This window comes from Rhinoderma darwinii, chromosome 2 (assembly GCF_050947455.1).
Source record: "Rhinoderma darwinii isolate aRhiDar2 chromosome 2, aRhiDar2.hap1, whole genome shotgun sequence".
Lineage (NCBI taxonomy): Eukaryota > Metazoa > Chordata > Amphibia > Anura > Rhinodermatidae > Rhinoderma > Rhinoderma darwinii.
The window spans coordinates 402,272,895-402,384,014 of NC_134688.1; the positions used below are offsets into that span (position 1 = coordinate 402,272,895).

The 111,120-nt window shown below is 43.9% G+C and overlaps 2 protein-coding genes across 3 annotated transcripts; both read left to right on the top strand.

The window, feature by feature from the left end:
- Nucleotides 1-4,477: 4,477 nt before the first annotated feature.
- On the top strand, nt 4,478-32,200 carry ACOT9 (acyl-CoA thioesterase 9). 2 transcript variants are annotated; one of them, XM_075850791.1, is made up of 16 exons: nt 4,478-4,665; nt 6,507-6,601; nt 9,124-9,150; nt 13,190-13,235; nt 14,812-14,982; nt 15,183-15,220; nt 15,811-15,894; nt 17,635-17,738; nt 21,086-21,159; nt 21,812-21,879; nt 21,985-22,096; nt 22,322-22,412; nt 22,763-22,848; nt 23,152-23,239; nt 30,879-31,029; nt 31,855-32,200. In XM_075850791.1, the coding sequence occupies exons 1-16, from the start codon at nt 4,649-4,651 to the stop codon at nt 31,959-31,961; spliced, it is 1,359 nt and encodes a 452-aa protein (XP_075706906.1). In that variant the 5' UTR covers nt 4,478-4,648; the 3' UTR covers nt 31,962-32,200. The 2 variants fall into 2 exon arrangements, with proteins under 2 accessions (XP_075706906.1, XP_075706907.1); XM_075850792.1 differs by lacking the exon at nt 9,124-9,150.
- Nucleotides 32,201-40,355: 8,155 nt separating this feature from the next.
- On the top strand, nt 40,356-74,740 carry EIF2S3 (eukaryotic translation initiation factor 2 subunit gamma). The gene is made up of 12 exons (XM_075854064.1): nt 40,356-40,462; nt 55,323-55,386; nt 55,991-56,118; nt 56,519-56,640; nt 57,127-57,221; nt 63,147-63,305; nt 65,178-65,312; nt 66,862-66,956; nt 71,391-71,535; nt 71,888-72,057; nt 72,785-72,957; nt 74,326-74,740. Exons 1-12 carry the CDS (start codon nt 40,394-40,396, stop codon nt 74,387-74,389), a joined length of 1,419 nt encoding a protein of 472 aa, XP_075710179.1. The 5' UTR covers nt 40,356-40,393; the 3' UTR covers nt 74,390-74,740.
- The last annotated feature ends 36,380 nt before the right edge of the window (nt 74,741-111,120 follow it).

Below are 111,120 nucleotides of genomic sequence, written 5' to 3' on the forward strand. Positions count from 1 at the left end.
ATGAATGAAAACAGAAAAGCACCACGTGCTACAAACATACAAACAGAGTGTCATAATGATGGCGGCTGCGCGAAAATCACGCAGCCGCGCATCATACGCTGCTGACACACGGAGCTGTTATGGACCTTTTGCATGCGCAAAACGCCACGTTTTTGCGCACGCAAAAAGCACACGCTCATGTAAATCCGGCCTTAGGGTAGGAACACACTAGGCATGAACACTGCGGATTTTATGCAACACATTTTATTGTGGAAAATCCGCAGCGTATTACAGTCGCAGCAGAGTGAAAATCACTGACAGTCTGCACGGCCCCATAGAGTAACATAGGTCCGTGCGAGGCGCGTGAAAATCACGCGCGTTGCACGGATGTATTACACGTTCGTCTGAATAAGCCCTAACAATAAGGCCCAGTTCACAGAGTTTTTGGGCCTTGATATTGACTCGGACACTGCGTCAGAATCAGCACCAAACAACTTCCAAAACCGCCTCCCATTGATTTAATCTGAAATCAATGGGAGCCAGTCGCGGAAAAAAGGAAAAGCAGCACGTCCTTTCTTGCCGCGGTTCCGCCTCTGACCTCCCATCGAAATCAATGGGAGGCAGAAAATGCATTTTTCGCTGCGTTTTTTGTCTGCTGTCCTCAATCGCAGCGGGCAAAAAACGCAGCAAAAAACGCGGCAAGATAGTGTGGGCAGGTCAAAATCTGACTCAAAATTCTTTAAGGAATTTTGAGGCAGATTTTTTCGGCCTGCAAAATACTCTGTGTGAACAGGGCCATACATAAACAGCACTTTGAGACACTTTACTCACCGTGTCAGAAGAGCTGCTCCCACTCCAGTCCTCTTCAGGCGATGTCTTCGGTCCAGATGTCGTCCTTGACCTCCAGGCTCCAGAAAATGGCGGGGATCGTAGAACTCCTGCCGCCGCGCAACAACTAGACTCCTCCCCCTCTCCTTACGCAGCTACGCTCTGGAGAAGGAGGACGAGGCGGAGTCGGACGAGGACGACGACGAGGAGGTGGAGTCGGACGAGGAGGCGGAGTTGGAGGCGGGCCAGCAGGTAAGTAAACTGTGCGCTGCTGTCCCTGTGTGGCTGTCCTTCCCCGTAGATCGGACTTGTGTTGCGGGCGCACCGCCTCCCTCTCGGCGGCGCGCCTGGTCGTTCGCGCGTGGGCGCGCGCTTGCGGTCATGCGCACGCGGGTGCGAGCTTGCGGTCGTTCGCGCGCGCAAGCGGTGTTTCACGGCGGTGATGAGAGGGGGGCCCGCAGCTCACGGCGGTGTTTGACGAGAGGGGGGCCCGCAGCTCACGACATTGTTTTGGTGAAAAGAACAGGCCCCATTGCAGGGGCCTGTTTTTTTCTACCAAAGGCAAGTCGCGGCAGTTGCCGGACCCCCCTTTCAATTAAGTTTGGCCGTGCCCCCTACACTAGTACCCCTAATACCCCCCTGATGGCGGCCCTGTGTAGCGCGAATCACGCGCGTCACCCGGAAGTGCTTCCGTGTGCCGTGCACGATTTGCACGCACCCAATGACTTCAATGGGTGTGTGCTGCGTGAAACACGGGCAAGTATAGGACATGTCGTGAGTTTTACACAGCGCACACACGCTGCGTGAAATTCACTGACAGTCTGAACGGCCCCATTCACTAACATAAGTCCGTGCGACGTAATAAGTATCACGGACTTATAACACGTTCGTGTGAATAAGGCCTTATATTGTCATTTGTAGTGAATTTTCAGTGCACAATCCGCACCAAAAATAGGAGGCAAGTAAGTGGCTTATTCAGATGTCCATGTTCGGTCTGTGATATACGGAGCGTGTATGGGCCATATTTCCCGGACCGACCACAGTTCAGGGAGCCGGGTTTCTAGCATCACAGTTATCTATGATCATAGTCCCTCCCTTCCCGTGGGAATACTGTCCCCGGTCCCGTACTGAAAGCATCATTACAGTATGGGACAGTATTCCCGCAGAGAGGCAGGGACTCCCAGCAACACTGATAACTATGATGCTAGGAGTCCGGCTCCATCACGCTCCGTATGTCACGGACCGAATGCGGCCGTCTGAATAAGGCCTTAGTCTAGTTACACAGTGCGGTGAAATCCTATTTTTTGCCACAATTTTTGCAAAAAAACGTGACTTGACCGCACTGTGAGAATATAGCCTAACAGCACTTTTCATGTTTTGTATCTTTTTTTTATGCAATTTTCGTAATTGCGGCACAAATCACGCGGTTTTGCCGCGATTTTTATATAATCGCGGCGAAACTGCGCCATTTTTGCCGCGATTACGAAAATCGCGGCAAAAAAGCGCTAGGAAAACGAAAAAATACCCAAAAACTTTTTAACCAACTTTATACAATCTACAAATGGGGTCAGGGGGATGGGAATCAGAATGGATAGGGGAACATACTCACCAGCCTGCAGGTCCGGTCGGCAGTGTAGAGGAGCTGGGGGGCGGGATCTCCACACGCAGCTTCAGCACATGCTGCATCTTCCTCTCCAGTGAAGCTACAACAGGTATGCAGGGGCTGCCGCGAGTGTTGCTAGGGGAGTGTCGCTAGGGGGGTGACGCTAGGGGGGTGCCGCGGGCGTTGCGAGGGGGGCCCGTGAGCGTTGCGAGGGGGGGGCCCGTGAGCGTTGCGAGGGGGGGGGGGGGCAACAGTCCGAGGGGGGGGGGTGCGACGGCAGCCCGGCGGGCCCCTTTTACTTCATTCATGTGGCCGGGCCCCTGACGGGAGTACCAGTAATACCCCCCTGATGGCGGCCCTGTATGTGGAAGGAAACTGTTGTTTGGGCACACTGTAGGGCTCAGATCGGAGGGAGCGCCATTTGGCTTTTGGAGAGCGGATTTTGCTTGGTAGTAGATTTGTTTTCGTATTGCTGGTGTTTCCATTTAAAATGTGGGGGTACATGTAAGCTGGGCAGAGTACATCAGGGGCATAGTCAAGTGGTATAATAATAGGGTAAAAAACAATAAAATAATCCATAGATGTGTGTTACGCTGTGAAGCAATCCTTTCTGCACAGGCTGGTGTTGCACTGATATATGGCGTCCTTTCTTATGGCACTTTTGGCCCACACTCCTCACCTTTGCAGTTTGTGGAATTTTGCTGGGAAAGTGTTGTCCTGGTATAATACGGGCACCGTCGCTTCCAGCGGATATGTTTGGGCCCTCCCCTTCCTGGTTCCCTAATTTTAGGTCCTTGATAAATCGCCTCTTGAAACAGAAGAAATGTTCCCCTCGGGCACAACTGCATATTTTTTATTTCCTGACTTCTTATTGGAGCCTTAAAGAGGCTCTGTCACCACATTATAAGTGCCCTATCTTCTACATAAGGAGATCGGTAATATAATGTAGGTGACAGTAATGCTTTTTATTTAGAAAAACGATCTATTTTTACCGCTTTATTAGCGATTTTAGATTTATGCGAATGAGTTTCTTAATGCCCAAGTGGGCGTATTTTTACTTTAGACCAAGTGGGCGTTGTACAGAGGAGTGCATGACACTGACCAATCAGCATCATGCACTCCTCTCCATTCATTTACTCAGCGCATAGGGATCCTGTTAGACCCTTATGTGCTGTCTTATACTTACACATTAACAATACTGAAGTGTTTAGACCGTGAATAGACATTCCACAGGATGTCTATTCGCAATCTCTGCACTTCGTTACTCTGTCTGTGGTAGTTACAGCAGAGGAAGCGTAATCTCGCGAGATTACGCTGTAGATGACAGGTTACAACAAGATTACGCTTCCTCTGATGTAACTACCACAGAAACAGTAACGAAGTGCAGAGATTTGTTTGGCCATTATACTGCATGGAGGCATCTGTATGGGCATTATACTCCATGGGAGAATCTGTTTGGGCATCATACTGTATGAGGGCATCTGTGGGACAGTATACTGTGTGATGGCAGATATGGGGGCATTATACTGTATGGTGGCAGCTAGAGGGCATTATACTGTATCGGGCAGCTATTTGGTATTATACTGTGTGGGAGGCACTATGGGGGCACGATAGTGTATGGACTTAATCGAGTATCAGTGGGATTAGAGGCGTGGCTTAGAAGAAAAAAGATTTGCCGCAAATCGCTGCGCGCGCCATATCGGTTGCCCCTCTTTGTGATACTTGAAAGTTGGGAGGTCGGTGCACTGTCTGTTTCACGCACCAGTTGCTAAAGAAATGTGATGAGAAAACTAAAACTAGGAACACTGATGCCACGCAGAACTGAAATACAAGCGCGTAATGGACACGCTCGTCTGAAAAAGGCCTAAAAGAGTAATACACTGAAAAACAAAAGAGAATCCTAGTACAGTCGTAGCCTTCACCCCAAGCTACTCGGTCCGTGTATTACTAGCGTTTAATAGGCCACCATTTATTGTCCTGTGGTAACATATAATAACAGAGCGTCTTTATTCTACAAATTACTGTAACCCCACACCAATAAAACATGGTAACGCCCTATTCTCTATGGTAGCCGGACGATCTGCACCGCGCTATCTATGGTGCGGGAGGACCAGTGCCGTGTAGATTGACAGGTGGGCGTGTCGCCGGCAGTGGGCAGCAGAGAAGTACGGGGTAGCGCATCGTGGAGGAGATTGGTAGTCGTCACCTGTCAGTGGAGTGTCATTGATACAGAGAAACATGCTGCTCGGATTCAGGTAGAAACTTCCTTCTCTGTCATGTAGCCTGCAGTAGGTGACAACGCCCAGACTAGTGTCCTAACATGACCTCTCCGATCAGCGCTGTACTACTCAGGCTTTCCATTAGTGGGTCAGGGTGTTTATAGTTGTGGGTGGCACAGAAACGGGAGGTGTAGAAGCAGCAAAGACCCGTAACTGAAAGGGGACAAGAAGTCTGCACAAGACAGGGTGTGGGCGCTACAGGAATGTGGCATTACACGTCAACGTGTATTATGCCAGTGTGCAAGTGCCATAATGTAAGATGCCAGTGTGAGAATTTTTTTCAGCCAAACACAAGAATGGACACAGAAAAAAGGAGAAGCATCAGTCTTTTCCCATTACCACTTCTGGTTGTGCCTAAAAAAACGGCATCAAAACTACAAGTGTGATCCTGCTCTTACTGTATTTTTGGTTCAGCTCATTATCATGGATTCCACACCTTTTAGACTGTCCACACGGGCCGGATACGCTGCGTAATAGCACGCAGTGTATCCGCCGATGTGCGCCGCGGGGAATTCCGAGCAAAAAAGTGCACCAATCACAGGCTGCAGCCGTCACATGGGATGCCACGTCATCCCAGGAGGCCGGACTGCAGGAAGGAGGAGGGCGTTCTGAGTAAGTTTTTTATTTTTATTTTTTCTGTAGTTGGGATTTTTGCGGCATAAACGCTGCGAATACACCGCAAAAGTCGCAACACTGGGTTTTCTGTTTCAGGTTTTGCATTCCCATTGAATTCAATGGGGAAAACCTGCCACGGAAAATCAACAAAAACACAGTATAAATTGACATGCTGCAATACCGCACAGCAGGTAATTTTATTAACGTTTCCGCTGTAGGTTTTTTTCGCAGCGTGGGTATGAGATTTTCAGAATGCTACTGCAAATGCTTCAGAATTTCCGTACAGAATTCCGTTGCGGAAATTCCGCAGCATTTATGCTACGTGGGAACCCGGCCTAAAGGTCCTATTAGACATCCTACTATGGGCCGTGTAAACGAGCACCGTTCAATTATACAGCTCGTTGACCAGCGCTTGTTTGCTCCTGTCACAAGGAGTAATGATTGGTTATGTATGGGGACGAGCGGTCGTTACTCCGATCGCTTGTCCCCCATACATTTCCATCATGTCGGCAGCGCGTCTCCCTGATTACACAGATGTGCTGACGACAACGATAATATTTTCTGCTGTATAAACTATTCAATCAGCCGATGAACGCTCGTTTGCCCGATCATTGGCCTGTGTAATAGGGCCGTTGGGGTCAGTCCACACAGATTTTCTTGGCGCTGATTTTGACACAGAAACTGTGTCGGAATCGGCGCCAAAAAAAGGCCCAAATCGGCCTCCATTGATTTCAATGGGAGGCACAGGCATTTTTTTTTCTCCGTGATTTCCACCTCTGACCTCCCATTGAAATCAACAGGAGGCAGAAATAACCTGCGGCGCTCGTTTCTGAGCATTTTTTTAAAATGTTTTTGCCCACGCAGAAAAAAAAGTGTTAAAACAATGCTGGCAGTTCAAAATCTGCCTCAAAATTCCTGAAGGAAGTTTGAGACAGATTTTTTGTGTCTGGCCTTAGGCCACCTTTAGACGGCTGTGACCGGTGCATTTTAGTATCTGTATTACGTCCATACAACTGGACCTCCAGCTATTCAATGGAATATCCGCATAGGGTACTATGGCGACCTAAGTTTGGTTCAGTGGAACTGCAGAAGGTCCAGGTTTTGCGGCTGTAATATCGATGTTAAAATTCTCCCGTATTATGGCCACCTGAAAGTGGCTTTATGTTTTACACTTTCTTATTGGTCTTTTCTCTTGCTTCCAGATTTGGTGTGACCTGTCAAAGGTCTGGGGTTCTCAGATCTCTGATGACAGCAAGCACCGTGCACTCGAAAGGACCGCTACCCGATATGAACGAAGGTAACGACTGAGACGTGTAGAAAATGTTTTTTTTGTTTTTTTTTAAGGAAAACACAGCATTATTTCAGGAGTCGAATTTTAGGACCGTCATGATTTCAGATGTGATGGCTAAATCTGATTCCTGTTAGGATGAGCCTATAATTCCAGTCTCCCTCATCTCCATGTTGGAGGTGGGGGGGTCATAAAAAAAAAAAAAAAAGCCCTGAGCACAATTGTGGGTTATGTCACTTACCGTCACCTTTATATGACCTGGAGGAGATCTGGGCTGTAGTTAAAAAGTTTCAGAATGGACGTCATCATTACTATCCCAAAAATCTGATCAACACTCAGTGACTCCAGTTTTCTAACATAATTGCATTGAAAAGAATGGTTCTCGGGCTCAGTGCCGTATTTCTCAATCCTCATGCACCGTGTTGATGAATACGGCATGTGCTACACCGAAATGACATACTGGTGTACTGTATAGTTAGCATCAGTATTTGTTAAACTAAAAAAATAATGACCAATATATTCAAGTGTGAATGAGGCCTTAGGTGGATTGCTCATATTCATAATGGAACTCTTCAGATGATTGCATTATATATAGAAATGACTGGCTGTGCAGTCTCCTAATATAACCGTTAAGGCTTCATGCGCACACTGCGGTAATGATGTAGCTGAAATCTGCACCATTCGGGTACTCGGGTCAATATTGCTGGGAAAAACTCTGCAGCAAATCTGATCCATGGAATTCCAGACGAAAGTTCGCACCAAATAGTGTTACATTTGGTGCTCACTTTTATCTGGATTAGCTGCTACAAACACCAGATGAGGGTATAAAAAAAAGTCCATAGTCTCCTCCCCCTGGTCTCCCATAGCGACGCGGCACTCCTCCCGGGGCTGGTGTCTGTGCTCCCGGCCTCCATGTGACCATTGCAGCCTGTGATCACATTGGATGACACTTCATACCAGGAGGGCAGCGGCACTGGGACCAGGTGGGGAGGATAGACACGTTGCTATGGGAATGCCAGGGAAGGGGAGTATGGATTTTACCTGCTTAATGGCTGCTGTGATTGACAGCCCAACAGTGTCCTGCACATGCTCAGTGGTCAGATGAAGCTGAGGCCGGTACACCTGGACTCTTCTCTGGACACTTATATGCAGCTCACGCTGTATTCTAACTTTTTTTTAGACAAAATGCTAAAGCCGACAGTTTTGAGAGGGGCATGTTTAGGATGCTAAACTCCATCAGTATAACAATGCGCTGGTGTACTCCCCTAAAATCTAGTGAGGGGTTCCCTTCAAGGGGATAAATGCCTCTGTACACATATAGCCAGTATTTTCTAATATGGTGTGTTCGAGTACCCCCTATTAAGAAAAAAAATATAACAAAGCACCCCCAAACTCTGATCATCCACTGTGCTGCTTAGTAAATGCCCCGTGTGAGTACCGCCTAGAGACATGGCATGTACCCCTGCACTACACGTACCACAGGTTGAGAACCTAAGGTGTAGTCTGTAGCAGATGCCAGTGGTTTTCCATAAGTTAGATGAACATATCAAGTGACATCATTATCACATTAACATTGTAACATTTAATGACGTGTTGCCATGTAATGTTCAGGTTGGCATGTGAGTACATTCCATTATAGCTGGCGCTAGTTGTAACATAATGTACCTAGTGTGGTAATCGTGCGAGTGCTGTATCTTGATGAGGTTGCATGTGTACTAAATCATAAGTACATATATTCATCATTTCCAAACATGATTGCATCACAAAATGCTGGCATCTGGACTGGCACACTGGCATCCTCCTTTTTTTAATTCGTTAGCTTGAATAGCATATTGTTCTATGGGAAAGGAGGTCGTACTACAGTAGATAGAATCCACAACAAAGTACACTGCGCTGCATGTAAAAGGGGCATGTTACGTTTTCTAAAATTTTTAGTTCGAGTATTTTTATTTTTTTTAATGGCAGACATCGTCCTTGAATTGTTCTTCTCTTTTACGTTGTTTCAAAAAAAAACGTCTGTTTCTCCGTTATAGCTGCGTAAACTATATATCCACCCAAGACATAAAATGAGCCATAACTTATTAAATCAGAATTTGAGCTGCAATTATGGTAATTACGGTAATTATGTTATATTTACTTCTAAAGATATTTGACTTATTTTTTTTTATTTTTTTTTAAGCAAATTCAAAAGTGACAACAAATATGGCTACACTTCCCGTTATGATGGTTATTGCAAAAATAAAAAATAAAATAGGGAAAATGCTACCATCTCTGTAAGTAAATAAAATATAATTACAAACTATACTTTTTCAAACACGAATATTCTGGCCAATTTTATGTTTTGGGTGGAAATTAACTGGACAGAGAACAATTCAGGGACGTCTATTTCATGTCATTTATTTTATAGTAAGCTAATAAATCCCATGATAGAAGGCATGGCACACTGGGCAGAGCCTGGCATGACCTTTAATTGATATCATTTGTGTTGCTTTCCTTGTACATTGTTTGTATAAACTTGTCTTCCATTGCAGGACGTAAACCAGTCCATGTGAATAATGGTTTGTGGTCATTCTTGCACGCTCTTAGCGCCTCACCTTGCTTTAAGCCTGTCTTGTGTATTTTGTTCTGGACTGCAAAGACACTTGAGGTTATTTGATAAACTAGGATAATGTGAAAAAAAAAAAAATTGTATCCTTCCGTCTATACACGGATCATAAAACATGGTATCCTTCCGTCTATACACGGATCATAAAACATGGTATCCTTCCGTCTATACACGGATCATAAAACATGGTATCCTTCCGTCTATACACGGATCATAAAACATGGTATCCTTCCGTCTATACATGGATCATAAAACATGGTATCCTTCCGTCTATACACGGATCATAAAACATGGTATCCTTCCGTCTATACACGGATCATAAAACATGGTATCCTTCCGTCTATACACGGATCATAAAACATGGTATCCTTCCGTCTATACACGGATCATAAAACATGGTATCCTTCCGTCTATACACGGATCATAAAACATGGTATCCTTCCGTCTATACACGGATCATAAAACATGGTATCCTTCCGTCTATACATGGATCATAAAACATGGTATCCTTCCGTCTATACACGGATCATAAAACATGGTATCCTTCCGTCTATACACGGATCATAAAACATGGTATCCTTCCGTCTATACACGGATCATAAAACATGGTATCCTTCCGTCTATACACGGATCATAAAACATGGTATCCTTCCGTCTATACACGGATCATAAAACATGGTATCCTTCCGTCTATACACGGATCATAAAACATGGTATCCTTCCGTCTATACACGGATCATAAAACATGGTATCCTTCCATCTATACACGGATCATAAAACATGGTATCCTTCCGTCTATACACAGATCATAAAACATGGTATCCTTCCGTCTATACTCGGATCCCCTTGTTACGTGGCCCTTCTATTCTGATATTTCTAAGGTTGGACTGGAGCTTTTGCACAATGCACTTTATAAGGGAGGCCAAACCGACCTCCGTTCCCCATACAAATAGCTTTATTATTATTATTATTATTATTACATTTTCTTCTACATTAACCTGAAGTTGCCATAGGTCATAACAATGTCGGCACTTGGGGATCGTATTTGTCCATTTCACTTTTTGATCAATAGAAACACGTTATTGATTTGTCAAAATAAAAAAATAAAAACTATTTACCTCAATTACTTATTAATCAAGGATGAAACAAAAAGATATTCAAATACATAAGAAAAATGACTAAATTAGAAGGGCAGATACATTGACTCATCAAAATGGGCCATTCAGAGTTCTTTCTGAATAAACATTTTTTATTTTTTTTTAATGAATGGGAAATTTTGTTTTTGTTTTTTAGATGTACTGGTAATTTAGTTTTGATTCTGTCGTATCGAAGCAGTTAAAAAAACAAAACAAAAAAAACAACCTACTGTAGTATTTTGTATAGAGGTACAGTAGGAGTATAGTAAAGGGCAAGCCCTTTCATGTTACGGCATATTATTTTTGAAAGCTGAGACCCAAGTGCCAGAAAAAAGTGCAGCGTGCGACACCAAAAAAGTGCTCACAAGCATTTTGCCTTCTCCAAAAGGCCTACTCCCTAATCCACTGAACCAGAAGGCCCTTCAAGAGTCAGGGACCATGTAAAGACTATGTAAACCTTTGACTGACACTTTTTTTTTTTTTTTTTAATAAAAAGGTAAGTGTGATTGATGCAATTTGAATAAATTATTTTTACGTTTTGAGATACAGCTGCTCTGTATTCTCTATGCAGAGCAGCTGTATCATTCGCTAAATCATGCAGGACTGACTGGTTCAGTGAAAGCGGGTCCTGCATGTCTCTGGCACACATGATCGATCTGTAATCTATCACGTCTAAGTTCATAGGCATGCAGGACTCGCTGACACTGACGGATTTAGTTAATAGCGAAAGATACAGCTGCTCTGTATAGAGAATACAGAGCAGCTGTATCTCAAAAAGTAAACATTTTTTTAAATAAAAACTATTATTAAGTTGCACCAATCACACTCACTGACCTTTTTTATAAAAAAAAATATGCCATTCAAAGGTTTACATGGCCATTAAATCTTATAAATAACCTAAAAACACAGTTGTGCTTACTAAAGAAGTAAAATAGCTTGCCACGTATATTTATGTGAGGTCACCTCTCAGAATTGAAGTGAAAAAAAAATATTACCACTAATAAACACCAGGTGAAGCTGCATTGATCTATATTTTAAAGAAGAACTCCGACACAGAGACACGAAAACTAAAACCCTAATGCCTCCTGCACATGTTGGGCTTCGTTCACATCTGCTTTGGGGTCCCATTCCGACGTTCCGCTATTGCTTCCGGCAAAACGATGGGTCCGGTGCACAACAGACATAAACGGAAACCACGGGCACCGGATCCGTCACCATTGAAATCAATGGTGATGGAAATGGAAACCACGGGCACCGGATCCGTCACCATTGAAATCAATGGTGATGGAAACGGAAACCAGGGGCACCGGATCCGTCGCCATTGAAATCAATGGTGATGGAAACGGAAACCAGGGGCACCGGATCCGTCGCCATTGAAATCAATGGTGATGGAAACGGAAACCAGGGGCACCGGATCCGTCACCATTGAAATCAATGGTGATGGAAACGGAAACCAGGGGCACCGGATCCGTCACCATTGAAATCAATGGTGATGGATACGGAAACCTCAGATGCAATGTCGGAACGGGACCCCAACGCAGATGTGCACAGAGCCTTATGTAAGTGCTGCAGAATTTCCGTCCAGAAATTCGACAGCGTATTACAGTGGCAGCAAAGTGGATGAGATTTCAGCAAACTTCATCCACACGCTGCAGAAAAGATCAGTGCGGGCATTGACATGCGGTGCGGATTCTCATACTGCAGCAGGTCAATTTATGTGTAAACCCTGCAAACTTTCTGTGTGGAAATTCCAAACAGCATTAACGCAACGTGTGCGGGGGGCTTAATACACCCCTCCCCTAATTAGGCTAAAGCTACACCTAGAATTTTTATTGTACGACTTAATGAGCGATTTTTAAGAGATTTCCAAGCGACTTTAATATTACTCTATGGAGGAAAAATTCAGCTACTACTTTTTAAAATCACTTGGAAATCTAGATTTGTCACTCACTAGCCACAGCCTTTGTTGCTAAGCAACAGCCCAAACCTATTACTGCCTAGCAAACAGTTACATTTCTTAAAGTCCTGAAGGATTCCCTTATAAAAAATTACAATGGGAGACGTCATTTTTTCCCTTTTAATATGGATGTAAACCGAATAAGAGTGACCTGACCGGTGTCTGCAATGCGGGATCCAGTCAGCAAAATGCATTGCACGTATTCTGCGCCCATGCCGAGCCTCAGCGAAGGTTTTGCATTGTATATTTTCATCTTCATTTCACTTCATTAAATTTGCTTCTTTGTTGGTCTCCACTGCTGTGGTTTTTATCTGCTCGTGTGTAAGATTGTAAGGTTATGCACAGATCCTTATTATTTTGGGAGTTTCTAGTCACCTGAGAGTCCTTAGTGTTGTTAATGTAGGATAATATCCTATTATTTGTCATTCAGCCGCCTTCATCCGGCAAGATTGATCCATATGACAGGCGCTCCTGACTGTCCCATAACTGTGACAACAAAATCCATCATGGGAGAAATAGTACATGCATTACTTAGAATATGCCAGATCTATATCTTCTGCGTCCCACATTTTTAGTTATTTGGTTCCATTTACCTGCAGGAATTATTTAGCATAAATTAGAAGAAAAAACATCAAACAAGGGATCGGCATAACCTAAAAAATGAATTCCCATTAACACACATGGAACATCTAGTAAATTGTATCCTGTCCTTTCATACTCCGGCCTACGATTGTTTCCTATCATCGGCCCGACAGGTTAGGAGTTGTGAGTGGTTGCATGGTGGGACTGATAAGCTAGCCGTTTTTCTGTCCTGACTTTCATTTCCGTTGGCCTTGTTTGTCGCTGCGCGCTAGTATGTTGCCCTCTCCAGTAACCATATCCATCTCAATCTTTTTCAGTGCGTGATAAACTGAGGGAAATAGTTGGAGCCTCTACAAACTGGAGGTATTAAATCACCATATTATGAGTCTTGTCCACATCTCTAGATTTCTCACCATATTTTTGATGGTTTTATGAAAAGTACGCTGAATTATAATTACAAAGATGCTGAAAATAGACTTGGTCTTTCTCTCCCTTTCCCAATTTTCTCGTTTTTCTATGTATTGAGCTTCTTCCTACTAACATTGGTCAACTGTTATTCATACAGTTGCCTAATCTGCTCATCTTATCAGAATTGGTTTCTTAAAGGAGTATTCCCATCTTCTAATGTGATGGCATAAGGCTAGGATATGCTATTACTTTATGACCGGCGATGGTGCGATCTTAGGGACCCCCAGCTATCCTGAGAACGAATGAGTCCTCCCAGCCCCTTGGCTGTGCAGGAAAGGAACTGCAGCCAGCCCCATTCACTTTAATGGCGTCATGCTACATTTCCCTGCACAGCGGGTGACCAGGGCACCACTGTGCAGGGAAAAACAGCGAAAGGGCCGCAGCGCTTAATCAGCACTGCTGTCCCTTAATTTTCAGCATCCGTGGCGGTTCAAGAGGTCGGACCCCCACCGATCATAAAGTGATGGCATATCCTAGCAATATGCCAGCATTTTATAAGATGGGGATACCATTTTAAGTTTCCTATAATGGAGAAAGGAAGCACCAAGGATTTCTCATGCCGTTTCTCTGTTGGCCTGTCATTAGCGGTAGGCTGTTTAATGACAGGCTGTGTCTGCTACCCTCCGTTCTTGATACAGCCTGTCATGAATAATAGACTGCATTTTAATGATGGACTCACAGACCAATAGTAAGACATTTTAATTCCTGCACTTTAGTTGTGCACTCTTTTTTTTAATTAAAATTCTCCTTATTGTTGAAGTTTTTGTTTTTATACTATTTATATACAAAACTGGGAGCAGAAATAGACAGGGCTCCCAAATACAAATCTAGTGCCCCATATAATAGATATGCAATTACTGCAATTAAAGGTTCTACACAATAAAGAAAATGTTTTGGGGTGTAGTTGGATAAGAGAAAATGTTACTCACTTTCTTTACCCGGATCCTCTTTGCCATTGGATTTCATTGTAAGGAAACTTGAAGCCAAGCTTCTGGTAGAGAAATTATTTGGGTGGAGTTATCCTTTAATTATACCTATGTTGTTGCAATATCTATTTTAATTAAAATAATATCCCAGAGATTGTGTGTTTTAAACTGGAGTATAATATATTTAAAGGGGTATTACCATCTTATCCTATGGCATAAATGTCTAATAGATGTGGGCACTGGCACCAATACTTCTGGCACCAGTACTTAGCTGCTGGTGAGGCGGCTGTCACGTCCAGTGGGAGAATGAATGGAGATGTGTCCGCGGCTCATATGTGCGGCTCACTCCATTTTGTTCTATGGGAGTTAAATAAACAGCTAAGCGGCCACCTCACCAGGTGGGACGGGGGCGGATGATCAGACATTTATGGCATATCCCATGGATATGCCATAAATATCTATGTTTTATGAGGTTACTAGGTTATTTTAATTGAAATGTTATGGCCACGGGTATTTTATGTTTGGCTATTTTTCAATTTGGTTAGAGATCATGTACAAGCCATGGAGGAAAGGAAGGCTCTGCAGTCTCTTCTGGCCAAGAAACAAGAAGATCTCCCCGCTCGCAGGATGAAGGACAGTTACATTGAAGTTATGTTACCGCTTGGCAGTGAACCACAGCTGAGGGAAAAGTACCTGAATGTATACAACAGCGTCCGGTGAGAATGTCTTGGCTGAAACAACATTAACATTCAATGTTCTTCAATTTCCAGACAGTCCATTGGAGTTTTGTATCTATTTGTAGTGAACAAAAATCAAGACATTTACATCTTATAGTTGAAAAAAAGACATCTGTCAAGTTCAACCATTTAAAACCACCGTTTTTAGTTTGACCTCTGAAATTGTATTTCTATTTTAGGTTCGGCAGAATCCTTGAAGACCTGGACAGCCTCGGAGGTATGAGATCAATTTACCTCAACAAATGGGGAGAGTTATCAAAACGAGTGCCACGGAAAACGGAAGCGGTTACCAATATCCAGTGAATTTCTTTTAAAGTTTACTGTTCTTCTTTAGATTTAAGACCCAGGCCAGTAATTCGGCCGTATAGGCGAGAACATCAGGCACTTCACAGGCACAATTTTTCTAACGGACTATGTAGAGGTTGAAGACGAGAATATTTTACTGACCATCGATGTCACTGTTCTCTATTACCGCCCCTGTGCTGTGTTCTCTAAGCCAATCAGAAGACTCCCCCCTGCTGCTTCCCCTCCCCATTTACTGCATGTGGCTTCACAGGCACAAAGAAGGAGAGAAACTGCAGCTGCATCCCCCCCCCCCTCGTCTTCTGTGGTGACTGAGAACGTTTTTGGGCATTTAAAAAGAGCTGGCAGGCAGGGAAATGGGAACCACAAGTTGCTGGAAGATGCGACTTTTACCTAATAAGATATAATAATAATAACGGTTCTACAGTTCCTGGAACTTTTAACACATGTTAATTGTTTATATTGAAAAGCATATATTGTTTTCCTCTTTGTTTTTTGTTCTAGTTCTCATCTGCTATACTCACACAAAGTCTGAGTCACGTCACATGTCACCTCTGTCAATAGTTACTGCCCTGGTTGACAAGATAGGTAAGCAATATGAGAATGATTGCAATCGCTGTTGGTGTTGCTCCCCTTTATGAGTAATGTCCTGCGTTTGAGCCCTAAGGACAGATTAAGAGGAAAGCCAGAGAAATATTGAGTATCCCCCGCCACTACTGTTTCAGATCAAATTTGCCACGTGCTTAAAGGGGTGTTCAGGGGTAGGGTATGGGGTAACTTGCTGATCGGTGGGTGTCCGACAGCTCGGACCCCACCGTTTATGAGAATGGGGGTTCCGAACCCCTCATTTGAACAGAGTGGCAGGTTGCTCATGCGCACTGCATTCATTCTCTATGGCAGCGCCGGAAAAAGCCAAACACTGCACTCGGCTATCTCCGGCGCTCCCATAGAGAATGAATGTAGCGGCAGTGCGTAAGAGCGACCTGCCGCTCAGTTCAAAAGAGGGGTTCAGGGTTCTCGTAAACTGTGGGGGTCTGAGCTGTCGGACACCCACCGATCAGCAAATTACCCCTTACCCTATGGATAAAGGGTAACTTTTTGTAACCGGAATACCATTTAAGCACGTGGCACATTTTATCTGAAATGGTAGTGGTGGAGGATACAGTTTGCATGGCCTACCGCTTCGGGGCTGAGCTGTTGTTACTCCTAGATGCTCCCACTTCATAAAATAATAGCACTTACTGTTGACCGGGGCCAATCTAGCAGGTCAGAAATTTCACTGACTTGTGGCCAAGGTTGCATCCTATGACACTGCCATGTTTAAAGTCACTGAGCTGTTCAATACGACTCATACTGCTACCAATGTTTGTCTATGGAGATTGCATGGCTGTGTGCTTTATTTCATGCACCTGTTTGCAATAGGTGTGGTTTAAATACCTGAACTCAATAATTAAGAGGGGTGTCCACATGTAAAATGGTGTTTAAAGGTGGACTTTCTCTTTCACTGCCAGGGACATAGGTAACAGCTTAGCTTTTGGTATCATATTAAGAATCTTAGATTTCGAACGATACCAGGTGTTTGATATGATATTAAAGTTCTAGAGGCAATATTCTGGGCGCAGCGTACGTTTGAAGTAGGGGAGCAAGACGAAAAGTTATACTTCCTGGTTTTATGTCTCTGTAAGGAAGTGGTGGGCGGAAGCTGTTAGAGACACAAGGAAGAAGAATCACAGCCTGTTACCGTCATATCTCCCCCTGTACAGACTGCATGCAGACATAGGCATAGGGAATGTATGAAATCTGCACATCTTGAACTTTCCTTTATTTTTAGAAAGTATTGCGGGGCTCTGCCTGTGTCACACTTTTAGCTAGATACATGCATTTGTATACACTATTACAAAACAATTACGCTTTGATGCAAAATTGCATGAAGGTACTCATGAGTGTTAAGTGGCGGTTGGCATTTTTACAATGTATAAGGTGTTTACTTTCATAAAATATAGCGGTATGGGGGTATAATATGTTTTTTTTAATTTTACAATTCAGATTTTATTTGTGTATGTCAAAAATGTGAAAATTGGCACATCTGCTAAAGAGTTAAAGCACCACTGCTTAATTATAGGCACTTGATAGGGATATATTATTTAGAATGTGAATGCCTGACTATCATACCCTATATTGTTGGTTGTTCAGAGGTGGATGGATTACTGCATAAAAATAAAGTACCGGCAGGTGGAATTATTCTGTCCCCTCAACCCTATACAGAAACAAAAGCGCAGAAGTGATCTAGTTTGTATATTTTCTACAGTTCTTGGTGATGTATTTCAGATCTTCGGAAACAGATTATTTCTCCTGATTGTGATATCAAGTTTACAGGCCACGTGTCTTGGGTTGGGAAGACCTCGATGGAAGTTAAAATGCACATGTTACAGGTATGTGAAGTCTTGGCTCATGTACTTTTAATGCAGGAACAGATCGTAGAGGTGAAATGTTGTCCCATTTATTTATTAATAATGGCGTATTTTGCACCAGTCTGATCCATTTGTAATTGTCAGACATTTGCCATACATTTGCGTCACTAGGTGTTGCCTTTTTTAACTAGTTCAGGTCTGGGATATTTTGGGTTTTCAGGACCAGACTCAGTTTAGCTGTTTTTAGAACGTGTTAGATTGGCAGCTATAACTCTTTTATTTGTTGGGCGATCCATGCCTTTTTTCGGGCCCAATGCAGGTGTTTTTGTTTTTTTAGCATTTTCATACACAGCAAATTTTATTTTTAGAATTTTTAAGCTTATATAAAAAAAAAAGTTTTGTTAATTTCTCTGATAATCGTATTGTGTTAACCTAAAATACACTTTTTTTTCATATTCATCATTCTCTCCTGTTAATTCTGCTATATTACATGTCCAGTTTAGGGTACCTGGGTTGGGGCTAACCGTGCAACATAGTTACATAGTTAGTACGGTTGAAAAAAGACACATGTCCATCAAGTTCAACCAAGGGATGGGAAAAGGGAAGAGAAATATTTCTATACATAGGAGCTAATATTTTTTTGTTCTAGGAAATAATCTAACCCTTTATTAAAGCCATCTACTGTCCCTGCTGTGACCGGCTCCTGCGGTGACTATTCCATAGCTTCACAGTTCTCACAGTAAAGAAGGCTTGTCGCCTCTGCAGATTGAACCTTTTTTTCTCGAGACGGAGGGAGTGCCCCCTTGTTTTTTGAGGGGGTTTTATATGGAACAGGATTTCACCATATTTTTTGTATGTGCCATTCATATATTTATATAAGTTAATCATGTCCCCCCGTTAGTCGTCTTTTTTCAAGGCTAAATAGGTTTAGTTCTTTTAACCTTTCCTCATAACTTAGATTCTCCATGCCCCTAATTAGCTTCGTTGCTCATCTTTGTATTTTTTCCAACTCCAGGGCATCCTTTCTATGAACTGGAGCCCAGAACTGAACTGCATATTCTAGATGAGGCCTCACTAATGCTTTGTAAAGTGGTAATATTACATCCCTGTCCCGCGAGTCCATACCTCTTTTAATACATGACAATATCTTGCTGGCCTTTGAAGCAGCTGCTTGACATTGCATGCGGTTATTTAGTTTATGATTTACAAGTACACCCAGATCCTTCTCAACAAGTGAATCCCACAGTGTAGCTCCCCCTAGGACATATGATGCATGCAGGTTGTTGGTACCCAGATGCATAACTTTACATTTATCTACATTAAACTTCATCTGCCAAGTGGACACCCAAACACTCAGTTTGTTTAAATCCACTTGCAATTCACGAACATCTTCCAAAGACTGAACTATATTACATAGCTTGGTGTCATCTGCAAAAATAGAAATAGTGCTATTAATCCCATCCTCTATATCATTAATAAATAAGTTGAATAATAGTGGTCCCAGCACGGAACCCTGGGGTACACCACTTATAACCAGGGACCATTCAGAGTAGGAATCATTGACCACAACTCTCTGGATACGGTCCTTGAGCCAATTCTCAATCCAATTACAAACTATACTTTCTAAACCTATAGTCCTTAATTTACCCATTAGACGTCTATGAGGGACAGCGTCAAATGCCTTTGCAAAGTCCAAAAACACTATATCCACAGCGGCCCCTCTGTCTAGGCTTCTGCTCACCTCTTCATAAAAAAAAATCAGGTTGGTTTGACAACTTCTGTCCTTAGTAAAACCGTGCTGGCTGTCACTTGCAATACTATTTTTTTGTCACATAATCCTGTATATATTCCCTCAACAGCCCCTCAAACATTTTCCCCACAATGGATGTTAAGCTTACTGGTCTATAATTACCCGGGGAAGACCTAGAGCCCTTTTTGAAAATAGGCACCACATTTGCCCTGCGCCAGTCCCTTGGCACTATACCAGTCACTAGAGAATCTCTGAATATTATGAAGAGGGGGACAGAAATAACTGAACTAAGCTCTTTAAGAACTCTAGGGTGTAACCCACCTTGTGTACATTTGTTTAATTTCATTTCGCTTGGACCATATCTACATTCATCCATTTCAGTATATCAATTGATATATTAACAGCACTGGCAGCGGCTACATCAGCTGCTCTTTCTTCTGTTGTATATACAGAGCTGAAGAACCCATTTAGTAACTCTGCCTTTTCTTGATCCCCTGTGACCAACTCCCCATTACCACTATTTAGGGGTCCTACATGTTCAGATCTTGGCTATTTTGCATTTACATACTTAAAGACATTTTTGGTATTTGTTTTACTATCCTTGGCCATCTGCCTTTCATTTAGTATTTTTGCTGATTTTATTACCTTTTTACAGATTTTATTAAGCTCTTTATAATTTACAAAGGCTAAAGCTGTACCCTCAGATTTGTATTTTTCAAATGCACTTTTTTTTTGCCATATATTGCCATTTTTACAGACGGTGTAAGCCATGTGGGGTTTAATTGTTTTTTCTGGGGAGGTGGTTATTTTATGTGTATTTTTTATTTATTTTTTAAACAGGGGAAATCTGGCCTGTTTCAGTGGCAATTGTCACTGCTAGGGCAGTGTAGGGTCTAGTTAGAACAAGCAACAGCCTCCTGCTACCAACATCCCAGTGATCACACGGTCAGTCATGTGATTGCCGGGATGAATAAAGGCAGTGGCAGTCATTGAGCGATGTGTATGTGAGAACAGAGGAGACTGAAGCAGAGAAAACCGCTTGTGTCCTCTGTCCAGGGTCCCCAGCAATTTTTGACTGCCATTCACCTGATATTCGATTGCCTGATCGCTCGGATAGCCATCTTAAACCTGCACCGTAAATGTACTCAGGCACAGGTTTAAACCCCTTCCGTCCCATGATGCCATAGTGGAAGGGTATGAAGCGTGCTCAGGGCTGAGCCCGCTCCATAAGCTGCGGGTGTCAGCCGTATCCGATTTCGGCCATTTAACTGCTTAGATGTCATTGTCGAAATAGTTTAATGTGGGAAATCAGACCACAGATTGCTTGCCTGCTCAGAAGCCAATAACCTGCATACTAAATGTCATAACATATGTCTTCGTTACAATGAATACTTTGATTAGTCAGGCCCAAAACTGCAGAAACCAATTTTAAAAAACTACTACAACGTACATTGTATAACCACATCTGTTACTTGTTTTTTCCCACACATTATTGCCTTGTTGGTGGACAATATAGACCATTTATTTCCAACATATTATGGGTTATATTATATATTATGGGTATGTGATGTCTGTCTGTACACATAACTAAAGCAGCCATATCTATTCCCCTCTAAAGCTCCATGATGGTGTTTACAGTCCAGTTTTGGATGCAACATTTGTTATGGTGGCCAGAGACCCAGAGAACAAGAGGTATGTACATAAGTCATATGTTTTCAGAATTCTATTCTTACATTGGAAATACATTGAGGGAGTTCCTATTTTTATTGTAATTCTTGAAGTACTACTATATAAAAGGCCCATTAGTATACCTCCCCACAGTCCCATTTTTCCACGGGACTGTTCCTTGAAGAGGACCACAAAGGAGTGGGGCTTATGAATATTTACTTGAAAATGGTTGTTTACTGGCACTTTTGGGGGTTGTCCCCGGGAAGATCTGGAGTGGGGCTCGCTTATTTGCCATTTTATTAGTATTTTATATTACAAGCCCAGTGACGGTAGCTTCTTTGCTCCTGTGTCCCTATGACAACACTTTCTGTTCTGGCAGTCCTCTGTTATCATAGGGACACTCTTTGGCTCCAGATCTCCTTCCACATCTGTTTCCACTTTCTAACTGGCTTGTTATGTGTACATATGTGGATTAGTTTCCTTTAATTACAGTAAAATGTAAAGCTCCTCTATGTAATTGCAGCAATATTACTACATGGGGAAACTAATCCATAAATAAATCTGTAAATAAAACGACATGATGTGAACAGTTTAGGACCCTCTAATTTTGTTGTAGCTTGTGATGTATCATAAAATGATATCACAATGTATAATCTGGTTATCTTCCCACCTGTAGGCCAGCATTTGTCAATCCATTAGTTCCTGATGGGCCCGAAGAAGAAAGTCTATTAAAGCAAGGAGAATGTATGTAGTTGCCCCGTCCAGGTTCATATTTTACATCGACTATCTTGTACTTTGGTCACCTCCAATATTTAATCCGATCTGTTTTGTCAATTACGTTACCTCTAGTGAACAAGTTGAGAAGAGTTGAATTCAGCACAGCATCTTTACTAAAAATGGCTCCAACCGCAGAAGAAAGGAAGATTGTACATGACATGTTTTTAAACACACTAGATACAAAGTAAGGGCCTTGTCCTAAAATATAGAAAATAATGAATATGAGGTGGTGGTGTCTTATTAATTAATGTGCCTTAGTATTTAGTAGTTATACTTAAGGTGCGCGGACACCACTGTAAACTTGAGTTCAAGTATATTCATATATTTACCCTCCCCCCTGCCCTCCAGCCGCTGATTTCAGCATTACTATTTTTTAAAATAATAATTTTCTGTATTGCTTGTCTTACAGAACCGTGAGCTTCAGGAGCCGTGTCTTGCCACCTAATTCAGTTTGGATGGAAGATGCCAAACTTAAGGGCTTGGAGATTTGCCACCCACAGGTATTGTTGTTATGAAAGCCAAATATGAAAATCAAAGCACATGACCTATTATAATTACATGGTCATTTCTCCTCTATTTTAACCCACAATTCATAAAAGCAGAATATTTGGGCCATTCTTCTTTTTAAAAAGAGGATCTGCAGTCAGGCGTTGTCTAGGACTCTGCAGGAGCTTCATAAATAACAACCTCTATATACGATCCTGGCATATACAGTGCCCTGTGCTGGAAACCTTGTTCTGTCTTGCCCCAAGACTAGCAAGAGAATATTTTCAAGCTGTATGTAAAGATTATTTTTATCAAAAATTTTTGTCAAATATGTTTTTTTCAATTTCTCTTTTTTGTCTTCCAGCAAAGGAACATCTTCAACAGGATATTTGGTGGATTTCTAATGAGGAAAGCGCATGAATTGGGATGGGCCATTGCATGTTCATATGGGTAAGACCTGTTTGCATATGACTACATTGCAATATTTCTATATGTATATGACACTATATTACAAATAAGGCTTTCACAAAGACATCTTAAAGAAATCTAATGCTGAAAGCCCTGTATAAGCTAGATTATACACCCGCAATATGTTGTACAGCAACGTTATTTATTTCCTATACAGACAAAGTAATCGTGGTCTCATTGTGCCTAGAGGTGCCAACATGTCCTCTCATAGTTTATTACATATTTGAATACAATTCTAGGTTTAATGTGATATTTGGTTTTAAGCAGACCCATTTTTTTTTCCAGTGGTTCTAGGCCATATCTTGTAGCTGTTGATGACATCATGTTCCAGAGACCAGTGGAGATTGGGTCATTACTATTCCTGTCCTCTCAGGTAGGACCTATCTTTGTTGATAGGATATATTGTAAAATTAATATTTTGGCCAGCGGAGGGCGGAATTAGTTTAAAGAGGCTCTGTCACCACATTATAAGTGGCCTATCTTGTACATGATGTGATCGGCGCTGTCATGTAGATGACAGCAGTGGTTTTTATTTAGAAAAACGATCAATTTTGACGGAGACTTTTTAACCCCTTCCCGCAATTTCACGTACAGTTACGTCATGGGAGATGGCCCTTTCCCGCATCTCCACGTAACTGTATGTGATGGAGATGAAGCTGGCTCAGGAGCTGAGCCAGCGACATCACCGCCGGGTGACAGCTGTATGTTACAGCTGGCACCCTGAGGTATCGCTCAGGACCGGAGCTAGCCTCCGATCCGACCAATTAACCCCTCACATGCTGCGTTCAATAGAGATCGCAGCATGTGAGGAGTTTATAGCCACCGGCGCCCCAGCAACGTGATCGCTGGGTTGCCGGTGGCTGCAAAGGCGATCGGAGGGCTAATACTTACCTCCCGGTCCGCCAGTAACGGAATCCTCCTATGCCCCGTCGTCGGCGGGGCCCAGGAGGCTTCCGGTACCATCGGCAAGATGGCGCCGGCTCAGCTTCCGGCTCAGAAGCTGAGCCGGCGTCATCAGCAGTGGGTGTCCGCTGTATGTTACAGCGGACACCCCGATCTATCGGCAGGAACCGGAGCTAGCTCCGATTCCTGCCATTAACCCCTTCAATGCAGCGATTCAATGCAATCGCTGCATCAAAGTGGTTTGTATGCAATCGGCAGCCTTGCCAATGCCATGCGATGGCAAGGCTGGCGACTGCTACTATGGCAACAGGATGCCTAACAACGGCTTCCTATCTGCCATTACGTTAGCCGATTAGGCCCCGCCCGGAGGCGGAGCCTGATCGGCTTGCTGTCAGTGAACAACTGACAGTTCTAATACATTGCACTACATAGGTAGTGCAATGTATTAGAACATCAAAAAAACAGTTGGACCTTCAAGTCCCCTAGTGGGACTAAAGAAAAGTGTAAAAAAAGTAAAAATAAAAGTAGTCAAAAATACAATAAAAGTTTCAAATAACACAAAACACAATCGCCCTTTTTCCCTTATCAAGTCATTTATTATTGAAAAAAATAATAAAGCCATACATATTTGGTATCACTGCGACCGTAACGACCTGAACTATAAAAATATTATGTTGTTTGTTCCGCACAGTGAACGCCGTAAAAAAAATAACTAAAAAATACTGACATAATTGCAATTTTTTTGGTCACTTTGTCTTCCAAAAATTGAAATAAAAAGTGATCAAAAAGTCGCATGTACCTAAAAATGGTACCTATAAAAACTATAACTCGTCTCGCTAAAAACAAGCCCTCATACAGCTCCGTCGACGAAAAATTTAAAACCGTTATGGCTCTCACAACTTGGCGACAGAAAAAATCCATTCTCTTTACAAAAGTTATTTTATTGTGCAAAAAGTTGTAAAACATAAAAAGTGCTATAAATTAGGTATCACCGGAATCGGACTGACCCGCAGAATAAAGATAACATGTAATTTATAACGCATGGTGAACGCTGTATAAAAATAACTAAAAAAATATGCCAGAATTGCTGTTTTTTGGTCACCTTGCCTCCCAAAAAAAAAGGATAACAAGTGATCAAAAAGTCGCATGTACCCCAAAATGGTACCAATAAAAACTACAGCTCGTCCCACAACAAACCAGCCCTCATACCGCTACGTCTATGAAAAAATAAAATTAGTCAAGGCACCAAAAAGCCAGGAAATAAAAATATGCAGTTGTGCCGGCCCGAGGGGAACGTTTCTTCTGTTTCAAGTGGCGAATTATCAAGGCCCCTAAAATTAGGGAACCAGGAAGGGTTTCACTGCCCAATTCTAATAAAATCTATGAAACACCTGTGGGGTCAAAATGCTCACTACACCCCTAGATGAATTCCTCAAGGGGTGTAGTTTCGTGAATCGAGTCACTTTTGGGGAGTTTCCACTGTACTGGTATCTTAGGAGCTTTGCAAAAGTGACATGGTTTCAAGAAAAGAATCCAGCAAAATCTGTGCTCCAAAAGCCAAACGGCACTCCTTCTCTTCTGATCCTTGCCGTATGCCCAAACAGCAGTTTATGACCACAAATGGGGTATTGCCGTACTCCAGAGAAGTTGCTTTACAAATGTTGGGGTTCTTTTATTCCTTTATTTGTTGAGAAAATGAAAAATGTTGAGCTAAAGCTACGTCTTATTGGAAAAAAAGGATTTTTTTTATCTTCACTGCCCAATTCTAATAAAATCTATGAAACCCCTGTGGGTTTAAAATGCTCACTACACCCCTAGATGGATTCTTCAAGGGGTGTAGTTTCCTAAATGGAGTCACTTTTTTGGTGTTTTCACTGTTTTGTCCCCTCAGGGGCTTTGCAAATGCGACGTGGTCTCCGCAAACCATTCCTGCTAAATTTGAGCTCCAAAAGCCAAGTGGCGCTCTTTCCCTTCTAAGCTCCGCCGTGTGTCCAAACAGCCGTTTATGACCACATGCGGGGTATTGTTTTACTCGGGAGAAATTGCTTTACAAAAGTAGTGGTGCATTTTCTCCTTTTAGTCCTTGTGGAAATTTGAAAAAATTAGCTAAACCTACATTTTCTTTGAAAGAATGTAGATTTTAATTTTCACAGCCTACTTCCAATAATTTCTGCAAAAAACCTGCGGGGTCAAAATGCTCACTATACCCCTAGATAATTTCCTCAAGGGGTATAGTTTCCAAAATGGGGTCACTTTTGGGGGATTTCCACTGTTTTGGTGCCGCAAGAGCCTTTCAAACCCGACATGGAGCCTAAAATATTTTCTAATATAAAGGAGGCCCCAAAATCCTATAGGTGTTCCTTTGTTTCTGAGGCCGGTGCTTCAGTCAATAAGTGCACTAGGGCCACATGTGGGGTATTTCTAAAAACTGCAGAATCTGGGCAATAGATATTGAGTTGCGTTTCTCTGGTAAAACTTTCTGTGTTACAAAAAAAATAGATGAAAAATGAATTTCTGCAAAAAAAAAAGAAATTTGAACATTTCACATCTATTTTGCCTTAATTCCTGTGAAACGTCTAAAGGGTTAAGAAACTTTCTAAATGCTGTTTTGAATACTTTGAGGGGTGAAGTTTTTAAAATGGGGTGACTTTTTGGGGGTTTCTAACATATAAGGCCCTAAAATCCACTTCACAACTGAACTGGCCACTGTAAAAATAGCCTTTTGAAATTTTCTTGAAAATGTGAGAAAATGCTGCTAAAGTTCTAAGCCTTGTGATGTCATAGAAAAATAAAAGGATGTTCAAAAAATGATGCCAATCTAAAGTAGACATATGGGGGATGTTAATTAGCAACAATTTTGTGTGGTATTACCATCTGTCTTACAAGCAGATACATTTAAATTGAGAAAAATGCTAATTTTTGCAATTTTTCGCTAAATTTTGGTGTTTTTCACAATTAAATACTTAATGTATCGAGCAAATTTTGCCAGTAACATAAAGTCCAATGTGTCACGAGAAAACAATCTCAGAATCGCTTGGATAGGTAAAAGCATTCCGACGTTATTACCACATAAAGTGAAACATGTCAGATTTGAAAAAATTAGCTGTGTCCTGAAGGCCAAAACAGGCTGTGTCTTGAAGGGGTTAAGCAATATTACCTCTCAAATGTAAATGTATAGTAAGGACCCTTCTCTGCAAGGAGTAAGAAAGGGTCTGGAATGTTCTACAGAGTTAGTGGTCAATGTTATAGAGAATTCATGTGTGGTCTGAGGGCCTCCCATGTCCAAAACACTATGAACCATTGGACGCAGCGACTTGCTATAATACAGTCCCTTTTATACTGAATTCACATGCACGGACTGGTTCCTGGATGTAGCAGACCTGCTGACCAAGTGTCAAGTGAAACGTGTTCAACATTAAAATATCATTTAGTGTTGGCGCCCACTGCTTTTCTTGATTTTTCTCATCTTGTTCTTATTAAAAAAAAAAAAAACTGTTGGCTGGGCCCATTCATTAAAATCCTTTGGCAAGGCATCCATGTTTTTGGTCTGTCATCTATGTCATACTAAGTGATGGCATATTACTGGGACATGCTATCTAGTTGGTGTGTGGTTCTGAATGCTGGGAGCCTCACTGCACTCTGAGAGTTCTAATGGGACAGCTGGGACACTGGATTTCAACTGACACCCCCTCCCCCCTATGTTTTGCATCCATCTTTTTTTTTTTTCTTCCTGCTAAAACAGAATGTCTGTCTGTAGTATGGGAAGTGGAATTATAGGACAAAAAAAAGTTGCTATAAAATGGATTGCATAATAAAATGAAAATTGATTGTTATTATGTTCCCGTTATACTAAAGTTTTTGAAGAATTTTTTATTTTTTTTCAAAGTTCACAAAACATTTTCCTTGTTCATAAACTGTAATGAATGTTACACAGTGAGTCATGCGGGAACCATTAAATGAATGCAAGTAAATCTAGCTGCGTTTGTGGGGTCAGGAACAAATTTTTTTTTTTCCCATGAGGCAAAATCGTCTACAATCGCCCAGGGGTTTTGGATTTGCTTTCCTCTGGATCAAACAGACCAGATCTTTAGGCATCATGCGCACTGCATAGAAATGTATAGATCCATACTGTACCTCAATGTACCATTCATTGAGGTTTCTTCTCACAGATTCTGTTAGAACTCCAACCCAAGCCATATTATAGAGATTCTCCCCTAGAAGCATTGCTCCTATGTGCACCACATCAGAGTGCCTACAGGTCCAGATTACACACCCATAGTGCGGTCTGTACACTGCTTTACAGGGTCCATGCACAAGGAATAGCTGTGTGCATGAGGCCAGTGGCGTAACTACCGCGGTAGCAGCAGTAGCGGCTGCTACGGGGCCCGGGGCTTGAGGGGGCCCGGTGGCGCCGCTAGCAGCCGTTATGGCTACTACAGCGGTAGCGTCGCTACTGTGGGGCCCGCGACGCCGAGCCTTACACAGGCCCTCTCATGCCTGTAGGTGTCGCTAGCATCGGAGGAGGCCCCAGTGCTAGCGGCAGCCAAATACATGTATTAGCACTGAATGGCCGGGCATGTTCCGTGCCTGACCATCCAGTGCCTTACAATGACACTGATTGGCTAGCGGCGCGATGACATCATCGCGCCGCTTCCATGCTTAGAAGGTGCTGATTGGCGGGGCAAGTCATTCTGCCCCGCCAATCAGCGTCATTGGAGGACGCTCGTTCAGCTCCTGCAGACATGCTCAGAAGAGAGCATGTCTGCATCGCCAGTGAACAGCGTGGGAACCGGAGAATGTGAGTATGTCAAGTTTTTGTTTTTTTTCCCTCATAAAAATGCGAATGGCATTATCTATAGTGGGGGGGTCATCTTTATGTGGGCTATTATATATAGGGTTCTATATGTGGGGCAGTAGCTACAGGGGGGTCTATATGTGGGGCAGTAGCTACAGGGGGGGTCTATATGTGGGGGTGTGGGCCACTATATACAGGGGGCTCTATATGTGGGCCATTATATACAGGGGGCTCTATATGTGGGCCACTATATACAGGGGGGGGGTCTATATGTGGGCCACTATATACAGGGGGCTCTATATGTGAGCCATTATATACAGGGGGCTCTATATGTGAGCCATTATATACAGGGGGCTCTATATGTGGGCCACTATATACAGGGGGGGTCTATATGTGGGCCACTATATACAGGGGGGTCTATATGTGGGCCACTATATACAGGGGTGGGTTACCTGTGGGGCACTAGCAACAGGGTGGCTATATGTAGTGCACAGTCTACAGGGGTGGGCTATATGTGGGACACTATATACAGGGGGAGCTATATGTGAGACACTATGTACAGAGGTGGGCTATACGTGGAGCAATAACTATAGGGGAAGCTATATGTAGGGCAGCACGGTGGCTCAGTGGTTAGCACTATTGCCTTGCAGCTCTGGAGTCCATATGTGGGCACTATTTATAGGGGCTTCTATGTAGGTCACTATCTACAGGGGGCATGTTGTGTGTTTGTGACAGTTATATTTAGATGTGTTGAGAATTTTAACTTTGTTTATAGGTGCAGAAATGTTTTAAAAGTGAGAAGCTGAAGACATCTGAACGGAAAACTGCAGAAATGGGTCATGGCCGGTAGAAATCCATCATAGATGTCTGAGCCGGAGGGAGAAGAAAAGAACTAGAATCTGAGACGTCACCGGTGAGTCACTTAATGTAAATGTTTATTCTGCCTCTAATCAGTAATGTAGTCACTGTATGATCTGCAGCGAGATGATGGTGATAGGATTTTTTTTGTGAAACCGCATCTCCCAGCATATCCTTATCATTGTTCAGGCCATGCTGGGAGCTGTAGTTATACGCCGTACAAACCTATACGCAGTGGCGTAACTACCGCTATAGCAGCCGTAGCGACTTCTACAGGGCCTGCAGCATGAGGGGGCCCGTGCCACCCGCCGGCACGGCCCCCTCCCATGGCCGCAGGCTCCGCTAGCAGCCGCTATGGCTGCTACAGCGCGACGCCACTGAAGGGGTTGTTCCTACATAAGACATGTATCCCCTAATCACAGGATAGGGGATACATGTGTGATCGCTGGCAGCGATGAGGAGAACGGGGGACCGAAAGTCCCCCCTAAGTTCTCCATGACAAACCTCGGACTTCCGGGGTCTGTGTCGGCAGCTCCGTAGAAATGAATGGAGCGCCGGTCGCGCTTGTGCGCATGCGTGACTAGCGCTCCTTTCATTTTTATTGAACTGCGCAGACGCCGGAAGTCCGAGGTTAGTCATGGAGAACTTCGGGGGACTTTCGGTCCCCCATTCTCCTTATCGCTGCCAGCGATCACACATGTATCCCCTATCCTGTGGATAGGGGATACATGTCTTTTGTAGGACAAACTATAGGCCGTTTTTTTTTGGGGGGGGGGCTATATGGCGTTATCTACAGAGGGGTTCTGTATGGCATTATCTACAGGGGGGGCTGTATGGCATTCTCTACAGGGGGGACTGTATGGCATTCTCTACAGGGGGGCTGTATGGCGTTATCTGCAGGGGGCTGTGTATGGTGCTATCTATAGGGGGGCGCTGTGTGGTGGAATCTATAGGGAGGCACTATCTATAAAGGGGGGGGGGTTGCGTGATACCCAGCAGAGGGGGGGCCCTAGTCAAAAGTTTGCTATGGGGCCCAGTCTTTCCTAGTTACGCCCCTGCATGAGGCCCTAGGCTGGCTTCAGGTTTATCATGCAGTTTTCAGACAAATACAGGAGTGGATACAAAAAAAAGAGAAGATGCATCTTCATTTTGGATCTGCTCCTGGATTTGCCTAAAAAAACAAACACAAAAAAAAATAAAAAATAAATCCCTGAAAACTGCATGTGTAATCCCCCCCCCCCCCCCCTTAGAAAAATTTAGCTTGGTGGACATTTGTGTTTTTTCAATATGCTACATGGACATATAGGATAAATATATCAGATGTAGTTCCCTTCTCTGAAATGCACTGAAAACTGCATTTACCTGACGGTGATTTGGTTAAACCCTTTTTAATATGTGTATGTTTAATTGTAAACTTTTTCACTCCATCCATCCTGAGATGTATTTTTTTTTACAGGTGTGTTACACAGAGAATAACTACATCCAGATCAGGGTGCACAGTGAGGTTTCAGATCCCATCACCCGAGAACATCATACAACCAACATCTTCCACTTTACATACATGTCAGATAAAGAAGTGCCACAAATTGTGCCGCAGTCATACGGAGGTGCGTATGAGACGCTAACTTGAAACTTTCCTCAGGCCCCATGCACACGATCGTATTTTTCATCTGTAATTACGGACCCTTTCATTTCTATTGGCCACGGACACCTTTCCGTATTTTAAAATGATAGAACCTGTCCTATTCTTGTCCGTATATACGACACGGACTCTCCCATAGAAGCCTATTGGCAATACGGACTGGTACGGATGTGCATTCGTAAACCGTCCGTATTTACGAAAGTGTTGCTATGGACCATGAAGGTAACGTCATTTGCAGTCTTCCTCTTGTTTTTACGGATCCGTGTATACGGATGACTACAAATCCGTATTTGCGGAAAGATGAAAATACGGTCGTGTGCATGGGGCTTAATGGGTTGATTCACAAATAAATAACCTATTAATATGTCCTGTGAATGTAATGATAGAGGGATTCATTTCTTCTGGTGGACCCAAGGAATTCAAGACGCTGTTGATACCAAAAAAAAAATGTAACCTCTCACAATACCAGAGAGGTTCAACTTGTAGTAAAACCCCTCCCGTACAATGTACAGCAGGTCTGACCTGACGATAGCTGGCCGACCGCTTTTTGGAGTAGAATATGTTGCACATCAGACAGAAATCGGCCAACTGCAGAAAAAATGTTCTCCCAGTGTTTTAGAAATATGACCCTATTCGAATGCATTAAATTTTCAGTATAACACACTTGAATGCACCCACTCCTTCAAAATGAAGCTCTATCCTACCTTGTTTTGGCATCTGTATCCACTAAATAGATCATTTGCATTTTGTACTGGGGTACTGTGTATACATGAATATATTTGTTTTCTAGAATCAATGCTCTATTTGGATGGAAAACGCCATTTTGATGCAGTGGTGCGCAACCGAAATGGTCAAGGACCGTATACTACAGACATTACCAGTATGGAAAAATCATGAAACTCCTTACCAAAGAGAGAAGGGTGCGGAATATTGAGGAACTATGGAATCCAGGCTCCTACAATGCCTGCCAATAAGTTTAGTGCAATTCTGTATATTCATTTTGCTGCTCTAGGAACATTTTAAGATCCAATACTTATAAGTAATTGTTTGTAAACAAAACATTTTCTACATCTGAATGCTTCCTTATTAGAGGTTATGTTACATTAATGTATGTTTTTACTTCATCTGCCTTGGTTCATACAATAAAATAAAATAAAAATATATATATATATTAATAGTTATTCATTTATTTGTCTAATTCACTGCGTTTGACCAGACAAAACATTGCACTAGCTGGCTTTTAGCTTTTCTGGCTCTTTTCTGTTCATATCCATGAATAGTCTTATTCCTTGGCAACGAAAAATGTCCTGGGGTGGTCTAACTGGCTACCAAATTCTACACTATTTTATCCATCCGTAGTATATAATTTTGAAAAAAATGTAGAACAAAAAATGTATACTCTAGAACAATAGTAAGTATCTTATTGGCAGTTTTGTAAGATTTTGTTAAAACTCTTCAAATTTCTGAAAAATAGTATTAAGTTTGTCATCAGAAAATTACCTATTGTTTAAAGAAATTTTCCATTTTGTCCTCCATGACGGCACACTAGGAGGATGAACCCTTGCCCTCTGTAGGGACAGGAACTGAGAGAGGTTAAAAGGGCCCCACCCTCAGCCTCCCACCAGTGTATTTCATGTCCCTACAGGGATCAGGTTGGAGAGAGGATCCTCTTCCCCTGAAAGGGGGGGGGGGGGAATTGAAGAGAAAACTATATTTCTTACTTAATGGAGGTCAGGATCGGGAGTTTCCTCCTTCCGACCGGTGATCCATCGAGGGGGAGCATACCCGGCGGTTTCCCTTCCCTTCTCGGAGAAACCACTTGTCCGCCTGCCGGACAGAGTAAAGCACTTTTGCCGGCATCACGACCCACGTGGGACTCCTCCAGACGTCTGATGCGGCCAGAAGGGCGTACGTTCCGGCAGAAGTGGCGTCAGGTGACCGGGCGGACAGAATTGATGTCACAAGCGGGGACTGGATCAGGAATGGGAAACGGGTAAACAGACCGACGTGTTCAGCATACTTGCCACATGCATTCTGCTCTGAGATCTGTGTTCCCAAGCATGTCCTTTCCCGGCGCCGATCTGGTGAGGTCCCAGTTTGAAGAATCTGAGGTCTCCTGCCCATCCACTCCAGTGAGTTTTCCCCAGAAGGATAATTTGTTGATGTATCACTATAGAGCTGTACTAGCTGGGTCTCCCACTCACTCTTGTTTTATCAGGTTGAGAAAGAGGGATCCCAGAAATCTAAGCATGGGGAGCTTAAAAGACCCAAGAAATGTGCTACATGTTCCAAAAAACTGTCAGACACATACAAGAAGCAACTATGTTCATCCTGTATTAATAAATTAATCAACGCTGAACAACCTTCCTTCATGGAAGACCTACGTTCTATGATCAGAGAGTAAGTTCAATCTTCCTAATCATCATACAGCCTCAGTACACGACTATTCCTCCCCCGTGTAAAAAGGCGAAGCTAGTAAATGAGCCTCTATCTGATTCAGACAATGAAGGGACCTCGAGTTTTTTTTAAAGATTCAGAGGAGATGGATGAATTAGGTCCTTAAATCCCGAGGGAGAACAGGAAGATGAGAGGACATGGATGATTTATTAAAAGCAATCAGGGGACTTGGCCACCTTTCATAGGTGCTTGATACTCCAATTACCGAGATCTCAGAGGGGTCTGGGAGACACGGAAATCAGCTTCCTCCGCCCCCTTCAAAACAAGCATGTCAAATTACTGTCAGACAACATGACTACAATGGCCTTTCTATGACATCAGGGGGGTACCAAGTCTCCCACCCTGCTCTCACTATCTCAGGAAATATTCTGTTGGGCAGAAAAGAATCTACTTTCTCTATCAGCCATTCACCTGAAGGGTTCAGAGAATATGGAAGAAGATTTTCTCAGCAGGAAAAAATTAGATCCGAATGGTCTCTAAGTCAAGAGGTTTTCCTCCAGATCACACGCCAATGGGGGTTTCCTCAAGTGGACATGTTTGCAAGCAGACAAAATTCCAAAACAGAGCTTTTCTTTTCCCTAAACCTCATGATGGTCCCCTGCGCATAGATGCAATATCCCAACCATGGGACATGGATCTAGCATGTGCCTTTCCACCATTCCCGTTAATATCGAGTCCTTCAAAAAATTACTGGAAAGATCTGAAACTCAATCTGATTGTCCCGTTCTGGACAAAAAAGGCCTGGTTCCCAATTCTAAAAGAATTCGCACTGGAAGATCCCATAAAATTTCCTTTAAAAGAGGATCTGCTGTTACAGGGACCGTTCAGACACCAGAACCTCCAGTTAGCATGGATCCTGAAGGCTCGCTACTCAGAGCAGAGGGTTTATCGCAGAAAGTAATCACAACCCTAAAAGCTAGTCGTAAACCAGTTACTTTAGCAATTTACCTAAAGATTTGGAAGAAATTTTCCTCCTGGTGCGGAGACCAACCCCCAGACCAGAATCATCCAACAAATTCTGGACTTTTTACAGCAGGGACTGGATCTAGGCCTTAGACCTAGCACCCTCAAAGTACAGGTCTCCGCCCTGAGTAAATTTTTTGACATCCAGCTAGCAGAACACAGGTGGGTGAAAAGATTAATGTCTGCAGCCTTATGACTAAGGCCAACCATTAGACAGACATCTCTGCAGTGGGAGCTCGGTACTGTCCTCACGGCTCTAACCGGAACTCCCTTTTGAACCAATTGAAGTCATAAACATGAAACACTTGTCCCTTAAAGTAGCCTTCTTAATATCCATGACCACGGCAAGGAGACTTGGTGAGATGCAGGCGCTATCTACAGATCAACCATATCTTAGGATAACGGATGATAGAATTGTATTAAGACTAGAACCTAATTTTCCCCCGAAAGTTGTCTCAGACTTTCATAGGAATCAGGAAATTGTTCTTCCTTTTTGTCAGAATCCAAAGACACAAAAAGAAGAATTTAATTGTCTTGATGTTAGAAGAGCAGTTTTACAATATTTATAGGTTACTGCAGAATGGCGGAAAAACTCCCACCTTCTGGTCCAATTTTGGGGGGAAAATGTAAGGCCAGAAGACCTCAAAAGCTACTATTGCTAGATGGATTAAAACAACAATGAAGGACTGTTATTCTCTTGAGGTTAGATTAGCTGCTATAAACATCAAAGCCCATTCCACTAAATCCACAGCTTCGTTGTGGGCAGAAAGCGGGGCCACCTTAGACCAGATTTGTATTACAGCTACCCGGCCTAGCTCCCTTACTTTTGCAAAATGTTATAGCCTAGACCTTTCATCCAGCAGAGACTTAGCCTTCGGCTGCAAAGTACTCCAGGCGGTAGTCCCACCATAAACCATCTCATTTGGTATTCTCCTATTGTGCAATCATGGTGGACGAAATGGAAAGTAAGAATTACTCTTACCAGTATTTCTGTTTCCATGAGTCCACCATGACGGCATACATTTACCCACCCTGCCTTCTTGATGTTCACATACATATAGGATTAGCTAGTTCCTTCTGGTGTAGTGATATGGTACACACTGGTGGGAGGCTGAGGATGGGGCCCTTTTTAACCTCTCTCAGATCCTGTCCCTACAGAGGTCAAGGGTTTATCATCCTAGTGTGCCGTCGTGGTGGACTCATGGAAACAGAGTTGCCGGTAAGACTCATTCTTACCTTTTATGTTAAACTTATTGTTTAAGGATTTTTGGTGTTCGTTTTTTTTTATTATTTCCTATGTCACTATCTATATTAAAAAAAAAAATAATCCTGAAATTTTGCCGTTTTCCCTCTCGCCACTGAGTCTCATAATATACTGACATTTTGGATTGCAATGAAAGGTAACACCTCTTATATAGATAACACAGGATCCACCATTCACAATAGACTCACTCTTCCTGTTCTGTAGCGATCACTTCTCAGAAGTCATCTCATTATCATCACAAGCAGGATGAAAACATGATTACAGTACGGGACAGTTGTCCCGCAGCGAGCCATCGACTCCTAGCATCGTACATAACTATGATGCTAGGAGCCCGGCTCTCTGCAGTGTGTTCGGTCCGGGACTTGCGGCCGAAATACGTTCCGCCCTTTACGACCGAACATGCTCGTGTGAATCCAGCCTCATTGATAACACCGGTTCCACCATTGATGACAGGTGATGACACAGCTCCCCTACTATCACTCCCTGCACAATTACCTCCTCACAGGTCACAGAGAATCACCCCCAGACGAAGGCAGTTAGCGCCAAAACACTCATTGGTGTGTATGCTTTCTGTGTTATTGCTCCTGTATTCATAACTGGTATGTAATGCTCCTTTGTATTTGTTTAATATTAAATTTGCTGCTACATATATTCATGCACTGAATATCCTTGTACTGTATATTAATTTATCTATGCCATTTGGCACAGGTCTGTGCACCCTTGGCGTTCAATATCATTGCTACTATTTCAGTGAGCTGTCCTATTTTTCCTGCAGATTTGTGGGTTCTTTTTACAGTGCAATCGGAAAGTCTTCAGACCCTTTTTGTTTTTTCACATTTTGTTAGGCCCTGTTCACACGAAGTTGTTTGGCGTGTTTTTTGATGGGGAAACCGGGTCGAAAACGCACCAAAACACGTCCGAAAGCGCCTCCCATTGATTTCAAAGGGAGGCAGAGGCTTTCTTTTCTCCTGAGCGGAAAAACACGCTCATGGGGAAAAAAAAGGGACATGACCTATCTTGACGCATCTTTCGCCTCAAAAGCCCCATTGAAATCAATGGGAGATGGGAAAAACCACCACGAACGGCCGTGGCGTTTTAACACGTTTTTTTTTTGTTTGTTTTTTTAAACGCTCACGTTTTTTTTCCTTTGCCTGTTGAAGAAAGAGGTAAAAAACGCGTGTGGTGCAAATAAAAATGGAGCTAATTTTTCCAGGCAGGATTTTCTGCCTGCAAAACAATCCGTGTTATGCTAAAATAAAAAATCACGTTTTTCCCCATCATTCTGCACTCAATATCCCATATTGACAAAGTGAAAACAGAATTTCAGAAATGTTTGCAAATTTATTAAAAATGAAAGACTCTAATTTCGCATGGACATAAGTATTCAGACCCTTTGCTTTGACACTTGAAATTGAGCTCAGGGGGCCTCGCTTTTTTCTAGATCTAGGGTTGTCACGATACCAGAATTTGGACTTCGATACCGATACTTTGTTTAGTATTGCGATTTCGATACCAAAACGATACTTTGCCAACAATAATAAAAAACAATAAGTTCTTCCATTTTCTGATGGGAGGCACAAGGCGTGATGAATTTTGAATGTGCCTCACAGTAATAGTAATTAATGTTTCTCAGTCATAATGGGTTAATGTGTAAGGTACATGGGGTTAATTACTATTAATGTGAGGCACATGGAGGTTAAATTCATCACACCCCGTGCCTTACACTAAGGGCGGATTCACACGAACGTGAATTGCGTCTGTGCAGGCCGCGTGGTTTTCACGCGGCTCGCATGGACCAATAGAAGTCTATGGGGCAGTACAGACAGTCCGTGCTTTTTGCGCAGTGTTTGTCCGCTCCGTAATGGGTGCGTGAAAACCACGCAGGTCGCACGGAAGCACTTCCGTGCGAACTGCCTGTTTCGCGCAACAGCTGTCAAAAGGATGAATGTAAACAAAAAAGCACCACGTGCTTTTCTGTTTACAAACATCCAAAAGGCGTGTCATAATGATGGCGGCTGCGCGAAAAGCACGCAGCCGCGCATCATATGATGCTGACACACGGAGCAGGTAAGTGGCTTTTGCGCAGGCAAAACGCTGCGTGTTTTGCGTGCGCAAAAACGCCACGTTCGTCTGAATCAGCCCTAAGTGATAGAAAGCCGTTTGTTTTTGTTTTTTACAGTGTACACATCATGTACACGTACACCCTGGGATCATCCCCTGTAGAAGCGTGGATTGATTGATTTTTGCTCTTGCACTCAGGGCATTTGATCCCTTCTGTTTTTGGTTTTTAGGTCACAGAGCGTGCCTAGAAAACTCTCCCACAGAACTCAATGGGTCAACACCAGAATATTGTTTCTTAGGCTGGGTTCACACGACCTATTTTCAGACGTAAACGACGCGTATTATGCCTCGTTTTACGTCTGAAAATACGGCTCCAATACGTCGGCAAACATCTTCCCATTCATTTGAATGGGTTTGCCGACGTACTGTGCCGACGACCTATCATTTACGCGTCGTCGTTTGACAGCTGTAGAATGACTGCCTCGGCAAAGAAGTGCAGGGCACTTCTTTGAAACGTAATTTCAGCCGTTTTTCATTGAATTCAATGAAGAACCGTCCAAGATTACGGCCGTCAATGACGCCTCGCAAAATGCGAGGAGGAGCATTTACGTCTGAAACGACGGAGCTGTTTTCTCCTGAAAACAGTCTGTAATTTCAGACGTAAAAGCCACTTATCGTGTGCACATACCCTTATTGTCCACGTGTTAGCTGTAAAGCATGTCTAAATGCTGTTAACGTAAGCTCAGGCAAAATGGCTGCCCCAAAAATCATGTACAGAAATAAAAACTGATTATTGTTTCACGGTCTAGTTTTAATTAGTAAAAAGAAATGCAGGGTCAAACATTCCCTTTAAAAAGGGATGGTAGAACGGGTATCTGGCAATCTCAAATAGGAAAGTAGAGACTTTGGATAGAACTTTTGAAGAGAATGTGTGCTGGAGAAGTTTTATTCACATGGTCGCCAGGAATCAAAATCAACTCGCAGAGATGGCGTTTGACGTCCGTGATAGCGCTGCCAAGCGGGACTTTATTCAAAGCAGAATGTGCGTGATAACAACCAGCTCAGCGTGGCTTTTCATTCCTCAAGCCAAATGACTCCTGGAAATGGATTTATATACAGAACGCGACAAGTTCTAACTTCTTTTTCTCACACATAGTACATGGCCGTTGCATGGTGTCCATTTAACGGTCTACAATCTGTTAACAGGTTCTCAGTAAATAGAATTTTTTCCCTCAGAATTAAAAGGGTTTTTCCACCCTAGGGAGTGATGGTGATCTCCCCTGTAAACGTTTCAATATTTCTCTATAGGCTTTAAAGTTGCATCGGGATGAAGCGTTTTGGACCTAAAGATCTGTGTCAAAAACGATACGAAAAATGCAGCAAACGCATGTGAATCCAGTCTGGTTGTCATTTATCGGCCTTCCACATGCTCTGTATTATGTGGGTGCGCCGATCATGAACGTCGTACCTTTAATTATTGTAAAATGAAACATCGTTCAACTTTCAGAATTACTTTGTGCTCCTATTTCTTACAGCTGCTTCTACCAGTGAATAGAAACTTTATTGTTTAAGGCCCCAATCAGAGGGCCATATTGCAGCCACATTTTACTATCCGTGTTATGGTCGTAAGTCCTGGTCTGACCGTGGATCTAATGACCTGAACTAACATCATAGGGATCTATGATGCTGTTTGTTCGGGTCGTGCAACTGTAATACAGACGCTATAATCTGGCCGCATTACAACAGTCTGAATGATGCTTTACATCCAGAAGCTAAAAACCCTACAGACCAAAGCCTATCCAAGGTTTAAGATTAATTCAAATGTATCCATGCAGGCGATCATCTGTCAGTTGACTACAAGCTTTTACCTACACTGATACATTGTAACAAACCCTAACTACCGGGGCTAGCTCCCTCTAGTTTTCAGACCCTGCATGTACACAGGAATGATTCTATTCACTGACAGCAAACAAAAATTCGAAATAGTGGGGATTTAAAAAAAAAAATAAAAAAAAATTATATATAGAAAATTGCAGAACTTTATCTTATACAACGAATATATTTCCAAAAACAGGATTGAACCCAAGCAGAGGGAATGTTACTTTTCTCCTGTGATTGAATTCCTAATATAAATGGGATTCTATATGTTTTTACAATGGCCGCCATATTTGTAAGTAATTAGAACCACAAAAAAATACAAGTATTGCTCAGTAGCAAGATTGCATCATCTGCAGTGTGCTGCTACAGCGGAGGGTGTAGACTTCCAAGTTAAGAATGAACTACTTCCGGTTCAAACCATCTCCCAACTCCAGCAGACTACTGAGCAATGAGCGAGAACCGAGCCGAATGAATGAACACATCACTATCTGAATTTTCTACCCAGCGATGAAAGAGTGCAATCGCTAGCTACATGCCTTATAGCCGTGATACCATCGTCCGTCAACCAATCACTTGTTAGCTCTTTCCCGGAAAAGGCGTGTCTCTGAAATCACGTTGAGGTGTGGAACGCAGCTTGAACCGGAAGTGAATTCAGTAAGCATTCTGGGATTGCCTGTAGTTTGCCAGTAACTTCCTCTTCAGCAAGATGGCGGGTGACGAGCCGGGAGTGACTCTGGGGCAGCCTCATTTATCTAAGCAGGATCTGACTACTCTGGTGAGTTTTTCCTGTACCGCGGTCTTCTACTACCTGACAAGATAAAGGGGCTGCCGACTGAGTGTGCAGCACTAACTATAGAGCCAGGAATGTGACACATGAGATCACATGACTGCACCATGCCGGCTGGGCTTATCTCCTACCTCGTGTTCTGCCATGATCCGAACCACTGACCCCGCATGGAGCACCCAGGCTAGAGGATGCGGCTCTGGTATGGCGGCTCTTGTCGGAAATAGTCGTAAGGTGGCTAATGGGTGAGCAGGGCAGAGGCTCAGGTCTGACCTGCATCCGTCAGCAGGTTGGTTCCCTGGTGACCTCACACTCACTCGTCAGAAATAGATTTCTGTTTATTGACCTCTTCTAAATGATCCTCCTGGACAAGATTCAGTCCTAGAAACAAGGACTTCCAGTGCTGCACTACTTTGTCTGGCAAAATGGGCACCCTGATGGAAACAGTACCCGTTAAAATCAATGGGTTTAGTTGGGCGCAATTGGTTTCAATCTGGCGACGGAATTGGTGGCTCTGGTTTTTCGGTCTGGACCTATAACAGATGTGAACAGAGCCTAATACGTTGTCACTACCGGTTAAGGGTTTTTCTCAAGAATCACATGACGTGTTGGTAGGGTTTTTTTTTGGGAAAGACCGTTTATGGGGTTAAATATCCAAGTTGAAGTTGGTCCAGCTATTTTCTAATGTCAACTCCTTTTGGAATCTGAATCTGGAATATCACACGTTTGTCATCTGAAAAAAGGGAATGTGGCCTGCGAGTGGCACACTAGGCGACTTACTTCTAAAATATATCTGCCCCCTTTCCGGACAGGATAGTGATGTTTACTATCCACGCGTCTTCTTTAATGTGTTCTGTGCACATTCTACTCTAAAAATAACGGTGTATCACTTGTTCCAGTGTTGGTATCCCGGTGTCTGATAGATGAAATGCGTGGCTATATTCCAGGCACCTTGGAGGCTACTAGCCCCCATTTTATTAAGCACAGTGAGGATCCTCCACCTATACATTTTACAGCACTTGTGTTTTATGAATTTTTCATGAAAAAGCAAAAACCTTTTACTAGCATCATATTCTACCCCAGTTGAGAGTATTTCTCAAAGGGGGGTTTATACCAGAATGAACAATTATCACCTATTAACAGGATCAGGTGATAATTGGCTGATCGGCGGGGACCCCACTAATCGTGATAACGGGGAACCCCTGATCCCCATCCCTGCTCGACTGCCATAAGGAGGGCGTTGAATGAAGCGGTGGTCGAGCATATTGCTGTCATTCTCATAGACGTTGAATGGAGCGGCGGCTGCATGCTCGCCCGCCGCTGCTTTTATGCTCCTCACTGCAGGGTGTCTGTTGTAGAACAGGGGGTTCAAAACCCCTGTTCTTGTGATAGGGGGGTCCCAACGGCTGAGTGCGCTTCCTGCTAGTCTGACACGCAGGGTACACCTAATATGGATCACATCTAAGGTCATAACTTGGATGTGATCGATAGTGGCTGGATCCTGTGTCGGAGACACGCATGAACCGTTCACAGCCGAGCCGTCAGTTCAGCTGAGCCGATGAATTATACTGAGAGAGAACGTTACAGCTTCTATGTATACAGGGATACGTAAAAGCAAAGCCGTAGAAAGGACAAATAAGCACTCCAGCATAAGTGACTTGTCTGCATCATTGGTGAATACACCTTTTCCTTGTACTGCTTTCGGTCCTAGGAGTCCGTTCTGCTGAAGCCTGCACCCACACCGGGACTGGATCCCATTACACAATGCTGCTCCACATTGGATTTGGATACATAAAAGCTGTATAGTAAAAAAAAAAAAATTCAAAAGTTCGTTGATTTCCCCAAAAATTAATGACATTCACAAATGTACATGGTCGTTACGGAAACTTCTCGTTTTTTAATCTCTTTACTTGTTTTTGCCAAAGGAGAATTCTTTTACATAAGGGATTTGCACACACCGCAATTCTTTACTTGCTCCTATGGCTAAGCAGGCAAATAGTCTCTCCTCTCTGTATATCCGACAGAAGAGAGACGGTCTAATGTAAAAAGAGAAGAGGGAAACGCTGTAGATGAGAACAAGTGAAAGAGACTCTCGTACAGTGAAGGAAATAAGTATTTGATCCCTTGCTGATTTTGTTAGTTTGCCCACTGTCAAAGTCATGAACAGTCTAGAATTTTTAGGCTAGGTTAATTTCACCAGTGAGAGAGAGATTATATATAAAAAAAAAAAACAGAAAATCACATAGTCAAAATTATATATATTTATTTGCATTGTGCACAGAGAAATAAGTATTTGATCCCCCACCAACCATTAAGAGTTCAGCCTCCTCCAGACCAGTTACACGCTCCAAATCAACTTGGTGCCTACATTAAAGACAGCTGTCTTACATGGTCACCTGTATAAAAGACTCCTGTCCACAGACTCAATTAATCAGTCTGACTCTAACCTCTACAACATGGGCAAGACCAAAGAGCTTTCTAAGGATGTCAGGGACAAGATCATAGACCTGCACAAGGCTGGAATGGGCTACAAAACCATAAGTAAGACGCTGGGTGAGAAGGAGACAACTGTTGGTGCAATAGTAAGAAAATGGAAGACATACAAAATGACTGTCAATCGACATCGATCTGGGGCTCCATGCAAAATCTCACCTCGTGGGGTATCCTTGATCCTGAGGAAGGTGACAGCTCAGCCGAAAACTACACGAGGGGAACTTGTTAATGATCTCAAGGCAGCTGGGACCACAGTCACCAAGAAAACCATTGTTAACACATTACGCCGTAATGGATTAAAATCCTGCAGTGCCCGCAAGGTCCCCCTGATCAAGAAGGCACATGTACAGGCCCGTCTGAAGTTTGGAAATGAACATCTGGATGATTCTGAGAGTGATTGGGAGAAGGTGCTGTGGTCAGATGAGACTAAAATTGAGCTCTTTGGCATTAACTCAACTCGCCGTGTTTGGAGGAAGAGAAATGCTGCCTATGACCCAAAGAACACCATCCCCACTGTCAAGCATGGAGGTGGAAACATTATGTTTTGGGGGTGTTTCTCTGCTAAGGGCACAGGACTACTTCACCGCATCAATGGGAGAATGGATGGAGCCATGTACTGTCAAATCCTGAGTGACAACCTCCTTCCCTCCACCAGGACATTAAAAATGGCTCGTGGCTGGGTCTTCCAGCACGACAATGACCCGAAACATACAGCCAAGGGAACAAAGGAGTGGCTCAAAAAGAAGCACATTAAGGTCATGGAGTGGCCTAGCCAGTCTCCAGACCTTAATCCCATCGAAAACTTATGGAGGGAGATGAAGATCCGAGTTGCCAAGCGACAGCCTCGAAATCTTAATGATTTACAGATGATCTGCAAAGAGGAGTGGGCCAAAATTCCATCTAACGTGTGCAAACCTCATCAACTACAAAAAACGTCTGACTGCTGTGCTTGCCAACAAGGGTTTTGCCACCAAGTATTAAGTCTTGTTTGCCAAAGGGATCAAATACTTATTTCTCTGTGCACAATGCAAATAAATATAATTTTAACAATGTGATTTTCAGGTTTTTTTTTTATATATAATCTATCTCTCACTGGCAAAATTAACCTAGCCTAAAAATTCTAGACTGTTCATGTCTTTGACAGTGGGCAAACTTACAAAATCAGCACTGTATATAGCGAGGTGAGACGTTATCTTGTATACAGAGAGACACGGTCTCATCTACGATGACTCTCTGTCTCCTCTGTTCACATTAGACAGCCTCTGTGTCCTTTGTGTGGGGTCTTCCTCCTCATCCTTCATACTTGGCTGCCGTGTTTCCTGGCCCATTTTCCACCTTCCTGGGTCTCTCATCTAACAATTAGAGCCTGCAAGATCCAGTCTGTATGTCCCTGGGTTTCTCATCCTCCAATCATACCTCCCCACGCAGCACACGAATGGGTGTACTGTATGGTGAGGCGGTCCGGTGGGAGCAGCAGGTGCTAGACAGGTCTGGGGGTCCTACTGGACTCGCTGCTATACGTCTCCTTGTCCTTTAGTGGCTTCTTTCTGCAGCGCTCTTTCCTGCGGGTCCGCCATAATGAGACGCGGCTTCCTTGGGGGTGGAGCTAATCCAGATTTTACGAATTTGATCAAAATCATGCTTCACTGAAAGGGCAAATCAAATAAATGTGATCTCCGAGCCCTAACTGAAATATATGACATAGGGGAACGAACACCTATAGGGGTATTACAGTTTCCTAAAACAAGAATTCTCAATTGTATAATAAGGTTATTCACATTTCTAATAAACCTTCTATATCAATTCCTCTGTTTTCAAGCTCTGTCAATAGGAACTTTAAGGCCCTGTCTACAGAGATTTTTGCCTCAGATTCCACCAAGGGAAAAAAAACGCATCTGCCACCCATTTAAATCAACGGGAGGTGATTTTAGTTTTTTTGGCGCTGATTCTGACGCGGGTTCCGTGTCCATCAGCGCCAAAAAACACCGTGAACTGACCCTAATTGTTTACATCCTGGTCATGTGATCACACAAGTGCAAGACACAACTCTTCTAATTGTACTGTAATGAGCCCTGTGCGTCCATCGCGTGACATGGGCAGAGGTTTATATCCTGGAAGTAAACGATGAATGTTTCAATTGAATGACTGCTAAAGCTTTGTTCACATCTGCGTTGGAGGCTTCGTTAGGGGCCTTCATTGCAGATCCTGCCGAGATTACCGGAGACATTGTCTCCAGTAAAATGAGACACCCCGACGGAACCTATTAAAGTCACTGGGTTCTGTGGGCCGCCAATGGTGTCCATCGTGCAACGAAACCGTTCCTTCCATTATTTCCTTTTTCTGCTCCTCTGACGGAGCAGAACTATGGAATAGCCCAATGCTATTGGCAGGTGTGAACATAGCCTGACAGATCTTTAGATCAGTGAGGATTAAAGGGTTTTTCCCATCTCAGACATTTATGGCATATCCACGGGATATGCCATAAATGTCCGATTGATTGAGTTCCCACCTCTGGGACCTCGATCAATCTGTAGAACGGGGCCTCCTAAACCCCTGTTTTACCTTGCTCGGCTCCCGCAGCCTCCCGGCCACTTCCTAATTGGGTGGTCAGGAGTTAGGGAAACAGCCGAGCTCACTGAGGATATTCTATAGATGTCCAAGATGGGAAAATCCCTTTAAAGCAAAGTCTTTTGGAAAATTGTATGAATTCTCAGTATGCAAAGAATAACATTTATTTTCTGAACAGAAATTCCCTTTTTAATGTATTTGCTTTATAAGGCTGCATTCACACGACAGTGAAAAAAAAAATGGCCATTAAAAATTTATCAACTGTCCGCATTTGCATCAGTGTGTCTCTAAATTTTCATCCATTTTTCCAGTGCGTCTGGCCGTTTGTCATGGACGGTTAAAAAACAAAAAAATTGAAGATTTAGTTATTTCGGACCATGCTCCGGTTACCATTACATTGGCTGACACAGTAGCTAGAGGAACGGATTTTATCTGGAGGTTTCCCGCTTTTCTGGCAAAGGATGAGGGCTTTACACAGAAGCTTAAGGGGTGGTGGATGGAGTTCGATGGGGATAATGTAGCGCATCGCTCGGAACCGTCATTGTATTGGCGTACAGCCAAGGCGGTAATAAGAGGGAAAATCATGCAGTATATGTCTAATCTTAAACGTAAGACGACCGAAGGATACAAGGCAGCGAGCGACAGATTACGGCGGGCGTACACAGCATTCCTACATTCACCATCAATGCTATTGGGGGAGGAATGGAAGGAAGCCAAGCGACAGTTTGATCAATGGTTAGACAAAAGAGAGAGTATTTACCGGTCCCAATTTGATGCTGATTTAATGCGTTTCGGCAATAAGGCGGGCAAATTATTAGCGCGGTTAGCAAAGGGGAGGTATGCACCGGCACATATTTCAACACTTAAAGAATCAAACGGAACTCCTACCTCGGACCCAAAAAAAATCAATACCATATTAAGTAAATATTACCAAGCCCTTTACTCAGAAACACCCATAGATCTCCAAAAAGGGAGGGAATTTTTGGAGAAGGTGAAGTTGCCAGGGCTCACCCAGGAGCAGAATGGTCATTTGAGCGCGGAGATTACACTAGAGGAAGTTTGGAGCGCCATTAAAACATTATCTAACGGAAAGGCCCCGGGTCCGGATGGATTCACAGGGGAGTTTTTCAAATCTCTGAGAGAGGAAATCAGCCCTACCTTGGTGGCATATTATAATGCTTTACCAGCAGAGGCCAAGGTAGCGCATATAAAGGTGTTACCCAAGAAGGGGAAGAATCCTCTTGACCCGGGGTCGTACCGCCCCATCTCGCTGATAGATCAAGATCAGAAATTGCTCACAAAAATTTTGGCCAATCGACTGGCTATGTATCTACCCATACTGGTGGGAAAATCTCAGGTAGGCTTTGTAAAGGGCAGGGCTGCAGTGACAAATTTACGCAAGGTATTGACGGTGCTAGAAACAGTCAGGCACGATCCCCAGCCAGGTACCAGGCCGGCACTTTTAGCGCTAGACGCAGAGAAAGCCTTTGATAAAATACAATGGGAATGGCTGGGGATGGTGCTAGACAAAATGAACATTCAGGGAGATTTCCGGGTCTTCCTGAAGGGAGTCTACAATAGCCCGCAAGCACGTGTTCACTCCTCGGGGTTCCTATCAGATCCCTTCCAATTACATAAAGGAACACGACAGGGTTGCCCCTTGTCGCCCCTGCTATTCAATCTAGCACTGGAACCTATGGCCAGATTCTTGGAGGAATCGGATATGTTCAGAGGCATTCAAGTGGGATCTTGTGCAGTGAAATTAGCCCTGTTCGCTGATGATGTCATACTTTTTATGTCAAACCCTCAGGAGCATTTAGGGAAGGTTTTTCAATTTTTGCTGGAATTTGGGCAATGCTCGGGATACAAAGTCAATATAGCTAAGAGCGAACTGCTGGAGTTGGGCAGGCCATTGCTAAAGACCTTTTGGCAATCCTTGGGTTGCGGGATATCACCGGTGGAACACTGCATTACCTATCTGGGTATCAAAATAGGGAGGGTACCGGACACTCTGTATGGCCTAAATTATCCCCCGTTAATTAAAAAAATACAAGCGGAACTCACTAGATGGGGCCAATTGCCGTTGTCCCTCTTGGGAAGATGTCATCTGATCAAGATGGTTAGTTTTCCTAGATTGCTATACCCCTTTCAAACGCTACCTCTCTTATTGAAGCATGTTGATGTCTCGAAATTGACGGCTTCATTCACTAAATTTATATGGGCAGGAAAAAGGCCGCGCATAGCACTCATCAAGTTCATGATGGGTAAACAAGAAGGGGGTGTGAACTTTCCGAATGTCAGGGGTTATAACGTGGTCTGTCTTATGCGTCATGTAGTAAATTGGCTTCATGAAACAAGCAATTATTCCAATTTAGATCTGGAAGGGGAGTATGCTTCACCTTGGAACCTGAAAGCTTTGTTACATTGTAGAATCGCTTCTCTTCCGTGCCGTCTCAAAACCTCCATTGTATTGAGAGATACAGTTCTAGCTTGGAAAGTGGTACGTAAGCAGTTTGGGTTACCCCACCTGGTATCGAAGTATATGCTGTTGAGCGGTCATCCGGAGTTTTTACCGGGAATGGACAAGGGGGACGGAATTGCCTCATGGGGGAGGGTAGGCATTGGTAGCGCAGGGGATCTTATGCATACAGAGGAAAAGAGGTGGTTAACTGGGGAGGAAATCACCGCTAAACTCAGACCCATAGTAGATAGAGTCAATTTTTTGCAAGTACTTCAGGTACGAACATTTTGTACCTCCAGGCTCAGGGATTTGAGTAAGGAAGCTACTACGCACACTCTGGATGAGGTCATAGGTCCAACAACTGGGCGGGCGACCATTACAGGAATGTATAGAGCATTGAGAGAGGGTTTTGTTCGTCCGCAATTAAGGATTAGTTTTAAAAGCTGGGAACGGTGGACTCAGGATCCAGATATAGGAGAGACCATACTGGGGGGTTGGGAGACGGTACGGAAGAGTGTGCTAAATGAGAGCTGGAGGGAAACCTATTTCAAGTTGATGCATACAGCTATATATGGCTTTAATATCTTGCCCTCACAATCTTTCCCTGATCGCATTACAAGTTGTCCCAAGTGCAATACACCACTGACGAATTTGTGGCATGGAGTGTGGGGGTGTGTACATACGAAACGATTTTGGGGGATGGTACAGAAATATATTAAGGACCATTGGAAAACGAATCTCCCAATGACGCCTCAAGCGCTACTATTCCATCAGGCGCGGCCGCCAGAGGAAGAGGGTGCTCGAGGAGTAAGATCACCTCCTGTGTTGGTGCACACGATTTTACTGGTAGCTTTGAGATGCCTCCTGAGTCACTGGTTAGAGGCAGACACGCCGGGGTTAGAATTGATTGTGTCACGGCTGAAACAGTTATTGGTTCTTGAGAGGGTGGAGGTGGAAAGGCGGAAGGAAACGGGAACCAAGAAGCTATTTGATAAGTGGCAAGTATTTATAGAAACACAATGTACAACAGCCGAAATAGCGGAAATTGTTAGGCCTTTCCAGTACACAAAGTGGTACTGCACGCAGCTCTTGGCAGGCGTTTTAGGGAGGATGCAACTGTGAACCAGCTGGGGGAGAAAGGATGAGTGGAAACTCATTGATGATCTAGGTGGTGTTGGAGTTGGGGGAGTCATGTTTGTTTGGTCCATCTGAAGATCGACAATTATGCCATGTTTCTATGTTGGTGTGTTTATATGTTATGTTGAATTTAATTTAAAAGTTAATCCCATGACAGTTGAGTGCTGCGCACTCATGATGTAACTCTTACGTGAAATGTTTGTAAGAAAATGTGAAAACTGACAATAAAAAGGATATTTAAAAAAAAAAAAAATAATTATGGACTTAATTTGTCAGTTTTTGATTTATTTATTTTTTGTCAAAACCCTCTGAAAACACCAAAGTGCCCATGTAGATAGTGCTGCAATGTCACTGTAGCTAGTGCCACAGTGCCCACTGTAGAGAATGCCTACAGTGCCCACATATAAAGTACCAGTGCCCACATAGTGCCACAGTGCCTATTGTAGATAGTGCCACAGTACCCACATATAAAGTGACATAGTGCCAACATATAAAGCGCCACCCCCCCCCCCCCCCCAAATAGCACCTCCTTGTAGATACCACCCCCCCTCCCCTGTAGATAGCGCCACTGTAGGAGCGGAATCCCGCTGGCCGGGAATTACTCATAGACAGAGCTCCTGACGTCTCTGTCCATATATGGACAGTGATGTCCGGAGAGCGGACTCCTCAGCCAGAGCAGGCCGGGAATTCTGCTCCAGGAGTAACCCCTTGACGTCCCTGTCCATATATGGATAGTGACGCCGGGGGCTTCTCCAGGAGCTGAATCTGGCAGTGCGGGGTCTGGCCGTCGGGGATTCCGCTCCTACAGTGGCGCTATCTACAGGAGATTGGGGGGTTGCTATCTTCAGGCAGGGGGCCGTTATCTACGTGGAGAGGTGCTATCTACAAGACTGGAGTCCCCAGCCAGAGATCTTGCGATGCTCTGGCTGGGGACTCCATAGATGAAAGCCCTGACTTCACTGTCCTTTATATGGACATTAATGTCAAGGGCTTTCCTCGGGCTCAGTGCTCAAGGTAGCACTGTGTGCGGGGAGTCCTCGGTTAGGATCAGTTTTTACCGGCCGTTACAAGAATTGTTTCATGAGAAATGGCTGGTAAAAACGGATCCATTGAACTCTGAGAGTTTACGGTAAATATTCACGGGCCGTTAAAAACCGGCCATGTGAATACACCCATAGAACTTCATTGTTCTGAAAACGGCCATCACACGACCATGACACATGTCGTGCGAATGTAGCCTTGAGCTTTGCTTTATAAGCTTTTTTGCCTTTGTGGTGATAGTCACATAAATGTGGCGACCTGTTTGCATGTGATCTGAAACTAAAACGTATTATACGTATTAAATCCAAATCTACAACCTCTTGGGCCTCATGCACACGACTGCATAAAAAAATTGTGACGTAAAGCACTCACTATGGATGAGCGAGCTGCACTTGTGGATATCTGTATTGTACCTGTTTTTTTTTTTACTGTAGTGTTCTGTTTGGGTACCGTATGAGCGCCATATGTTCTGTACTGTTGAGTTCATTGTATTTTCTGCTTTAAAATCAGTTATCGCTACTAGTTTAGAGGAGAAAATTGATCCCCCCCCCCCCCGTTTTGAGGTTTTTACATGACTCTGTATACATGAATACAATCTTTCTGTTTCTATTGACTTCTATGGGTAAAATTGTCGTTGATGACGCATGTGATGCAGTATGGCACGACTTGTTTATATGGCAGCACAGGGAGAACACCAGTGTGGAGGTTCGGAAGCCTCCATAAGATAATATTACAGGTTGTGGGTATGAGGCCTAGTGCTGGACAAATTCCAGGAACCCTGTAGCTAATGCTGCTAGGAATGTGCAGCTGGCTGCTATTTTATTTTGTTTGTTTTCTGTAGACGTCTGTGAAAGTTCTTTATAGTAATTTCTCCATCCCTGCTGAGTTGGGGGAAAACAGGACCCTAGTGCCATGTCTTACGAAACTTCATTCTGATCATGGCACCCAAGTCTGTGGGGATTTCCTTGCTTGCCCATGTTTACTGCAGCCAGTTGTCTTCTAATGGAATTCCATGCAAAATTGACTGTGGTTATTACACATTGTTAAAAAATACACAACTGAAATGTGATCTATAGGGCATGCTGAGAAGTTCATTACAAAATTCTGTGATTGGATTTCTAAGGGTATGTTCACATGCTTAACCAAAAACGTCTGAAAATACGGAGCTGTTTTCAAGGGAAAACACCTCCTGATTTTCAGACGTTTTTTGAGCAACTCGCTTTTTTGGAGCTGTTTTCAATAGTCTATGAGAAACGGCTCCAAAAATGTCCTAAGAAGTGTCCTGCACTTCTTTTGACGAGCCGTCATTTTACACGTCGTATTTTGACAGCGACGCGTAAAATGACAGCTCGTCTGCACAGTACATTGTAAGACTCATTGCAAGCAATGGGCAGATGTTTGCCGACGTATTGGAGCCGTCTTTTCAGGCGTAATTCGAGGCGTAAAACGCCTTCATTACGTCTGAAAAGAGGTAGTGTGCACATACCCTCAAAATCCAGGATCAGACGTGAATTGGCTGCAGCATGTGTATTCTGCCTTACAGGCGGAGCAGTCAAATACGTAAAAATGAAGCATCAATGTGTCCAGTTAGGCCATTTTTATTGTTAAAGACCTATTTGGGATGTAGGTTGCTAATATTCTTAAGGAATAAATGCTTAGAGCTGACATTTTGGAGCTGTTCAGTATACACACCTTTTATTAGACGTTTTGTATCTGATGCTGCTGGTATTACATTACTAAGAACTGCCTATAAAATATTTTCCCCAGCATTAAAGGGGTTGTCCACTACCGGACAACTGATGACCTATCCACTGGATAGGTTATCAGTATATCATCGGTGCGGGTCCAACACCCGGACCCCACACCGATCAGCTTCTTCAGCTGCCTGCGGGCACCGGATGTCATTGCACAGTATACAATGTATGGAGTCTGAAGCAGTTGGCTCCGTACATTGCATAGTGGGAGTGCTTCAGAACTGCAGCTCTTCTCCTATTCACTTGAATAGAAGCAGTATGGCAGCTCGGCTGCTATTCCATGACCAGAGCCATCTGCTTTCGGCATGGACGTGTGGCGCCCGGAGGCAGCCGGACCATCAGATTGGTGCAGGGTTTGGGTGTCGGACCCCCACCGATCAAATACTGATGACCTATCGTGGCTAGGTCATCAGTTGTCCGGTAGTGGACAACCCCTTTAATCACATTGTTAGGTTTTGTGACACATTATGTGACCTGTTGTCTATGAATAGCCATCCTCTTGTCAGCCGGTCCCTTCTCCCTGGAGAGCACTAGTGATGTCGGTGATATGTAATGTGGTATAAATCCCCTTTTAGGTTGGGTTTAAACGTGGTGTAATTATCTGGATTTTTTGTATGGAATTCTGCACCAAATAAACTCAACAGAGTAGAATTTGAAACATTTTCAATACCTGAATTTTGACTTGGGCTGGGTTCCCACGGGTCAGATATACGCTGTGTGAAGTAAGCAGTGTATCTGACCTAGAACCCGCAGGGAATTCCGCCCCGAAAATCTAACCAAATCTCTGCTGTGGAGAGCAGTGGTTGAAAAAAAATAAAAAGGCTATACTTGCCCCTGGGCTTTGTCATAACAACCCGTCCCTCTGTTCTCCGTGCAGCCGGCCTCCTGGGATGACCCTGCAGCAGTCACATGGGGTGAAACTTCACCCCAGGAGGCCGGCCTGGACGGAGAACAGATGAATGTGCCTCTGACAACGGCCGGGGGTTAAGTATTAACTTTTTTTTTATTATTAGAATTTTTTTAAAACCCAAAAAGTTTTTGTTTTTGAGTTTTAGATTTTTTTGCAGTGGAATCGCCGCATTTCAGCCACAAAAATTGCTACATCTGCTATTTGTTGCGGCTTTTACCTCATGGAATTCAATGAGGAAAACCTGCAACTAATCTTCTGCATAAATTGACATGCTGCGGATTTAAAAACCGCACCGCGTATCAATTTATGAACGTTTCCACAGCATTTTAGTTTTGTGGTTTTTTTTCCACTGTGTGCATGAGATTTGTTCAAATCTCATCCACTACTGTAAATGTTGCAGAAATTCCTCAGCGTTTACACTACGTGGGAACCCGGCTTAATAGTGAATAAAAATCAAGCAAGTCATTTAAAGTCACACCAGAAGCGTAGCTCCATTATAGGGTTATTCCCATCTTAGACATTTGACATATGGGTGGGATATGACTTAAATGTCTGATAGATGCGAGTCCCAGGTCTGTGACCAAACAATGAAATTGTGACCGCAGAGTAGGGGTATATTGTGACCGCAGAGTAGGGGTATATTGTGACCGCAGAGTAGGGGTATATTGTGACCGCAGGGTAGGGGTATATTGTGACCGCAGAGTAGGGGTATATTGTGACCGCAGAGTAGGGGTATATTGTGACCGCAGAGTAGGGGTATATTGTGACCGCAGAGTAGGGGTATATTGTGACCGCAGGGTAGGGGTATATTGTGACCGCAGGGTAGGGGTATATTGTGACCGCAGGGTAGGGGTATATTGTGACCGCAGGGTAGGGGTATATTGTGACCGCAGGGTAGGGGTATATTGTGACCGCAGGGTAGGGGTATATTGTGACCGCAGGGTAGGGGTATATTGTGACCGCAGGGTAGGGGTATATTGTGACCGCAGAGTAGGGGTATATTGTGACCGCAGAGTAGGGGTATATTGTGACCGCAGGGTAGGGGTATATTGTGACCGCAGAGTAGGGGTATATTGTGACCGCAGAGTAGGGGTATATTGTGACCGCAGAGTAGGGGTATATTGTGACCGCAGAGTAGGGGTATATTGTGACCGCAGGGTAGGGGTATATTGTGACCGCAGAGTAGGGGTATATTGTGACCGCAGAGTAGGGGTATATTGTGACCGCAGAGTAGGGGTATATTGTGACCGCAGAGTAGGGGTATATTGTGACCGCAGGGTAGGGGTATATTGTGACCGCAGAGTAGGGGTATATTGTGACCGCAGAGTAGGGGTATATTGTGACCGCAGGGTAGGGGTATATTGTGACCGCAGGGTAGGGGTATATTGTGACCGCAGGGTAGGGGTATATTGTGACCGCAGGGTAGGGGTATATTGTGACCGCAGGGTAGGGGTATATTGTGACCGCAGGGTAGGGGTATATTGTGACCGCAGGGTAGGGGTATATTGTGACCGCAGGGTAGGGGTATATTGTGACCGCAGGGTAGGGGTATATTGTGACCGCAGGGTAGGGGTATATTGTGACCGCAGGGTAGGTGTATATTGTGACCGCAGGGTAGGGGTATATTGTGACCGCAGGGTAGGGGTATATTGTGACCGCAGGGTAGGGGTATATTGTGACCGCAGGGTAGGGGTATATTGTGACCGCAGAGTAGGGGTATATTGTGACCGCAGGGTAGGGGTATATTGTGACCGCAGGGTAGGGGTATATTGTGACCGCAGGGTAGGGGTATATTGTGACCGCAGGGTAGGGGTATATTGTGACCGCAGGGTAGGTGTATATTGTGACCGCAGGGTAGGGGGCAGGTATTTCTATATTTAATAGTATTAACAATTTGCCGTTGGCAACAAAATACCCCTTTCCCACTCTACTTAAAGAGTAATCATTTTTATCCTATTATTAAAATGTGACTCACCAGTTAGTGTTAGAAGCATACATGATCTGTTGAAATAATAGTAATATGTCCTCTTTACAGTGTAAATCAAGCAGCTGTATTGTGTATATATTATAAAATATACGTTCCTGTTATTAGAGGGGTTGTCATGCCACAGGGCGGTTTTTCATACTGATGACCTATCCACAGGATAGGTCATCGGTATATGATGGATGGGGGTCCGACCCCCGGACCCTGCACTGATCAGCTGTTCTGGCTGCCTCCGAGCACTGGATGTTACGCAGTGGCCAGTGTTGGAAGCAGATGGCTTCGTACACTGCATAGTGGCCGTGTTGCAGCACAGCCGCTATACTGTGATTGCAGCAAGGACATCCGGAGGCAGCCGGAACAGCTGATCAGTGGGGGTTCCAAGTGTCGGACCCCCACCTGACCTATCCTGTGCATAGATCATTAGTATGAAAAACCACCCTGTTCCCGGACAACCATTTTTCATATGAAACGTCTGTCTTCTAATCACTTATTTTTTTTTACAGGATGTCACCAAATTGACACCCCTGTCACCAGAAATCATCAGCAGACAAGCCACCATTAACATAGGTAAACTATTAATACATAAAGCATATGTATGCAGATACTAGTTTCTCCCAGTCCATGAACGTCTGAACCTTTCTTCATTCCTTTACTAACACATAACATCTGCACTTTGGCCAGATTTAGGCCTCATTCAGATGACTGTGTTCAGTTTGTGATATATGGACCGTTTGTCGGCCGTATTTCCCGGAGCACCCACAGTTCAGGGAGCCGGGTTTCTAGCATCGTAGTCCTCTATGATGCTAGGAGTCCCCCCCCCCCCCTCCCCATGGGAATACTGTCTCGTACTGAAAACATTACTATACAGGACAGTAGTCCCGCGGCGAGGCTGGGAGTCCTTGCCTCATAGATAACTATGATTCTAGGAGCCTGGCTCTCTAAACTGTGGTCGGTCCAGGAAATGCACCCGATTTACCGTCCGTATATCACAGACCAAACACAGCCGTCTGAATGAGGCCTTACACTGTGTAACGCTATACGAGGTCTCCTCCATTAGAACCACATGTTGTAGTCATGATATCTGTTTTGTATATATTTTTCAATCGTGTCCAAAATGTTTGTCTGTATATATTTTGTTTTTATACATTAACGGTCAGTTCTACTGTTTTAGGTACCATTGGTCATGTAGCCCATGGCAAATCCACCGTAGTAAAAGCCATTTCTGGTGTGCACACTGTCCGATTTAAGAATGAACTTGAGCGGAATATTACCATCAAGCTGGGATATGCCAATGCTAAGGTCGGTTTATATGGTTTACCAGCTGTGTTGGATAGAATGGTTCATGGCTTGATACAGTCACTTGTATATCATCACATATAATAATTTAGGCTTTACTATAAACCTATTTGACTGCTTATGAAGTCATTAACCCATAAAGGGTCTTGTATCCGTGCACCTTTTGTTGTATTGGCATTTAAGATACTTTTCAACTTGACTATATAATTTTATAGACGCTTTGACCTATTAATAGGTAGTTCAGCGTTTGCTACAGTCTGTAAATGGTATCTTTCCCAAAAGACAGTTAGTTGCTTTGCACTGGTTTAGTTGATCACTTCTAAGTATATAATGAAACCAATGAAAAACATGTTAACAGTATTTCATTGCTCTAACGCTTTAACAATGACTGCTGGCATTGCAGATCTTTAAACTTGATGACCCCAGCTGTTCTCGCCCCGAATGTTATCGTTCCTGCGGGAGCAGCACCCCTGATGAATTTCCTACAGACATACCCAACACCAAAGGCAACTTTAAATTGGTCAGGTCAGTAGCTGTTGTGATGAAATTGGGTCAGACCGAGTTGTGGGTGGCTTTAATTGGGATAAAGCCGATCTATATAAAGGAATTTTACCATATCCTTACCAGTTATACTTAACCAGTTGGTGAGTAGTCACATCACGTGGGCAAATTTACTTTACCCACACGATAATGAGCAGGAGTATGCTGTCAATCATAGCCCAATTCTTGCTCTAATGGTGGTGATCAGAGAAACCTCTGATCTTCACCATTTAACCCCTTCTATGTCGCAGTCAATTCTGACCACGACAAAGAAGGGGCAGATCAAAGGCGGGTATTCCCTGTGATGCAATCTCTGTTAATATTACTTATGATCCATTGAAAGACCCTGTCTTTATTGTAGCAAGTTGCTAGGGCAGACTTATGGCAAAAAAATGTGATTCCAAAGCTATATTTTTTATCTTTACATTTCCATGATTGCATCTTTCAATTCCTTCTTATCCTGTGTTCCAGGCACGTATCTTTTGTGGATTGCCCAGGGCACGACATTTTGATGGCGACTATGCTGAACGGTGCAGCTGTTATGGACGCTGCCTTATTATTGATAGGTGAGTTTGTACTGCACCCCCACTCACTGGCATGTATGCTAAAAACCTGTTTAAAGAGGCTCTGTCACCAGTTTATTAATTCCCTACCTAAGGGCCTGTTCACATCAGCGTTGGCTTTCCGTTGAGGGTTTCCGTCGTATGAACCCTTCAATGGAAAGTCAATCGGAAACCTTAGCTTCCGTTTGCATCACCATCGATATCAATGGTGACGGAAACATTGCTAATGGTTTCCCTTTGTCACCATTCCGTCAGGTTTCCGTTTTTTTGACGGAATCAATATCGCAGTCGACTAATCTAATAGGCGCTTTGATGCTAACTATATTATGATTTTTTTTTAAAAAAACGTTTATTTTAAGTTATGAGCATTTTTATATATGTATGCTAGTTTGTCTCTTTAATATCCAAATAGGAGGTTACATTTTATTTTCACTCGGGGCGTTGTAATGGTTTCTGTATAACGATGTCCAATCAGCGTCCTACAGCTCTCCACTTTACAGCCCAGCATGATCTTAGACTTCAATCGCGAGATCACGCTGTGTTGTCACTTCCGGCCGCAGGTCCTTCACCTCAGCGGGACTCCAAGAAGACGGTCCCTACATCGCCTTCAGCCGTGACGGACGACTCTTATCCACAGCAGTGCTGCTGTGGCGACGGACCTACCGCCGGAAGTGACAACACTGTGTGATCTCGCGATTGAAGCGGAAATCACGCAGGGCTGTAAAAGAGGAGACCTGTATGCTGATTGGACAGCGTAATACAGTTGTCTTTACACCGCCCAGAGTAAAAATAAAATGTAACCTCCTATTTGGCTATTCGAGACAAATTAGCATATGTATAAGAAAGCTCATAATTTTTTAAATGATAAACGTTTTTTAAAACAAATCACACTGTAGTTATCCGCATCATAGCGCCTATTCGATTAGTTAGGAGATAGGGAATTAAGAAACTGGTGACAGGCACTTTAAACAGCAGTACATGCCTGGAAGATGAATGAGGGAGGAGAGGTTGTTAAATGTACTAGAATGTGTCACACGCTGAGTGATACGTCAACTTGGTGAAGTACAATATTTTGCGGCATGCTCAGCCGGCGTCCGTCTATATTTATCCTACGCTTGTGTGACCTATAGCTACCATTCACTTAAATGGGGCTTAGCTGCAATATCAAACACAGCCCATGGACAAATGTGCTGCTGTTTCTGGGAGAAGGGGGAAAAAAAGACCTATTCTAATTTTATACAACTCATTTAAAGGGACACTTCCGTCAAATTGTTGTTTTTAAAATTGGGTAGGACGTTTTTGTGATAGATCTCTTTTAAATTAACTTGATGTAAACTACTTTCTGTCTTGTGTCTTTAACTTCCTCTCTGTTAGCACGGCAGAGAGGGGTCACTTTTCTGTCTGACTGAGGAGGCGTTAGGGGTGGTGACAGAGCTGTCCAACTTGTAGTGTAACGCCTCATGCACACGACCGTGTGTGCCATCCTAGTCCCGTCAGTTATCCGAAGGAAAGATAGAACATGTCTTATCTTTCCTTGGATCGGAGACTCGGACCATTTTTCACGGACCCGATTCACTCGCTAAAGTGAATGGGTCAGGTGCCACTCGGGTGCTGTCAAAAACGGCCCGAGGAGCACAACGGTCGTGTGCTTGAGACATTAGAAGCCTTAATCCCTTCCCGCTCCTGGACGTACTATTAGCTCATGGTAACCATAGCGTTCACGCTCCATGACCTAATAGTACGTCTCACATACAGGAGCTGTGACAGCTGCTGTCTCGTACAGCAGCTGCCGCTGCTCCTACAGCGGGGACCGATCGCTGTCTCCCCGCTGATTAACCCCTGAAAAGCCGTGTTCAATAGCGATCACGGTTTTTTAGGGGTTAAGCTGCCATCGCCAGCCTGCTACACGATAGCGGCCGGCGATGGTGTCTATGGCAACCGGACACTAAACAATGGAGTCCGGCTATGCCATCGACGGTAGCCTAGTGGGCCCTGACGAAGTCAGGACCCACTATGCTTGCTGTCAGTGAGTAGCTGACAGATCTAATACACTGCACTACGCATGGCACACGAAAGCCAATCAAGCAAAATCTGGACTCCAAGAACAAATAGCGCTCCTTTCTTTCTGAGCCCTCCCATGGGCCCAAACGGCAGTTTAGCTCCACAAATGGGGTATTGCTGCACTCAGGACAAATTGGGCAACAAAATGGAGTATTTTATTTCTTGTGAAAATAAGAAATTTTGAGCTAAAACTACATATTGGAAAAAATTATTTTCTTTAAAATTCCTAGCCCAATTCAAAGAAGTTCTGTGAAGAAACTATGGGGTCTAAATAGTCACATTACCCATAAATGAATTCCTTGAGGGGTGTAGTTTCCAAAATGGGGTCACTTCTGGTGGGTTTCCCTTGCATTGATACCTCTGAGGCTCTGCAAATGCGACATGGCACCCGAAAACCAATCCAGCAAAATCTGGACTCCAACAAACACATAGCGCTCCTTTCCTTCTGAGCCCTGCCATGGACCCAAACGGCAGTTTATCACCACAAATGGGGTATTGCCGCACTCAGGACAAATTGGGCAACAAAATGCGGGTATTTTGTTCCCTGTGAAAATAGGAAATTTTGATCACAAATGACATATTATTGGAAAAAATTACATTTAAAATAGGTGCTGTGAAAAAACTGTGGTCAACATGATAACAACCATAAATGAATTCCTTGAGGGGTGTAGTTTCCAAAATGGGGTCACTTTTGTGGGATTCCTACTGTTTTGGCACCACAACACCTCTTCAAACCTGGCATGCTGCCTAAAATATATTCTAATAAAAAAGAGGCCTCAAAATCCACTAGGTGCTCCTTTGCTTCTGAGGCCGGTGCTTCAGTCCATTACCGCACTAGGGCCACATGTGGGACATTTCTAAAAACTGCAGAATCTGGACAATACATATTTAGTAGTGTTCTCTGGTAAAACCTTCTGTGTTACAGAAAAAAATTGAATAAATTTGAAATTCAGCAAGAAAAATGAAATTTGCAAATTTCACCTCTACTTTGCTTTAATTCATGTGAAATGCCTGAAGGGTTAAAAAAAACTTTCTAAATGCTGTTTTGAATACTTTGAGAGGTCTAGTTTTTAAAATGTGGTGTTTTATCAGGGTTTCTAATACATAGGCCCCTCAAAGCCACTTCAGAACTCAAGAGGTACCTTAAAAAAAAGTCTTTTGAAATTTTCTTAAAAAAAAGAGAAATTGCTGTTTATGTTCTAAGCCTTGTAACGTCCAAGAAAAATAAAAGAATGTTCAAAAAACTATGCCAATCCAAAGTAGACATATGGGAATGTGAACTAGTAACTATTTTGGGTGGTATAACAGTCTGTTTTACAAGCAGATGCATTTCAATTCTGAAAAATTCTATTTTTTCAACATTTTCTCTAAATTTTGCAATTTTTCACCAATAAATACTGAATATATCGACCAAATTTTACCACGAACATGAAGCCCTATGTGTCACGATAAAACAATCTCAGAATCGCTTGGATAGATTTAAAGAGGCTCTGTCACCAGATTTTGCAACCCCTATCTGCTATTGCAGCAGATCGGCGCTGCAATGTAGATTACAGTAACGTTTTTATTTTTAAAAAACGAGCATTTTTGGCCAAGTTATGACCATTTTTGTATTTATGCAAATGAGGCTTGCAAAAGTACAACTGGGCGTGTTGAAAAGTAAAAGTCCAACTGGGCGTGTATTATGTGCGTAAATCGGAGCGTTTTTACTACTTTTACTAGCTGGCCGTTCTGACGAGAAGTATCATCCACTTCTCTTCAGAACGCCCAGCTTCTGGCAGTGCAGACACAGCCGTGTTCTCGAGAGATCACGCTGTGACGTCACTTACTGCCCCAGGTCCTGCATCGTGTCAGACGAGCGAGGACACATCGGCACCAGAGGCTACAGTTGATTCTGCAGCAGCATCGGCGTTTGCATGTAAATCGATGTAGCTACTTACCTGCAAACGCTGATGCTGCTGCAGAATCAACTGTAGCCTCTGGTGCCGATGTGGCCGACACGATGCAGGACCTGTGAGTGACGTCACAGATCTGCACTGCCAGAAGCTTGGCGTTCTGAAGAGAAGTGGATGATACTTCTCATCAGAACGCCCAGCTAGTAAAAGTAGTAAACACGCCCCGATGTACGCACATAATACACGCCCAGTTGGACTTTTACTTTTAAACTCACCCACTTGGACTTTTGCAAGCCTCATTTGCATAAATACAAAAATGGCCATAACTTGGCCAAAAATGCTCGTTTTTTAAAAATAAAAAACGTTACTGTAATCTACATTGCAGCGCCTATCTGCTGCAATAGCAGATAGGGGCTGCAAAATCTGGTGACAGAGCCTCTTTAAGCATTCCGACGTTATTACCACATAAAGTGAAATATGTCAGATTTCAAAAATGGGCCCTGAGCCTTAAGGCCAAAACTAGGCTGCATCCTTAAAGGGAATGTGTTGCCAGCAAAACATGTTTGTTTTTTTTTAGTTAAACAATTAGTGTGTAGGTGATTAAACATTGTTCTAATTTTTTTATTTTTTTTCACGAGTCAGGAAATATTATAAATTGGATTCAATTTATAATATTTCCCAGCACTGGTCACTAGATGGAGCAATTCCCAAAATTGCAGCATTGCATGTGGTAAAGCAACCACATTGCTTTATGCTGCAAAATTGGGAAAAAATCCCTCGCTCTAGTGAGCTCGCAGAATCCCCCCCTCCTTTATCCTGGCTAGTGCCGGGAGAAACGAGGGGTTTGAACGGTGTAACCTCCTACACTGTGTGTCGCCATTTTTTGAGCTAACACACAGTGTAGAAGGTTTACATACACTAGTAAAACACACTGAAACACGAACATACATAGAAATCACTTACCTGCTCCAGTCGCAGCCGCTCCCTCGGGTCCGTCCGCTCCGTCTGCTGCCGCTGCTCCATGTGCACAAGTCCGGAAGCCGCGACCGGAAGTAGTAATCTTACTGTCCGGCCGCGACTTCCGGTCCACAGGAAAATGGCGCCGGACGGCGCGCATTTCAAATTGGACTGTGTGGGAGCGGCGCATGCGCCGTTCCCACACACACGGCGTACACCAAAGTGTATGGATCGGGCCACGTTCGCATTCCCTATGGGACTGGGGCTGCCGTATTCCATGTCTGTATGTGTCGTTAATCGACACATACAGAAATGGAAAAAAAAATGGCAGCCCCCATAGGGAAGAAAAAGTGTAAAAATAGAAAAAAGTAACACACAAACACACAAATAAATATAAACGTTTTTAATAAAACCCTAACATAAAACTGATATTAAAAAAAAAATGTTGGTGACACTGTTCCTTTAAGGGGTTAAAGGGAGACTGCTGCTGATTCTGGGAAAGCTGGGTTATTGCTCATTGATGATACGTTCTGAGACTAGAAAAGCTGGGTGACAGCTCAGTGCCGCTGTCTGTTTAGGCCATGTTTATCTAGGCATTTTAAGAGAGCAATATAGAGCGGTCATTCCCATCCTCCACATACTATTATAATGAGACTAGCTTGGAGAACTTTTCTTTTGCAGCAGATTGCAAACTGACCTTAGTCTGTCCTACCATTCAGGAGTTTTAACCCTTTGTTAATACTTCTAGAAAGGTGCAATATTTTGTTTTTAATTGCTCAGTACTGTTGAAATTAAAGAAAAAACATTCAAGATTTCCATGAATATTGGGTTTAAAAAAAAAATAATACTGCTTTTTGACGGAAGTGTCCCTTTTAAATGTTTAATGTGTCAGCAGCAATATCACAAGGGTGGACGTAACCTGAAGATCTTGCCGTAAAGTCCAATATTCTAAAACTTCCGCTAGTCCAGACCTCAATCTGCGCTGACGTAATCTTGTCTGATTTTACATTTACAGCTGGTAATGAATCCTGTCCTCAGCCCCAAACTTCTGAACATCTGGCGGCCATTGAAATCATGAAGCTCAAGCACATCCTTATTTTGCAAAATAAGATTGATTTGGTTAAAGAAAGTCAAGCCAAGGAACAATACGAGCAAATTCTTGCATTTGTGCAAGGTGAGCATTGTGTTACATTTGTCCAAACATTGGGCTCCTAGCAGCGTTCCATTAGTTAAAAGCTTTCGTAAGCCCTCCAAAAAAGTATGGATGTGAAGTATAGAAGTAATAATCTTATCAGGCGGTTACTTTTTATTTCATTTTTTTTCTCAACCTTTCCGGATGATTGATAAATTTAAGTCTAACCCCTCAACCAGACAACCCCAACCCCGCAGCCTTTTTTAGATTTTTTACATATTTTGTTCCTTCTCACTCTCCAAAAGCCATAATTTTTTTTTTTTATCCTTTCGGAAATATGACAGCTTGTTTTTTGCAGGATGAGTTGTAGTTCTTCACTGCGCCACAAAAATATGTCTAAAAACAAGATGTTAACTTTTATTCTGCGGGTCAACAGGATTACGGTGATGGCAATTTTATATTTATTATTTTTTTCACTGATTTTGCTACTTTTACAAGGGTAAAACTAATTGTTGAAAAAAAACCACAAACATTATTTTGCATATTCTGAGAGCCAAAACCTTTTTTTTTTTTTTTTTCAGTTGACTGAGTGATGTCAGGGTTTATTTTTACCAATGGTACCAAATTTAGGGTACATGCAGAGTTTTGATCATTTTTTTTTTTATTCCATGTTTTTGAGGGCGATAAGGTGATGAAAAAACAATTCTGGTGTGTATGTTTGTGTATGTATATACTATATTAACATGTGTTGCAGTATATCGGGATTCTAACAGGCCTCTTAAAATGAGTACAAAGATGGCAGACCTGGGGGCCTTCATTAGGCCCCCAGGCTGCCATGACAACCATCAGCATCCAGCGATCGCGTCGCACAGGTGGGGGGCGATGGACCGTCAGAGGAGCCCTCCCCTCTTTCTAACGGCTTAGATGCCACGGTCATTATTGCCCACGGCATCTAAGGGGTTAAACTAGCAGGACCTAGCACATTACATTGAAGTGCCGGCTATAAGGGTATGTTCACACGGCAAACCAAAAACGGCTGTAAAATACAGAGCTGTTTTCAAGGGAAAAACGTCTCAAGAAGTAACATGCACTTCATTTTTACTGGGTGTTATTTATTTTATTTTTATTTTTTTTAAAACGGTTGCGTAATAAAAAAACTCACATGGGAACGAAACGCTGTTTTTCCCATTGAAATCAATGTGAAGATGTTTGGAGGCGTTAAGCCACTGTATTGGCGTTTACGGCCCGAAAAACAGCTGAAATTAGGCCGTGTGAACATACCCTAACATACAGCCAACACACTGGTTCTATAGAGGGGGTTCAGCCAGCGAGCCCACTCCATACCCCCCCACCCGGCTTCCGCTATATATATGTGTGTTTATATATGTGTGTGTATATGTATGTATATATGTGTGTGTGTGTGTGTGTGTGTGTATGTATATATATATATAGATATATATATATATATATATATATATATATATTTACACTTACACTAGGGGAATAAATCTGGAAAATCTTCCCATAGAATTAAAAATTCAATAAATGGCAAATAGCGGATTTATTCCCCTAGTAGAACGTTCCAACATAATTCATTATCTAGCTAGTCTAATATGTAGCCTCACGAATCAGGTTAGTCTTTCTACAAACATTCTGTTGCTAGACAACGTGAGACGCTTACTGGGCTGCGCTCTGTCATGCTAGCGTGTCTGTGTGACGCTTCCGGTTTTTCCTGTTGCAACATGCGACTTCCGGTTTTTAGATGTATCGATAGATAGATATTTAGATTCATATATCTATCTCAGATGGATTTCGAGAAAGGGTTAATATACTACTTAGATATTTTCAGTAACTTATTTTCGATGTCTGAGATCTGCAGGAATGCTGTGTAATAAATATTCGTCCGTACAACAGGTACAGTTGCTGAGGGTGCACCGATCATTCCAATCTCTGCTCAGCTGAAGTATAACATTGAAGTCGTTTGTGAATATATTGTAAAGAAAATCCCAGTGCCTCTGCGAGACTTCATATCTGAACCGAGACTTATTGGTGAGTTATCTGTCCCATCCTTAAACAATTTAATCCGGATCTACTACCAGATTCACAAGTGTTTGGCGGAATTCACACGACAGGGTTTCCCGGCCGGGTGACGGCCGTTCATAAATCGGCCGGCACCCGGCTGCATTAGGAACAATAGACCCCTAATGGGGTTATTCACACAACCGATTTTTCGACGGGCCGGGAAAACCGGCCGTCAAAAAATGGGACATGTCCTATTTTCGGCCGGGTGCCCGGCTCCCATAGAAGTCTATGTGGCCGGGTAATACACGGCCATCACCGGAATGTGTCCCGAGTGATGGCCGGGTCTACCGTCGCTCGCGCACTCTCTCTCTCTCCTCCTCACAGTGCAGAGTGCATGTGAGGAGGAGGAGGGTCTTTTTTTGCTCCCTGTAGGAGTCGGAATCCCCAATCCCCGGCCGGGGATTGGGGATTCCGCTACAGGAGAAGTGAGTGACTACACTGTCCATATATGGACACAGTGACGTCACTCACTTCTGAAGCGGAATTCCCGACCTGTGGCAGGGAATTCCTCTCCAGGAGAAGTCAGTGACTACACTGTCTATATATGGACATTGAAGTCAGTGCCTTCTCCTGGAAGGGGTGGGGATGGGTGCAACCTACAGGGGGCTGTGTGGCATCACCTACAGGGGGCTGTGTGGCATCGCCTGCAGGGGGTTGTGTGGCATCGCCTGCAGGGGGCTTTGGTGGCATCGCCTGCAGGGGGCTTTGGTGGCATCGCCTGCAGGGGGCTTTGGTGGCATCGCCTGCAGGGGGCTTTGGTGGCATCGCCTGCAGGGGGCTTTGGTGGCATCGCCTGCAGGGGGCTTTGGTGGCATCGCCTGCAGGGGGCTTTGGTGGCGTCGCCTGCAGGGGGCTTTGTTGGCGTCGCCTGCAGGGGGCTTTGTTGGCGTCGCCTGCAGGGGGCTTTGGTGGCGTCGCCTGCAGGGGGCTTTGGTGGCGTCGCCTGCAGGGGGCTTTGGTGGCGTCGCCTGCAGGGGGCTTTGGTGGCGTCGCCTGCAGGGGGCTTTGGTGGCGTCGCCTGCAGGGGGCTTTGGTGGCGTCGCCTGCAGGGGGCTTTGGTGGCATTACCTACCAGGGGGGCTGTGGCATTATCTACAAAGGGCTGTGTGTGGCAACAAATTGAAATGAAATTCATCCGATTAAAAAATGGTCAGGGAAAAAAACGGATGCAAATCGAGTCCAAATCGGCCGGTAAAAACGGCAACTCGGAACGGATGCAAACTGGCCGGGAAAAACGGCCGATTTTCCCGGCCGACACTCGGACCCGGTCGTGTGAATGAGGCCTTTGTGCTTTTAATTTTTTCCCAAAATAATTTCCATAATTTAATTGGAAAAGTGCAGAATCCGCTTTTTCTGACTTACATTTGTGCAAATACTCCAACATCTGTAGTGCGTTACACAATTCTTATACGCCACTTCGCTAAACTTCCCATCATCCTCTTGTGGTACATTTTGAACTGTTATCATGAAATCCATAATTGATAGACGCTGCTAATACAATGTTTTGTCTTTTCAGTTATCAGATCCTTTGATGTCAACAAGCCGGGATGTGAAGTTGATGATCTGAAAGGTGGTGTAGCTGGAGGCAGTATTCTAAAGGGTGTATTAAAGGTATTCTAATCTTCGCTCATTACGACTACCAAAGTAATGTTTGGAAACACAAATAATTAAACGCAAAAGACTAGTTCAGTGTTTGTCTTATTACCTGAGCACAGTGCAACTTAAATGTAGTGGAAGCTGCCCTTTTCATAAATTGAAACTGTTTTACCAAGAATATTTTTATTGAAAATTTGTATCTTTGGCAATACAGAGTATACAATACAATAACAATAAGCGTATACCCATCGTTACATGAAAAGCATCAGAATTCTTAATGCATATAGTATCCAAGAAAATGAATTGCAGCACAGATCATAAGAATGGCATACTGATATTAAGAACCAACGCTATATACTATGTCAACCAGTTAGTTTAGATCATGTAACTCGCAATACTGTCTCCCACCTTAGGGCAATTTAAAGAGTTTTAATACCCGTTCTTGACATGTGACGAAACTGTATGTCATAGCCGGGAAGGAGGACTATGGAATTGGCTCACAGGCTGTATATTACAGCCGAAACCTCACTGTAAAAGTAAGGATCGGAGATAACTCTGATTACGGATGTCTTAACCACTGAGTTGCCACTGTCAATAGCGACCACATCTGCGTCGGGACTCCGTTCATGGGTTCCGTCTGAGCTTTCCGTCAGGTGAACCCAAGAAACAAGAAACTGAACCATTGGTTTTCCGTTTGCATCACCATTGATTTCAATGGTGACGGATCCTGTGCAAATGGTTTCCGTTTGTCACCGTTGTGTAAGGGTTCCGTTGTTTTGACAGAATGAATAGATCAGTCGACTGCGGTATGGATTCTGTCAAAACAACGGAACCCTTACACAATCAGTTCGGATTCCGTTCATGGGTTCCCCTCACAGAATGGTCAGACCAAACCCATGAATGGAGTCCCGATGTACATCTGAACGCAGCCTAAGCTGTTGGATGGGTGACCCCCTCTGTCTTTCCATCCACTTAATAGGAGAGTGGTAGAACTGCAAAACACTGCAGTACATAAGTTATTGTAGTTCAATGTACCAGTGATCTAACAAATGCTTGTTCAAGTACACTTGTAGGACTAAAAAAAAAAAAAAATCAATGATTTTGTTTTTTACTAATATTGGGGAAATAGAATATACATTTTTTTCCCGAGTAATGTATAAAAAAACTAATTGGTATTGCCTCCTCACTAAAAGTCCAAACTATTACAATGCAACATTATTTCTTGTGAAGAACGCAGTGACCCCCTATACTGCCATGTCAGACACCATAGGCGAATCCTCCTGACAGGCACCTTATGTAGTTCACTTTGCCTGTTCCTAGATTTCTCATGTGGTCCGCATACTTCTCTGTGCGATGCATTCTTGCCTCCAAGACAAGCATTTGTGGACGACCACCCTCCCCAGCTATTCCCACGCCTAATGCTGACGCTAAACCTCTATGGGTTAACTCCCTCATCGACAAACTCTCTACTTCTTTATATAGATCTCACCCGTTTAGAGCATCTGCAACTGTAAGATCTGCCCTCTATATTTATTTTTTGCCTAATCAGTCTCTTCTCCCCCTCCAGGGGATTTCTCTGTTTCTTCCTCTCACAGGGAGCACTTGTCTGAGGGTGAGCACTCGGATTCCAGCTCCAAGCTGTCCTTTGCGGTGGACAGTCTCTCATCTCTGCGGTCAGACATACCTTACTTGTTACTGACAGGGACCCATCTTCCCCAGCGAAGTTCGTTACCTTCTGTCGCCCCATGCGACGTCACAAGCCCTTCCTCTCAAACTTGGATCTGGAAGAAATAGTAACCAAGGAATGGAAACATCCTGATAAGAAATTCGCCCTGACCTCTCGCCGGAACCTCATGTATCCATTCCCAGAAGATGATTCTTCCAAATGGCCTACGTCTCAAGTGGTGGATCCTGCAGCCTCCGGTCTGGCCAAGACCACTACACTCCCAATAGAACACTCCGCCTCCTTTTGCGATCCTTTGAAATGTCCAATGACTTTCTCCAAAGTGTCCTTTGAGGCTGCAGGCTCAGCCTTGAGAACGATTTTTGCTTGTGGCTTGTACATCCTCTTCTTCCCTAGTTGCTGGCCGGCCGACACTGCTTCTAAGTGCTCCTTGGCGGCTATTCCTTTTGTTAGCTCCCATCCCTTTGGAGCCTGCTTGGATGAGACTATCTCAGAAGCCACAGACTGAAAGAGCACTCGCATGCTTCAAACAAAGGCTCGCCATGCTCCTTACCCCAGGCAACAAGCACCTTTTTCAGATTTCTCTGACCAAGGGAGTCTGGCCAGCAGTCCCACTCGGACTCCAAGAACAGACCTCCCTTCAAGTCCCGTTCCTCCTGGCACCCCTGCTCTTAGGCGGATAAGCCAGCAGCGGTAAAGAACACTTCTGCCTGATGGTGCGCCCCACTTGGATCTCAGATGGGAGCATAATTCTACTCTTCAAGGATATCTGGCTTTCTCATATTTCGGATGCCGGGGGGCAGGAAGTAGTCTCCTCAGGGTACAAGATCGAGTTTGTATGGCTTCCATCCATCAGGCACTTCCTTTTTCAAGCATTAGAATCTCTCTTGGGTCAAGGATTCTTTGATCCCATTCCTCCAAGCCAGGAGTCCCATAGGTTCTACTCAAATCTTGTTGTCCCCAAAAAGCACTATTCAGTCCGTCCCATCCTGAACCTCAATCGAATGCCTTTCTCCAGGGCTGTCGTTTCCGCATGGAGTCCCTCCGGTTGGTTATTGCCTCCACGTAACGGGGACTTCCTAACGTCACTAGACATCTAGTACGAGTATCATGCATTCCCATTTCCCCATCTCACCAGTGCTTCCTGCACTTTGCGGTTCTTCCTCACCACTTCCAGTTTGTTGCACTCTTAACGTTCCTGCTCTCTCGGCAGTTCACTTCCCATGGTCATCAACTAGCGATTATCTCACTTGCAAGTGGATCAGCCTAGGGGAGGGGGCCCTTCATCCCCTTGTGTTCGCACACATTTGTTCCAAGTGGGGCACACCGGACCTGTACTTGCTGCCGCCTCGACTTTATGTACTCTTCTTTGTCGCCTGGTCTCGCAATTCCTGAGTCATACGCCGTCGACCCTTGGGTGGCTCCGCAGGTTCACTTACGTCTGAGTAACAGGGTTTTCCCGCTGCCTCTTCTCCTTAGGAAGATCAGGGAGGAGGAAATTCCAACCATTCTGGGCGCTCCAGACTGGTTGCATTGTTGTTGGTACGTCGACGTGGTGCTTCAACTAGCCGATGCTCCTTCTCGCTTAACACTTTTAACACCCACTGTGAATTCACATCGGTGCTGCACAGAGCCCAGCAAGTGCCGACGTGTATTTACTGTGGGCGGTCAGGAAGCAGTTAATAACGGTGATCATATTCTCTGTAGCCGCACGAATCGGTTCGGCTGTCCGTGAGCATGTTGCTGGGGAGCCGGGGACACTGACACAGCCGGTGTCCGAGCGCTTTTCACAGCGCTATGCCAGCTGGAACAGAGATCTGTATACTCATGCCCTGGCAGCATGGGGTATGTGCGAAAAGGACGTGAATCTACAGATTGTCGGCATGAAAGGGTTAAATCTCATCCACTATGCTTCTACTGAATTCTGCTGAATTTCCGGACAGAAAAAATGCGGCATTTCTGTTACGTGTGGACGAGCCCTAACTCGTCCTGTAAATACAAGCCCTCGTATGGTTATGTAAATGGAAAAATAAGTCTTATGGCTCTTAGAATGTGGGGAGGGTAAAACGAAAAAATGGCTGTTGTGGGAAGGGGTTTAAAGAGTAACTACACTTATAAACTTTTGATATATCCAAGAGACATTTCAAAAGTTTGGATCAGTGGGGGTCTGGGTGCTGAGACACCCACCGTTGCCGAAATGAAGGTGCAAAAGCTCTCAGCTGAGCACTTTGCACCGTCTGCTGTGATCAGCACTCCCTGTCAGGCTAAAGGCGGTGGGGGTATCAGCACTCGGACTCCCACTGATCCAAACTTTGGATATGTCTCTATGACTTATTAAAATCTTGAAAGTGTAGTTAGGCCCCATGCAGACGAACGTGCTTTTGTGGCCGCATTCCCCCGAAAATCCACGGGAAAATTGCGGCCCCATTTATTCCTATGGGGCCATGCACACGACCCTGGTTTCCACGGTCCGTGCATGGCCCCGGAGCCCGGACGGCAGAAAGAACGGGCATGTCTTATTACGGCAGTGTTCTGCGGTCCGGGCTCATTCAAAATAATGGCCAAGGCCATGTGCACAGCCCACGATTTGCGGGCGGCTCGCGGCTGACACTGTGGCTGACCGACCCGAAAATCACGGCCGTGCACATGGCTACGGTCATGTGCATGAGGTCTTACTCTTTTATCTCTGTACAACCAATGTAATATGGTGTGATATTTGGTCTGTACTAAAGTTGTTTTGTGTGTGTGTTCTCGTAATTCTCCAGGTTGGTCAAGAAATAGAGGTTCGTCCTGGCATAGTCTCTAAAGACAGTGAAGGAAAGCTCATGTGCAAGCCAATCTTTTCTAAAATTGTGTCTCTCTTTGCTGAGCACAATGATCTACAATATGCCGCTCCTGGAGGCCTTATTGGTAAGAGACGCTATCAGTGTAGCTTTGTCTTCGTTCTTCTTCAAACATTTCATGTGTTGTCCAACGATTTGGAGAAATTACCCTGAAAGTAACTGTAATATACATGCCAGCAAAATTTTGCTTCTGTCCCCATCTGGCCTGTGTAAACACTAAGCCTTAGTAATGTTTTATCTGTAATGACATAACCACATAGCCACATTGTCCAGCCTCTGCCATGGGACAGTATGTTACTATGGCTGAAAAGTAATTGCAGGCTGCAGTGATTGGACAACATTGACCACGGGATGTTACCGAGACAATTATTTATAAGGTGTAGTTAACAATTATACCTCGTCTTTCATCGTTTATGCAGGTGTGGGTACCAAGATTGACCCAACTCTATGTCGTGCTGATCGTATGGTTGGGCAAGTATTGGGTGCAGTTGGAGCATTGCCTGAAATATTCACAGAGCTGGAAATATCTTACTTCCTCCTACGACGTCTCCTTGGAGTGCGTACAGAGGGGGATAAGAAGGCAGCTAAGGTGAGAGCTTAACACAAGAATAAAATGGTAATTTTCGTGTTGAAATCTCTTGTGGTGTGTATATATTTTAACCTTTCGACAAACTTTGCATAAATTAAATTGTACAAGCGAATATAAGAAACTTTTTAATATATTAAAGAAAGATGCCTCTTTCTCCCCTTAGCAGACTTCCTTGCTTCTGGCATTGATCAATTCATCCTTAGTCCACTGCTAAAATCTATATCCTAAGAGACAGGATGGATTATCAGCTCCCTGAGGGATCAGGTTATATGCTGCCCATCAAAGTCTATGGAGAGGGAAGGGTGCTGGGGAGCAGAGTGTTACACACAGACGCTGCTGCAGCTTCTAGTAAATGTTCTACCTCGTGCCAGTGCTAGATTCACAGCTACACTGCACGTTACTGTTTGATGTCCTAAATGCTGCTGCAGCGTCTCAGGGTGGGCTACAAAGTCATTGGGCAGAGCAGAATGTTCTCTTTTCCATGTGTACTTAGTCTACTTTGTATGGGAGACATGATCGCAGTTCGGTTCTACCCACTAGCTCAGGTAAAACTGAGAATTCGAGTCTGCAGAGGGGAAAAATGCTAAAACATGCAGAATACGAGTCCTAAAATGGCCAGAAATCGTGTTCTTCCTCGTGTACGCACAAATGACATCTTATTGTGAAAAGTGACCTGAAACGTTAGGTGCGCTTACATTTCTAAGAAGATGTGTATTTTGTGTTTCAGGTTCAAAAATTATCTAAGAATGAAGTGTTGATGGTCAACATTGGTTCTTTGTCCACTGGAGGTCGTGTCAGTGCTGTAAAAGCGGATTTAGGAAAAATTGTGCTTACAAATCCAGTGTGCACGGAAGTAGGAGAGAAAATCGCTCTTAGCAGAAGAGTTGAGAAACATTGGCGGTAAGTTCTGTATATAGTCTACCACAGAAAAGCTGCTTGGCTGAACTTTAACTTGAGCTTTGCGTTTTTGCAGGACGATTGGCCTGACTGTTATCTGTTGATGGTCAAATTGACTATTTAAAAAGGCGTTATTACTATAATTGGCTTAAAAAAATGTAAAGTTCTAATTTTTCTTTTTTTTGCTACCTTACAGAGGCTTTGGACAAACTTTTTTTTTTCTATATTCTCAATTAGTGTACATAAGCCTGAACTGAGATCCCCTGCAAACATGGAGTCTCGCTGGCCCCTGGCTTCTATGTACTCGTGACACATTTTCCACATACAACGGGATCCCGTAAAAAATGTATACAGCACGTTTTTTAACTTGGAAGCCTACGAGTGACGTATACGACTATATGGCATATGTCACAGGCATCCGTTAAACATGTATGCCATGAGCTTTTTAACAACTTTTAATGACTTCTACATTAAATGGATACCATAATATCATATGGGAGCAGTGTACCCATATGTGCTTTTTTTGGCTCCCATTAAGCCCTTAACAGGAGCCATAAGGGTCTTATGCACAGGATCGTGTTTTTGCGGCCGCAATTCACCCGCAAATCTGAAGACAAAGTGACAAAGGACACAAACCCCCCTCAGCCTTAGATGCCATGATCTCTATTGAACAACGGCATATAAGTGGTTAAAGGGCCAGGATTGAAGTTCTATTTGATTCATTAGTGCAATGTGTCAGCCAGTGAGTCTGCTCCATACACCCCCTCCCAACAATGACCTACATGTACGTCAATGTCGGTAAGGGGTAAATGTAGGACAAAAAATGTCATGTGAATGAGCGTTCTCTTCAGTATCTGACACAGCCACTTGGAGTACAGTAGAAATGGGTCCGGTAATGCAGTGAAGGGGCCACACTTAAACATGGTATTTCTGGTCGTGTTCCTCTTGCCGTAACAAGCAAATGTTATATTAAATGATCTATATTCATTATATATTGTCATCTACAAAAGTTTTGAGTTGCTTGTGCTGGTTTCTGGTCCTTATGCTTCATTATTAATTTGGTTAGGACACAGAAGATGGAACTCCTATTTTGATCAATATTATTCAGGTGAATGTGTATAGGGTAGAATGACAAGCCACTTATTAGTGTCCGTATGAAAGTATAATTACTGTTCATGTGAAGTTTCCGGCAGGTTGCCTCCTACATAGCTGTCCTTTTAGTCTATGCTATACTTGATGGGTATTCACAGGTTAATATAAGCCAGTGCCAGGAGAAGCCCTCTAAACTGAAATCAATTTGCCCACTGTTTGTTTGGTTTTTTCCCCCAATGTATACATTATATTAAAATTTTGCTGGTTTTTTTTTTTCAGTTTGATTGGCTGGGGACAGATCAGAAGAGGAGTGACAATAAAGCCCACTGTGGATGACGACTAGAGACAAACACCCTAATGCTGCTAAAATGTTTTTAAAAAACAAACAAAACAAAAAACCACACACTTGCTTTAAATTTATTCAGCAAGTGCTACCTACTTGGATACATTAACTCTTCATATGCCAGAAGTCTAATATTTACAAGTCCCGATTTCTAATTTATAACTGAGCAGGTTCTCCGCACAAGAACACTTGATGCTGTCCCGAGACCGCCTGCTATGTAACACATCAAATTGTATGCCTTTGTTACAAACTATATTACCATTTATTTTCATTCTGCCTGGGGTTGTCGAAGCCCTTAGGACTTATTTCACCTATGAATGAATGTCAGCAAAATAAACTTCAAAAGACCAACTGTTTGTTGTTTTAAGATTTTCATGTAATTAACAGGCTGGATTGGATGAAAAAAATGTTTCAGCACGCGAATAATATTAGCATATAGTTTAATCCACTAAATAAGGCTATTCTTACTAGGGAATCTGTGGACATGCAGAAGAAGATATAGTGCACGGTGCCCGTTTTAGTGAATGGGTGACCTTGTAATACAGATAGTCCACAAAATATAGCTGCTCTTTACTACAGCTCTCCGCTCTGGCTAATATAGAGGGTTTTCTCCCACTCGGGACATCCGTCTAACATCAAAAAGCACTAAAAGGGCAAATGGAAAGGGGTTGTCCTCTCTAAATATACACTGCTCAGCCATAACGTTAACCCCTTGCTGCTGCAGAAGCCAGTTTTGACCTTCCTGACAGAGCATTTTTTTCTGTGTTCAAATGTGACATGTCACTTTGTGGTAATTAACTTTGGAATGCTTTTACCTATCCAAGTGATTCTGAGATTGTACTTTATGTTAGAGGTAAAATTATGTCGATAGATTCAGCATTTACTTTTAAAGAACACCAAAATTTAGAGAAAATTTGGGTAAATTAGCTTTTTTCTAAAGCTGAATGTATCTGCTTGTAAGACAGATAGTAATACCACTCAAAATAGTTACTAGTTAACATGTACCATAAGTACAAATTTGACATTTTTCCACAGATTTCAGTGCCCATTATGTTGTGCCACCAGAGACACGCATACCATAAATTGTTTTAAACAGGTTCTGCTGGGTACAACAATGACCTACAGTATATGTGGACAAAACTGCTGTTTGGTCATACTGCAGAGCTCAGAAGGGAATGCGTGCCGTTTACCTTTTGGAACAAGGATTTTGCTGGATTGGTTTGTGGGCGCAATGTCGCTTTTCGAATAATGATGTGGTAAATGAATGATACAATTAATAATCCATGGATATGTGATATACTATTCTTTAGGCACAAGCCAGGTTTTTAGGGGCAGGTATCACACTGATAAATGGTGATTTTTTTTTTTCTCTTTTGTAAGGCCTAATTCACACGAGCGTGTTTAGTCCATGATATACGGTCCATACGTCGGCCGCATTCCCAGACCGAACACACTGCAGGGAGCCGGGCTCCTAGCATCATAGTTATCTATGACGCTAGGTGTCACTGCCTCTCCGTGGAACTACTGTCCCGTACTGAAAACATGATTACAGTACGGGACAGTTGTCCCGCAGCGAGGCAGTGACACCTAGCGCCATAGATAACTTTAATGCTAGGAGCCCGGCTCCCTGCAGTGTGTTCGGTCCGGGAAATGTGGCCGACGTACGGACCGTATATCATGGACCGAACACGCTCGTTTGAATTAGGCCTAACACAATTTCCACTTTTTTTGGATCCTTCCCTTTTTACCAGTGGAGGGGATTTCGCTGGGAAAGTGTTGCCCTATTACAATACGTGCACCTTCTAAAAGGACTAGTGTCCTCCCCTCCTGCCAGCTTTTTTGTACTAAACCCTTTTGTTTTCCCGCATGGCAGGGCGTCAGTACATGTTCAGAAAGATCAATCCCACCTGTGTACCTATTATATTCCAGGATGCAATCCGGCTTGGGGGCCATTGTAGTGGTCAATCGGACAGGGACGAAGATGCTGCCGTTACTGTAGTCAACATAAGGACATCTCTGTTGTCTTTATACTTGACCGACCACATGTTCTCACTGATTGGGCAAACAGCAGGGCACCAATCAGAGTTTCAGGGAGGCCTCTGGTTTTTGCACATGGTACCACATGCTGCAGTTCTTCTAGTGCAGAGACACTTAAATAGTGGGATGCTGGTATAGAAGTCATCCATGTTAAGGTGGTAACCCTGGTCCAGCAGTGGGTGCACTAAATCCCACACTATTTTCCCACTAATTCCCAGGAAGGGGGCATTCTAGGTGTCCTGCCCTTCGTAAACTCTGAACCTGTGGGCATGCCCTCGTATAGCTGGTACATTTTAATTACATACCTCTAACTGGGCAGGTGGTTGCCTAATTTCTGGGGTTATCACAGTGTGGGCACTGTGCATTACTAGTATAAATTGGTCTGGGCCACCATTTAAATTTACAATTTCTGTTAGGCCTGAAGACAATACTGAATTCCTAAGCTTCTTATGAAATCCAGAATCAGACACACAATTTTTAGGGCTACCACATGGAATCACTCATCTAGGGGGTTGCCTCAGCTGTTGTCCTGGAGCACCTATGCGGGTTCCTCCTCACTGGATGAGGAGGATGACGAGGAATGGGCTGTAATTCCTCCTCTCCCTCGCTGGCCATATCTGCAGGAGGGCAAATGCCTCCTCTACTGAATAGACCCTCTGGGATGATTGGGACGTTTTTATTAGAGGGGTGCGTAATGCTTGAACACGTGTGATACGAAATAAATTTTTCCACAGCGGATTGCAAAGGTTATGCTTTTACATGTGTATAGAAAATTTCTGAATTACAAAAATAAAGGAAAAAGAGAAAAGATATAAATTTAGCCATTAATGCATTATCAGGTACATTCGTGGTATGCAGTCTGATGTGCATATATGTGTCAGTGATCGTGCAGGCAACCCCTCTAATGCCACGTTCAATAGCGATTGCAGCATTTAAATGGTTTGACAGAGGGAGGGGGCTCACCAACTGGTGGCCTGCAAATGGCAGCTGCAGATGGGTTTGCTATGGTAGCTGGGGGCCTAACATGATTATATGTCTATTAGAGGCATAGCCTGATAGACTGCCTGTAAATTTTAGACCGGCAGTAATGCTTTGCTTTACGGAGTATTCCAAAGCATTATATCAGTAATCAGAAGATCGCATTGAGAAATCCCCTAGTGGGAATAAAAAAAAACAGTTAAATAAAGTTTATCAAAAAATAAAGGGCACAGTAAAAATAAAATGTTTTCATAAAAAGTGGTTTTATTTTAAAAGTGTAAAAAAAAGAAAAAAAAACATATATGGTATTGCAGAAATTGTAACAACCTGAATAATAAAGTTAACACATTAATTAAACTGCCTGGTAAGTGGCGTACAAAAAAAACACAACACTGTAAAATAGCTGTTTTGTTTTGTTTTTTTTCTTCATTCTCCCTAAAAATATGGACTGGGACAGGGAAATTTAGAGACAGCTGGTTAGTGCTGCTACGATAAAAAAAAAAAAAAGTCAACACAGATTATGATCACTCACAGCAGGATACAGAAGAAGACTGGTTGACGATGGCCATCACAGGTCAATATGGCACAGAGGAGTTATGCACTCATCCTGCTCACCGTTTCTAACGGGACTGAGGAGGGTGCTGTTGCGATTGGTCAGTCTATACAGACTGACCAATCACAGAGGTGGCACCACCCCCCATGAATATGTGGCAGTGATTTGTGCTGTCCTATAAAATGCCAATCACCAGGGCTGCCATCAGGAATTTCTGGCCACCCCATTACCGAAAGTTGGGTAATGGAAAGTGGTGCGCTCACATTTGTACGCTATGCGCGTTAACTCATTTTGGTACTGTTGTGAATTACAATGAACGAAACCATGGGTCAGGCACATGACTGGTTAATGCCCTGGATTTTGTTCAATTCAGCCAAAACGTATTCCACTGTATGGCATACAGTGGGATACAAGGCCCTGGAGAAACTCCTGAAGTTACTGTACGTAAATGGACAGTGACGTTAGTAGCTTTCCCCGGGCAGAGCTACTAGAGCTCTGCCCAGGGACTCTGTCGTTGATCCTGTTGTCCGTATTTGGACAGTGATGTCAGGAGCTTCCCCAAGGGCAGAGTGATTGCGATGCTCTACCTGGGGACACCAGCATTGGGAAGCTCCTGACGTTACTGTCCATATAATGTCAGGAGCGGTATCGTTTTTTTTTTGCGGGATCTCTCAGGAAGGAATAGCATAGTCTAATTCCATCCTTCAAAAAAAGGTAAACCCCATTCAAATGAGTTATATTGTAACTTGTGAATTTTCAATGCGCAATCCGCACCAAAAATAGGAGTGTTTTAGCCAAAGTCGGGTAGGGAAAGTATGGAACGGGCTCACGAAGTGAAGTATGTTACAGCGGACACTCCAGGGTAACGAGCGGCATCGCTCGTTTAACTCGTTAAATGCTACGGTCAATACCGACCGCAGTATTTAAATAGCTAGAGGGGGCAACCCCATCTAACAGCTCATCGTGCCCCCTGCAATCGCGGGGATGCGATGGTTGCCTGTGGGCCTAATGAAGGCCTCCAGGTTCGCCATCTTTGTGCTCCTACTAAGCCCTGCCGGAGGCCTGAAATATGGCCGATAAATCGGAAGCAGAACGCTTCCAAACATCTGCCCATTGATTTCAATGGGAAAATCGTGTTCTATTCCGATGGGGAGGTTTTTTTACGCGGCTGTTATGAGAAACGGCCGCGTAAAAAAACGGCCACAAAAAAAGATGTGCATGTCACTTCTTCAGCTGTTTTTGGAGACTGGAAAAACAGCTCCAAAAAACGGCCGCGAAAAACGGGAGTGGCTTAAAAAAAAATTTGAAAATCAGGAGCTGTTTTCCCTTGAAAACAGCTCCATATTTTCAGACAGTTTTTATTTTGTGTGTGCACATACCCTTAGGGTATGTTCACACGGCGGGGGTCCGTAACGGCTGAAATTACGGGGATGTTTCAGCCTGAAAACATCCCCGTAATTTCAGCCGTACCGGCATGTGCAGGCGCTTGAACGCCGCGTCAATTACGGCCGTAATTAGCGCTGCTATTCATTGGAGTCAATGAATAGCGGCTCCAATTACGGCCAAAGAAGTGACAGGTCACTTCTTCTACGCGGGCGTCTATTTACGCGCCGTCATTTGACAGCGGCGCGTAAATATACGCCTCGTGTGAACAGACAAACGTCTGCCCATTGCTTTCAATGGGCAGATGTTTGTCAGCGCTATTGAGGCGCTATTTTCAGACGTAATTCGGGGCAAAAACGCCCGAATTACGTCCGTAAATAGGCCGTGTGAACATACCCTAACTGTTCTGCCTCTACTGATAACCAGCCAGGAGAGGGAGAAGTTACATCAGGTCTCCTGTAATTCGCTGTGCAGTTCATTTTCTTAAACGTTGCATGATTCAAAGAGTGAGAGTGCGGGTCACGTGATAAAACCATACCGCTCAACTTTTGAATTTGGAAAAGAGGGACATTTTAAGCCATGCCCCTAACCACACCCAATATCCCGCATAAACACATCAAATCACAGCCAGATCCTTCTGCAAATAACATGCGCACATTGTCACTGCGGATCTCTGGACTGTCTGGATATCACAGATATTATGGATCCGGTTATGTCGTCTTTATGTTACTTTTCCTATCTTGGATATAACATTTGCTCATCACGGCGGCAGCAGTTGCAGGACAAACCAAAAGGCTGAGAACAATGAAAATCAAGAGGGAGACCCTGTTGTGGATGACTTTTCAATTGACAGGTAGCAGAGTTACATGATGGGGATTATTTTTTTCCAGTTGTGTAACTCTGCTACCGGTCAATGGAAAAATCATCCACCAGAGCCCCCCTGTAGATTGCTCCACGCACTGCCCCCCTGTACATAGCGCTAGACACAGCCCCCCCCTGTACATAGCTCCACACACAGCCCCCTGTACATAGCTACACACACAGCCCCCCTGTAGATAGCTCCACACACAGCCCCCTGTAGATAGCGCCACACACAGCCCCCCTGTACATATCGCCAGACACAGCCCCCCTGTAGATAGCGCCAGACACAGCCCCCCTGTAGAAAGCGCCAGACACAGCCCCCCTGTACATAACGTCAGATACAGCCCCCTGTAGATAGCTCCACACACAGCCCCCTGTAGATAGCGCCACACACAGCACCCCTGTAGATAGCGCCACACACAGCACCCCTGTAGTTAGCGCCACACACAGCACCCATGTAGATAGCGCCACACACAGTCCCCCTGTAGGTGCCACATTGCCGCCAGAGCGGAGAGCGGTAGAGGTAGGCTTTATTCACACGACAGGGTCCGAGTGTTGTTTTTCCCAGTTTTTAATACAGGCCACCGCTCACCTCGTGCATCTCGCCACTTCTCTTCTCGACCGCTCCTTCTGCAGACTTGCTCCTCTCTAGCGGCGCGTGCTGCGTACAGCGTCATAGAGGAGGAGTGTTCTTACTGACGTGTCCATCATGCGGCACGTCAGGTAAGTAAAATAAGGCGTTATTCACACAACAGGGTCTGAGTGTCGGCCGATAAAAACGGCAGTTTTTCCCGGCTGTTTTGCAACCGTTCCGATTCTGTTCTGGGCCGTGTTGCCGTTTTTTAACGGCCGATTTTGACCCGTTTTGCATCTGTTTTTTTCCCTGTCCGTTTTAAAATCGGATGAATTTCATTTAAATTTGTTGCCATACACAGCCCTCTGTAGATAATGCCACAGCCCCCCTGGTAGGTAATGCCACCCAGCCCCCTGTAGGAAATGCCACCCAGCCCCCTGTAGGTAATGCCACCCAGCCCCCTGTAGGTAATGCCACCCAGCCCCCTGTAGGTAATGCCACCCAGCCCCCTGCAGGTAATGCCACCCAGCCCCCTGTAGGTAATGCCACCCAGCCCCTTGTAGGTTGCACCCATCCCCCCCTTTCCAGGAGAAGTTGCTGACTTCAATGTCCATATATGGACAGTGTAGTCACTGACTTCTTCTGTAGCGGAATCCCCAGCCACAGGGTCGGAGATTCCGCTTCACAAGTGAGTGACGTCACTGTGTCCATATATGGACAGTGTAGTCACTCACTTCTCCTGTAGCTGAATCCCCGGCCACAGGGTCGGGGATTCCGCTTCAGAAGTTAATGACGTCACTGTGTCCATATATGGACAATGTAGTCACTCACTTCTCCTGTAGCGGAATCCCCAATCCCCAGGCGGGGATTGGGGATTCCGACTCCTACAGGGAGCAAAAAAAGACCCTCCTCACATGCACTCTGCACTGTGAGGAGGAGGGGAGGAAGAGAGAGAGAGCGCGGGCGACGGAAGACACGGCCGTCACTCGGGACACATCAGGTGATGGCCGTGTATTACCCATAAACGGCCGAAAATAGGGCATGTCCCATTTTTTGATGGCCAGTTTTCCCGGGCCGTCAAAAAAATTGGTTGTGTGAATAGCCCCGTCACTCACCGTCAGAAGAAGGCAGGAGTCTTGCAGCTGTTCTGATGCAGCGCCCAGCGGGACATTTACAGACCGCTCGGGACGGCGGGACAGCGGTTAGAAACCGGGACTGTCCCGCCGGATCCGGGACGGTTGGGAGGTATGGCAAAACCCAAGGAATGGAGCAGATAATTCAAGAGAAAGCTCCCAGCGAGGAAATGAACCCCTTACAGGACTTAACGTAACACAACGTACTTGTACGTTGTGTTGCTGATGCGGGTTCAGAAGCTGAGCCTGCACCATCGCCAGCGGGTGTCAGGTGTATATTACAGCTGACATCCGCTGCATAGCCAGTACCGGAGCTAGTCTCCGATCTGGCCGATTAACCCCGTAGATGTTTCCCCTATGGTGTTTCCTAGCAGATCGGAACCCCACAATGCAATCGCAGGGTTCTGATGACTGCTCTGGCAGACCGGAAGCCTAATAATGGCCTCCTGTCTGCCAAGTACGGAAGCCTGCTAGGTCCCGCCTGGAGGCGGGGACTAAAAGGCTTCCGGCTGAAAAAGAAAGATAGCTCAGGAGCTGAGCCTGCAGCATCAGCCACGGGTGTCAGCTGAATGTTACAGCTGACACCGTGCTGTAATGGCAGGGAACGGAGCTAGCTCCGGTCCCTGCCATTATCCCCTTAGATGCCGCGATCAAAAGCGATCGCAGCATCTTAGTGGTTTGTAGCGATCGGCATCGACAGGATGTGTTTGTGAGGAAGCCGATCGTTACTATGGCAACCGGAGGCCTAACAATGGAATCCTGGCCTGCCACATACAATCGCCTATAAGGCCCTGTTCAGAGACAGGACCTAATAGGCTTGCTAACTGACAGCTATAATGCATTACACTACGTGGGTAGTGCAATGCATTAGAGAAAAGATCAGAGGTGCAGGCCCTCAAGTTCCCTAGTGGGACAAAAAAAAAAGTTTATAAAAAAGTTGAATAAAAGTGTAAAAATAAAAGTTTCACGTTAATAAAAACAAACACTGCCTTTTTTCCTATAAGTCTTTTATTATAGGAAAAAAATGAAAACGTTAATAAAAGTACACATATTTGGTATCAGCGCAACGACCTAATCTATATAACTATAATGTTATTTTTGCCGCACGGCATTTTTTCTGTTGTGTCAGAAAAAAATTAATTTTCAATTTCACAGCATTATTCCACTAAATTCAGCAAAAAGCCTGTGGGGTCTAAATGCTCATTATACCCCTTGATAAATTCCTTCAGGGGTGTAATTTCCCAAATGGATTAGCTTTTGGGGGGTTTACACTGATTTGGTCCGGCAGGGGGGTGCAAATGTGACATGGCACCCAAAAACCATTCCAGCAAAATCTGCATGCCAAGTAGCGCTCCTGCCTCTCTGAGCCCTGCCGTGTATCCAAACAGTTTAAGACCACATGTGGAATATTGCCTTACTTGGGAGAGGTTGCTTTACAAATGTTGGGGTGCTTTTTCTCCTTTAACCGTTGCAGAAATAAAAAATTTCAACATTATAGTGGAAAAAAATGTGATATTCATTTTCATGGCCTAATTTCACTAAATTCCACAAAAAACCTGTGGGGTCTAAATGCTCAATATACCCCTCAATAAATACCTTGAGGGCTTTGGTTTCCCAAACGATGTCACTTTTGGGGGGTTTCCACTGTTTTTTTCCCTCATGGGGCTTTGCAAATGCGACATGGCACCCAAAAACCATTCCAGCAAAACTTGAGCTCCGAAAGCCAAATGGTGCTTTTTCCCTTGTGAGACCTGCTGTGTGTCCAAACAACAATTTATTACCACATATGGGGTAGGGTTGTCACGATACCAGAATTTGGACTTCGATACCGATACTTTGTTTCGATACCAAAACAATACCTTACCAACAGTAATAAAAAAAAAAAAGTTATTCCATTTTCTGATGTGAAAGCACGAGGTGTGATGTATTTTGAATGTGCCTCACATTAATAGTAATTAACCCCATCATGTTTCTCAGTCATAATGGATTAATGTGTAAGGTACATGATGGGGTTAATTACTATTAATGTGAGGCACATGGAGGTTAAATTCATCACACCTCATGCATCATAATAAGTGAAAGAAAGCGTTTTTTATTGAATTTTTTTACAGCGTACACATCATAAATGACCCAAAGAATATGTTGTGCAGGTTATTATGGCCGCGCCAATACTGAATATGTGTATATTTTATGTATTGAGACTTATTTTATTGTTTATTGTAAAAAATGTGTACGTGTATTTTTTAAAATTTAATATTACTTTATGTATTTACTTTATTTTTAAACTTTATTGTACTTTAAGACTCCTGCCTTCTTCTGATATATCTATATGCCAGTGCATTATCCTGTGTACTGATAGTACACAGACAGTTGTTAGGACATACCTAAGTATGCCCCAACAACAGGAAATATGGTAAGACAGCCCTGGGGTCCTTCAATGGACCCTGGGCAGTCTGCCAATATATGGTATGTCCCTCAATCGCGTCACAGGGATTCCTATGACACGATCCAAGGGGCATCCTCCCTTCTCATTTTCCTCTTGAATGCTGCGGTCAGCTTTGATCACATCATTCAGGGGAATAACGGCGGTGATGAGATGTTTCTCTCATCTCCCCCGTTAGAGCAGGACTGCGGCTGTGTAATACAGCCATTGCCCTGCTCCTAACAATAAGTGCGCGCACGGTCAGCATAAGGTGATGCGGCCAGCGCTGCACTAATGAGCGGCGGTTCAGGCACTGAAGACAGAACATGTTTTTTTTTTGCAGTGCGCCCCCCATGTTCTGTCTACAGTGCTGCTGCTCATTAGTTCAGTGCTGGCCGCATCACCTCATGCTGACCGCGCGCACTTCTCAGGACTCAGGAGCGGGGCAATGGCTGTATTACACAGCCGCAAACCCGCTCACATACATTCATGTGTTACAATACTGAGCTATGCGGCCACACAGCTTAGTATCGAAATACATGAAATAACAGTATTGAACCGTTTGGGGGTGCACAGTATCGAAACAGTATGGAAGTTTCGATGCATCGTGTATCCCTAATGTGGGGTATTGCTGTAATTGGGAGAAATTGCTTTTCAAATGTTGGGGTGCGTTTTTTCCTTTTAAAAATCTACAATTTCCAAGTTTTTTCAGAAAAATATTAAGTTTCAATTTCACAGCATAATTCCACTAAATTCAGCAAAAAAAACTGTGGGGTCAAAATGCTCACTATACCCCTCGATAAATTCCTTCAGGGGTGTAGTTTCCCAAATGGGGTCACTTTTGGGTGGTCTCCACTGATTTGGTCCCGCAGGGGCTTTGCAAATGTGACATTGCGCCGCAAACCCTCGCAGCAAAATTTGAGCTTCAAAAGCCAAATGGTTTATCACAGTTTATCACCACATATGGGGTATTGTCGTGCTCAGAAGAGTTCACGTTACAAATGTTGGTGTGTTTTTTTTTGAAAATTGAAAAATCTGAGCTAAATCCACATTTTATTAGAAAAACGTAGATTTTCATTTTCACGGCCTAATTCCATTAAATTCAGCAAAAAAACTGTGGGGTCAAATGCTCACTATTGCCCTCAATAAATTCCTTTAGGGGTGTAGTTTCCCAAATTGAGTCACTTTTGTGGGGTTTCCACTGTTTTGGTCCCGCAGGGGCTTTGAAAATGTGACATGGCCCCTGAAAACCATTCCAGCAAAACTTCAGCTCCAAATGCCAAATGGTGCTCCTTCCATTCTGAGCCCTGCTGTGGGTGCAAACAGCAGTTTATTACCACATATGGGGTATTGCCGTAGTCGGGAGAAATTGCTTTTCAAATGTTGGGGTGGTTTTTCCCCTTCATGCTTTCTAAATATTGAAGATTTCTACATTTTATTGGAAAAAATTTAGGTTTTCATTTTTACATCCTAATTCCACTAAATTCAACAAAAAACTGTTGGGTTAAAATGCTCACTATACCCCTTGATAAATTCCTTGAGCGTGTAGTTTGCCAAATGGTGTCTTTTTTGGGGGGGTTTCTACTGTTTTGGTGCCACAAAACCTCTTCAAACTTGACATGGTGCCTAAAATATATTCTAATAAAATGGAGGCCACAAAACCCACGAGGTGCTCCTTTGCTTCTGAGGCCGGTGCTTCAGTACATTAGCATACCTGGCCCACACCTGGGATATTTAGAAAAACTTCAGAATCTGGGCAATAAATATGGAGTTGCGTTTCTCTGGTAAAACCTGGGTTACTGAAAAAATGAATAAAAACAGATTTTCTGCAAAAAAAAAATGTAATTTGTAAATTTCTTACCTCCACTTTGCCTTAATTCCTGTGAAACACCAAAAGAATTATGAAACTTTCTAAATGCTCTTTTGAATACTTTGAGGGGTGCAGTTTTTAAAATGGGGTGTTTTATAGGGGTTTCTAATTTATAAAGCAACTTCAGAACTGAACTGGTCCCTGGAAAAAATTGCCTTTTTAAATTTTCTTGAAAATGTGAGAAACTGCTGCTAAAGTTCTAAGCCTTGTAACATCCTGGAAAAATAAAAGAATGTTCAAAAAACAACGCCAACATAAAGTAGACATATGGGATATGTTAACTAGTAACAATTTTGTGTAGTATTACTGTCTGTTTTACAAGTAGATACATTTAAATTTAGAAAAATGCTCAACATTTTGGTATTTTTCACAAATAAACACTGAATGTATCGACCAAATTTTACCACTAACTTAAAGTACAATATGTCACGAGAAAACAATCTCAGAACCGCTTGAAAAAATAAAAGCATTCCAAAGTTGTTATCACATAAAGTGACACATGTCAGATTTGAAAAAAATGGCCTGGTCCATTAGGCGAAAACAGGCTAGGTCCTTAAGGGTATGTTCACACGCACTAATTACGGACGTAATTCGGGCGTTTTTGCCCCGAATTCCGTCCGAAAATAGCGCCTCAATAGCGCTGACAAACATCTGCCCATTGAAAGCAATGGGCAGACGTTTGTCTGTTCACACGAGGCGTAATTTACGCGCCGCTGTCAAATGACGGCGCGTAAATAGACGCCCGCGTCAAAGAAGTGACCTGTCACTTCTTTGGCCGTAATTGGAGCCGTTATTCATTGACTCCAATGAATAGCAGCGCCAATTACGTCCGTAATGGATGCGGCGTTCAAGCGCCTGCACATGCCGTTACGGCTGAAATTACGGGGATGTTTTCAGGCTGAAACATCCCCGTAATTTCAGCCGTTACAGACGCCCTCGTGTGAACATACCCTAAGGGGTTAACTGCACAGCTATTTACCGGATGCCCATTACAAACAGAACAAATATGTTTACGGGAGTGTTATAAATGGGGCTTTATCAACACAAAGTTTAGTTTTTGGGTTCCCGAGAATAAAACCCACTTCTAAAGGATTTATTTACCTAAGAAGTGATTGTCCCATAGACTGCTGTGTCAATTTAAACTATTTTACTTCCCCATTGGCAATGAATTAGCAAAAACAAAAAGTCCATAGATATGCACTTGTAAGGCCGATTTCACACAGCGTATTCTGTGGCTTTTTTCGCTATGTACTTTTTGGAGGCTGCGGCCAAATGTTAGTTACAAGTCTATAGTAAAATGTGACAATGTCTATATACAGAGTTTTGTTTTTTGGGGGTACTTCCCCATGCACACGACCGTAGATCTTATCTGTAATTACGGACCTATTAATTTCCCGTATATTTACGGGAAGGTGTCCGTGCCGTAGAAAGGCTGCGTAAAAGATAGGACATACAAACATAAAAACAGAGTGTCATAATGATGGCGGCTGCGCGAAAATCACACAGCCACGCATCATATGCTGCTGACACACGGACCTTTTGCGCGCGCAAAACGCTGCGTTTTTTGAGCTCGCAAAATGCACACGCCCGTGTGAATCCGGCCTTATAAGGTTTTCCTTCTAGAATCTGTTTCAATCATGGTGTTTTGTAACCCTGGAGAAGAAGGATCATAAACAAAATAGGATCATGGGGATATTTGAGGACTAAAATTAAGACATCTCGTTCCAGCTGATCTTTACTAACATTGTATGTTTTTGAGCAGTACGTAATATAAAAAAATTTCAGGAGTGCTTTTATTTTAGCAATTCTTGTCTGACCTATAAGCTTTTATAGTCAGCAAATTTAAAAACCTAGCATCCTAATATCTTCATTACTTTTGAAATGTTGCCATTTTTTATTTGCTTTTATTTGCTTCAGTTAACTTTATTTTTCAACAAGCAGCCTATCTGCTGCTGACAAATCGTATTTTTTGACGCTACTAAAACTGAGCTGACGTGGTAAGCATCGGCAAAAACGCCATAAAAATGCTTGTTACATTTTAGAAGTGTTTTTGATGCAGTTGAAATTGACAGAAAAATTCTGCTTGTGAAGGAGGCCTTAGGCATATGACAGAGCAGAACAACGGAAAACCCTAACGCAGATGTGAACCGATTCACACATACAGTTTTGATAGTTTTTTTTTTAACCAAATCCAGAAGTGGATCCAGAAGGAAGGAAGGGTATAAAGAAAAGACTGATGCATCTCCTTTCTTTTGATTCCACTCTAGTGTTTGGCTCAAAAAACTGAGGCAAAAACTGCACCAAAAACTGCATTAAAACTGTGTGTGTGTGCAATAATTTTATTATTATTATTTCTTGTACAAATGTCCAGCCTTTCCACAATGAAGGTTGCAAAATAGGAAGGAAGTCAAGAAACAGCTCATGTGTCTCCTGTCAGCAGCTCTTGCCAGAGGCCACAGTATACATTGTTTAAATGGTTTAACCCCTTCCTGTAAAATGATGGGTCTGGTACATCGTCATTGCAAGGTACTTACCGCAATGCGACGTACCAGACCCGTCATGAATATGAAGCGGGCACAGGAGCTGTGCGCGCTTCATCTTCAGCGGGTGTCAGCTGTAATATATAGCTGACATCCTGCTGCACCGGCTGCTGCACCGGCACTGAATTGGTTGACAGAGGGAGGGGGCTCCCTCTTTACCCCATCGCCGCCCCACCCGCTCCGCAAAAGAAACATGATTTTTTTTAGAAAAGAGTACTTTTATTGTGGCACAGTAGTAAAACGTAAAAAAAATATACATAAATTTGGTATCGCTCTAGTTGTATCGACCCACAGAATGAAGTTAACATGTTGTTTATACTGCACGGTGAATACTGTAAAAAAATAAGAAACAAAACGTGCTAGAATTGCTGTTTTTTGGCTTCCTCGTCTCCCAAAAAATTGAATAAATAGTGATAAAAAAAATCACATGTACCCCAAAATGGAACCAATAAAAATGACAGCTCGTTCCACAAAAAACAGGCCCTCACACAGCTCCGTCAACGGAAAAATAAAAGGTTCTAACTCTCAGAACTCAATGATACAAAACGATGCTAAATGACGGCCCAGACTAATATTTGAAGTCCAGTAGTTTTTTACTAAAAACCCCACATCATCATTTGTTAGACGCCACAGGTGGACCCCGTAGATGCAGCGGAGATGAGGAAACTTTAGGGCCTTATATGGCTAGTGAAGAAGTCAAAGATTAGGCAATGCTAGAGCGCAGATATTTTGTACAATACCCAAAATACCCGGCCTGTGCATAAACTATTGGTTCAAAGCGTACCACACCAATCCATGGATCATTCATGTTATTATTCATTCACTCCATTATTACATCATCCTATTATGCCCTGATGCACTCCGCCCAGCTTATATATACCCTGATGTACTCCGCCCAACTTACATATACCCTGATGTACTCCGCCCAGCTTACATATATCTTCATGTACTCCGCCCAGCTTACGTATACCCTGATGTACTCCGCCCAGCTTACATATACCCTGATGTACGCCGCCTAGCTTACATATACCCTGATGTGCTCTGCTACCTTACATATACCCTGATGTAATCCTCATAGCTTACATATACCCTGATGTACGCTGCCTAGCTTACATATACCCTGATGTACTCCGCACAGCTGATATATACCCTGATGTACTCCGACAGCATACATATACCCTGATGTACTCCACCCATCTTACATATACACTGATGTACTCCACCCAGCTAACATATGCCCCAACATTATAAGCTGAAATACCAGTAAAACCCCAAACAAAACTACTACCAAGCAAAATCTGCGCTCCAAAAGCCAAATGGTTGTCCTTCTGATCCTGACAGTGTGCCTAAACAGCAGTTTATGACCACATATGGGGCATTACTGTATTCTGGAGAACCCAATTAACAATTTATGGGGTGTATGTCTCCAGTGGCACAAGCTGGGTGCAACATATTGGTCACTGAAATGGCATAGCTGTGGAAAAATTGCAATTTTCAATCTGCAACATCCACTTTGCACTAATTTCTGCAAAACAATTGTGTGGTCAAAATGCTCACAATACCTCAAGACGAATTTCTTCAGGGATATAGTTTCCAAAATGGGGTAATTTTTTGGGGCTTTCCACTGTACTGGTACCTTAGCTCAATGCAACAAGGTGTCAGAAAACAAATTTTGTAAAATCTCCACTCCAAAAACCAAATTGCGCTCCTTCCCTTACTGTGTGTCCAAATAACAGTTTATGACCACTTATGGGGTTTTGCCCTAATTGGGAGAAATTGCTTTTCAAATGTTGGGGTGCTTTTTCTCCTTTATTCCTTGTAAAAAATTTAAATGTCCACGTTTTATTGGAAAAAATGTAGTGTTTCAATTTCATGGCCTAATTCCACTAAATTTGGCAAAAAAACCTGTGGGGTTAAAATGCACACTATACCCATCGATAAATTTCTTCAGGGATGTTACTATACCCCTTGATAAATTCATTGAGGGGTGTAGTTTCCCAAATGGGGTCACGTTTGGGAGTTTTCCACAGTTTTGGTCCCACAGGGGCTTTGCAAATGCGACATGGCACCCGAAAACCATTGTAGCAAAACTTGAGCTCCAAAAGCCAAATGGCGCTCCTTCCCTTCTGAGCTCTGCCATTTGTCCAAACAGCAGTTTATTACCAAATATCGGGTATTGTCGTAATCGGGAGAAATTGCTTTTCAAATGTTGTGGTGTTTTTTGTCCTTTGTGCCTTGTAAAAATTGAAAATTTCTACGTTTTATTGGGAAAAAATTAGATTTTTATTTTCACGGCCTAATTCTACTAAATTAAGCAAAAATCCCTGAGGGGTCAAATGCTCACTATATCCCTTGATAAATTCCTCAAGGGGTGTAGTTTGCCAAATGGTGTCTTTTTGGGAGTGTTTCCACTGTTTTGGCCCCACAAGACCACTCCAAACCTGACATGGTGCCTAAAATATACTCTAATAAAAAGAAGGCCCCAAAAGCTCCTTTGCTTCTGAGGCCAGTGTTTCAGTCCCTAGGCACACTAGGGCCACATGTGGGATATTTATAAAAACTGCAGAACCTGGGCAATAAATATTGAGTTGCATTTCTCTGGTAAAAACCTCTATGTTACAGAAAAAAAATAATTAAATATGAATTTCTGCAAAGAAAATGAAATTTGTAAATTTCACCCATACATTTCTTTAATTCTTGTGAAACACCTAAAGGGTTAAGAAAATGTCGTAATACTGTTTTGAATACTTTGAGGGGTGCAGTTTTTAAAATGGGGTGATTTATGGGGACATTCTAACATATAAGGCCCTCAAAGCCACTTCAGAACTGAACTAGTCTCTGAAAAAATAGGCTTTTGAAATTTTCTTGATTATGTGAGAAATTGCTGCGAAAGTTCTAAGCCTTGTAACGTCCTAGAAGAAGAAAGGAACGTTCAAAAAAAATGATGCCAACATAAAGCAGACATATGGGATATGTGAAACAGTAACTATTTTGTGTGGTAATATCTGTTTTACAAGCAAATTAAATTTAAATTTAGAAAAGCGCTAAGTTTTGCAAATTTTCTCTAAATTGTGGTGTTTTTCACAGATAAATATTTAATTTATCGACCAAATTTTTCACTAACATAAAGTACAATATGTCACGGGAAAACAATCTCAGAATCGCTTGGATAGGTAAAAACCTTCCAAAGTTATTACCACATAAAGTGACACGTCAGATTTGAAAAAATTGGCTTCGTGTTTAAGGCCAAAACAGGCTCAGTCCTGAAGGGGTTAAAGCAGGACTGACTGACACTTTCTAAGTAATGAAAATTCTTATAAGCTTATTAAAGCAGAAACGAACTTGATTGAGACAGGCCATATTTCTGTCAATAAAGTTGATTCCAATTTCCTAAGAAAAGAGCTAACGTTTCACCTAGCCACCCTGCTCTTAAATTGTCTCTCTGGTCTCAGGACAAAATTATAAATGTGTCGGGGTATATAGAGTAATATCACCTGGTGCCCTCCAGTTGTGCCCCTCTGCCATGGATCCGCCGTTTTATGGTCTCCACTGTGTTGTCGCAAAATGGACACAGCACTTCTCAGAGTCTAAGACACTCCCTCTGTTCACAGATTGGTCAGAACTGCTCACATGAGCAGCCCTGGCCAATCCAAGAACACTGGGAGTGTCTCAGACTCATAGTCTAAGAAGCGCTGCAGTCATTTTGGGACAGCACAGATGGAACCCTAAAATTGCTGATCCACGGCAGAGAGGCCCAACTGGAGGGCACTAGGTAATATTACTCCATATGCCCAATCATATTTATAATGTTGTCCCAGGACCGAAGGGTTGCTTTAAGGCATTTTTCCAAAAGGATTGGATTCATCCAGAAAAGAACCGATCTCTTCCTCAGGCTGAGAAAACACATAATGTAGCTACTATTGATTAATGGAATAACGCATGTATAATTTTATACTTTGCATCAATATTTGACGAAGTACAGTAAAAAAAATTGTGTAGTACTGTGTTGGCCGGAAACAATATGCAATGTTAAATTCATTCATTCATTTTGTAAACTTGCCTGAAAAAGGAGCGTCTGTGCTCTGAAAGCTTGCATATATAATTTATGTGGTTAGTCAATAATGGTATCATACCTACTATACTTTTGGCTTTTTTGACACAAAAGTATTTAACATTGCACATCAATATTTGAGAAATTAATCTCCCTATCGGCAGTCACTGGATTATACTTGTCTTCCAAAGCTTAAAGGGCTTTTCCAGTCCCTGAAAATTGATGGCCTCAGGATAGGCCATCAATAGCTGATGGGTCAGGGTCCGACTCCCGGAACCCCCACTGATCAGCTGTTTTGATTGGGCTGATCAGTGTACGAGCGCTGCTTCCCCTTCATTTCTCCTTGCTCACTGCGAATGTTCGACACACATTTAGTGGCGATTTACAGGTATTGCAGCCTTTTCTCCGATTCACTTCAAAACAGCTGATCGGCGGGGGTCCCGGGAGTCGGACCTCAACCTATCAGCTATTGATGGCCGAGCCTGAGGATAGGACATCAATTTTTATTGGCTGGAAAACCCCTTTAAGTCTGTGTACAAAATCCTAAAAAAAATAAAACTATTTAGAGGCCACGATGAAAGTTGATCTTACAGTGGCAATATTATCCAGGAACTCAGTCTTTCTAGCTAACGATTCTTCAGTGCTACGTGATTCTCTAGACAGAAGGTGTACTTTATGTTAAAGGGGTTGTTCACGAAAAACATTTATCCCCTATCTAATGTATTGGTCATAAATGAATATTCACTGCGGGTCCGACCACTGGGACGCCCAGAGATAATGAGTATAAGGGTGCCGTGTCCCCTGATTAAAAGGAGCAGTGATAATGTGTGCGTGTTATACAGTCACGGTATATGGGTGTTATCCAGTCATAGTACGTGGGTGTTATCCAGTCACCGCATGTGGGTGTTATCCAGTCATTGTATGTGGGTGTTATTCAGTCACGGTATGGTAATCCAGTAACGGTATTGTTGTGTTATACAGTCACTGCTTGGTGGTGTCATCCACTTACTGTATGATGGTGTTATCCAGTCATGGTATGGTTGTGTCATTCAGTCACTGTATGGTGGTATTATTCAGTCACTGTATGATGGCGTTATCCAGTCACGGTATGGTGATGTAATCTAGTAACGGTATTGTGGTGTTATCCAGCCATGGTATGGTGATGTTCTACAGTTCACTGTATTGTGGTATCATTCAGGCATGGAACGGTAGTGTTCTCCAGTCACAATATGTTGTTGTTATCCAGTCATGGTACGTGGATGTTATCCAGTCATGGTACGTGGGTGTTATTCAGTCATAGTATGTGGGTGTTAGTCAGTCACGGTATGGTGATGTTCTCCAGTCACGGTATTGTGGTGTTATCCAGTCATGATATGTGGGTGTTATTCAGTCATGGTACATCGATGTTACCCAGTCATCGCAAGTGGGTGTTATCCAGTCATGTTATTTGGGTGTTATTCAGTCATGGTATGGTGATGTAATCCAGTAACGGTATTGTGGTGTTATACAGTCAATGCTTGGTGGTGTCAACCAGTCACTGTATGATGGTGTTACCAGTCATGATACGTTGGCGTTATCCAGTCATGGTATGATGGTGTTATCTAGTCAAGGTATTGTGGTGTCATTTAGTCACTGTATGATGGCGTTATCCAGTCACGGTATGGTGATGTAATCCAGTAATGGTATTGTGGTGTTATCTAGCCACGGTATGGTGATTTTCTAAAGTTACTGTATTGTGGTGTCATCCGGGCATGGTACGGTAGTGTTCTCCAGTCACAATATGTGGGTGTTATCCAGTCACAGTATGTAGGTGTTATCCTGTCACGGTATGGTGATGTTATCCAGTCATGGTATGATGGTGTTATCCAGTCACGGTATAGTAGTGTTCTGCAGTCACGGTATGTGGGTGTTATCCAGTCATGGTACATGGGTGTTACCCAGTCATGATATGTGGGCGTTATTCAGTCACGGTGTTGTGATGTTCTCCAGTCACAGTATTGTGGTGTCATCCAGTCACGGTATGGTGGTGTTATCCAGACACGGTATGGTGGTGTTATCCAGACACTGGATGTGGATGTTATTCCCAAATAGTTTGTTGGTGTTATCCAGTGATGGTATGGTGGTGTCATACAGTCACGTTATGGTGGTGTTATCCAGTTACTGTATGGTGCTGTTATCCAGTCATGGTATAGTGGTGTTTTATAGTCATGGTATGGTGGTGTGTTCCCGTCACGGTATGGGGTGTTATCCAGTCACTGTATGTGGTGTCATCCAGTCATGGTATGGTCGTGTTACCCTGTCACAGTATTGTAATGTTATCCAGCCAAGAAATGGTGGCGCTTTAGTCATGGTATGGTCATGTTATCCAGTCACGATGTGGTGGTGTTATTTAGTTTAGTCATGGTATGGTGGTGTTATCCAGTCATGGCATGGTGATGTTATCCAATCACAGTATTGGGTGTAATCCAGTCAAGTTATGATGGTATCCAGTCACTTGTATGAAGGTGTTATCCTGTCACTGTATGGTGGTGTTATACAGACACGGTATGGACGTATTATTTAGTCACAGTATGGTGGTAATATTTACTCACTGTATTTATTATTATTTGGAGTAGGGCTGATCTATGTAAACAGATTTTGGTACAGCATAGTGTACCCTGTATTTCCTAAAAGAGCCCAACATAGTATTGGGGAACACAGTTTATACCACTGAACACTAGGACCTGGCTGTGCGCTAGGCAGCAATGCCAAGTATAGATGTTACTATGAGCAGCATTTACATTTATAAATTTTTCCACCAATAACAATTATTTTTACAATATTACAATTGATGAACCATGTTTGTTTACTCTGACCAATTATCATTATGATTGCTCAGAAACTAACGAATCATGCCGATAATTGGCGAGTGTAAATAAGCCTTTAATGGGGGCATATTCAGGCTCGAAGCCTCAGGCAGCGTGACATTGTAAATACGGCCTTGATGAAATTGAAAAAACATGCCTCAACATTTGTCACCCTATTTCTCCTGTATTCAGATTTACCCCCAGTGTAATCTAAATCTGCTGCCAGGACACATGGCAGGGCCTGGAAGTGAAGGGTTTTGAGGCTTACAAGGCTTTTCTTTGTATGTTTTGTAGGCGACATTACGGTTTACACAGGTCCTGAAATGCCAGAACAAGAAAGCACCCCCAGAACTTACTCCATTTTAAAAAGCACTACCCTTAAAGGGGTTTTCCCACCTTGGACAGTTATGGTATATCCACAGGAACTCAGTAGCTACGGAAACAGTGTAGCTCACCGTGCTATGCTGTTTCTGTAACATCCAATTCACTTCTATGGGAGTTACAGAAACAGCATAGCTCAGCGTGCACTCGGCTGTTTACTCAACTCCTGACCACCTAACCAGGAAGTGGCCTGGAGGCAGCGAGAGCCGAGCAAGCTAGAACGGGGTTTAGGGGGCCCCGTTCTAGAGATAGGTGCAGGTCCCAGAGGTGAGACCCGCATCTATCAGACTTTTATGGCATATCCTGTGGATATGCCATAATTGTCCAAGATGGGAAAAACCCTTTAAGGTATTTTTTAGGCGTTTAACAAGTATGGTGATACTTTTGTTTTTTAAGGAATTAATGGGATGCACATCTGTAATATAAAAATAAAATCTTTCCCCTCAGATTTATTCATAGGACATATTTTTCAAACACAGAAGATGAAGGTAAAGAAAAGCACCTCAACATTTATTGGGCTGTTTTCCCTGTGTTCAGGAACACTCCCAGAGTGACCCTAATCTGCTGACTGGACACATAGAAGTGAATGAGCACCACAAGGATACTAAGGCCTTATTTTCACTTGGACAATTTTTGGGATTCACTTCATGTTTGCATTGGCTAAAAAACTGTGCTGCGCCATTTTTTAAATCCTAGGTATTCATCTAGCGGTATAATGAGAGTGTTTAATTTTGTTCTAGGTTTATTTTTCATAATCCAATTTTTAAGAAAGCCTAAAAGACAAAATGATTAGTGAAAGGGACAGTGTGAATTTTAAATAACAAATTAATTTAGAAATGTAATAATCCTCACAGGAAGAGTCCAACTGGGAGCGGAAGGCGTGAGAACCAGATTCTGACAGAATGTGGACGGATAAAGGAAGGTAAACCGGTAACACCCAAGGCACTCTTGATAGCACTTGTATTGATGGTGTATGACCTCACATATGCCCCAAGACTGCAAGGATCGACGTGGTAAGATCTAATTGGTATGTCCCAGGCTTTACAGCTGTTGCTGCTAAATTCTGTTAGAGCTGTTTGATTTGCCTACAGAACAGTCCTGGCAGACCGGTGCCATCCTTATCATACCCGCCTCACACAAAGAGAACAGACCTTGAGAGGCCTTCCCAGGTAGAACGAACCAGATTAGAGTAAGAAAAAATTGGTTTGAGACACTTGTCAGATAAACATGTGGAATCTGTGTATGTTTCTGTGAGGTGGAGATGTTCCAGGTTATCAGCTGAGATCAAGGTACAAATTCTGCTGAAAAAGTATCACCAAGTGCAAATGAAATGTACCCAATAATTACACATCTTCTAGGTGCCCTGTCCATTGTAACAGAGAAGTTTTTTTTCCTTATATAAAGGTGTTTGATGTCGTTTAAGGGCCTGACATTATTGTATGTACTTAGAACAACGTTTATAATGTATGCGGATGATATTATCACCAGTATTTATTTTAACAATTGAGAAGAGTTGGGGGTCCCCAGCAAGTGCCAGTAAATATGAACTAAAAGACTTTTAACACGATGAACTCCATCACTGAGATGCGGCAGGCGCAGCCTGAGCCAGTACAACGCGTTTATCATGAACTGACAGCAGTGTCACAATTCTAAGCAGCCGCCTAGACAAGTAACTTGCCAGAGGAAGAGTACAGATGCGGAGGGTTTGTGATAGTCACAATACAACTCCACTAATCCGCCTACGTGGGATCTCACCCCAGGCTCACAGCATGAGGTGCTATGTACAGCCCGGTGACGTAAACTAAAGGAGACGGTGTCGGACAGATGAGAAGGACCAAACCAAGTCCTGATGACATCAGCAAAGATCAAAGTAAAGACCAAAGACCTGAGTGAATCTGTCAGCAGGATCAAGTTTTGTTTTTTTTTTAAATATCCTTTTTATTGTCAATTTTCAAATTTTCTTACAAATATTTCACGTAAAAATTACATCATGAGTGCGCAGCACTCAACTGTCATTGAATTAACTTTGAATTAAATTCAACATAACATAACATATAAACATATAAATATGGCATAAGTGTCGATCTTCATATGGACCGAAAACATGACTTCCCCCAACCCCGACACGACTTAGGTCATCAATGAGTATCTACTTATCATTTATCCCCCAACTAGTTCAAAGTTGAATATTAGCCACTTATCAAATAGCTTCTTGGTTCCCGTTTCCTTCCGCCTTTCCACCTCCACCCTCTCAAGAACTAATAACTGTTTCAGCCGTGACACAATCAGTTCTAACCCCGGCGTGTCTGCCTCCAACCATTTACTCAGCAGGCATCTCAAGGCTACCAGTAAAATCGTGTGCACCAGCGCTGGAGGTGATCTCACTCCTTGAGCACCCTCTTCCTCTGGCGGCCGCGCCTGATGGAATAGTAGCGCTTGAGGCGTCAGTGGGAGGTTCGCTTTCAAATGATCCTCATTATATTTTTGTACCATCCCCCAAAATCGTTTCGTATGTACGCACCCCCACACTCCATGCCATAAATTCGTCAGAGGTGTATTGCATTTGGGGCAACACGTAATGCGGTCAGGGAAGGATTGTGAAGGCAGAATATTAAAGCCATATATGGCTGAATGCATCAACTTAAAATAGGTTTCCCTCCAGCTCTCATTTATAACACTCTTCCGTACCGTCTCCCAACCCCCCAGTATGATCTCTCCTATACCTGGATCTTGGGTCCACCGTTCCCAGATTTTGAAACTAACAGGATCAAGTGTTTTGATAAGTAAGTGGCTAGGAGGGGGTAATAATAACTCCCCCACTGGACACCAACGTAGTCTGACTCCACAATTGTGTGGGTTACCCTGAGGGTGACAGTCAGTGAAGAGCAGAAGACAGGAGAAGAAGGGGACGATGGTGTACAGGACTGGCAATGAACTGATGGGACCCGAAACCTGAGGGTGATAGCATGAGATTGGTGATAGCATTATGTTATTAGTTGAGGCCCTATTGTTTATAATGTCTGAGGTTTATAATTATAATGTGTGTAAATATGCCACGGTGCGGCAAATTACAATCTGAGGAGTTTTATGTGAAGGTGTGAGGTGAAGGTCACCGTGCTGCCCATGACCTGTTATATCTCCAGGGGTAAAGTCCTATTAGGACAGTAAGTGACAGTGCGACAATTATTACCATTAATAAAAATGTAGACTGGATTAATTATATATATATATTACAACCAGCAGCGGTTTGTAGATTATACCAAGACAACCATCCTGTATCCTGATGAGAATAGGGAAAGTTAGGACCACTCAGAAACCTTGGAAGTCCAGGTACAAAGGGGGTTACTCATCAGGAGTAGCTCGTCTCAAGCTGGTGAAGAAATCCAAAACCCCTACCCGCCTGGTTCGAGTGGTCAGTGGTAGGTTGCTAGGCAAGACTCAGGGATAGAGTAATAATATTTTTAGGGGGGACTGTCAGGGATCATTACTATGTATATTGTTTGAAAAATATTATCCTCACACATATGTATATACATTTCAGTTCTTTGTGTAATATACTGATATATAATAAGTTCTTTGTTCATGTCGGACACACCTATGGAAGACACCGCCTCCTGGAATGCAAGAAGAGTGTGCATAAGAATTTGCAGCTGAGAAGCCGGTGGGGGGGGGGGCTTGGGCACTCCCACATCTCTAGGGAGGAGGCATGTGCGTTTTTCTGTGTTTCTTTGTTCTGAATAAAGTTTCAGTCTTCCTCCTGGCTGACTGAGGGAATGATGTCTACCAACATTACTCTGTGTGGTGTACTTCTTTCCAGGCATGCCTTCAGCTTTCAATTTACAGAGGTGGTTATTCGGTGTGAAATACGGACCTGACAGTAGATGCAGAAGCACACCGTGAAGCAAAGTTCGGGTTTGGAGGGGCATGTGTCACACTGGTATATAGTGTCTTTACGTATACCATTTTTGACACAGACACAACACCTTTGCTGGGGACAGTGTTTTTTCTCAGTGGCCGGCTCTTCACTAGGAAAGTGCTGCCCTAGGACTATACTGGGGACCAAGTTTCCCCAAAAGAAAATATTTTATTATCTGTCTTTACTATTCCAAGTATGTCCCCTGGTAACTGGCATTGCTATAGATAACACAGGAGTTGTACAATGCCATTTGGATAAGGTTTACTGCTAATTTCTTATATCATATTTTGGACTTCATCATAGCATTGTGCAGTTTAAGCAATTCATCTGAAAGATCAACTTTCCATATAAATTTGTTGTATCCTCATGATGCATACAGGCTTTGGCATGGAGGATGTTGTGTCACGCACTGGGACAAGAGAACTGCTAACATCACAAATCAATGTCTGCTCTAAAATGTCATTTTTGTATTTATATTTTAAAAAAAAGACCCCTTCCTGCAAGGATTGTCTCAAAGGGGTCTTTGGGATCTATTTTTTTTTTGACTGTCCCACACACCACTGTTTTTCTCTCCGCCAGGCATTTAAAAAGGGGTACACTCGTGGGACCCCCAGCGATCAAAACTTATCACCTAGCCTGTGGCTAGGTGATAAGTTGTTATGGTGGGCTAATCCCTTTAAAATGCACCAGGAAATCGTGAATGGATATCTGCTGTTGGGGGGTGTGCTCACTGGAAAATGCTTCTACCATAAATTTAATCAGGGGTCAAATTTTAAAAAGCCGAATTATGATTATAGTCTATACATTTTTTAATGGCCTCAAAGCGTGCATTATACTGCGGTACAAGGGACAGTGGTGCAAAATATCTGTTGATCAGTAGGAACTTACTGATGGGATTTATTATGGCCAAACCCCAAAATTGTGGCTTTTTGTCACAAAAAAAAAAATTGCTGCTAAGCGCAAAAGTTGGTCTGTATAGGGAATCCTGCAGCAGCAGTGAACTCCGCCACTTGAGGGCTGTAGGTGGTTGGTGGCAAACAATGGGTCCAGGTATTGTGTTAGGCACAACCTGGGTACTACCCCTCCTATGACTACAAGGAAGTTACTCATCATCAATTGAGGAGAACAACAGTATAAACTCTAGTCCTCCCTAAATTGCAATTTCGGTATTTGACGCGATCATCATGTACGCCTCTTCAGCAGTGCATATTCTTTGTGCCATTTTTATTTTTAATAAGTAGTGTGTAGTTATAAACTGTTACAATAAATTAACTGTAATGAACTGTAACAGTATGGTCGTATAATATAGAACATGTTTCTTCTTTTTTTTTTACAACGAACACTAAAACTGCCCTAAACTACTATTTTTCCCTGATTAACTATCCCTGACTTTTACTAACTATCCCTGACAATCACAGACAAAATTATCCCTGACTAACTATGTATGATTAGCCCTAACTACTTGCGCTACTCCTAACTAGTGTAATGATGGGGGTAGGGAAACGGACAAGTGAGCCCTAATCTACCCGCCACTCTGTCCCTGCCTACTTGCAACAACCCGCCCTAGGCGACGGGGTACAACTGGGCGGCGGTCCCTACGCTCAGTAAGTGCACGAGACAAACAGACAAGGGTACACAAGCTAAGGGAAAAGGGGCAGTTGCCCACGGCAACACCGTGAGCAACAGGAGTGGTGAACGAGCCGAGTCAAACCAGGAGAGAACGAGGTACCAAACGCAGAGCAGGAGAGTAGTCAGTAAGCCAGGGTCAGTATGGAGCAGGATCAAATAGTAAGAAGCTGTAGCTGGGCCAGGAAACCACACGAGAAGAATCACAAGCAAAGGAGGAACAGGAAAGGCAGGTATAAATAGACAGAGGGCGGGAGCTAGCTCCGTCTGGTCAGGCTGCGATAGGCTCTCCCACTCCTAAGCCTGCCATCCTGAGTGGTGGAAGATGGAGTCAGTCTCAGAGACATAGACTCAGGTGCAGACTGATTACCTATGGGCGTATACACGGAAGTTGTGCCTGGCAGATCCTTTACAGTACCCCTCCTTTTATGAGGGGCCACCGGACCCTTTCTAAGTGGACCTCAAAAGCCTGGACAGCCTCAGGAGGCCAGTGGAGGAGATCAGCACCTTTGCGAGTGAGGTCCGTAAGAGGCTTAGCGATGACCGAGAAGTTAGCAATAAATCTCCTGTAATAATTAGCGAACCCCAAGAAACACTGTAACGCCTTCAGGGAGGCAGGTTGGACCCATTCCGCCACAGCCTGGACCTTGGCGGGGTCCATGCGGAATTCATGAGGAGTGAGGATTTGACCCAAAAATGGTATCTCCTGTACCCCAAACACACATTTTTCGGTTTTCGCAAACAGTTTGTTTTCCCGAAGGACCTGGAGCACCTTCCTGACATGCTCAATGTAGGAGGACCAGTCCTTGGAAAACACCAGTATGTCATCAAGGTACACTACAAGAAATACCCCCAGGTAATCTCTTAAAATCTCATTTATGAAATTCTGGAAGACCGCAGGAGCATTACACAACCCAAAGGGCATGACGAGGTATTCGAAGTGACCTTCGGGCGTGTTAAACGCAGTCTTCCACTCATCCCCCTCTTTGATGCGGATAAGGTTATACGCCCCCCGTAGATTAAACTTAGAGAACGATTGGGCCCCCTGAACCTGATTAAAGAGATCAGGAATCAAAGGAAGGGGATACTGGTTCCCTACAGTGACCTTATTCAAGTTACGGTAGTCAATGCATGGCCTAAGACCACCATCCTTCTTCCCTACGAAGAAGCCAGCACCTACCGGAGAAGTAGAGGGGCGAATGTAACCCTTCGCCAGGCATTCCTGGATATACTCTCTCATGGCTTCACGTTCGGGACAAGAAAGATTAAATATCCTACCCTTAGGGAACTTAGCTCCTGGTACCAATTCGATAGCGCAATCGTATTCTCTATGAGGAGGTAACACTTCGGAGGCCTCCTTAGAGAAAATATAAGCGAAGTCCTGAACAAACTCGGGTAGCGTGTTCACCTCCTCAGGGGGAGAAATAGAATTAACAGAAAAACATGACGTCAAGCATTCATTACCCCATTTGGTAAGCTCCCCAGTATTCCAGTCAAACGTAGGATTATGCAACTGCAACCAGGGAAGACCTAGAACCAAATCGTACGATAATCCCTGCATCAATAGTACAGAGCATTGCTCCAAATGCATGGAGCCAACAAGGAGTTCAAAAACAGGGGTATGCTGTGTAAAATAACCTTTAGCAAGAGGAGTGGAGTCAATACCCACTACCGGGACAGGTTTAGGCAAATCAAACAAAGGCATGGCTAGAGACATAGCAAATTCCACAGACATGATATTAGCAGAAGACCCTGAATCCACGAAGGCACTGCCGGTAGCAGACCTACCACCAAAAGAGACCTGAAAGGGAAGCAAGATTTTATTACATTTCATATTTACGGGAAATACCTGTGCGTGCAAGTGACCTCCCCGATGATCACTTAGGCGCGGAAGTTTTCCGGCTGCTTATTCTTACGCCTAGGACAGGTGTTCACTTGATGTTTGTCATCCCCACAATAGAAGCAGAGACCATTCTTCCTGCGGAACTCTCTACGTTGTCGAGGGGACACGGAGGCCCCGAGTTGCATAGGTACCTCCGAGTCTTCCGTGGAAGAGCGAAGCAATGGGACCTCGGGAGGCATCATGGGGGAGTCAGAGGGGAAAACACAAAACCGTTCAAGTTGTCATTCTCTGAGACGTCGGTCAAGTCGTACCGCTAAAGCCATAACCTGGTCTAAGGAGTCAGAACAGGGATAGCTAACTAACAGGTCTTTCAGGGCGTTCGACAGACCCAACCTAAACTGGCACCTTAAGGCAGGGTCATTCCACCGAGAAGCTACGCACCACTTCCTAAAGTCAGAGCAATACTCCTCCACAGGTCTCTTACCCTGACGTAAGGTCACCAGCTGGCTCTCGGCAAAGGCAGTCCTGTCAGTCTCGTCATAAATGAGTCCGAGAGCAGAAAAGAAACGGTCAACGGAGGAAAGTTCAGGGGCGTCAGGAGCCAGGGAGAAGGCCCATTCTTGGGGCCCTTCCTGGAGCTGGGACATAATTATACCCACCCGCTGGCTCTCAGAACCTGAGGAGTGGGGCTTTAAGCAAAAGTAGAGCTTACAACTCTCCCGAAAGGAGAGAAAAGTCCTCCGGTCCCCTGAAAACCGGTCAGGCAACTTGAGGTGGGGTTCAAGAGGTGAGGTGAGGGGTACCATGGCAGCGTCAGGCTGGTTGACCCTCTGAGCCAGGGAGAGACCCTGCATTTGCTGGGCCAGGGTCTCAAGGGGGTCCATAGTAGTGTCAGGGACCAGGGTAGACTAGGTATATGGGCTTGTGATTATGTAATGATGGGGGTAGGGAAACGGACAAGTGAGCCCTAATCTACTCGCCACTCTGTCCCTGCCTACTTGCAACGACCCGCCCTAGGCGACGGGGTACAACTGGGCGGCGGTCCCTACGCTCAGTAATTGCACGAGACAAACAGACAAGGGTACACAAGCTAAGGGAAAAGGGGCAGTTGCCCACGGCAACACCGTGAGCAACAAGAGTGGTGAACGAGCCGAGTCAAACCAGGAGAGAACGAGGTACCAAACGCAGAGCAGGAGAGTAGTCAGTAAGCCAGGGTCAGTATGGAGCAGGATCAAATAGTAAGAAGCTGTAGCTGGGCCAGGAAACCACACGAGAAGAATCACAAGCAAAGGAGGAACAGGAAAGGCAGGTATAAATAGACAGAGGGCGGGAGCTAGCTCCGTCTGGTCAGGCTGCGATAGGCTCTCCCACTCCTAAGCCTGCCATCCTGAGTGGTGGAAGATGGAGTCAGTCTCAGAGACATAGACTCAGGTGCAGACTGATTACCTATGGGCGTATAACCAGAAGTTGTGCCTGGCAGATCCTTTACAACAAGGAATAACTAACTAGAAATAATTTTTTAAACGATTATATATTTTTATTTTAAAACCAACCACTTACTAAGGTCTCATGCACACCACCATAGATTTCGTCTGTAGTTGCGGACCCATTCATTTCTATTGACCACGGACACCTTCCTGTATATTTGCGGGAAGGTGTCCGGACCGTAGAAAGCCTCAGCCAAAGATAGGATATGTCCTATATTTAGCTTTTTACGGACCGTACTCCCATACTTTATATGGGAGCACTGCCCGAAAATGCGGATGGTCCGTCTGTGCCCATAATCACGGACCGTTATTACAGGGACAGCCATGTGCATGAGACCTAACACTTAATAACTAGCACTGACAAACACTGAATGACGCTGCCGAACTGACAATCAGATAATCAGACGAACTAACACTTTGATGCTGAAAGACAGTGGGATGAATTGACACTGACAATAACTATATTTAAACTAAGCCTTATTACCGGTATGTACATCTAACTAACTAAATCTAACTACTTAAATATCTACGCTAAAATAATATTTTTTGATTTGTGTTTTTTGATTTAAAAAAAAACTAAAAAACTTTAGTGCCGGAGTGGCCGGGAAGGATCATTCAGAGAAAGGAAGCACTAGAAGAGTAAATTAGGGCTGTTAATTCTGAGAAGGCGTCAAGACAATACAGGCTCTGATCTCTTCACTTTACCGACACACACTGGGGAGATCAGAGCCTGTAACAAGCTTACTTTACTAACAGCTCATCTCCTGCTTTTGTTGTAACAATGCCAGTTTGAAGCAGTGTCATAACTAGACATTGAGGAGCACAAAGTTGCTCCAAACCTCGACATACAGTTATGTCATGGATGGGAAAAGGTTAAGAATATCCTTCCACATGGAGTCAATAAAGTGGTGGTGCTGTTCTTGGAAAAGGTAGACTATATGCCAATGCTGGACCTAAGGGCAGATTCACGCTTACCATATACAATTCCAGTTTTGTGCACTTCCATTTGAGATCGTGTCAGCTCCCAAAAATTTTACAAAAGTCGAGAATGCAGTAGCAGCAGGAAGGCATTTTTGTGGTTCGGTATTTAGCCACTATAAAAAACCAGTTCACGAGCGAAGCTCAGATGACCAGGTCTCTGCCAGAATAGTTGGCTCAACGAGGAATAATCATCCCTCAATCCATTCAAGAGGTTCCTGGGGTTTATAAAAATAAAACAACCAGACAATGTAGATCCACTTGACACTAGAGAGAACATCGATTATCTGGTCACAAGCCACAAGCACAGACACTAATGAGGCTCCAGGAGGTCTCGGTGAAACAGGCAATGAGTCTTGTGGGTCACATGGCATCCACAATAGTGGCAGCACAGTTGGCCTGTCTCTATATAAGATGTTTACAATTGTAATGGTGGGGGGGGGTAGGGAAACGGACAAGTGAGCCCTAATCTACCCGCCACTCTGTCCCTGCCTACTTGCAACGACCTGCCCTAGGCGACGGGGTACAACTGGGCGGCGGTCCCTGCGCTCAGTAAGTGCATGACAAACACGACAAACAAACAAGGGAATACAAGCAAGGGAGATGGGCAGTTGCTCGCGGAAACACCGTGAGCAACAGAGTAGTGAACGAGCCGAGTCAAGCCAGGAGAGTGCGAGGTACAAAGCGAAAAGCAGAAGAGTAGTCGGTAAGCCGGGGTCTGTATGGAGCAGGATCAAAAAGTAGCAGGAGCTGTAGCTGGGCCAGGAAACCTCAAGGAAAGAATTCACAAGCACAGATGGACAGGAAGAGCAGGCTTAAATAGACCGAGGGCGGGAGCTAGCTGAGTCTGGCCAGGTTGCGATAGGCTCTCCCACTCCTAAGCCTGCCAGCCTGAGTGGAGGAAGCTGGTGTCTGTCTCAGGGATGTACACTCAGGTGTTGACTGATTAATTCTGGGAATTAACCCCGAAGCAGTGCCTGGCAGATCCTTTACAGTACCCCCCCTTTTATGAGGGGCCACCGGACCCTTTCTAAGTGGACCTGGCTTACTGGGGAAACGCAGGTGGAACCTCCTGACCAATACCCCAGCGTGAACATCCCGGGCGGGTACCCAAGTCCTCTCCTCGGGCCCGTATCCTCTCCAGTGGACCAGGTACTGGAGGGAGCCTTGGACCATCTTGCTGTCCACGATCCTGGCCACCTCAAATTCCACCCCCTCAGGGGTGAGGACGGGAACAGGAGGTTTCCTCGAGGGGGCCAAGGACGGGGAGCAGCGTTTCAGGAGGGAGGCATGAAACACGTTGTGTATACGAAAAGACGGGGGTAACTCCAGCCGGAAAGAGACAGGACTGAGGACCTCAATGACCTTATACGGCCCAATAAACCGGGGAGCAAACTTTTTGGACGGAACCTTGAGACGCAAGTTCCTGGATGACAACCACACCAGATCCCCGACCACAAACAGGGGGTTAGCAGAACGTCTTCTATCGGCCTGAGCCTTCTGTATGCTCTGGGACGCCTCTAGGTTCTTCTGAACCTGGGCCCAGACTGTGCACAGATCCCGATGAACGACCTCCACCTCGGGATTGTTGGAACAACCAGGTGAAACGGAGGAGAACCGTGGATTAAACCCAAAATTACAGAAAAAGGGAGAGACCCCTGACGAGTTACTGACCCGGTTATTAAGGGAAAATTCGGCGAGGGGAATGAAAGAAACCCAATCAAATTGACAGTCAGAGACAAAACATCTTAAGTATTGTTCTAGAGACTGATTAGTCCTCTCCGTTTGGCCATTGGTTTCAGGATGGAAAGCAGAGGAGAAGGACAGATCAATCCCCAACTTATTACAGAAGGCTCTCCAAAACAATGAAACAAATTGTACCCCCCTGTCAGAAACAATATTGACGGGGACCCCATGGAGACGCTGGATGTGTTTGATAAACAAGGTAGCCAACGTCTTGGCGTTGGGTAGTTTCTTGAGGGGCACAAAGTGGCACATTTTACTGAAGCGGTCTACCACCACCCACACCACCGACTTGCCTTGGGATGGAGGCAAATCGGTGATAAAATCCATGGAGATATGTGTCCAAGGTCTCTGGGGAATGGGCAACGAACGCAGTAAGCCCGCTGGTCGGGACCTGGGAGTCTTGGACCTGGCACAAACCTCACAGGCGGCGACGTAGGCCTTAACGTCTTTAGGCAAACCAGGCCACCAATAATTTCTGGTAATGAGGTGTTTGGTACCCAGGATGCCTGGATGGCCAGATAGTGCGGAGTCGTGATTTTCCCTAAGTACCCTTAGCCGGAATTGCAGGGGAACAAACAGCTTGTTCTCAGGAAGGTTCCCAGGAGCTGAACCTTGATCAGCAGCAATTTCAGAGACTAAATCGGACTCGATAGAGGAAATGACTATACCTGGAGGCAAAATACAAACAGGATCTTCCTCCGAAGGAGGGCTGGCCATGAAGCTACGCGACAGTGCATCCGCCTTAATATTTTTAGACCCGGCCCTATAGGTAACCAAAAAATTGAATCTGGTAAAAAACAACGCCCATCGAGCTTGTCTCGGGTTTAGCCTCCGGGCAGATTCTAGGAAAACCAGATTCTTGTGGTCGGTAAGGACCGTTACCTGGTGCCTAGCCCCCTCCAGGAAGTGGCGCCACTCTTCAAATGCCCATTTAATGGCTAAAAGTTCGCGGTTGCCAATATCATAGTTACACTCCGTGGGCGAAAACTTCCTAGAAAAGTAAGCACAGGGGCGGAGATGGGTGAGGGAGCTGGTACCCTGGGACAAGACGGCCCCCACTCCCACCTCGGACGCGTCAACCTCCACAATAAATGGCTCCCTTTGGTTGGGCTGAACCAGCACGGGGGCCGAGATAAAGCACTTCTTGAGGGTCTCAAAAGCCTGGACGGCCTCAGGGGGCCAATGGAGGACATCAGCACCCTTGCGAGTGAGGTCCGTAAGAGGCTTAGCGACGACCGAGAAGTTAGCAATAAATCTCCTGTAATAGTTAGCGAACCCCAAAAAACACTGTAGCGCTTTCAGGGAGGCAGGTTGGACCCATTCAGCCACAGCCTGAACCTTGGCAGGGTCCATGCGGAATTCATGAGGAGTGAGGATTTGACCTAAAAATGGTATCTCCTGTACCCCAAATACACATTTTTCGATTTTGGCAAACAGTTTGTTTTCTCGAAGGACCTGGAGCACTTTCCTGACATGCTCTATGTGGGAGGACCAGTCCCTGGAAAACACCAATATGTCATCAAGGTACACTACAAGAAATATCCCCAGGTAATTTCTCAAAATCTCATTTATGAAGTTCTGGAAGACCGCAGGGGCATTGCACAACCCAAAGGGCATGACGAGGTATTCGAAATGGCCTTCGGGCGTGTTAAACGCAGTCTTCCACTCATCCCCCTCTTTGATGCGAATAAGGTTATACGCCCCCCGTAGATCCAATTTAGAGAACCATTGAGCCCCCTGAACCTGATTAAAGAGATCAGGAATCAAAGGAAGGGGATACTGGTTCCTTACCGTGACCTTATTCAGGCCACGGTAGTCAATGCATGGCCTAAGACCCCCATCCTTCTTCCCTACGAAGAAGAAGCCAGCACCTACCGGAGAAGAAGAGGGACGAATGTAACCCTTGGCCAGGGATTCCTGGATATACTCCCTCATGGCTTCACGTTCGGGACAAGAAAGGTTAAATATCCTACCCTTAGGAAGCTTAGCTCCTGGTACCAATTCGATAGCGCAATCGTATTCTCTATGAGGCGGTAATACTTCGGAGGCCTCTTTAGAGAAAACATCAGCGAAGTCCTGAACAAACTCGGGTAGCGTATTCACCTCCTTAGGGGGAGAAATAGAATTAACAGAAAAACATGACGTACAACATTCATTACCCCATTTGGTTAGCTCCCCAGTATTCCAGTCAAACGTAGGATTATGCAACTGCAACCAGGGAAGACCTAGAACCAAATCGTACGATAATCCCTGCATCAATAGTACAGAGCATTGCTCCAAATGCATGGAGCCAACAAGGAGTTCAAAAACAGGGGTATGCTGTGTAAAATAACCATTAGCAAGAGGAGTGGAGTCGATACCCACTACCGGAACAGGTTTAGGCAAATCAATCAGAGGCATAGCGAGAGACATAGCAAATTCCACAGACATGATATTAGTAGAGGACCCTGAATCCACGAAGGCACTGCCGGTAGCAGACCTACCACCAAAAGAGACCTGAAAGGGAAGCAATATCTTAGTACGTTTCATATTTACGGGAAATACCTGTGCGCCCAAGTGACCTCCCCGATGATCACTTAGACGCGGGAGCTCTCTGACAGCATTCTTACGCTTGGGACAGTTGTTTACTTGATGCTTGACATCCCCACAGTAGAAGCAGAGACCATTCTTCCTGCGGAATTCTCTACGTTGTTGAGGGGACACGGAGGCCCCGAGTTGCATAGGTATTTCTGAGTCTTTAGGGGAGAAACGAAGCAACGGGACTTCGGGAGGCATCATGGGGGAGTCGGAGGAAAAAACGCATAAACGTTCACGTTGTCGTTCCCTGAGACGTCGGTCAAGTCGTACCACTAAAGCCATAACCTGGTCGAAGGAGTCAGAAGAGGGATAACTAACTAGCAGGTCTTTCAGGGCATTCGACAGACCCAACCTAAACTGGCACCTTAAGGCAGGGTCATTCCACCGAGAAGCTACGCACCACTTCCTAAAGTCAGAGCAATACTCCTCAACAGGTCTCTTACCCTGACGTAAGGTCACCAGCTGACTCTCGGCAAAGGCAGTTCTGTCAGTCTCGTCATAAATAAGTCCGAGGGCAGAAAAGAAACAATCAACGGAGGAAAGTTCAGGGGCGCCAGGAGCCAAGGAGAAGGCCCACTCTTGGGGCCCTTCCTGGAGCCGGGACATAATTATACCCACCCGCTGGCTCTCAGAACCTGAGGAGTGAGGCTTTAAGCGAAAGTAAAGCCTACAACTCTCCCGAAAGGAGAGAAAAGCCCTCCGGTCACCTGAGAACCGGTCGGGCAACTTGAGGTGGGGTTCAAGGGGTGCGGTGAGGGGAACTACCAAGGTAGCATCAGGCTGGTTGACCCTCTGAGCCAGGGCCTGGACCTGTAGGGAGAGACCCTGCATTTGCTGAGCCAGGGTTTCACGGGGTTCCATAATGGTGTCAGGGACCAGGGTAGACTAGGTATAGGGCTTGTGAATTTGTAGTGGTGGGGGGGGGTAGG

Excerpts from the sequence above, each read along its gene's own strand:
- EIF2S3 (XM_075854064.1), top strand. The coding sequence starts at position 40,394 with ATGGCGGGTGACGAGCCGGGAGTGACTCTGGGGCAGCCTCATTTATCT. Across the intron at positions 72,058-72,784 it reads GGGATAAGAAGGCAGCTAAG|GTTCAAAAATTATCTAAGAA; the intron begins GTGAGAGCTTAA and ends TTTGTGTTTCAG. Across the intron at positions 72,958-74,325 it reads AGAGTTGAGAAACATTGGCG|TTTGATTGGCTGGGGACAGA; the intron begins GTAAGTTCTGTA and ends TTTTTTTTTCAG.
- ACOT9 (XM_075850791.1), top strand. Across the intron at positions 22,097-22,321 it reads TTAAACACACTAGATACAAA|AACCGTGAGCTTCAGGAGCC; the intron begins GTAAGGGCCTTG and ends CTTGTCTTACAG. Across the intron at positions 22,849-23,151 it reads GCCATTGCATGTTCATATGG|TGGTTCTAGGCCATATCTTG; the intron begins GTAAGACCTGTT and ends TTTTTTTTCCAG.